This window comes from Sciurus vulgaris (assembly GCF_902686455.1).
Source record: "Sciurus vulgaris genome assembly, chromosome: 5".
In the NCBI taxonomy this organism is placed as follows: domain Eukaryota; kingdom Metazoa; phylum Chordata; class Mammalia; order Rodentia; family Sciuridae; genus Sciurus; species Sciurus vulgaris.
The window spans coordinates 149,382,811-149,526,989 of record NC_136465.1 but is presented as its reverse complement, the minus strand read 5'-3'; the positions used below and the strand labels follow the sequence as shown (position 1 = coordinate 149,526,989).

At 36.3% G+C, this 144,179-nt stretch overlaps 1 protein-coding gene and 1 long non-coding RNA gene across 3 annotated transcripts; both read left to right on the top strand.

The window, feature by feature from the left end:
* The first annotated feature begins 31,943 nt into the window (after positions 1–31,943).
* LOC306661570 lies at positions 31,944–43,860 on the top strand. The gene is made up of 3 exons (XR_013763900.1): positions 31,944–32,058; positions 38,720–38,862; positions 43,762–43,860. It is a non-coding gene; the product is annotated as an uncharacterized lncRNA (long non-coding RNA).
* Positions 43,861–44,123: 263 nt separating this feature from the next.
* Positions 44,124–126,759, top strand: KITLG (KIT ligand). 2 transcript variants are annotated; one of them, XM_079139211.1, is made up of 10 exons: positions 44,187–44,409; positions 77,463–77,576; positions 88,742–88,804; positions 102,285–102,455; positions 104,853–105,009; positions 105,691–105,774; positions 114,353–114,462; positions 115,127–115,194; positions 116,313–116,389; positions 122,480–126,759. In XM_079139211.1, exons 1-9 carry the CDS (start codon positions 44,395–44,397, stop codon positions 116,350–116,352), a joined length of 822 nt encoding a protein of 273 aa, XP_078995337.1. In that variant the 5' UTR covers positions 44,187–44,394; the 3' UTR covers positions 116,353–116,389; positions 122,480–126,759. The 2 variants fall into 2 exon arrangements, with proteins under 2 accessions (XP_078995338.1, XP_078995337.1); XM_079139212.1 differs by lacking the exon at positions 105,691–105,774 and having other exon boundaries at positions 44,124–44,409.
* Positions 126,760–144,179: the final 17,420 nt, after the last annotated feature.

Below are 144,179 nucleotides of genomic sequence, written 5' to 3'. Positions count from 1 at the left end.
GGATCTTTGCTGTTCTTCAAATTCAAAAGAAGAAGAAAGTGAAAATGAAAATAACCCATATTGAGTGCCTCTGATAGTCCAAGAAAGTACTGGTCACTTAATATACATTTTGTCATATAATCCCTCAACAACCCTACAAAGTAAATTTGCCCTATTTCAAAAGAAGAGAAGGCTCTGAGATATTAAAGATGTGAAACATACCAGTAAGTACAAGAGTAGAGAACTGAGATTGAAACCTGTATCCATGTTCTAATAAAGCGTGTTTCTCCTCAAAACTGAGTACTTCTGCTTTTTCTAAAATTCTTTATCCTATCTTTCCTAGATCTATTAATAAAACCACCATTCATTCTATTTCACAAATTAAACGTTTGGTCATTTGCCACTCTTCCTTTCCCATAACGAACCCCTCCTCCCCCCCCCCCCCACTGGTGCCCACTTCTCATTATGTTCATCTCCAAATGGTTCTCAACCCCGCCTGCCCTGTCTCCAAGATGAGTACCACAGTTGAGGCTCTCTGTTACCGTCTAACTACCATTTGAGATTCCTATCAGTACTCTTTTCTGGAAGAGGTCTGTGTCCTTTCTGGTTACCAAAGTCATCTTTCTAGCACATCTTTAGCCACTTCCTCCTCAGCTTGCCTGGTACACCAGGTCCTTACCAGTGTAGCCCCAGCCCCAAGCACATCTCCTGCCCCAGAATACTTCTCTTCTTGCTTCTCTGTGCTCACAGTGTTGCCCTGAACTAGAATACTCTTCTTCCTTTTATTCCCCCAGAATCTTTTACAAGCATTCGTATCTCTCTGCCTTTCTCAGTCATCCCAACTCTCCCTAACCAGAATTTAACATTTTATAATTGTCACTGATATTTTATGTATGTTACTTTTATGGCACTTATCCAATTGTGCTGTAATTCCTTTCTTACAACCTTATTTTTCCTTATGCCTATGTATTGTAGGAACTGAGCACATTGTTTGGTATATTGTAAATATTCATATTTCTTACATTTTTAGACATAAGCATTATTTGCCAAAAAACAAAAAAAAATACCTGCAAAACAGATTGGCAAAGACTCTATTAATGAACACACTTAGTACTGAAGAAACTGAGACAACAAAGGTTTTTTATGGTCACTGAAATCTTATTTAAATAAGGTAGGCTAAATGTGTATAAATATTTTCAAATATATTTCCTCAAATAGATGTTCAAAAATAACCACAATTTATGAAAGCACAAAGAATATAGAATTCTGATACTTTATTGAGATAGGCACTTGGTATTTCAGGAAGTTCTATCCAATAATTATACAATAACTTTAAAAATGTAAAACACATTTTCTTCCAGTGTGTCTATGGAATGTGTTAATGAGTCTAACTTACAAACCATTGTAATAAATCAAATCTTACAGTAGCTAGCAATGTCAATTCTGTTTCATAGAAAGCATTAAACCCTTTCTAAGAGAGTAAATATATATTAAATAAACTACATAAAACACTCCTTAAATATTAGACAAGAGAATTAAAGAGCCCCCTATATGAAAAGATTACATTTAATTCAAAAATGAAAGAAAAATTAATTCTTAAGATGCCTTTAAATTGTTATTTAAAATTAAAATTAATAAGGCATTGAAGGCATATAACTGCTTCTGTATTAAAAAAAATGGCATAGAATTTCTTGGTCTCAGGCACTTTAAAGACATTAATGAATAGGAATGCTTAAACACTCTTTGCAAGCAGTAATTGTTTTACAAACATTAGTTTAAGAAAGAACACCTCCCTAGATTTTTGTAAGTCTTAGAGTATCTTAAAGTCATCCGTTCTCCCTCTCTTCTCTTTCTACTGGTCTCTCTAGTCAAATTATATTCATGTCAGGATCCAGGAGAAACATCCTCTCCTCTTAGGAGTTATCCCCAGTCCTCCTCCACCTGCACAGGTAGAAGCAGAATCAATTGCTCCCCATTCTGCACAATTAGACACCATTCTTATAGCTGTTGCTTTTTACTATCACTATTTATTGGGCACCATCTTTCTCCTGTTAGACTGACAGCTCTTTATGGACAAAGACAGTTCTACATTTAGACAACAGGAGCATAACTAAGAGTAAACCTGCAATAGTATCATGGTGGAATAACAACTAATTGGCAGAACACAAATAGATCCAAGTAAGGTTCTCTACTCGGGAAATTTATGGCAGTAACCTCACCCTGTCACTGTAGCTTACAACTGTAAATATCCAGGCATTAAGATAAAAGAGGTACTTCATAAGTATTTATTGGAAGTCCTTGAAAGCCCAACACTAAACTTTAGTGCCCCTCAATCTACATTGGTCAGGGAGGAAAAGCAACATTGGTGAAGTGGGGAAATGTTTTTTAACTCATCTGTGTGCTTAAAGAGGCATGGCCTCATTTCAAACAGCTATGAACTTGAGGATGTCCCACCCTGAAAGCCTAGAGACCAGAGTATTTCCTTGAAAACATGTACAGTTGTGCTCAACTTTGAGTTATTTTTCTCAACCTGAGACTGCCAAGAAGGTGTGGTGTGTCCTTTTGAGAAAGAGGTATAAGTAACCTCCTGAGTTAAGAGGAAGGAGGACTGGATAAAAGTGTATTATACACTTCAAAATAGCTAAAATAGGTTTTTTAATGTTATTATCACAAAGAAATGATATATATTTAAAGTAACAAGAATGCTAGAAAGGAAAAATCAAAGTGCAAAGTCCCTGCTGATCTCCTCTGGCCTCCACATAACAGGTGACATTTTTGGTTGTGTTCACGTTTCTACACAAGGCTGAAGAAGAATCAGAAAGTCTTAAGAAACCAGGAAACCTGACCAATCCCTAGGACCAGGGTCTTTGGGGAGAATCCAGGAATCCTTTAAAAATTCAGTTCCTTTCCAGAAAAAAAAAAAAAAAATACTCACATTTTTAATATCATGGGATCATAGTGTATCCAGAATTCCCTCCATCTGTGCATGTGGGATAAAGACCCCAGAGGAAGTCAGAAGCAGCTCCACTAGAACCTGATATAGACTGGTGGGCTTTGAAAGTTATGAATACAAAGAGAACCTTCAGAGCTAGGTATACTCTTCCAAAGGTAGCACAAATCTCTCAGTAGCAGCAGCAGCAGCAGCAGCATATCAGCAGTTGGGAAGTGAACAAGTGGCTGCCAGATGCTAAAAGCATTTTGGGACTCTAAGCCAGAGACAAATAGACATAGCTATTTATGAAGTGAGTCAGAAGAAGATTCAGAGCAGTGCTTCCTTGCTCTGATGGTCTGCTTAAATAAGGCTGCCTTGGGACAGAGTTTAGAGACACATGAATGGGAATGGCTCTTTTCACTTTCCCTCTTGGGTCTCTCTCCTTGAAGAGATTTTGCAGGGAGAGAGTATAAATCTTTGAAACTGGTGCTGCCATAATCCAGCAGAGCTCTTGTTTGCAATCTCATGAGAAAGCTAAATAGGAGGGTGTATTAGCCAAAGTTCTCCAGAGAAAGAGAATCAAAGGAGAGAGAGAGAGAGAGAGAGAGAGAGAGAGAGATTGAATTTATTACAAGGAAGTGACTTATGTAATTATGGAGGCTGAGATGTTCCAGGATCTGCAGGCAGCAAAGTAGAAACCCAGGGAAGCAATAGTAGAGTTCTAGTCTGAGTTTGAGTCTGAAGGTAGAATACTGAGGTTGCAACTCAAAGACAGTCAGGAGAGTGAAGTCTCCCTATTCAGCCTTTCTGTTCTATTTCAGCCTTCAATGGATTGGATGTCTATTGGGAAGGACATTCAATTTTACTTAGTTTAGAGATTGAACTGTTAACCTCCCTGCAGAGATACCTTCATAGATATACCTAGACTAATGCTTAACCAATTATCTGAGCATCCTGTGGCTCAGTCAAGTGGACACATAGAATTAACCATTATAGTGACCTTAAGGAGAAGATGGACAAGAAAAATTTTAAGGGAACTGACCACAGCCCAAAGCAGAGCACAAAAATTTCAGATACTGTTGTTGACTACTATATACATGGTTAACAAGAGCAGACAAGAAGGTTTATTGATATTGTACCATTTCTCTTAGCTGTGAGTAAGCTAAAACAACCTACAACTATGAGTTGTTTGCTATACCTTATTTCAAAATACAAGTAAAAGGTTTTCTTTCATCCTCTGGATATGTATTGAATGTCTATTAAGACTGCATTGCATAGTCTGCCCTGCTGAGTCTGCTTTTTGCAAAAAGTTATTTTCTTTTTATTTGTTGAATGTTTATTTCTGGGGTTATTGTGATAGTTACACAATATTTATCTTGGTAAAACTGACCTAATTTTTGCAAAAATGTGTGTATAATTCTTAACTCATATCATAAGTTGAGAAAACTAGCAGATTAATGAACAATTTTCTTTTACCATTGATCTGATTTAAAATGAGGTTCAGGGTAATTCTGGGAAAGTATCCAATGTTTGACCATATAAGAATGTATATATAAATGATTTTATAGTATTTGATAGTCTTTTCACTTATCTATCAATTCTAAGTACCAGAATTTGGTCAGCTATCAGTTATCTATGCTAAGAAGAGGGAATAATTATAATGGCAGAAATAATTTCAAACCATGGACAACCTAAACTGTGCTTTATTTGATTTTGGATGTCCTGAATGTTTTAGGTTTTGTTTTTATATCAAACTTTTCTATGCTATGCTGAATTTCTTCATGATCACATATCAATTAAATAAATGAAGGTAATTCAGACCCTAAAGCCCTAAATTTAATATTTGGATATTAAATTTTAAAAAGTTTTAGATAATCAAAGAAGTAAACACATCTTGTGCATTTAATTGAAAATTCAATATGCATGGTAGATCCTGCTTGAGAAAAATGACTGGTGACTTCAGTGAACTAAGATCCACAGGAACAGAGGGGAGCACAAATATTCATCCCTTTATGACAGGCTTCATTATTAACATCTCCCCAGTCTATCTTCAGTGCCATATAAGAATTTAATGGCTACAGAGAAAAGAATGGGATTTGTTTTTGAATAATGACTTAAGGAAAATCCTCTGAGTCCTTTCTCTATTAGGACCTGAAGCCTGGATAAGCCAGGGTCTGAAGGTGGGTGGGCAGGATAGGCACATACAATGATCTTTGTAGGATTTGTGGGGTCCAGGGATGTAGCTCAGAGTCAGAGCACTTGTCTAGCATGCATTGTGTTCAATCCCCCAGTACCAAAAATAAAAATAAAGATGGAAATTTTATAATACATATCTCCAGATAGTTGCTTGTTGGAAACACCTTTACTTTGAAGGCTGGTTAAATTACAAGAAAGTTCACATGTGGGAAAAGTGTGTGTGTACACATGGGTCAGGGGAAACTCTGAAATGGTCCCGAGCACATTTCCTAGTCATATTCCCTTTGTTTTCTGTTACCTCTTCCCACTCACTTTCATCCCCTTCCTCTCCTTCCATCTTTCAGCTTTAAGGTTTTCTTTTTATACTATGTTAAATCCCTTGCAGAAATTCCCTATCTCTCAAGTTTTATTTTTCAGGACTTCTTCCTCCTCAGTGACTCTTTCTATTTTCCACATTTCTGAGGTGCCTGCTCCTCCCGGTTTCCCCCCAGTGGGAGCTTGTTCTTAATCCCTCCTCACTCACAGCCTTTCACACAGATTGTTCAAGAGCCACTTCCCACTTGAGTCTCTTCACTACAAGTGAGGTGCAGTGAAGAAAGGGGGGACAGAAAAGTAAAGGAACATTAAAAACAAAAAGACAAATTGATGGCAAGTTTATTCAATACTGGCTGTGCATTCAGGACTGGGGAACTGGTAATAGGTCACAACATCCAGAAATCACTTTGACAGGGAAACATCTGTCATGACTGAGGGCCGGGCCCTGTCTGTGCCTGGCGCCAGGCCTGTGGCACCAATTTATATCTCCCTGTAAGGCCTCTGGCTCTTGATAGAATCCCTGATGCTGTGTGTGCAGCGTCAACCACAAATTAATACCAAGTTCACCTCTGATCCCAGGAACCAGACTACTGACTTATAACAGAGGTTTATCCCAAAAGATTAAATATAACTATGCTTAAGGAACATGATCTATAAAACTCTCACTGTTATGGAGACAAATATGAAGTGAATGATTTTTACCTTGGTGACAACAATTTGAGACAAAAATTAATTTAAATCTTCCCAGAAGTATCTCTATTTATCTTTAAACCAAAAAAAAAAAAAAAAAAAAAACTCAAGGCGGAAGAAAAAAAATTCAGAATTGTAGGACTATGGATTGTGGATTTTTATTAATGAATCACTGTTACTGAGTGTAGTTTTGGATTTCTTAATCTGAAGAGAATTTTGGAGAATAAAGCAGTAACTAGGAAAGAACTTGAGATTGTAAGGCAGGCATTGTATCAATGGCAGAATTCCAGGGTGACAGTGGAGAGCAACACTGTGACTCATTACAAAGTCAGATTGTTTTTCCATCAAAATTCCCTTTTTAGAGTCCTGTCAATCAAGTAAACACCATTCCTTTTTTAAGTTAGATGCCCTCTGAGAGCTCGGTCTCTCCAGCATTACCCATCTTTTTCATTGCAATCAAATAGAGTTGTGTGTATCTGGAAAATTAAATCCCCCTAACATAATAGAGAATATATTATTATGTGAAATAAACTTTAACAGGATAGTCCTAAAGTTTATGAGAACATTAACTTACTGAATAAATAATTGCCATGCTAACTCATGCTTAAAACAGCAGATAATCGTAAGTGTAAGGCATTTCAAAGATACAATATAATTTTTAAAATTATTTATTTATTTATTTTTTACAGACTGCATTTTGTTTTGTTGTACACAAATGGAGCACATCACTTTGTTTCTATGGTTGTACACAATGTAGACTCACACCATTCATGTAGTCATCCATGTACATAGGGTAATGATGTCTGTCTCATTCCACCATTTATCAACCCCCCCCCCCCCCATTTCCTTCTACAAAATCTAAAGTTCCTCTATTCTTTTCTTTGACTCTCCTACAGGTCCTTAAGTTTTCAGGACTTTGGAATTTGCCTTTCCTTCAATATTCTGATAAAATACATTCAAACATCCAGCTTTCATAACTACAGATGTGAACGTTCCTTTTCACATTCCTCTGTCTTAATTTACTGAGAACCCTAGAGAACACTTTCATATTCCCCTGGTCAATGTTGCATGTCACTACCTATTTCTTGCTTTCACTAGCTACCTTCTTTTTTGCTGACAAATTCATGGAATTCAAGGTCTTATGGTGTCCTTGCTACTGTTCTATAAACCCTAGAAAAGAAAACAGGTACATTCATATTGTGAGCTCAATACTGTTGTGCTCAAAGAACCATCTTGCAATTTTCCTCAGCAAAGTTTGATCCAGTCCTCAGTAGTTAATAAAACTTAATTGATAAGTTAGGTACATAGTTGCCCTTGGTAGCCACAGGAAATTATTTCCAGGGCCCCCTGCAGATACCAAAATCCACAGATGCTCAAGTTCCTTACATAAAATGAAGTAGTATGTGCACATAGCCTATATACATCCTACCATGTGCTTTAAGTCATTTATAGATTATTCATACTAATGCTTTAAGTCATTTATAGATTATTCATACTAATATTATAAATGTTATAAAAATAGTTGTCATATAGTATTACTTAGGGAATAACAAGGAAAAAAAAAAGATATTATGTGTTCAATAGAGACAATATTTTTTTCCAATTTTTTTGTACCAGAGTTCTTTAACCACTGAGTTACATCCCCAGTCCTTTTTTTTTTTTTTTTTTTTTTTTGTATTTTATTTATTTAGAGACAGAATCTCACTAAGTTGCTGAAGCTGCCTTTGACCTGGCAATCCTCCTGCCTCAGGCTCCAGCTGCTAGAATTACAGGCATGAGCCACCACACCTGGCTTTCCAAATATTTTGAACCTACAATTGGTGGAATCCATAGATCCCAAACTACAAATAAAGAAAACCAACTGTAAATAAAGGAATCTCAACAAAGAAAAAAAATTGAAGGTCTAATGTTATTAGTACTCCTAAAGGTCATTGGCCATGCCCTTTTGGGAGAAGTTATCTACTTGCCGTTTCCCTTCCTTTCCCTTGGGCCCTCCAGCAGAGTCTCAGACCTTTGCAAATCATGCTCCTTTACTCTGTTTCTTACTGTCCCACAATGACCCTTGTCATCTGTCCCTCTCATGCACCATCCAGAGGAAGCAAGGAGTTAGCCTGATAATCTCTCAGAATCCCCTGCTTCGTCAAAGAGCACTGTCTTTTTCCCTGTTAAGCAGAGCAATTTTTGTCTTCTTTATGCAAACTCTTTCATCAGGCTTTCTCTGTACACGTTACCCTTTCCTAAGCAATGGTCCTATTAAGGTGATTTTCCCAAAAGGAGAGTCTCCACTTCACTCAAAACTGAATCTCACTTTCTTCATCCACCTCCCAAGGCAGATTTGTAAATAGCTGTGCATTTGTGCATTTTTAAATGGATTCCTACTGCTGTACATGTATTAAGTCCCTGCAAACTATGGAAAAGTGCTACTGAGACTCAACTGTTTAGGATGTGCTAATTTTTGAAAAAGTAAAAAGAAACCAATGTAGACAGGGACAGAGGAAGACAGAGAGGACAGTAGTTCTAGGGTTGGAAATTAAAAGGAAATAACAAAGAAGGGGCATGAAGCTTGCAAAATACAACTGGGACTTTGATATCCTACATGCCATTAGGAAATTTCAGGGGCATGTGTGTATGTGTGTGTGTGTGTGTGTGTGTGTGTGTGTGTGTGTGTGTGTGCGTGTATGATTATTTTCACTGTGGTTTTGATATACCAGCTGTGCTGAATTCAGCAGAGTATTATATATAACAATGAAACCACATTTTTATATCCTTAACAACTGTAATTTTAAAGAAATATAAGAAATTCTCATGGAGCTCTCCTATATCTGTCAAATCGTTCACTTTTATAATGATATGTTTACATGACTATCTCTTTCACTAGACTGGACTTCCTGGAATGTAATTCTATCAACTGTAATGGGATAAAAAGAAAAAATTCTTATGAATTTTCATACAGTAAAATAACAAAGTACAGCAAACTTTCATCTTCTTTTCTAGGTTAGAAGCAGAGCAAAGGCCAGAAGAAAGAATCTCCAACCTGGTATTCTCCAGGTGCTTGCCCTAGCTTCCTCACATTAGGGTGTAACTCCAAGGCCATTTTACCAGCTTAACCCTTGATCGCTCTGTTGTCAGTAGACAGAGGATCAGGTCCAAAGTACCAGAATAGGAGCAAAGCAAGCTTACCTGTGTGTGTCCTAATTATTCAGTCAGTAAACCTAGAAAGAAGGTGAAAGTAAAAATGCCAGTTCTGTACTTCAATGAGCTTGGTGTAAAGGAACAGACCTTCTTTATGACTGAGTCTCCCTTTCCTCCATGCCTCTTCCACCAACTCCATCCCTTGCCCCATCCATCTAAATGTTTACTAACTAGGAAGAGAGAGGAGAAATCTGCATGACTTCTTTGTTCCTGTCACATTGGCAAGGATTCCCCACATGACCCACACGTACGACCATTAGCAGTAGGAATTCCCATCAGAGATGAGTACCTGAAGGTTTGGGAAATTTAGATGAAGAAATTTTTGAACTTAGGTTTGCTTTCAATAAAACAGCATTTCACTAAAGGCTTCTTTTTACTAGGCACAAATATAAACATAATTATAAATATAAACATAAGATTTATTTGGAGGAAAGTTTCTTCTTCATGATACTATGTCACATTTATAATCATTCAAATCACAGAATCCTAGAAGCCAAATGGAATGACTCACAGAGAACAAGCGATTGATCCAAGGCCACACAAATGCTAAGTGTCAGGACTAACAATCAGGCCCCTGAGTCCCAAATGAGTAATCTTTTATACCTACCAGTAATCTTCCAAATGTGGCTATATGTCTAAGTGAATAGAAAGACTTCTAAAGTTTCCTTCACCAACAGTGCTCTTTTCAAGTTCACTTTTTAAAGTGAGTCTTTCTGTATATTTAGAACATATAGCCACATTTGGAAGATTACTGGTACTTATAAAAGATTACTCACTTGGGAATCAGGGGGCCTGATTGTTAGTCTTGACACTTAGCATTTGAATTAGAATGAATTATATTCCATGTTTTTATAATTATGTCAAAATGAATCCTATTGTCATGTATAACTAAAAAGAACCACTAAAAGGAGATAGGAAGTGGCATTTATTCTGAAAACAGAAAAATATAAAATAAAGTTCAAGCTCCTAAATCTCACCCACCTAGAATTCAGTTTGTCAGGTCAAGAGTGGAATCTGGGAATCTGTATTGCTGCTGGGCTCCTACAGAGACTCAGATGCACTTGAACTACACTCAGAGAAATGCAAGTGTACCACACCATCTGGTTGCTAACAAGAACACCAAACTTTACTCACAGTATTTATATACATTTTCATTCTATCCTTTCTTAACTTCTCTCATTTTTCCCTTCATCAGTAGGCTCACGATTAAGACTAACTTTTCCACAAGTAGAAAGCATGTTTGAATCCTCAGGTGCATTATAAATTCAATGCAGTATATTGTGGGGACAGAGACATGGAATGGACTGCCCGTCACAGGAGGTGATATTATATCTTTTCAAGTGCTGCTTAATATATGCCTAAATATATGCTCATTGAAAAATTTAAAAAGTGCAAAGAAGATGAATTAAAAAGTGAAGATGAACCCTTATCCCTCCCCTAACTCACTCCTCCTTAGAGTTACTCACTGCTAACTGTTGGGTTCAAAATCTTCAGATTTTCTGTAAAACAATATACATTGTGTGTGTGTGTGTGTGGGTGGGTGTGGGTGTGTGTGTTGCTGTGTGTGATTTTGTTCTTTGTTTTTGAAAAGTTCTGCTTACTAAAGGATTAAGGCATTTTTTTCCCATCATACAATTGACAGAGGATGCTGTCAGCAGCACAGAAGCAATCAAACTTAAATGGAGGACACCTCAGGATGTGTGGCCGCTACCAGTAAATTACAGCATCCTCTCCTGATCTTTTTAGAAATGCCAGCTTCCTGGACCTCACTCACCTCCTCAAACACATTTTGGTCAGTAAGTGGTGTTCTTCGGTCACATTAAAAAAAAGCGTCGGTGAGGATCCTGAAGGAAGAGGAAAAGACTGCCAGTCACATCGTGCAAACTCGTGAACTCTGTTACAGGGTCCTTGCTCAAACACAAGATGCTTAATGAACTCACATCATTGTGAACTCAGCATGACGGAGAAGCTGATCTCATGAGAAGGTCTGGATGGGCTGGGCTGAGGGTACCATGGGTGATGCTGGGAAGCATTCATGTAAAACACACAGCACTCAGCACTCCCCCTGCTCTCTCACCTTGCAAGCCGTGCATTCCAGCCGTCAATCCAGCACCCCTCCAAAATGGCTCTCGTGACAGTCACTCAAGACTCCCCATTGCTGAACCCCATTCTCTTGACATTGGCAGCATTTACAAGTTGTCCATTTCTTCCTTCTACAAAGATTCCTCATCTTTTTCCTATTTTTCTATAGAGAGGGATTATTTATTTTGTTTTTGCCAATTTCTCTTTAATACTCATATCCTAAATGCTTTTGTGCTGGCTCCATATTCTCCATCGATCAGATGGAGCTGAAAAAATTCCAGTCTCAGAAATGACACCAAATCTGCTTCTACAGCCCTATATGACATTGAGCCCAAGGCCCATCTTCTGAATAACCTCTAGCAACTCAAACGTGTTATGTCTAACACCACACCTGCTCTCTCCACCCCATGCATCACCTATACCAGTTAAGTATCCATGTTAGTTCCCTGCGTTAGATATTGTGTTGTCATTCCTCATTCCTTTCTTCACCCTATTCTGTACATCAACCAATCATCAAATCCTATGGTGCCCACCATGGAAATATTCACCTGTTCTATGGCTTCTTTTGTTCCCATTGCTACTACTCCGGCCTCATCCTCTCCACTTGGATCAGAGTAATGACCCTCTAGCAGACATCCCTATAATAAATTCAATCCCAAACATTTTGCACCAAAAAGTGCTCGTTTCTCAAACATATAATGCATTATATCACCTCTGATGAATAACTTCAAGTAACCTATGGTAGAGAAATTTAAAATCATTGATATTTTCCAATTCTGTCCCACCCTACATTTCCAACCTTATTTCTTGTCATGAATAAAAATTATCTAAGACACAGGGATCTGGCTCCCTTATGCTTTTGACTGTTCCATTTCCTCAGCCTTGGAGTTTCCTCTGCTGTTGATTCCTTCAGAGTCCAAGACAAATGTTTTCTCCTGTCAATCCATGCCTAGCCACAGCTCTCTACAGCTACCTCAAAGGCAGGAGCTTCTCCTTCTGCATTCCACTGTGCTGCTACCTCTTTCAGAACACTTACCCTTTCATTCACATATTCCTTAAGCCAACATGTTAGCAAGCACCCATGAATGTATTGTAATAACACACATCATTTCTAAACCCTGCTCACCTCTGTAGACCTACTAAGCTGAGAACTCTGCTAGGGCCTCCATCATGTAGTGCATAGTGCCCGGTACACAAAAAGTTCTCAACAATCATTTGCTGTTAAATTAATGAAAGTTATAATTCCAATCAACAATAGGCCACTGTGGAAATCATCTTTATCTCTTTTCTTATTAAATTCTCTTCTACAAAGTCACGGTTTTGAACCCTATTACCAACTCTGAATTCTATATTACTGATTTTATTAATTCATTCTCATATTTATTCAAGTATTCAACAACTATTAAATACCTACTGTGTGCTAGGCATAGCTCTAGGAGTTAGGGACAAGAAAGTGAACAGGACAGACACAAAACTTAATCTCCTAGCTATTTATATTCCAGTGGTAAAAACAGATAATAGAAAAGTAGATAGGGTTAAGGACTCTGGAATGAGAAATAAAATGGGCAGTAAGCTTGGTCAGAGTGTCTTAAAATTAACATTTTTATTAAAAGAAAACATATCCTTATATAAGGAAACTAAATCTTATTCCAGGCAGTGATGAGTGTTAGGCAGTAAAATAAAGCAGAAACAGGGATAAAAATATTGGGAGTGTGGTTAATGTTGGTAGTTGCAGTAGTTTCCACATAGAGCAGTCAAAGAATAGTTTAGGGCACCATAATTCTTGTTTTTACTAGGGGCAGATTCTTACAGAATCCAGGGGAAGTAGGGTACTCACTCTACCAAATCTCTTCTTAGGAAAAAAAATATAGGAAGAATAAATGATATGTACTAGTTTGGAATCCAGAGTGGTCTGCATCTCTCTACTACTGCTCTGTATTCTTAAAGCGTATGGATGGAAAGAAATGTTATGGGCCAGGGAATATAGCTATTGATTCACATTTCTCTTGGAAGAGCCTCGGGACTTTATAAGAAAGAAAAATTATAAAGTTCTGGTTTCTTGTGGAAAACTGTTGAGAAGAGGCCCAAGTAAATAATCAGGATCAGTTGGAGGTCTGAACACACCAGTTAGGCTGAGGAAGCTTGACAGCATGCAAAAGCAGTAGGCGGGACCAAGGGTTCTGGAAATGGACAGTAAGTTTCGGCAGGATGCCTGTAAATTAGTAATTTTATTTTTATTTATTTACCTCCTTTTACTCTACACAGGAGACACAGGACCCAATTATAAACTGTTCTAATTCCATGAATTCTAATGTTTTACAAAATAAATTTTATAATACATACATTATTTTTAAATTGCACCAATAATTTTATAATGTTAAGATTGAATTGTATCTGTAGAAATCACTATTTCCAGAATTATAGACAAAATGAGATTTAGTTACAGCAAACAATAATCATTTCAGAAGAAAGGGGATATTTTAATAAAGAGCATTTTTTTCATTCTCTAATAAAATTTGGAGATGTTAAATGTAAAATTTAATTATTTTATTGTCTTCTTGGAGGGCTTCCCTTGGCTTCCCTTACCTAGTAAATAATTGACAGAAATTATTAATAGAAGTACCATTTTTTAAATTACTAAAGCTGTATCCAAAGGCCAGAATTACAAAGGAGTTGGCATCATAAGAACAGCTAATTTGGAAGAATTTATTAACTGATGAAAACTATAATCATCTTGCCATTCTGAAATTCATTTCACTATTATTTAGGACACAAATTTCTTTTGGAAATAAAATGCTATAAAATAAGAGACATATGATATATTCAGATTTAAACACTGACCTCCCATACTAGACTGTGAACTAAAGAATATTTTTGTAATAATTGTGAATGATGTCATTTGGAATGAAAGGTTTCTTCATGTAATGCAGGATGTTGATAAGAGAAAGAGATTGAGATTTGTGCAAATTATTCCATTCCTGAAGCCAGTTAGAAGCAGGCAATTGACTACCATGCTGGAAGAAGTGCTTTCTATCAGTAACTACTTTTAGCAATACTTGTCAAGCTGTAGATTTCAGAATACGTGCTGATCAAAGAAAGGAGCCAAGCCCCTGCTAATGATCCAGAACCCCAAATTTATACAGGAGAAAGATGGCATATAATGCCTCTTAGGCCCCTTGCTTACACTCTGGCCAATATTCCAACTTGTTTCTGCCTCTGATGTTTGCCTTCCCTTCCTTTCCCTTCCCTTCCCTTCCCTGCCCTGCCCTGCCCTGCCCTTCCCTTCATTTGTTTTTGCACAGATGCCTCCTGCATGCTAGACAAGTGCTCTGCCACTGAGCTACAATCCCAGCCTTGCTGACTTTTCCTTGCTGAGTTCTGCTGTTCCCCACATACTTTGCCTGGACTCACACAACTTCTCACCCAGTCTCTTTTCTAAATCTCTAATACCCAATTCATTGTCCCTGCCTGTGTGAAGTTCTGTGGCTATACTAGTTGCAGGCTAGAGCTGGCTCATCCTGGCCTGCAAGAAGGGTTTCAAATTTTTTCAAAATCTCTAATACCCAATTAGGGTCTTTTGTTTTCAGTTTGGTAACTTAAAACTGGTCATAGTAGAATACCCACACCAGGGAAACTGACAACATCACAAATCAATTTTTTTTCTTCCCTCATCCTGCTACTCCCCAAACTTCACCCCCTAAGAGAGTCAGTTAGCTGTTAAACTACAGCACATCAGTGCTCTCTAACCCACTGCCTGTCTCAACTTGGAGAATTTGCATGATGATGATTTATCTAGTTTCCACAGACATGTGCACATACCCCAGAACCCCTTATCTAGAAGATTTTGTCCTGTTCTTTTAACTTACCTTTTCCTGCAGACATCCACATCTTAGCATGGGAGTATCCTTTGCCTAAAACACCTCCATGGGATTACACTTAACTTTCATGTCTAGAGTAGATCTGGGTTTAGAGTATTAATGCACCTTTGAGTCTGCAGAGTGGATTGTACATTCAGTAGCTCTTTAACCACCCATTCCATTTTTAATAAATTCCTGCTCTTCCTTGGCATCTCTAATAAAGAAAACATGCCATCTGTTTAATGAAGTTTTCTTTTGGCAATGTAGGTGACCATTTCAAGGAGGAAAATTCTTTGGAATATATATGTATGTATATTTATATATACATATATAATTTATTTCTTTTAAAAAATTAAAAGATACTCAAGTAAGGGACCCAGCTTTAGCCTGAGTTGTATCCCTTGCTGAGATTTAGTTCCATGTGTGCATATTTGCTAGTAGGGTGATACACTAGAAGCCTCTTCACAAGAAATCCTACAGTCTCCTGGGAGACAACTGGTTTTCAGGGAAGAAGGAACTGGCACAATGGGTTTTCCTTGTACCAAACCTGCCTTACTTTAAAGGAAAGTTAATCCGGGGTTGAATTCAGACAAGAGATCAGACAGAGTCACCTTACTTTATAGGACTTGGACAAGAATGCCTGAGCCCACCCATTTTATAGATTTAACTCTTGCCCCTTTTCAAGCTTTCTGAAAAAAAAAAAAATAGAATCTATGTTCTATGATTTCACATGAGATTTTGTGCTGTTGCTCTAATCAAAATAATTCAGATTGGAGGTAACTGTACATCATGCTTGTAGTTGTTCTATCCTACATCAGGTTAACCCAATAACCAGTTTCAGTTTGTTTCCTTAATCCCACATTCCAGGAGGGGAATGAGAAGCAACAAAAACAAAACAGAGACAATTTTGTATGTAGAAGACTTTATAGTGAGATACTAGGATTTATGACAGAGGAATCTACTATGATCTGAACATTGTGTTTCCCAAAATTCATATGTTGAAAACCTAACGAGTGATATGTTAAAAACTGATGAGTGAGATGGAATCAGGAGGCGGAGCTCTTGGGAGATGATTAGGTCATGAGGACAGAGGATCAGCTGCCTTATGAAGTGAACCCCAGAGAGCTTTCTTGCCCCTTCCATTACATGAGGACATGGTTGGAAAGTCCACATATGAACCAGAAAGTGGGTCCCCTCCAGACTCCAAATCTGCCAGTACCTTGATCTGGTACGTCCCAACCTCCAGAACTGAGAAACAAACTTTTAATGTTTATAAGTTACCCAGTCTATGGCTGTTTTTTAAGTAACCCAAACAGGCAAAGACAGAACCTAAGACAATCAAAATTCTTTAAAAAATTTTAGGCATTATCAAAGTAGGACCAAAGTAGTAGAGCTTCCCTTTTATATTTGTTCCCTCCCACAACCCCATTTCCTTTCATCTAACCGTTCAAGGATTTGCAGGAGAACTCCACTCAGCCTTAGCACTGAGAGCACCATGCAGCAGGAAGCAGTTGAGTTTAGTGAGAGATCATGATATCCACAAAGAGACTAAGTGCAGCAGCTCTTCATCACTATGACCAACATACTGGACAAGAAAAACTTAAGGAAAGTTTATTTTGGCTCATGGTTTTAGAGGTTTAGTTATGGTGGGAATAGTCCATTGCTCTGAGCTCAAAATAAGGCAGAACCTCATGGTGGAAAGGCATGGAAGAGTGTTACTCACCTCATGGTGATAGAGAAGGGGGAAGAGGCCACAGTGAAGATGAACCCTCAGGACATGCCCCCAGTGACCCAACTCCTCCAGTCATGCCCCACCTGCCTACAGTTACCACCCAGTCAGTCTAGTCAAAGTATAATGGAATCACAAAGTAGAATGCAGCTCTCACAATCCAATCTTTTACCTCTGAGTAGTCCTGCATTAATAGGAGCTTTTGGGAATTCTTCGTGTCCCAATCATAACAGCAAGGTATCACGGTGATCTGGCAGCATCACCAGGAGAACTAGTTCTGTTTCCTGACTAATGTTAAAGGAGAAGAAACTGACAGAAGCAGCAGTAGTGCGCAGCACAGGTGGCAATACCTACTAAACACCAGAGTTGGTGGGAAGGGAACCTAGAACTAAAGAGCAAAGAAAAAGTAAATGCCCTTAAGAACCAATGAGTAAAGCTGGTACACATGTGAGATGCCTGCTGAGTTTCCAGAGTATTCTAAAAAGAGGAATTTGCAGATTTTTTGCTATTAATCCATAGGAAGGCATGGAGGGAGAGAGGAACAAAATGTAGAATATGAGTGGAAAATAAACTAGAAAACATTAATCATTATTTTTAACTTCTCAGAGTTAAAACGTTCTAAGCCTAATTTTAATAAACAGTTAAAAATTAATGTTGTTTATGTATTTAACCAAATATTTATTAATTTTAAAGATACTTTCACTAGCAGGACTCAGAATTTGTTAATATGGTACTGATCTTTCCTTTTGTAGATTTTTATATGCTGTATAAAATTTGAAGAAATGCCAAAAGTGAAAAGTAAAACTCTACTTATAAAAATTTTGTAGATATAAGTAAAAAAATTGAAAATATTAAATTATTTGCAAATAGCCTTAAGACAAAAAAAAAAAAAAAATCCCAAATTACCGAACAGGCAAGAACAATAATGTTGAGCCATAAAAATGTTATGTCTGATAATAAGAATGAGAAGAGGAAAGAGACAGCATCCAAGGTTACATTATAATATCTATTCTGGCAAGGGGTGAAACTCATATACTACTAAAAAAAGTTTAATGCATGACTGTATTTTATATTGGCCATAATTTTTAGTGACATCAAGTAGAGTTATTACTATAGAACCCCATACAAAGCCCAGTGAATTCCTTAAGATCGTGTGTTGTGGGGGTTAATTTTATATGTCGTAGGACTAGCCATATGGTCCTGAGATTACCATGATCTCTAGGTATATCTCTGATGGTCCTGTAGGTGGGGTTAGTATTTGAATTAGTACTCTCAGTAAAACAATCTGTCCTCTTCAGTGTGAGCAAATGTCATCCAATCCATTGGCAGTTTCGTATTAGTCAGGGTTCTCTAGAGGAACCGAACCTACAGGAGGCATGATTATAAAAAGGGGATTTATTAGATTAGCTTACTGAATCAGAAGCTGATAGTCCACAATGACCATCTGAAGACTGGAGAGCTGGAGAAACCAGTAACCGTGCAGGCCAAGAGGCTGAAGCCTCAGAATAAGAGGCATCAACGATGCTACGCTGGTCTGAGACCAAAGACTTCTGAAAACTCCCTGGAGAATCACTGGCAGAGTTGACTTTGAAAGAGTGAAGGAGCAAGAGTCTGATTGCCTCAGGTGATCAAGAAGCTGTTCAAGAACAATCAAGCTTGCATCGGCTGCTGCCTCCTTGTTCTTCCAACTTTTATTCCATCCAAGTCTCCAACCTATTGGTCAGTGCTTCCAACACTTGGAGAGGGTCTGCACTTCAGTTCACTATCCCACATGCTGACACACCCAGAAACCTCTTAATCTTCTGCATCTCCTAATCCAATCAAGTTGACAATTCAAATCAACCATTACAAATTTGAAGAGAAGAAAAAGCAGAAGAAAAAGTCTTTCCTTCCTTTCTGCCTGCTTCAGCAGGGCTGTCAGTCTTCTCCTGCTCTTGTACTGGAATTTACACCACCAGATCCCTTGTTCTCAGTCCTTTCGTCTTAGACGAGAATTACATCACAGGCTTTTATGAATCTCCAGCTTACAGATGAGAAATCACAGGACTTAGCCTCTATAATCACCTAAGCCAATTCCTCATAGTATGTATTTATATATGTATATATGTATGCATGTATGCATGCCTCTGTCATCTATCCATTTATCTTTATTTGTTAAGAAATATTTTCTTTAGTTATAGATAGACACAATACATTTATTTAATTTATTTGTTTTTATGTGATGCTGAGAATCAAACCCGGTGCTTCACACATGCTAGGCAAGTTCTCTACCATTGAGCCACAACCCCAGTCCCCATTTATCTATCTCTCTTTCTATCTGTCTCCTGATGGTCCTGTTTCTCTGGGGAACCCTATCTAATAAATGAGTGCTCCCAAGCTAAGATATAGAGAATAGTTAAGTAAATTAACATACATAAGTAACTTAAACAGAAAAATATTAGCATCAATTGAGTCAGAGAAGCACAACTTTTTATCATTGGTCAAGGCGATATTTTAGAACATAGCAAATGACAATTTAAGATGGATTCTTCATAACTCATCTATGATTTTGATTGTCTCTGATCCACTCCAAGTAGTTTCAAAATAAACCTAAACAACTACAGATGATACCTCAATTTAAACTGCATTTAGATAAAGCAGAGAATGCTCCAAGTAATGATGCTCCATCCTATTCATGAAAAAGGAAAAGAATTGCATTGTTAGAAGGAAGTGATCTTTTTTTAATTTTTTTTTATTGTTAAAGACCGCATTTTGATTCATTGTACACAAATGGGGTACATATTCATTTCTATGGTTGTGCATAATGTAGATACCATTTGTGTAATCATACATGTACATAGGGTAATGATGTCTGTCTCATTCCACCATTTTTTATACCCCCCTTCCTCCCTCTCATTTCACTCTATGTAATCTAAAGTTCCTCCATTCTTCTATCACCCCCCCCACCTCCCCACTCCCATTATATATCATCATCCACTTATCAGGGAAAACATTCAGCCTTTGGTTTTTTGGGATTGGCTTATTTCACTTAGCATGATATTCTCCAGTTCCATCCATTTCTCTGCAAATGCCAGAATATTATTATTCTTTATGGCTGAATAATATTCCATTGTGTATATATACCACAGTTTCTTTATCCATTCATCTGTGGAAGAGCATCTAGGTTGGTTCCACAATCCAGCTATTGTGCATTGAGCTGTTATACACATTGATGTGACTTCATCACTCATATGCTAATTTTAATTCCTTTGGGTATAAACTGAGGAGTGAGATTACTGGGTCAAAGGTGGGTCCATTCCAAATTTTCTGAGGAATCTCCACACTACTTTCCAGAGTGGCTGCACCAATTTGCAACTCCACCAACGATATAGAAGTGTGCCTTTTTCCCCACATCCACGCTAACATCTATTATTGTTTGTGTTCTTGATAATAGCCATTCTAATCGGAGTAAGATGAAATCTTAGAGTGGTTTTAATTTGCATTTCTCTAATTACTAGAGATGTTGATCACTTTTTCATGCATTTATTAATCACCTGTGTGTCTTCTTCTGTGAGCATCTTTGATCTTACATTCCATACTTAGTTTCCTAGTTTTGTGCGTACTAACTTTAGTATTTTTAAGTCATCCTCACTGCTTCAATGCTGCCAAATCCAGGTCTTCATTATCTCTTATCTGAAACTAGAAAAAAATATTTCTACCTCCCAACTCTCTTCCTTCAGTTTCTCCTATGCTCTGTTATCAGAATTATTTTCCTGAAATGCAGATCTTATCATGACATAAATATACTTAACACCTTTGATGATTCCTTATAGTTTGCCAAGTCAGGTCTAACCTCATCAGAACAATGTTTGGATTCTAACAGAATTCCAATTTGCCTCTTTGACTCTGCTCCAGGTACTAGCTCTCACACAGTAACACTCAATAACACTAGTCAAATTGCTCTACAGACATCTGGAATTTTTATCCATCTCTGTTTTTGCATACACGATTCCCTTCATCTGGAATATTCTTTCTCCACATCATATCCTTCCATTCAAATCCTCCCTTCAAAGTTATCTCAGCCTTTTACCATCAAACTCAGTGGTTTTCCTCCAACACAAGTGATCTGTAGGACTGCAATACATATATATATTCAAGGAAAGTGACAACTTTCTTCAGGCTTTTTTAGGTCATTCTCTGAAGGCATTTAATGGTTTCTGTTATAACTACTTTCATTTTAATAACTTCACCTGACTTTAAACTTTCTGATTCTTAGTTATTACTGCACCACCCATAACCCACATCATGGGGTGGGTCAAATGTGAATCTGAATCTGAGCCAGGCAGAGTGGACCATGGAATCCTAGCAATTCAGGTGATTGAGGCAGGAGGATTACAAGTTTGAGGTCAGTCTTGACAACTTAGCAAGACTTTTTCTCAAGACAAAATGTAAAAAGGGTTAGGGATGTAGTCCAGTGATAATGGTTCAATACTCAGTACCACCAAAATAAAAATTTTTTTTAAAGTTTGAATCTGAGTGACTGGCAGGTTAGAAAAACCACGATTTTTAGCAAGAGAGCAAACTGAATATTTCTGTAGTGGTAAATCAATATTGGATATCTACCTGGAATTTAAAATTATGTATTATTATTGAATTACATATTATTACATATTATGAGAATAGATTTATATTTGTTATCCAAATATTTTATCCTTAAACTAATGTAAAATCACTGTAAAAATTATTCAAATATATAAGTTTGGAAACTGAAATATGAATGTGTGGTTATAACATACAAGCATAAATGTTCTGCTCAGAATTTAATAAAAATGCCACACAGATTATCACATATATGTGCACATATATTTATAAATTTTAATATCCCCTAAATTGAACCCAGGGGTGCTTAACCTCTGAGCCACATTCCCATTCCTTTATATTTATTTACTTTTAATTTTGAAACTGGATCTCACTAAGTTGCTAACACTGACTTTGAACCTGCAATCCTCCTGCCTCAGCCTCCTGAGCTGCTTGGAGTCAGATATTTTTTTTTTTTTTTGAAGTCTTAACAATTGTTTTACAATAGCGTATGCATACTTTTCATTGTTCTTAAAGGTTTTTAATGTGATTTTCAAAAAGGTTTTGAGGCAAGATAAGTATCACTACATGCGTATACTCATAAACCCTCCAGCCTAATCAAGTTGATGAACATTTAGTGCACTGAAATTTTCCCATACACTCTTTTATTGTGATCTGTCAATGTTTAATTGTATACATTTATGGAGCACAAAGTGCTGTTGTGATTTGTAAATACAATGTGGAATATTAAATCAAGCAAGTGAACATACCTATCACCTCAAATACTTTGCTTTTCTTCTGTTGTTGTTGTTTTGGTGAAAAGATTTCAAATTGTACTCTTCCCAATTTTGAAATGTACAATACTCTATTATTAACTACACCCACTATGCATATACCTTTGTATCCCTTCCTTCCACTCCTCATCTTTGTTCCTAGACAACCAGTGATCTGGGTTTTTAACATTATAGTTAATATATGCTACTATGAAATTATATAGTGCATACCATTTTTGTCTGACTCTTTTCACTTTATATAATTATTTTTAGATTGATCCATATTTTTGTATGGATCTGGTGTCTGTTGATTACTGAGTAGAATTACATTGCATGGATATATACAATGACTTATCTGTCTACCTGTTAATTTTGGATTGTTTTCATTATTTAGCTATGATAAATAAAAAGACTGGGGACATTTGAGTACATGCTTTGTATGAATATCTACCTTTATTTCTCTTGGATGAATACTGAGGAATGGAAAGATGGATTCATATAGAAGGTAGGTTTATTTTTCAAATTTTTTTGATGGAACTTTATACAATTGATAAGGATTTTACAATTGCATTTAATTATTATATCTTCATGAAAAAGAATAATTAGGACTACACAACCATACACAAAGTAATGTAAAACTTATTTGAAATCCAAAAATGCAAAATCTGGAGATTATTCACTCTTTTGAATTATTAACATCTTGTTCTCATTGATGATGAATTATGAAGTAAGCATATTTCTACTTTGTTCAAAATCTTCCTGTATTAAAGAATTACATAATAAGAAATAACTCCAAACTTCCTTAACCATAGAAATCATATCAAATTCTTGTTGAAAATGAATGAATGAAGTACCTCAGTTCCTCCTCAAACCTACAAATTTAAGATGTCTACAGGGAAGAATTTAAGAACCTGTGACAAGTATCTGGGGAATTTTGTGGTCACACTGTTTGGAAAATATAATTTGGTATAACCACTGTTTTTTGTTAATAAATGAGGAAATTGGTCTAGGAGTAAAATACAGATGTTTAATAAAACAGACTGAGATTATAAATAAGCTTTCCACTACACAGTATTGTGTTGGTACATGCCACAGTTTAAGACAATAGAACAATTTAAGATTTATAAATATCATCTCCACAATTAAAAAAGGTGGCTATTCTTTACAGAATAACAATAGATATATAAATATATTACATGAGAAATCAATGTTTCTCACATAGCCATTTTCAAGACATTAAAATTTTGAACTATGTACAGCAAAAAGATCAAACATGTTTATAGTACATACCTAAAAATAGTCAACTAAGCAAAATAAAAATAACCATAAAATACTTTTTATTTCTACAGGTACATCTTTAAAGTCATGCAATACAATACTGTGATAAGAGTATATGATAAGGTTAATTATTATAACCTTATTATATGTTTTAATTCTCAAATAGTTATACTGTTTGCCTTGCCAATTATCTTGTATTCTACATTGAAAAGCTAAGAAATATAAAATATAAACATCTTTTATTTTCCTCAATTAGTTTGATCCTGATTCAAATTATTTCTATCCACTAAGGTCAGCTACCATTCTTAGATTTTAGCCCAACTTCATAACTCTGATTTAGTTGCATGATCTTTTCAGTCCTCTTTTTCAGAATAAATAAATCTACTTCTACCCTAAAATATTTAGAAGGAAAAAAACAAAACAAAACAGTAAGCCTCACCTAAATAACTGCAGGACCTAATGGTAAACAATAGGTTAGAGAGCAGATTATTTAAGAGAAAGTTGCGTTTGAAGATGAAGATCTATGGGAGGTCCCAAAGCAAAACTCAGAAGTGACATCATGGTCTCGCCTGCTTTTGATATTTAAAAGAAATAATGAAAGTAGATGAATTAAGAATTTAGCCTTAAAAGTAAAGATAATGTGAATTAAGATAAATAAAAAAGAATATACTTAAAACAAAATAAATGATAATTTTAAATTAGTGACAAATTAAGATTATTTAATTGAGAAAATTAAACAGATAAACTTTCAGAAAATAAAAGCACAAATAAAATTGAGAATGGAACAAAAAAATCAGTAACTGGACATACACATACAAGGAATACTGAAATTTTATAAGCAGCAGAATAGATGAAATTGGAGGACATTGTGTTAAATGGGATAAACCAGACACAGAAAGACAAATACTACTCATATGGAAAAGAGAAAAAGTAAATTTAAATGTAGACTAATGATTACCACAGGCTAGGGAAGGTGTGGGGAAGAGGAGAAAGAGTGGTTGGATAACACAGAGAGAAGGAATAAGTGCTGATATTCTGCAACACAATAGAATGAACTCTGTTCACAATAACCCATGACATCCTTTAAGAAGATTTAGAAGAAGGGAGCTCAGAGTCCCCCAACATAAAATAGTGATAAAGAGAGGGAAATGTAATCATCCTGATTTGATTGGTACATAGTGTTCACATATGTTGAAATACTAAACTATACCTCATTAATATGTATAATTAATAGATGGTAATAAAAACCTAAAAATAAATTATTTTTTAAATGGTTACATAAATAAAATATACAATGGAACACCGGTACACATGTAGATACATTTCAAGTAGTTGATTTTGGTGAAATTAAGCTAGAAAAAGGTTTAAAAAATTTTTAGTAACCATTAATTAAGGAAGAAATAGATAAAATATAAAGAGAATTAAAAAGGTATTTCAGAAAGCAAACCCAAATAATTTTAATGGGTTAGCTCTTTTGAAGTATAGAAACATTTAAAAAGACACAAAATTTATTTTACAAAACGAGCAAAAACTTTATTGAGGGAACTTGTGAATATCGAACAAGACAAGAACCATAAGTAACCTTATTTCCAAGATGAACTTAAGTGGTTAGGAGCTTGGAATCTGTAATTGTTTGAGCATAATTTCATGCTTTGTTGTACTAGCTATTTGACCTTGGGCAAACCTTTTAACCTCTAAATCTTTTTCATCTACAAAATAGTGATACTAATAGTGGAAACAACATAGGGCTATTGTAAGAATAGAATAAGTCAACACATATGTTTTATATTCATTAAGGCATAATATCCTATAAAGTTACCACAAATGCATCTTTTAAAATATAGTTTTAAAACGTGTGGAAACAACCCAAATGCTCATTGGTTTATGAGTGAATGGATGAAGAAATTGTCATATATCCATATGATAGATATTACTGTCATAGTCGGTTTGGGCTGTTAATAATTACTTACCATCAACTAGGTGGCTTATAAACCATAGGAATTTATTTCTAACAGTTCCAGACACAAGAGTTCTAAAATCAGAATTATTCATCATGGTCAGATTTCCATGAGGAACCTCTCCCAGGTTGTAGACTGTCTTCTGGGTACATCCTCACATGGTGAAAAGAAAATTCATAAGTTTCCACTCATTTCCTTACAATGTTTTTACCTCCTAATACCATCATATTGGGGGTTAGGATTTTCATATATGTGTTTTGGAAAAGCACAAACACTCAATCCTTTGCAACTACTCTACAATAAAAAAAATTTGATTCATGAAACAAACCAATCTTGAAAACATTATGTGAAATGAAAGAAATGAGATGCAAAGACTATAGAATATAAGTCAGTTTAACAAAAAGTCTAGATAAGGTAAAGCTATCGTGATAGAAAACTGATCATTATTTGACACAGCCCATGGGTTAAGGGAAGGAATCGACCGCAAAGGGACACAATGAAATTTTGAGGAGTAAAGAAAAAGTTTTAGATAAGGATTGTGGTGGTGGCTAACTTACACAGTTTTAAAAATTCATTAAATCATACACTTCAAATGCATAAATTTTTGTATTTAAATTATGCTTCAGTAAAATTGATTGTGTCTGTGTGTGTAAGTATAAGGACAACTGTTAGGAATAGTAGGAATATTGAGCAGTAACACAATTTGGGAGAGAGTTTTAACATATTACTTTTATAGTCAATGGATTCACAAAATTATTTACTTATTACATAGATCCTTATTGTACATCTACTATGTACCCCTCTGGGTACTAGAGGTATGGCCCTGGACAAACAAAATTTCTGGGCCTTACATGCTATCAACAGAAAGATAGTACAGTCACACATCACTTACTGACAGGGACACATTCTGAGAGATTCATCAAGAGGTAGTTTCATCATTATGAAAACATCATGGAGTATACTTAGCTAAGAGGCATCACGAGGCAACAGAGGACCGCCATTGTATATGTGGTCCATCATTGTCAGAAATATTGCTAGATGGTATATTACTGTAAATCACTAATACAGTTAAATTAACAATAGTAAGATGTTGAGGAAAAGTGAGAAAGTACAGGAATATAAAAAGGAGTTTTCATTTCTTTAGGATAAACACACAAAAGTGAGATGATATATTTAGTGTTTGCTCAAATAACTGGGTCCTATAGCACAGCCAGCTTGGATACACAAGGTTAACCATCAGGTTAGTCCCTTTGGAAATGTAACTAAAATTATATTGGGATCCCATTTGTTATGGTTTGGGTCTTAAATGTTCCTCTAAAGGTCTTTGTTTGAAGACTCGGTCCCCAGAAGATGACTCCATTGGGAGGTGGTGGAAACTTTAGGACAGGGAGCCTAGTTGGAGGAAGTAAGTTATTTATTTCTTTTAATTTTTTATTTTTAATTTTTTTATTTTTATTTTTACAGACTGAATTTTGATTCATTGTACACAAATGGAGTACAAGTTTTCATTTCTATGGTTGTACCCAATGTAGATTCACACCATTCATGTAATCATGTGCATAGGGTAATGATGTCTGTCTCGTTCCACCATCTTTTGCATTTTGATTCATTGTACACAAATGGGGTACAAGTTTCATTTCTATGGTTGTACCCAATGTAGATTCTCACCATATGTGTAATCATACATGTACATAGGGTAATAATGTTTGTCTCAGTCCACTATCTTTCCTTCCCCCACTCCCTCCCTCCCCATTTCCCTCTACACAATCCAAAGTTCTCCATTCTTCTCTTACCCACCCTGCCATCTTCCTCCCGTTATGTGTCATCATCCACTTACCAGAGAAAACGTTTGGCCTTTGTTTTTTGGGATTGGCTTATTTCACTTAGCATGATATTCTCCAACTCCATACATTTACCTGCAAATGCCGTAATTTTATTCTGAGGTGTGACTTTGAAGGGTATATCTTGTCTTCAGCTCCTCCCTCTCTTTTTCCTCCCTCAGGGCTTTCTGAACACCACAAGGTGAGCAGCTTTCATTCACCACACATTCCCTGCCATTATGTTCTGCCTCACTATAGGTCCAAAAGCCACTAGGTCAAGTGAACATGGACTTAAATCTCTAGAACTTTTAAGTTCTTCATCTTTCCTCCTTTAATTTGTTCATCTCAAGGTTTTTGAAATAATAATGAGAAACTGACTAACACTTTTTAGAATAGCTAATAGAAAAATATAATATCAACTCTAAGATAACTCCCATAAATTACTGGTCAAAATGCATACCTCTTAATAACTCATGTAAGGGACTGGGTTTGTAGCTCACTTTTACAGTGCTTGTCTAGCATGTGGGAGGCACTGGGTTTGATCCTCAGCACCACATAAAAAAATAAATAAAATAAATAAAGGTATTATGTCAAACAGACACACATGTATACACACACACACACACACACACACACACACACAAATAACTCATGTACAGAAAAGGAAGTCATAAAGGAAGATAAAAAAATTTAATTAAATAAATATGGAAACATAGCATATTAAAATACATAGGATATAGTGAAAACATCACTTAGGAAAAATTTGCACCATTGAATGCTCACATTAAAAAAGAAGAACTATCTCAAATTAATTTCTTAAATTTCTACCATAAGAAATAATTATAAAAAACTTAAAACAAGCAAAAAGAAATAAATAATGAAGAGCAGAAACTGATGGAAATGACAAGAGAAAATAATAAAGTCAATACAATCAAAATCTAGTTTCCTTGAAATGATTAATAAAATTGATTAACTATTAACCAGAGTCACCAAGAAGAAAAGACACAAATTACAAACATCAGAAATGACAACAGTGAGATCAGTACAGATCCTACAACTATCTATAGACTAGTGAGAGACTATTTGGTGGAAAACTTATTCCATGAATTTTATAACTTAGATGAAGTGGGGAAATTCCTTAAAAAACACAAACTCTCAAGCCTTATTCATAAAGACAAGGATAACCTGAATTGTCCTGTATCTATCAAGAAGATGAATTTGGAGTTAAGAACTTTCCCAGAAGGAAAATTCTAGAAGCAGAGAGCAGACAGATTCTATACTATATTTAAAGAAAACCACCATTTATCATGTATAGATGGTTTATGGTCAAGAGTTCAGGAGAAGCTCCGTTGGTTAGTTCTGGTTGACCATGTCTCACATGGCTGCAGTTGACTGAGGATGGGGTCACCTTATAGTCTTCTTTTTTCATATATCTGGCCCTTGGCCTGAGAAGATAAACAAGTAAAAGCTGGGTCAGCTGGAGTTCCTCGAGCATCTCTCTCTGTATCCATGTGGTCTCTACAGATTACGGCAACATGCTAGACAGACTGCCTACATGGCTGCTCAGGGGTCCAGAATGAAGAGGGGATAATAGGGGCAAAATTCATATGGTCTTCTATGACCTTTTCTTAGAAGTACCATAGGATTAGTTGTGCTACATTCTATTCATTCAGTCATTTACAAAGTCTCCTTAAGTTTTAAATTGATATGTGTGAGAGGAGAGAGATAAAGATTCCACCACCTGGCAGGGAAGTTCCAAGGGTCTGTGGGACTAGAAATATTCTTGTGGCCATTTTTGGAAAATAAATCCACAGCAATAGGACTCTTGCTGAATATAACTGAGATGACAATTTAAACTCATGGTTCAGCTGCAAATAAGTTAATTTATTTAAATGGATCTAAAAATCATAGTGGAGGTATAAATGAAATCATAAGTTAATTTAGAAGGGAAACTTAGTCACATACACTTTAAAAAGAAAACACTTAGCTGGACACAAGGGTGCATACCTGTCATTCTCAGCAACTTAGGAGACTGAGGCAAAAGGATCACAAGTTGCCAGCCTGGGCAACTGAGTGAGACCCTGTCTCAAAATAAGTAAAAAGGGCTGGATATGTAGCTCAATGGTGTGCAGTGCCCTTGGGTTCAATCCCCAGTACAAAAACAAAAATAAACAATAACAAAAATATTACAGCTTTTTAACCTGATGGAAATGTTCATTTAGGATTATTTGGCCATATCTAATCAGTCAATAAATGGACATAAGTGAATAAAAGTTAATATGACCACAACTGTCTCATTATCACCCAAGTATATATGCATATGCTATGTATGTATGTATATATAATCAAAGGTGCATATGTGCATATGTTTGTGTGAATATGATATGTACGTATGTGTATTGTCCTGCAAAGTTAATTAAGAAATGTCATTTTTAATAAATCAAGGAAAGCTTTATATTAGTGAATTAGATTGTGATCAATTTACATAGAGTGAGAATTTTGAAGAAGATGCATGACATTCTGGATCTGGAGGAACTCAGTTCATTGCAGGTCAAGTCAGTATTATGAATTGAACTGTGTCCCCCACCCCCAAATTAAAATTCATTTGTTCAAGTCCTAAACCTCAGTAGTTCAGAATGTGACTGTATTTGGAGATGGAACTCTTGTAGAGATAATTAAATTAAATTAGGCCATTGGAGAGATGGCTTTATCCAATCTTACTGGTGTCCTTATGAGGAAATCTGCTATATAGAGTTACCAGGGGTTTGTATGGACAGTGTAAGAAGACAACAAGAGGGCAGGTGAAGAAGAGAGGGTTTATAAGAAACTGGCAGCTTTGATCTTGAATGTCATCCTCCAAAACTGTGAGAAAATTAATTTATTTTCTTTAAGTTACCCAGTCTGTGGTATTTATTATGGCAGCCTTAGCAAACTAATGTAGTTATTCAGGCCACTATGTAAGTGGATGAATAGAAGTATATATTTCTAATATCTTCTAAATATTGTATTAAGAATTTTCTATTCCAAAGGCTAAGTGAATTGATGTGAGGTCTATTCTTTTTAGAGTCTTATTTTTCTGAATCTTCTACCTACATTTGTTCCCCTCATAGTCTCATGCCTAAAAGGTTTCTGGCCTTATGTGTATAGATCCTTTTATGAAATACAGTTCTAAGTATATTCAAAATATTTCATATTACATAAGTGTCCTAAGAAAAGCACAAGTGTGATCTAAGAATAGAGGTTTTATTATGAAGTCTACCTGAAATTTAAATATCATTTTGGTTACAATGCCAATACCAGCCTGGGCAACTTAAGGAGACCATGTCTCAAAACTGAAAAGCAAAACAAAACAAAAAGGACAGGCTGTGGTGTCAGTGTCAAATCATGTGAGGCTGAGGTAGTAGCCACAAAGATCTTTTGCACTCATGATTGCGAATGCATTGCCCTTTCTGCACAATGGCAATGCTACTGTAACATGATCAATAACATAATCAATATTTAGATATAAACGGGTGGAAGAAACATTAGCAAACACTTTATTTCAATTAAAGAAGGTAAAGTATATTTATACAATGTTTTTGTGAAAATTTGCAAATATTTGTGTTCAGATGTTGATTTTTGTTGGTATACCAATTAAGAAAATAGATTAAACCATTTATGAACTGTGTGACCCTGAGTAACTTCCTTAATCTAAGCCACTGTTCCTTCATCTATAAACTGAGCTAATAAAATACTAACTTCAAAGGACTTGAAGGAGGTGATTAAATGAGAAAACATGTGTAAAACTGTTAGCAGAGTAGCAAGAGCTCAATAAAATTTAGCAACTGTAAGCACTTTTTACTATAAAGCTCAGACATTGGATCCTTCATAGGTAGAGACTTTGGTTATCTCAGGGCCAGGTCACACTTGGCAAGTGTAAGCTCTGAGTGATTGCTCTGGGCTGAATCAAGTAAGACTGAAGTAAATTGATTAATGGTATATTACACTTGCTCAATGCTTTCTATTGCTTTCTAAACGTATTTTAATATTACCAAGAAATTATTTGTAAACAGACATTAAAATATTTAACCAGGAAAAAATAACTATATTAAGGAATCAAAGTCCATTCAAGCTTCCTCTTATATGGTAAATCCAATGCTTTTTTAACAATATGTCATCAATAGCAATTTACTCTTCTAAATACACATCTTTCAAAGAAAATTTAATATTATTTTAATTCCAACTTACTGTGTTGACCAAAATATTTACTTTTTTCTTTGACTATTTAGAGTAGATTCATTTGATTGTGATCTTAAAAACTTCAGTCTTTTTTTACTTCTGAGAGATAGCCAAACAATTTTCTAATTTTCAACTCTCAAAGATCTGAGATCATTTTGAAGCTTAAAGCTGATAGTGGGACAAATTCATTCAATTTAGCACAACTGTGTTCTCTCTGTTCTTCTCTAAGGTTGCAGAAAATTTTATCTTTTATGTTTTTACATTTAAAAACCTGAAACAAGAAGCCAAGGATATCAGCCCATCATGAATCCATAATAAGAAAGCCCATTCTAATTGCTTATTTCTTGTTCTTATAGGTTCACCAAAAGGATCTCTAGAAAGAGACATCACAATGATAGAAGAACAGAAATGTTGCACAATGGGGGCAGAATTCAGGGATTCAGATTCCACCCTGTCTCCTCTGTTTAAAATCATACTCTCTGGTAAACATCCTAAATTTCTCTGGATCTCAACCTCTTTCTCCGGAAAAATGGGAAGATGTGGTACATGATGTATGTGTGTCCTTCCTGATGAGAGTCTGATTATGCTTTGAAAAATGGAAAAATTTCAAATATGAGATGTTAGTGCTATATGTTGTGTATACTGTGGCATGTTTTTCTCTATGAAAATAACTGTTAGCAAGTGCTACCAATAAAGTGCTACAGGGATTTAATAATGTAGTTCTAATATTTACTGCATGCCTACTGTTCACCATTTTATTGCCTAGCTACAAGCAATAGAGTTCTCAAATACATTACCACTTAATCTTTAAAATGCCGCTACTTACTGGGTGCAGTGGCACCTGCCTGTAATCTGAGTGACTCAGAAGCTGAGACAAGAGAATTACAATGACAAGGCCAGCCTAGGCAACTTAAGGAGATCATGTCTCAAACCTTAAAAGCAAACAAAAAACGTTTCTGAAAAGAGGACTGAAGATGTAGCTCAATGGTTGAGAGCCCCTGGGTTTAACCCCATTACCACAAATAAAATAAAATAAAATGCCACTAATAGATAGAGATTATTAACCTCATTAAGAGAATAGAGATTACTAAGAGCATCAATCTTATATGTTTTGTCCCTATGTGCAGTAAAATGTTTTCAGGCTAGAGTCAGGAAACTTTATTATTCCCAGTTTACAGATGGTGCTTCTGAGGCTTAGACCTTGAGTTGCCCAAAGTCAAACAGAAGGCTAGTAACAGACACAGGCAGATCATATCACTGCCCTGAGGAAGGTACTGGAAGTTCCCTTCAACCTTTGGAGAAACTGAGATTCACAAAGGTTAAAGATGCTGTTCTAAAGTTCCCAGGCAGGAGGTGGTAGAGCCAGGATTTAAACCCAGTGTGCCCACTACAAAGCTGATGTTCTTTCTACTACAAGGGTGTAAAAGGATCTAGGTTAGATAAGTGAACCGACCGCACCTCCTCCTTTCATTTAATAAACAGTTGTAAAATAAATCATTTTGTGTTTTACAACTTCCTGGTTCACTTTCTCCTCCCTAGCTAGCTAGAAAGCCCTTTCTCTGTTCTTCTATCTAATCCAATTGGTCTCCAAAAGTCAAACCTGTTCTATTTTGTTTCCACAGAGGAAGATGTGTATAGCATTACTTCTTTTTTCTTTTCTTTCCTTTTTTGCTTTTTACTAGCTCTCCTTATGTTGCTGAGTTCAAGGATTATCTTCCTTAACAATGCTAGATCTTTGATGTATTAGATTTAGGAGGACAGCTTTGGCATAAGGATGAACTGACAAAAACTCTTTAGTGTGAAGTTCAAATAGAAAAACTTTGTGCCACTGAAAATAATCAAGTTTTTAGCCAATACTCTTTGTTCCCAATGTCCTAGGGTGCAGGTTCTTCTATAGTGAACCTTCTCCCTAGGAATCCTTCCTTCTTCAAATACTGTCTTTAGGTTCACTGTAGGTGCTTTCATATCTTATTTCTGTTCAATGCAAACTTTTTACTTTCTCTTTTTCTAGTTAGCACCATTGGAAACCAGATGAAGGCAGCTTCTCACTTTGCACTGATAGTTGATCAAGATAAACGGACAAACACAAAGGTTACAGAGATGATATTGTACAACCCATACCAAGGTCAGGTAACCAGAAACCCAATAACAGGGATTAAGGGGAAAAGCAGCTCAGATAATCTTCTGCTTCCAATGTTTGCCCCCAAAAAGCTCAGTGCTAGCCTAACTATTTCCTTTGCTCTACATAAAAGAACCTTGTTCCGCTTTAGGAGCCCTTCATTGTCATGAAATCAGCCATTTGAATCAAAGTCCTTAAGGACATTTTCCACGCTGAGCATACTGCTTTGAAAGGTGTCTAATTATCCTGTAGCTCTGGTAGCTACCCAGCGTGCCCTAGCACTTGACAAGTTGCTTTTTTACCATTCAACCACATAAGAAAAACCTGCAATGTAAATACTGTAGTATCAGAAATACTTACTAGCTTCTTAATCCATGAATGTGTCTATATAAGTACAAAAAATCATTAAAGAATACAGTGAAACATCATGATTTAAAAGGATGGACTTTTAGAGTCACAGTCAAATGTGTCCCAAATCAGTCACACCTAGCTTTGTGACCTGAGTGGTCATTTAACTACCTTTTGATTAAGTTTCCTTTTCTGTAAAACAAGGTAATTGCAACCACCTCACAGATGGATTGGACCATCCTACTTCTCTTTCTCTAAATAATGACCACACTACACACAATGACTTGTTAAAAACAAAACAAAGAAAAGCAGGAGTTTTGTGAGTTTTATTGTATAGAACACAGCAAATATTAAATAATACATACTAAGCACTTGGTAAGTGAAACAATTATGAACTGACCTTAAGCTCATTTTATATGCACATTTCTTAGGCTCTGCATGGTTATGTGGCCCTGGATTACGTGGAAAATAAATCACAAATCAAGTTTTGCCACATAGATAGACATTATTAATAATACATTGACATGTACACCCAAATCAGACCATACAAAATATTCTTTAAAGCTTAAGTTTCTGCACTTGGCATGATTAAATGCTACCATTAACTTCTTACATGAAATATTCACTCACGACAAACACATCATTAGAAACCCACCTGAATCAATATCTGGAACTTATCTATTGGGGCTAAATATTATTTCCACTGTTAAAACCTTTGGGTCTCCTTGAATTCTTATACCCTTCTCATTCTTATGTTTCCAAAATAATTTTAGCTAATCCATATATCCTGAAGAGATTTAATTTTACCAATGAGACCTCTCTTCTTATGTTGATGCTCAATAAGCCACTATTTTTTCCACCTCCCCCCTTTTCCCTTATAGTATGCTATTTATGAATAAGACTAACCATTTTATTTCTAATGCAGTTCCAACATTCATGGATAAACTAGATATGGATGATATAGATTTTGATAATATGAGTGCCTGCATTAGTACCATCTAGAGCATGGGAATTCTAATTAGGATGCTTGCTGATTACCTTTAGATTGAAATTCTTAAATGCTTACAACACCTGGGAAATAGCCTTATTCAAACAGCACAAGCAAAATACCACACTGCATATATTAAGGGAAACAAAAACTGTGATAATAGAAATAATCAATTCAAATGTGAGGATACATTCTTTATAATTAAAAAAAAAACATATATTTAAGAAGCCAATGGTTATAACAACATTACTTTATGACAACTGTCTCACCTTGGGTGTTGTTCTTGGAGTAAGAAAATTGATATCTGAGATGGCCATCCAAGCCTCCATAACACAAAGTGACAGCCTAGGATGGAACCAGAATAAAGAAAAGGAAGATGAGTGAGGGTGAGGGGTGTATGTGGCTAATGACGACAATGTCAGAGGTTTACCAGCCCCTCAAAGTTTGGATCTCTAAATTCCAAAAGCCCTCAAGGCTTCTGGAGAATAGGTTGAAAACTGGTCAAGATCCCCATAACCTCTAAAGATGGGGTCATTGCAAACAGGCAGTTTCTAGCTGAGAGAAAACACAAACAATGAGGTACATTGTTAACAAATGTCTTTTATCCAAACTTGATAAGTGGTCTGATGACGTTGAAGGGAGACATGAAAATTCTGCTACTTGTATGAGCAAGTTGCACATCCACTACAAAAAAAAAAAAAAAAGTATCTGCAGTGAATATTTCAACTGCAGAACCCACAATAACAAAACTTATCTGTTTCCTAGCTGCTTTAATGTCAGACCTATTTCATACCCCCACCATTCCTGTTTATAATTTTTGTAGGAAAAGATAACAAGGGGAGTTGCATTACATCTTGTGATAGAACTTTTCAAAATAGTTCATTTTTCTATACTCGTACACTCTTTATTAACTTTGCCATTTCAAAAGTCATACAGAACAAACGTGTCTAATGGGAAATAAGCCATGCTCTAGAAATTTCTCATTTAAATGATTCATTAGAGGACACACATTTCAAAAGCAGAATATAAAAAAGAACATTACCACAGCTGGAGCCACAAATCTCTTTTAAAAGCAAATAACTGAAAAGGATAACATCACCGCCAAAAACATTGACCTAAATTAATATATCTAATATACATAAAATTTAGGAGACATATATGAAAGTTGAAACCTAAAATTATGCAAAAATGTGCTCTTACATGATATATTTTAAGTGGTTATGGAGAAAAGGGACATGTGGTAAATATATAAAAGTTTTAGTACTATGAGGTATTTGAGCATCTAAAATACATGCATTCAAATCTCCTCCATTCTGAGAATACAGAATATAGAAAAGTAAATTCCCAGCATGTACATATCATTGAGAAAAATCAATTTCATCTTTTCCTCTTCTCTAGAATTTTTTCTCTGAATAATCTTAAAATCATTGTCTCATTAAGAATAAGTCACTTGTAACTGAATGTGATGGTGCACCTTTTTTGTCCCAGACTGATCACTGGAGCAGAGGAGGTTAAAGCCAGCCCGGGCAATATAGGGAGACCCCACCTCAAACAAAACAAAATCACTCTTTACCTCCCTCAAGGCTAAAATATTTACTTTTTGATCTTGCTTGTTTGGCAGTACTGCTTCTGGACTAGCTGGAACATGTTTCATAAGTCAAGTGTGCAAATAGGGATTCTATCCCTCACGCTACCATCAACCTGGGACCTCAATATTTTAATCAGCAGATTAGTTGTGTAACTACATTTTAACTCAAATTTGCTTTCAATTTTAAAAACCATGTTCATGAACTGTCACAGTTTCTGGAATAGCTGAGGAATAGGAAAAGACAAAATATAAATTAAATAAAGCAATCACTTATTTTATCCAAAAATAAATTTTAAGTAAAAAGTAGTTATGTTAATTAATTAATTAATTAATTTTATTTTTGGAGTACTAAGAATTGAACCTGGGACTCACGTTCTGAGCACTATCCCCAGCACTTTTTTAGTTTATTTTGAAACAGAGTGTTGATAGATTGCTTGGCCAGGTCTCAAGTTTGCTATACTCCTCTTTAGCCTCCTGGGTAGCTAGGATTACAGGCATGCACCCCTATGCCCAGCTTATCCTAAACTTCAATAATAAGAAATAAAATGTAAGCCTAGCTAACTTTTATCAAGTCCTGTCTGCATATTCTTGTTCTTAGAATGTTCTCATCAGATTTCCAGGACAAATTTTATTTTTAAACTCAGTGAATTTTGAGCAACATCCTTCTCCCCTTCACTGAAAGGAGGTGTGTGTATTACAAATTAATTTTCCCATTAACAGTAAACCTAATTAAGGTTGTAAGGAATGAGCAACTACTCTGCTTCAAAGAGGAAGTGATATTTGAACCCGGCTTTCAATAATGAAAAGGAGATTTCAGGCAGAAAATAGAAGAAAAGCTATTTCATGCTAAAGGAACAATGTGAGCACAGGAACAAAGGTATCAAAGAGGAAATGTTGAGATGTCCAATACAGCCATTTGGAAGAAGGTGGATAGTAAAATAGATGATCATGGGAGCTATAAATACTGTGCCAAAATGATGAGGAGCTTTGATTGTATTCTGTAGGTACCAAGATTAAAAATATATTTATAAGCAGCGAAGTGGTATGACCCGATTTTTCTGTGTGCAACTATAATTTTGGCAGCAAGGTTGAAGTGAACCAAAAGGCAAGAATTTAGGTGAGATTTGTAAAACTGAAGCAGGACACTGGTAAAAGGAATGAATGACATGTTTTGGAAGAAATTTTTGAACATAGTGTTAAAATATTGTTTTAGAGGAAATTAGTTATTAACTAATTATCAATAAAAATTTTTGGAGGAAAAAAGTGTGTTTTAGAGAAAATATTATAATTTTAGAGAAAATCACTAGCACTATCTAGAGGTATTCAAATATTTGTCAAGCAAATGGATTAATGAATAAATAACAGGACTTATTTCTGCAAAGTCCAATTAGTGGTTTTGGAATGTACCAGGACATTCTGTAAGATACATTGGATTGGCAGTTGACCAGGCTGAGTGGCCTGAGGTCCTACCACTGCTACCATCCACAGCTGTCCTTGTGCTTCTGCCTATTGGATAGCCACAAGTTTCACCAGAACATATTCATGAACAAGTAGGAAACAACAGCAGGGGAGCCAGGCCCAGACCCCAGAGAGGTAGACAGGTGTCTGCTGTAAGGGGACATGCTTCCAGTGTTCCTTGCAGCCTGCAAGGGGACATGCAGCCTGAAGGAACAAGTAGTCAACACAAAAATTGAGATATGAAGGAGTGAGGCCAGAGTATGGTTCACCTACTTTTGGAGGCTCTGTAGCCTGGATATGAATGGCATCCACTTCTTAATGAAGGACATTCGTACAGGGTTTGAGAAAGTCCACAGAAAACAGCAGGGTAGTGTTACTTGGGTGGCATGAGAAGGTCTTAGCTGTAAGAGGCTCCATTATAAGAATTCTTATAGCAAGAAAGACTGTTTAAAAAAACAAAAAATACAAGACTTACATTACCTTGAGAAGAATTTTGGATGCCCAGGCGGGTGAAGAAGGGGATTGACAATGGACCATCTTCCTAGAAGCTTCCAACTAAGTATTTCAGCACACGTATCCACTGAAATGTATTTTATTTTAGAGATAGAGCGAGAAATCGTTTGTTTCCTGAATCCTTTGCAGAATCTGTCTACAAACTAATGCAGAAGTGAACTTTGTCCACAAAGTGGCTGACCAGTGCTGGTCAGGTGTACTCCTGTGCTGCCTGTTTAAAATGGTGGAGGGATGATTTGAGCAGATGTGGATCCAGTGGCTACAGTAGTAAGGTGAGCTCATCTTTTTTGTTTTGTTTTGTTTTTTAAGTGAAAAAGCCAAGGAAGTTTGTACTGACATTCTGTCTTCCCAAAGAAGATGGCAGAGGCAGACTCTCTTGGGTTCATTACGAAGTGCCTGCTCTATCAGTAAAGCTCTTGGCTTATTAATATATACATTGAGGTGCATTTCCTGTACGTGAAAAAGGGGTGAAGAGTGGGATGGTAATGAATGAGAGTTCAGCTGCTCCGGAAACTCGCTGTGGAAGGGGTGGATGTGCAGCCTTCTCTAGCCATCCTTAGGGAGGAAGACTGACCTCTTGCCACAGCAGTACAGTGAGCCTTGGCTATCTTGCTGCTGGGTGCTCAGAAAGCCATTTTGGCGAGTAACTGTTTCCTACTCCTTTGATTTGTATGCAATTAAATTATTAAATTTAAAGTAGTATAGAACATTTAATAATTAAAAAAAAAAAGATATATGGGGTTTATTTTCCCTTACATCTCTACTAGAATAGATAAGTTCCACGGTGAATTCTGATTGGCCCACCATGAGTGATTGTCCCATCTTTTAACCAATCAGTAGATTGGATAAATCTGAGTCTAAACCTACCCCAATAGGAAGAGGAGAGGAGAATAGAAAATAGTTGGTGAATGACAGGCTCTCCTGAAAGAGAGAATACAGTGTGAATTCTCAAAATGAAAACAGGGGTGTTCATAATGGAAGAAGAGTGATAGGAAAGTCAGGCAGAGAAAAAATAATCTTAACTAATGCCCATATGTCTGGATTAGATGTTTTTTTCCAATGAGTTGATTTTGAAGAGGTAGGAGGGGACCCAATCCTAGAGCCTCTAAAGCTTTACTAAGGTGCTTACTTCATCCCAAGAGCAATGGCAAGCCACAGTGGAGTTATCAGCAAAGGAAGTGACATAATTAAAGAGTGATTCGTATCTTCTTTTCACCCTTCCTTATTCATCCAATATCAGGAACGGATGCCATCCCTCTAATCTGTCTTGGTCAGACAATACCAGTTTCGGTTTAGGGTGACATTTTTTCAAAGGAAGAATAGGAAAACTGTGCCTAAAAGAGGAGAGCCACAGGTAATGAATGAACACAAGATGTTTCACCCGCACAAGACCTAAGAAGATGTATTTACTAAATTAAACATGCTTCTTAACAACAACAAAAACAATAAAGCACAAAAAAAGTTTTAAAGTTTTCCAACAATTAATCAAAAAATAAAAAAAGCATGAAGGACTAACTAGGACTAAAAGTATGCAAGTAAAGACTAGGTTATCACAGGAAGACTTTCTCCCCAAGGTTTTAAATGTTGAACTCCCTGAACTGTATAATAAGACTCTATCGCTTTCAGGAAAAAACATCCCCAAGCTTCCTGTCTCCTAGGGACATAACCCTGCCTCATATTAACTTTTTAAGTAGTTCCCTGGTCTTTTTCTGCTAAGGAACTGAATGTTGGCTTGTGTCTCCTCTCAAAAGCAAGCTTTAAAGTCTTTTCTTTCTGACCCACTTTTAACCTCTGGATGAATTTATCTACAATCTTTGATTTGCATACCAACTCTTTCTAATCCCTTTGATATCTTCTTTAAATTCCTTTGACTTAATTTCAAGTAACCTGATTATGCAACAGAACAGTAAAGCAGCAGTATAAGGGAAACAAAATATCAGAGTTTTTATGGTGTGAGTATGTCCCCTGGAATTCATGGTTGGAAACTTGGTCTTCATTGCAACTATACTAAAGTGGTACATTTAGGGGGTGATTGGGTCATGAGAGCTTTGCCCTCTAGACTGATGCATTCATTTGTGGATTAATGAGGTATCATGGGAGTGAGTTTGTTATCAAAGTGAGCTCTCCATCATGCTTGCTAATGAACCATGTGATACCTTCCACCATGTTATAATGCAGCTAGAAGGCCCTCACTAGATGCCAAGCAGATGACAGGGCCATCCTCTTAACACTTCTCAACCTTCAGAATGACAAATTAAATAAACCTCTATTCTTCATTAATTACTCCGTATCCATCGTTTTGTATAGAAAAAGAAAAGGGACTGAGACAAGAGAGAAAGTTAGCAATGATGTTAATATGGCTACAGCCTCAGAGTGCTACAGGTGGAGGGAGAAACAGAGATAACACAGGTAAATGAAGGGAAGGGGAAAGAAGAGTGAGTGCATTGCATAAGATGAATGGAGCATGCTAATGAAAGAAATTGAACTGAATTTCTGATAGATCCACTGTCTCTTTTCTTTATCTAGCCCAATTTATTTGGCCATTTCTTCCTATTAGTCTCATAAAATTAGTATGATTTATGCTTCCCAGGCTTCAATAAGTCTCATATCATCTTGATTTTTGTCATATGCATCTTTCTTTCTACTATTTATAATTTACTTAATGTTACACATTAAATTCAGTTTAAATTCACACCAAACCTTTTTTCTATTGGAGAATAGGGATATGTTGTTTAAATAGTACAAAGCTTCAGATGAATAAGTTCTGGAGATTTATGGAATGTATACTTGAAAACTTCTTTAAAAAGTAGATTTTAAGTGTTCTCATTCCCACAAATACATATGTCAGAGAATGGATATTATCATTATTTAAAATTTACCAATGTATAATCAGATATCACACTGTGCATGGCAAAAATATGTATTTTTATTTGTCAAATATATCTTAATAAAACAGGGAAAAATAAAACACTTGATTTCAAAATCAGCTTAATAAGGAAACAGATATTTGCTAAACTTCAGTTATTCAAATTAAATAACCATTTTGAATTTGATATTTTATATATTTATACTAATTTTTTATACAGGCTATATATATAAACAAATTTAAGCTACTATCAACTTTGAATCATGTTTTGTATACTATCTAATACATTTTTAAATAGACATTTTAAAATGTATCCACTTTATAAACAAACAAGTTCATCTTTGTACCACCTAAAATCATCTCAGGAATATTTATATTTATAAATGTTTCACTGCTAAATCTTTGAGACAAGGTCTTACAGACTGTAACAGAATCTGAAATAGAACCAACCTTCCTCAAAACCATTTTCCTTGTCATGAGACATAATAGGGTAAGTTTTAGGAACACAGCTCCTTTGTGCCTGGTAAATAGGCAGATGTTTGTGGAAGACTCTTATAAAGCAAAATGATATGGAAGGACTGGTTATGTTAAGATTAGTATTACCAGGAAAAAAAAAAAATCATTCGGTTAATATATTTGCTATTGTTTTTCACCTTCTTTCCACTCTTGTTCAAAATGGTTTACAGCACCTTTCTGATTGAAAGTAAAAGCAATTACTTACTTTGAAAAAGGCTTTCAACTTTTGTAGTACTTTTCTCAAAAATTTGTTTTTGTAACTATGGAGGAGGAAAAGTCTTCCAGCTGGGTGCACTCACAGGGTGAAGCAATTGATGAGGGATGCACAGTGATGGACTGAACCTATCCATTTCTGTTCTCCTTGAATTTGTTCCTCCTTGAGTGTAGTAGAGTAATAGCCTCCCCCAAAGAGAGCCATGTCATTATCCCTAAAAGCTGTGAATATGTCATGTTAAGTGGCAATTCCATGACAAGGGAGAATTGGGCCATGGGTAGAATTAAGTTTGCTAAACAATTGCCCTTAAAATGGGGAGATTATCCTGGATTATCCAAGTAGGCCCAGTGTAATCACAAGAGTCCTTAGAAGTGAAATAGGGAACAGAAAAGAAGGTGAGAGTGGTTCCAGGTAAGGACTCAATTCAGCATTGCTGGCTACAAAAACGAAGGCAGTTTTGAGCTAAGGAATGTGGACAGACTCTAGAAGCTGGGAAAGGCAGGAAAATAAACTCTCCCATAGTCTTCAGAAAGGAATGCAATCTTGCCAGTAGCTTGGTTTTAGACCAATGAGAGCCATTTTGGACTTTTGACCTATAACTCTATGGTAAATTTGTGAGCTTGAAGCCATTTCATTTATGGCGATTTTGTACAGTAGCAATAGAAAACTAACATAGTGAACTTCAAAATTTATATAGTTTTTCCTCTCGTGGCTAAAGGTCTGGCATATTTATTTTTAACAAAGGCAGCTGAACTAATTAAGGTAAATTTAGAACCTTACTGTTTTATGAAAATAACTAATTCCTGAATTCATATGTAATGTTTGCTCCAAAAAATCACTGATGTCAATATTTAACATGTTCGTTATAAAGCTAACAAAATGCTTTTAAATGTTCTCCAGTTATAAGAATAAATATTGAAGCCTTGAATAATCAAGTAGATAATTGCTTTAAGTATTCTTAAAAGGCAGTATAGCCAAGACTCTAGATTTATTTATTTTTATTGTTTGCTACTGGATTGAAAGGGCTCTAGATTTAAATTAGCACTTTGCCATTTACTAGGTTGTTTAGGAAAATCAACCTAAGGCTGTGTTTCACCATCTGTAAAATGGAAATTTAAAATAAAGGATCAATCTACACAATCGGTTTGTGGGAAAGATTTAATGAGATAATTGATGTAAAGTTCTTAGCCTGTAACACAGGAAATCTTAGCCTTTACTGTTACTGTTGCATTAGCTTTCTGAGTCCCAAAACTTCTCTAACAAAAAGTAGAGCTTTTAAAACCCTTGCTGTGTTGACGATCTGCACGTTTAATAATCTACCGTTCTTCTTTCAATTTTGGTTTCTAAAGACACTGCAGTAAATCATTCTGAAAATAGCATCTCCCTTAGCAATACTTAACCCTGCGTCAGTAACTCCTTTAATATTAAATATTCATTCACTAAAGTAATTGTAAAAAAAAAAAAAAAAAGAAAAAGAAAAAAGAAAAGAAAAAAAAAAACCAAGGGGTAAGACATTGGCCTAACTATGGATGCTAATTAAACTTTTTTTTTTTTTTTTTTTTTAATTTCCCTAAGGCGAGGCGGGGTGAAGAGAACTCCTCTCCCGCACTGCCTCGGCGTAAAAGACCTAGCTCCCGGCCCGGAGACATCGGCGAGGTATTTCGTCTGTCCTCGGGCGGTGCCAGGTGAGCACTGTCGGAGCCCGGGGGCCAAGCTGGGACTCGCTGCGCCCTGCACGCCGCTGCGCGAAGCGGCCGCAGGTTGCTAAGCTTCTCTCCAAGCGCCCCAGCTCCCTCCCGGTCTCCCGCGGGTGCGCGCCCAGGCCCCTAGTCTGGGGACGCGCTGGGCCTAACCCGCCCAACTTCTGGGGCATTCACCGCACTCTGGCCGCCCTCCCGGGTCTCCGCCTCGCCCTTGCCCGCGTCTCGCCTCCCCGGGGCTCCGGAAGGGAAGGAGGCGTGTCCAGAGCAGGCGGGAGGGATCTATATAAAAGCGCTGGCGGCGCGGTGGCTCGGGCTTCACTCGCTGCCTCGCGCTGGGACCGGGAGCGCTGCGGGAAGCACGGGCCGTAGAGAGGGCGCTGCGCTCGGGCTGCCCAATGCTCGGACTATCTGCCGCCGCTGCTCGTGCAATATGCTGGAGCCCCAGAACAGCTAAACGGAGTCGCCACACCGCTGCTTGGGCTGGATCGCAGCGCTGCCTTTCCTTATGAAGAAGACACAAGTGAGTAGGGCACGCCCGGGAGCTCACAGGCTTTCCAAGAAAATCGCGCCCCAAAGCCCCTAGGAGGCCGGCACTCCTTGGGACCAGCCAGCGGCACATGCTGGGTTGCGCCTGCCGGGTGAGCCTAGAGGGTGTGGGGGAGGCAGGCGTGGTGTGCGAGCCCGAGCCACCCAGCCTGGAGGCTCGAAGAAGAGTGGGAGTGATGAGAGGGAGTCGGTGTCAAGTTTGGAGCCGCGGTAGTTAAGTTTGGAGCTGTCAGTCGGAAACCGCATTTCCCCTCAGATGGAAGGGTCGGCTCTTTGGCCTGGGAGTTTCAGTTATCACGGGAAAGCTTGTCTTTGCACGGGAGGCGTTTTCCCGTGGATTCTGGGAGGTTATGAAACAGCTCCCCACGTGCCGTCCTCGCTTGCTAGCACCCAGATTTATTTGTGCAGCCCCAGATGGGCGCGGATCGAGCCTCGGAAGCGGGGAAGCGGCGGGAGTGAACCCAGCACCGAGCTCCAAAGCAGCAGCCCTCGCCGGAGCGGGGAACCTGCCCGGCCGCGTGGGGAAACTTGGCTTCTTGAGGCGTTTGCCTAGTTTGCAGCTCCGGGTGGGCCCTCCAGAGAACTAGAGATGAAGTAACGCCTCCACAGTGCATGCACCTTCTTCCACTACGAAAGAGGAAAAGTTCTCTTTTAAATGGGCACATGTAATGATAGTTATTGAGATAATACCCAGTGTTGCTAAATTGTGCTTTGTGCATAAAACTCTGTGGGTGAAGCACTGCCCCGAGGTACAGTTAGAGTCCTCCCCACCCGCCTTGAAACAAATATCTGTCAGGACGTTTAGAAAGGGACGCTGCAGTACCCCCATCCACAGTTCTTTGAAACACTGATGGTTCCTACCTCTTCTACTTCTTCCTTTCGGAATTGTTCTGGTATCTGCTGAGGGTTGGGTAAGGCTGCCCTTTCACCCCCCAGAGGTTCTATCGGAGATTGCATTTCTGAAATGTGTGAACGGATTGAAAGTGGTAGGGGGAAAGGGAAATAATGGGTTTATACAAATCGTTAGTTTAGACTGAAGGCAACAGTGTGCTGAAAATGCGTACTATAGTAAATGACCCGCTTAGCATCATATTTAAATAGATGCCTAGTCTTGGAGAAATACACATTAGGACAGAAGTAGGAAGAATAAAGTCCCTTTCACCTGTGTGGAAAAGGGAAGGCGGGAGAGACATTGCCTGGTGAAAACAGATAGTCACTAGAGCACTCTCCCGAGTCTCTAAAATGAGGAAGAGAAGTGGAGTGCTTGTCTCCTCTTTTGCAAGCCGTTTAGTTTTTAGGCTCTGCACTGGACACCACACCTGGAATCACCATAGTGTGCTGTTGAAATGCAAATATTAAGGATTCTTGCAACAGAGAAAAGTTTTATTGTAATCTCTTGATGTGTTCATGTTTTCTGCTTCAGAGAATAAGAAGTAAGGGTGGGGAACCTATTGCTTTTATTGCTTTTTATAGTAACATCTGCTGGCATGAATGGTAGTGGTGAGATCTGGGTGGAGAAGCAGCTAGCTTCTAGTTCAGGAAGAGCCAAACCTTCCTATTTAAACAAGAAAACAGGAGACAGATCAGGTTAATGTCCAACACTCCAAAGCCAGGCGATGCACTATCAAGTCACTTTGAGAGTCGGAAGGATGGATGATCCTTGCACCCTTGCTTTGCAAAACAAATGTGAGCTCTGTAATCTCCTTTCTTGCTTTGATTAAATGGCTTTGTCAATAGGATTACATGGAATAATTCCATTGAAAACTAGAAAGAGGTCAGTCTAGCCTGAACACTATGGCTGTAGCCTTAGTGACTCAATGCTGCCGACCAGAGACATTTGAGACAGCTAAGTATTTTAGAAATGTGACCTGTTCAGACCAAGTTAAAGTGCAGGCCCTTGGGGGGGGGGGGGGGGCTTGCTGATGTTAAAGGACTTGCAGGCAAAAGAGGGCAGTGCTCTTGTTGAATGAAGGCATTCATTACTTAGGATCTAATGACCTTCAAGGTTTCCTTTAAGGATACTTCTGGCAATCCTACATTCCTGTCACTGAAAAAGGGGTCAGTGGAGATAGCACAAAATCAATAAAATAATCCATGGCATTAAAGAGTGGATGAGATCCTGCTTCGTGTCAAATTTTCTAATCCGAAAGTTAGAGAGAAATTTTCTGTGTAGTTCTGCATGGATGAAGAGTAGCATAAGGAAACTGGACACTAACATTAACCTAATGTTATCTTTGTATCTATTAGTATACAATTGTTTAAGTAGTCCCTTATAAACAGGGCAAAGTTCCATTACAGGCCAACTGGTTCTATACCAACAAACAAAAAGATGATTTAGCAATATTTTTTGGATGTTAATTTGTATTACACAGTTCTCCAAGAATCATGGGGACACCAGGCATTTTGGCCTTTCAGTCAAGCTAAATAAGTGTGAAAATTCCATCAAGGACCACTTGGGGTTTGATGAATGATTCTTTCATTTGCTTAGCACCTGTGGTAGACTTCATATTTGGAAAATAATTACACAGTCAATAATCATGTGTGATAGTGACAATAGATTTAATTGTAAATCTGAAGAAAGGTATGTGTTTTTCAGTTTTCAGATTTTTGTTTGCTTGTATTTTATCAATACTGTATGATTTTACAATTCCTAAAGGAAACTGTGGCTCTGGCTAAGAAAGAGCATCTCTTTCAATGTATAACCATTTTCTTAAACATTATAGTCTGATATATTAAATAACAATTGGGAAGCCATATTTCACAATGCCAGTGAAAATCTGGTTACAAGTGCTGTCAGTTTAATGTGCTCGGTGCCACATTTATTGATGTTATGCTTACATTTTAGTTTCTTTACAGGTTTTGAGAGTTGTCATGACTGCTGTCAGTTTCAGTAATACTGAGACAGGAAAAATTTATCTTGCAAATGGTGTAGAAAAAGCCATTTTAGGCACACTAAAGCTCACAGGGAAGAGGCAAATATAATGTTAGCTCTCACTAGAAAAAAATATCCTTTTTTTTTCTTTTCTTCTTTTCTTTCTTTCTTTTTTATCTATATGAATTTGCCATGAGGGTGACCATGCAAGTTTATTTTGCAGAAAAAAAATTATGAAAAGAGCATTTTTACATCTTGTCCTTATGATCACTCAATTTGGAATGTGTGCTTTGAATAATCCTAATTTATGTAGTTTTTAATTGACACATTCTGCCAAGAGTTTAAAACTCAAGAGCTAAGTCTATTACATTTAACATAAAACAGGGAAAATAACCATATGGAAATCTGAAGTTTTGTGCCAAACCAATTAAAATTGCTAAATTTTATTTAACTGCTGATTTGACAATAGCAACTTGTGAGTCACATTTGTTCTGTAATGATAGATGATAAAACTTGTACCATCACCTTTAATAACATTTAAAATTTCCCTGCCCAAATATCTGGTCTGAGTTTTGGAGGTTTCTTGGATGGGTTGGGAATCCTACTGCATGAACCCCTTTGCCTTCCTCTGTCTGGGAGAACATAAAATATAGTCTGTGGGAGCATTCTAGCCTTCAGCCACTGAGGACTTGGATTCCAATTTCTGTTTTACCACTTGTGAGACAGATGACCTTAGGCAAATGGTTAAGCTTCTTGGGATTTCTGTTTTATAATCTGTCTGATTATAAAATAGTTATAAATATTTTTCTCAGATGGTAGCTGTACAGACTAAAAGAGATTTTTATATATGTCTCTATCAAAGCACAGTGGCTTAACTATAGTTCCAGTCTGAAATTGTAGTTTCTGATAAGAGAAGTTAACCTGCCTGCTAACTTTTACAGGCCAGAAGAAAAACTGGCCATTGCAAGTAGATGATGTTTAACCAACAAAGGAGAGACCAAGTTTTCCTAAGTAAGGATCCTTCAATTTAGTGCCTCCCATTGTAGGCTGTTATCTGACTGTGGACTGTAATTAACACATGACAAACCAGGAATGTGTGAAAACGAAGGTGATATATGGGCATGAGTCATGTGAAGTTCTTTAAGGTTTTTCTTTAAAAGTAAATATGAATGAGAGAATCAGAATACAACATAGAAACAGAAATGGAAATATTGTCTCTGATTCAGTTCTCTGTTGTCACACTCTTGCTTTCTAAATTTTCCTTGTGTGATTCTGAGGGTTTATTTTATTTTAGACTAAAGAAACTTGGTCAGCTTCTTATCCCTGGTCTTGCACTTGATCATCTGAGTAAGGCCATGCATTTATTTCTGCAGGGTGTCTTTGTTGTCTTTACCAGGCAACATGCAGTGACATTTTTTTTTTCTCTTATTATACAAGTTTGTGACTCCCCCATTCCCTTTTCTCCATTACCTTAAAGTACCCCTTTGTAAATTAGGGTAAGGCATTTGGATATAAATCTCTGAGTAGGGATCTTTTATCTTTCTTTTCTAGTACATGAATCATGAGCAGCTGCAGGAACTCTGTTTTTGGTCTTAGTCACCTGTGTAGTCAGAACAATTTATAAAACAAATTGAGAGAACACCAAGATACTTTTATAATATATGCTGCTTTCAGAGCTGTTTTGTATAGACTTTGTTTCATGGAAACCATTGACTGTAGCCTTACTGATTTATAGATGCAGCAAGATGTTTTTGCCTTTTCACTTAATTATGGGCACACTAAAAACTATTTACTGGACTGGGAGTTTGAGAGAATTATCATTATCCTATGCCTGTCTATTTCTGTCTGTCCAGAAAAAAAAAGAAGGGGTGGGGGTGATTTTCTTATAATTAGGCCTCATAGTTCTTTTTTTAAAATCACAATGTGTGTCATCTAAAGGAAAGCTGTTCTTTATGTAGCTCTCTTTGTCCTTAGCTACATTTTACTGTTTTTCTAGGCTGCCACATTGGCTTGGGTATTAGGAAGCTGTTCTTTTATTAACCTGGATAGTGAGTTGTGTGTCTTTGAGAAAGTATTTGAACCTCTCCAAATCTGTTCTCCCAATTGAAAAATGAGAAAGTAGGACTAGGTGATTTCGAAGTGCCTTCCAGTTCTAAAATTCTCTATTTCTAAAATGCTAGTAAAATAAAGGGTTGAACCAGATGGTGTTTAAAATTCCTTTAATTCTAAGGTTTATGTAGCCATTGCTTTAATATAAATACAAATGATTAACCATTGTTTTATGATTATGGATCAGCCCATAGGAAGAAATTAAGGAGATTTAAATTTAGACTGTTCTACTTTTAGCCATTTCACCTACTACTTGAAATTTCTCTATAACAAGAGCAGTATTTATACTTTCCTATTTTAGCAAACTCCATGGTTGAAGAGGACCTTTGCTTTCTCTCTTCTAGTCTTTTAAGTTCTGTGAGTGAGGAAGAATCCTAAGACAAAATCAAATAGTCAAAGAAGATAAGTTAAAAAGGCAGTGCTTTTCTGTATTTGCCTGTCTTTCCTCCCCTGAAGTCCCCAATGTCTGTGTGCATGGAATTGGAATGGAGAGAACAAACCAAAGAGGAATCTGATGATATAATAGAAAAACTTTAGTTGGGAGGATTAGAGGAAATGGCTTTGCACTTGGCTCTGCCTCCAGGTGTATGACCCTGGGCAAGTCATTGAGTCTTAACATCTCTGAATTATGTCTAGAAGTTAATCCTGAGAAGATAGTGAAGCCAACACTGCAGCTGGGGACACAGAGATGGAAAGAGGAGGGGGCCTTGGGGAAGGGGTTCCTGTGGATGATTCTTTGCCAGGTCCTCACTTGCCTTGGCTTTTGCTAGAGTCCATTATCACCCTGAAGCAGCCCAGTATCCACAGCAGCTTTTTCTTGGAAGTCAGAAGCCATAGCTGTCCTTTTCTTTTTGTTGACCTGAGAATATTCAAAGACCAGCTGGACCGTCCTCCAGCCAGAAGATCACAGATTCCTTTGAAAATGGGGCTGTGGTGGTGATGATAACGTTCTGCTTTGAGTGCTGGTGGAGTCCAGCTGGAGACTAGTGACTTCGTTTTTAAAGTCAATTAAACAAACAAACAACAACAGCAACAAAAGAAAAACAGGTTACCTGAATGCAGGAATTCAGCACTCGACTATTCACCTGTAGCTGTTAGCCATGGCCTTAGGGCATCTGAGGGCGGATTGGATGAGATTCGAGCATGGTCATAATAAGAGGGAAGCAATTGGGTTGCCTTTTCTGTATTCCCAGTACACAAACAGCAGATCAAAAGCCCCCTAGTTGTCTTGCAAAGAATGCCTTTGCTCTTGAGGGTGACCAGACAAAAGGGTGTGAAAAGATGATACCAAACCCATCCACCTAAGGCCCCTCCATCACCTCTGCAGAAAAGACAACTCCACTGCCTAATTTTTTCCCTGTGCAAACCTGGGAGGAAAGACACAGCCTGGAGGGGTGGTGTTGCATTTTGCCTCCTGTACACATTACTGTTTCCTTCCTGGGAACAAAAGCCCCTGGGTGCTTAGAACTTCTGCTGCTTTTCACCTTGGCATTAAATTGTTGAAGCAAATGACCTTGCCATATCTGGGTCTTTCTTAAACTTCAGGGATGAACTGCATCTCCTCGTTGGCGTTGGCTTGTTTCCTCTAAATGTATGTGTCCAGTGATCATAAACTGGGTTGCCTCTAATAATCACCACTGAATAGTGTTTGATTATTGTGAAGAAACCTCTTGGAACTCTGCTGTGCTGAGCCAGCATACTGCTGTGTTCTGGGGGTCCTTTTCTCCAAGCCTTCCCAAACAACTGCCTTAGAGCTACAGACACAGTGTGCTTTGTTATAAAGGGCCTTGCCATGCTCCTGGGATATGCTGTCCATGTGGCTGTACGGCCTGTTAAAATTTATATGCAGTGCAGAACATTAGATGAAAGAGTTGGGGGAAGGGAACACAGAGATGTTTTCATATAAAATAGTTTATAACACGATCTAGAAAACCCAAGGATTACAAAACAAACCACAGTCATCACGCGTACAGCCATTATTTATGCTTCTTTCTAAAAACACAATTTAACACTTCCAAAATAGTAAACACATTAGGTCTTTCCATTTTCCATGATGACCAAATAAGACCTCAGTGATTGCTTAGGCTTGGGTCTCAGGTGGTTTTAGAAAGCTTCTGTACTTTCTGGGCCTACCCAGAGATCTTTGGTGTGTTCTCTTAGACAGAGGAGTGACCCTAACACATAAGTCTTTCTGCTCTTTGTTAGAAAGATAAATTATCACCATACAGGGGAATGGCTGCTACTTTCCAGGTGGTCCACACTGGGAACTGAAATGCAGGGATGATAAAGGGATTAGGGAACACTTGTGAATAATCAAAGAGGTGGTTAGCACAGTGTTTCAAATATCTGGATGAAATTAATCTTATGCAGAATAGGACAGAACTACAAAATAAGGTATATATACTTCTTCCCTTGTTTTTGTAACAAATTATGTTGTTGTTGTTTTAAAAGAATTTTAACTCCTGCTCAGGAAAAATGTTTTCCAAACTGTAGTACACTTTTGTTTATAACGAATGCACCGAAGCGATCGTAGTCTATGCCTTAGCAACATTTGGAAAACAGTGGAACTCTTTTCTATTTGAATATTAGGTATTTCTTTCTTCTTTCTTTCTTTCTTTTATAGTTGAGCATTTATTAAGCTTGGTTGTTTTATTTCATGTATATTTATATTTTGCTGTAGACATAATAGCAAGTTTTTTTTTTTTTTTTTTTAATCTAAGGCTCACAATGAGGACGTGTTCTAAGACCTTTGCAGTTTTATATTTATTTACTTCTTAAATTTTAAATAGTTAGATAGACTTTTTAAATCCAAAGCTAATTTGACCATTGGTTGTTTACATTTCTGTACAAATGTCACATGTAATTGATTCAGCTTGAAGGAATGAGTTTACTGTTATACATGTGAAGTGCTTGACATTTAAATGTGTAGTTATTTTAAATAATTTCAACCATTGTTTTATAAAATCAAACCATACTGACAGAAGATCATGCCAGAATGGTACTTGGTAGAAAATACTTCTAAGATTAATTTATTCATTGAACTTTTCTCCTGGGGGGCAAGTATTATTTTTTTAAATCCCATTTCACAGATAAGGAAACCAAGATAAGGGCTTACCCCTCAGAACTCTAAGTATTAGTCACCAAAGTTGTCACCCAAGATATGGGACTGGTACAGCTGCAATGCCTCAACCTGGCTTATTTAGTACTTCTGAGATACATACTCTGTTTGCAAGAACATTAAATAAAAACCAAATGCAATTCAGATAGTAATAACAGCTGCCTGTATTAGAATTTGCCCAACAAAAATTTCATGATTGCCTTTGCCTAGTGGAGTAACTCATCCTAGATGCTCAGTAAATGTGCATGGAATGTTATGGAACAAATGCATACTTGATTCAGGTCTTTAGCTGCTGATACATTTTTTTTCCCCACAAGCTTAATCTTCCCTTTTTTTGACAGCAAAATTTTAAAAACAGTACTAGTATATTATCTAAACAAATGTGTTCAGTTGATTGGAGAGGCTACTTTTTTCACCATTTACATCTTTCATTTTCAGTGAACATGCAATTTATTTATTACTAAGTGAAACTAGAGATGTTGTAGGTAAAGAGAAAGTGTAGATGAAAGATATTGTGGGTTATACCACTTACAAGCTCTATGTGACCCTCAGTAAGTTTTTCTCTCTGACTTTCATTTTCCCAGTCTTTAAAATGGGCACAGAAGTACCTAGTGAGAGTGTTGGTGGTGATGAGATGAGATGTACTGTCTAATATCACAGCAACTGGCACTTGTTAGACAATCATTTCCTTCACTGCCAAAATACAAACTCAGAGAACATTTTAATAGCACTTCTATGCTATAAGTAGTCAATTTACTGTTAGCAATTCCTGGCTTTGGCTATAAGGTTTACATGCATAAATGAATTAAATAATCCTAAATTTAATGGATCAAATAATCCTAAATAGCCTAACTCCTCAATTGGTACATCATCTACCTTCTTTAACTCTCCTAAACAATCTTAGTAAATTAAAAAATATCACCCCCAAACTTATCTCCTTCATCTTTCTCCCCTTTCTGTGAAAGAGAACAATTATACAAAAGTGGCCAAAGAATAAGCTATTTAAATAAGTAAAAGAGCAGTGGTGGGGGATAGAGCTCAGTTGGTAGAGTGCTTGACTTGCAAACATAAGGCCCTGGGTTTAATACCCAGCACTGCATAAAAAGAAAAGAAAGAAAGGCAGCTTATTGAATAAGGAAATAATAAGACTAGTTATTGAGTGTCCATTGATTATTTACCATGAATGGGGAACTATACCACAAACTGCACACCTTGACCTCATTTGATTCTAGCAAAAATGTTATGTAGTACATACTATGAAAACGTGATTCCTCCTTTTTCTTTCTTCCCTCTCTCTTTTAAACAAATGGGAAAACAATTTCAGAGATATTAGGAAAATTTGCCCAAGATTAAAATGAAAAGCATGCAAGCAAGTATCAGAGCTTGGGTTTGAAGCCTGGCCTGTTTAATTCCAAAGTCTAGATTCCTTTTGATCACTGCAGTACAGTACATCCACATTTAGACACTTGCATACAGATACAACTTGTGCTTATAGTTGGGGTCTGAAATGTCCCCTAAAGACCCATGAGTTGAGGGCTTGATCCCCAACCTTTGGTACCATTGGGAGGTGGTGGAACCTTTAGGAAGTGGAGCTTAGTGGAAAGAAGTTAGGTCACTAGGAACATACTCTCAAACAGAGATATTGGAACCCTGGCCTTTGTCCCTTTTTCCCTTTGCTTCCTGGCTTCTATGAGGTGCAAAAGTGTCACTATCACACTCTAGCCATGATGTACTGTGCACTGCAGGCCTAAAGCAATGGCCCAAATGACCATGGACTACAACCTCAGAAACCATGTGCCAAAATAACCTTTTGCTCCTTAAATGTTGATCATCCCAGGTATTTTGTCACAGTGGTGGAAAACTGAGTAAGACAACCTGTAAGGCTTGAACTCTTAGAACTTCTTTTTTTTTTTTTTTTTATTAATTTGTGTTTGGAGTTGATCATGGGTTTTACTCATATACCAGGAAACCTGAAAGCAGGCAAAGCTGAGTGACAGGTAGCTTCAGACTCCAGCACTTCAGTGCTGCCTGGAAGCATAAGTGGTTGTGGAAGAGCATCACTCCTGCAAGTCAGCGAGCCTGACCTGCATCGGCAGCCCCACCCAGTTCAGTCTCCTGAGCCTTCAAATAGAAGCTTCATCCCAGATTCATTTGACTGTTGTGAACTGTAAAAATGCCATTTTTCTTGATGGGATTAAGAATTACTGCCAAAACCTTGGTATCTTTCAAATAAAGTGGTACTTTGTTGGCAGAGGACTGATTTTAAATTTTTGGGTTTTTATTTTTTTGCAGTTTCAGGGATTGGACCCTGAGTCTCTCACTTGCTCAGAAATTGCTCTGCCACTGAGCTACATCTCCAGCCCTAAATTATTTAAGAATTGCGTTTCAAAAAACTTCTTAGAAAAAGAAATAGGCATCAGAGATTATTTTTATCATTTTTTTCTGACCCAATTTATATGCTGTTTTTTAGAAAACTACTTAATAATGTCTTTGATTATGTCTGGGATTTAAATCTACCAGTCATTTATGTCTCAGTCTTTGCTTTATAATTCCTTGTCAGTCCAATTGCATTCATAGTGCAAAATTATCTTCTACATTAAAATTTAGATTTTTTAAACAAATGACTGTTGAAGCCCTCTTAGCAAAAGCATTCCCTTGTAACTGACTCATCAGCAATTTAGGGCAAGGTGAAGAGAGGCTCAGTTAACCAGATGCTGCAGTCTGATCTTCTTCTTTGGATGGCTAAGCAGGTAAACATCTGAGCCTCAATTTCCCAATCTGCCAAACAGGGAAGAATTGTACATTTCTCATAGTTAGTTTCCCATATGTGGTTGCTAAATGAAGCAATCCATAAAAAGCACTTAGTCCAGTGCCTGACACAAAGGAACCTCTAAATAAATATTTAAGGTTGTTACTAACATGACACAAATGGGAATATAATGCTCATCAGTAGTGAGGACTGCTTTTTAAGGGAAATGACATTAAATGAAAAGTCGTCACTGCCAGAGTGAAAGGGAAAGTTGGAGCAATTTATCCAAATAACTCAAAGCTCTGATTAATTTTTGTCTGGAGTACTTTGTTTTATTTCTTTAGTAAAAACTGGAAAAAACCTTAAAGTGTTTAGCATTATAATCTCAAGAGAGTTTACTTAGAGCAAAGTTACTTCTTTCTGTCCTGTGTCCAAGGTCACAGTTAATCCATGGTGGTGCTGGCTCATGAACTAGGAAGTCTGCATCTGGAGACTGCATTCCTAAATTCCGTGCCATGCCTGGAATTGGGGAGACAGGACGTAAGTCCTTCCCATTTTGATTCGGTTAGTGATTCCCTGCATATTTCTATCTGGGAGAATCCAAAGAAATATAGCCAATTGTCAGGAAGAAGGGAAAGAGCATTACTTTTGTGTCAGATGCACCTAGGTTAGGACTGGGATTAGAGTTCAATGGTAGAAAACTTGCCTAGCATGTGTAAGGCTGGGGTTCAATCCCCAGTACTGGGGGCGGAGGGAACACCTAGGTTTTACCTCTGGCTCCTGACTCCAGTTTACAGTGGGATCTTAGGCAATTTATTTAACTTTGCTTAACCTTTTCTTAACCTTCTATTAAATGGAGAAATAATACTTTGCAGCTTTTCCCTTTCCTTCCCTTGTTCTGTTTAATCCCTTCTTTCCTTTTTTAACCCTAGAAATGATATGCTGTGTGCCTAGTTTTTGATAGGCACTCACAGAATTGTGCAATCATAAGAAGTATTTTTCAGATTCAATCCATGTTTCCCTATTATACCATTAACTACTAAGTTATATCTGTGCAGAGTACTTGACTCATTGTCCTCATGTAGATTAGAAGGAACATGGGTGTTGGAATAAGATAAAATGAGGCTTAAATCCTAATGTTGTTGTTCACCAAGATCATAGTTATATTATCTACTTTCTTTTCTCTAGGCCTTAATATTCTCATTTTTGTCAGGGCAATAAGGGTAATAGTATCTAGTTTGGAGAACACAAAGATTAAATGAGATAATATAGTGAAATTGCCTGACCCAGAAGTGATGCTCAGTAAGTGGTATCTCTGATCTTTAGGGAAAGGTTTATGCCAGCAAATAGATCAGTATGCATTAGCCTGTTGATTCGGTGTCAGTTTATTCCATTTGTAGGATGCTATAAGAATTTAAAACATATTGTCACTAAGAAGCAAATCAAGATTTTAGGCAGTTTTAGGAAATGGGATTGTGTAACCGTGAACTGAGAATGTTGAGGAGTCTGAATGTGTGTAACTAAGGATGCTGACACAAATCTTGGCTAGCTCACAAGTCCTAAGAGTCAAGACGGGCAATAAGGAACAGTGTGACTTCACAGACTGTCCTATTCTGTTCAGAGGCCTAGGGTCATATCATTCTAAGCCTATAGTGATGAGAAATTTAAATTTCCAAATGCCTGAAACCTTGATGTTTATTAATGTCTTCCAATATGAACCTCAAACTACTTTTTAATAGTATGATCATTCATAGCTATGAAAACTCAGATCTGGAGGCACCTTTGTAAATTGTATGACTTTGAGTCACTTAATTCTTATGCTTGGATTTTCTCCTTTGTAAAATAAGGCTTATAGTAGGGTCTAACTCCTAAGGTAGTTCTGAGAATTAAATGAGCTAATGCATGAGAATGGTTGGCACCAACAGAGATACCAGAAAACCTGGGTAAATGTTAGTTCCTTTCAGGTAAAATGCATTTTGCATTCAAAGGTTGTGTTTTTTTTTTTTTTATATTTTAATGTTGATTTAATAGGTGCGTAGGATTTAACAGTTCAGAAAAGTTTTCAATATGAATTTTTTTGTTGTTGCTGTTGTTGTTTTGTTTTTTTAGTTTTTGTTGCTCGGAGTAGAACTGAGGACCTCTTGCATGCTAAGCACATGCTCTACCATTGAAACCCCTCTTGTCAGTAATTTTGTTTAGAGTGTAAGAGGGTGATTGTCCAGGTTAATCTTCGAGTTAAGTTTTGTATCAGTCAAGACAGACGCAAGTTACTTTTATCAGTGCATTACTTCAGGTAAACAAGCATTCCATTCTTTGACAGAACATTAAACTGTTATGTTCCTTTGATGGAGTGCTGACTTGTTCAAAGCAGTTGTGAAAGAGAGAAAACAGCTCCTGTTTTCTAACTTCCTATAATCCAAAAGTTGTTTCTACAGGATTCTTGTCTAAGTCTTTGTATATCAATACCTCAGTGATTAATTTCCCAAACCAGAAATGTGTGAAGTAAATTTGGGTTCAGTTCAGAGTAACACCAAAATTTCAACCCAGACAAAACAGATGTGAAATCTCTTTTAGATATGGAAAAAGAAAAAAACCTAAGTCCATTCTTTAAAGGTCCAAAGAAGGAGAATGGGGGAAGAAACATTGACATATATTATGTTTGCATATTGCTTAGGAGCAAAGTTAGATTTCAAAAGACCTTAGTGTTGTAGCTTTCCCTGGAGATTTTTTCATCCTAGTGTTTGAGGCAGGAAAATCAAAGGAAGGACTTGGTGACAGCACAGGAGATCCATGTCCTAAATTCAGGTATCTGGTGTTGGTATGTGGTTTCGTGCCTGTGAGGATGTCCATTTCATCATCCTACTCTATGACTTTAAAGATTTTTACTAGTGCGCACGATCCAGAGTGAAGGGAAGTCAGGCCTTGTCCCTATGCTCACTCCCATTCTCCACTGACTTTGCATTACCTGTAGGATAAAGTCCAAATTCTCAGCATACCATACCAGGTACTCTGTGGCTTGGATGTTGCTTATCTCCACCACTCCCTGAGTGGTAAATTTCATTTTAGTGTCGTGTAACTATGTTCAGAGACATGCCCACCACTCTGCATTTGGTCTCTAAGGCCTTGACACCGGACAGACCCTTGATTTGCCAGGCGTGTATGGTTCCTCCTCTAGGAAGCCCTCCCCACTTCTTGTTTGCCCTTCTTCCTCAGCCTCACTCCTGATCTCACCCTCATCTCCTATAGCATTAAAAAAAAAATTCTATCATGTTATATTGGATCATCTTTGTTACTTACCTTGGTAAAGATATTGAGTTTGATGAAACATACCAGATGTATCTTTGAGGGAAAGCATCCACTTATCAACATTTTCGGCATGAATCTGGCATTTAATGTTTTTATGCCTGCTGATCCCGGTTAACACCAAAGAGGTGGACACCAAGGAGGATGAGGAGGAACTTGAAAACATTACCGAAGTCAGCTGGAGTCACGACTGTGCACACGACGGCACTTCGCATGAATGTACCTATGTGGTTCAAATGTAATTCTCTTTAGAGAAAAAAATGATAAATGGGTCACTTGGCATGGTAGTAGATAGTGGAGAAAGTGAATTAAAAAGAAGAGGGTGAGGCAGTTGCTTGTCATTTTTTAAGAAAATAATACAGTAGCTTACATGGCAAGTACCTATTGGAACTTGCTAATTCAAGATATGGAGAGGGATCCCGAGCCAGAAAGCATTTTAGGACTAAAATATTCATTTCATGTACCAGATCCTGAACTATGAGCAAAACATATTACTTACTTTATCTCCCCTAACCCTCCCCATCTATGAGGGTGATAGTGGGATTATTCTACTTTGTGGTAGACAAATGTGGGCTCAGAGAGGTCAAGCAAGTTTCTCAGCATTTCACAAGTGTCAGTCATCAAACCTGACCTGTTTTTAAGTAGATCATCTTCTCTTGCCTAAACAATACAATTTTTTTCTTGATAAGTAATTATTGTAAGTGTAATAAATGGATTCTTCATCCCCAGTTTACCATGTTTAAGATGCTTCCTTTTAATATTTTCTTTCCATAGATCGTGCTGGTTAATAGGTAGCCAGTGCAGTAGACAAGCACAGGAAGTTGTGCAGTTTTGGATACAGAGGTGTGTAACTTCTGTTTCGAAGGTGGTGAAAGGACAGAATTATGACTATGTGATAAGTTTTAGATGGTTCCATTTGAATTACATTTATGGATTGAAGACAAGAGTCAAGAAGTTTAGCAAAAATAATATTTCACTACTTAGCAATCAGACACTTATTTAAGTGTGGAGGAAGAAAGTTGGAGAAGGATTAACCAGATGTGATGTTTTCAGATTTCACGTATAATAAGAAGATCCACCTGAATGACTCAAGACAAAAATACCGCTATTTTCTAATATAGTGCTTTAAAATAACATTGCCCATATTTTGTGTACTTTAAAAGTTCATTTTGGGGGAATACTCTTTTATTGCCAGGTTTTCAAAATTCTAAAGTGATAAAATTAATGCAACCTTATAATGTGGACTCTTTTCCTTTATTTTTTCTTTCTAGTCAGGTAAGCTTCTTTTCAGCAAAGAATTTGAAAGTTAACATTTCTAAAACCAATTAAACTTTTCAAGTTTCATATAATCGTATCACTAAGAACAAAGTGTACCTCCTGCATGAATTCGCAAACAAAACCTCCAAAAAAGAACCATAAATGAGAAGAGAAGATAACGTACAAAAATTGAGCAATGAAGGAGATATGTAAAAAGGTTTGTGCAGATCTGGCAATTTAAACATACAGCAGCTGAAGCATATCTTTCCAATCTCATTTAGTTGGATGCTCTGCTCATGAGCCTCTTCATTTCCTGAGGAAGTAGATCTCTATTCTCTTCCATATGGTGAGACAATCTCTTTGCTTTCCAAACAGTCCTGTTTACATTTATTTCTCCATCCTCTTTTGATTCCTCAGCGAAACAGCTGCTTTGAAAAGAAGACCAAAAGATTATCTTGAGATGGTTACCCATTTACTGTCTCTGCCGCCCAGAAGGCAAAGTTCATTTCTTTCTTCCCCCAGAATTATTTAGAATAGGATTTGAGGCCTTCAAGTACCTTGTCCATATTCCTCTTTTGTTTTTTTGTACTTGGAAGATTACTGGATAGTTTTCCCAAAGTCATCATCAGAACAAAAATACATGTACTTAACAAGATTAACTCAAAACCTTTAGAAGAATAACTAATAATACTGGTGCTCCTATCCTGATACATTGTAAAAAATCATCTCCACTTTTTTATTTTTGATGTATATCTTCTTTTTACTAGTGAATTTAGAGTCTCTTAGAGAGTCTTTTAGACATAATTTCATAGATCTCATGTAAAAATCAGAATAAAAATCTAGCCACTTAGTTGTGCTTCTTAGAGCATGAAAATGCAATAATGTAGTATGTATGTATATATTATTTGGTGTAGAGGGGTGAAATGTCATTGAGTCTGCACATGCATAATCCCCCACACACCACACCCAGCTTTCTGTTTCTTGCAAACAAGTCACAGGAGAGGACAGCATCATCACTATGCCAGAGTCACTTTGAAGGAAGGGTAGTTGGTTTTGTTTAGTGGAAGTAGGAGTGGGTCTGTCAGGCTGACATAAAAAGGCTTCAGTTCTCTAAGCCCTTTTTTGCCGGCTTTAGTGGGGATGACAGACAGATAAGGGTCAACCAATGCTTTGGCAAGAGATAAGATTAGCATTTAAAAGCTTACCCTGTGTCATCACTTCTGGATGTGTCTGATCCTAAGTGAAATCTTATTCTATGTGTTCATTTCCAACACGGAATCACCGTGAATAATTTTTATGAATGGCTGATTTAGAAATGTTGATCAATTGCAGTTCATTTGGGTGATTAGGGAGAAATTTATAATTGCACGGAATTGTAGACTTCTCAGAGATTTGCACACACAGTATCTACAGTTCACCCCGGTGGGGTATTTTTAATCTTTTGATTTTTTTTTTCTTTCTGTCTTTTTAAATATGCCTCAGTAGGGCCAATAAGAGAAAATAACTCCATTTTATTATACTTATCTAGTTCCTTCAGAAAGGGAGCTCTGGGGACTTTACTGCCAGGTCAGCACTTTAACTTATCACACTTTGGCACCATCTACCAGGAGAGGCATTTTCAAGTGGTTGCTTATTCATTAAAAATTATTTAGTATTTATTATAATCAAGGAGGCAATGTGCTAGAGGCCAGAGATACAATGATAAGCAAAATAGTTACATTGTCCCTGATCTACATGGAGCTTATAGTCTACCCCAGGTTTTAGATCCTAATTTTCCACTTACACGGACCCAGAGAAGTATTAAAGGTAGCAAGAAAATTAGAAATTCAAACAGAGAACCATTTAGCTAATTGATTAGCTGACGATTAGGATTTGGCTGTTACTGGACCCAGGAGTAAGAAGTTTGACAATGGTTTATACCCAATTGTTTGAGCAAACCTTTCTGTTTAACTTTCTTCATTCATCCATTGTAAAAATGTTTACAAGGGGCTTCTCCATACCCAGCACTACTCTAACCACTAAGGATGAAACAGAGGAGAACTGAAAATCCCTGCCTTTATGGTGCTTACACTTAAGTGCAGGAGACAGATAAGCAAAACTAGTTGGGGATGTTGTAATTCCATTGTGTAAATATGGACACCATCTGCTGAGGATTGAATGGTACATTATCCAGACTTCCCCTGTGCCCATTTTATATACCTGAGTTCATTCTCAAGGCATGAAGAGATGATTAGTAAGTTAGTTGGGTTATCAAGATAGTTTTTGAGACTAAAAATTGCTTTGATGGAAATAAAACTGTGATATGAAATGATATATGAAAAGCGTGGCTCCTTAAGACAGGTTGCCTGGGAAGGTTTCCCTGAGACGGTGATGTTCCAGCTGAGTTCTGAGTGATCGGAAGCACGTGCTGTCAGTAGTGAGTACCAAGGGCTTGAGGCAGCAATGTATTTGGGGAACTCAGAACAGAGGGGAGGCCAACATGGCTAGAACATCATGCAGAGAGGGCTTGGCAAGGGGTAGGTGTGGAGATGGGCCAGTCTATGTTCTGTAGGCCTTGGCGCATTTTTCAAGTCTTACAGTAAGTGCAATGGAAATGGGGAGTTCAAGCAGGTAGTGATGTTTTACATTCCCAGAACACACTATTATAACTATCAAGGGTAGAAGCAAAAAAAAAAAAAAAAAAAAAAAAGCCATTTTCAGGGTCCTCATAGTCCTTCAGTAATGAAGCTTGGCAGAAACTCTAGTTGTATGAGATGAAATGGAGAGAACTGAATGTTTTGAGCTTTATATTGCTGGAAGGAAAGACCAGATGTGGAAATAGGAGAACAAAAATAATCAAGGATGATGCCTGTAGTTTTGACTTGAATCGCCATCCTTCAAATTTGGAAATGACATTAGGGGTGCTTGTTCTACATATGGTTCAAAAGACAGCAATGAAATTATCCATAACACTTAGAAGATATTTGCCAGGCAATACATTAGGTTCCTTGCATCCATCATTTCTTTTAATCCCTAACAAATGTGTTAAGCAGATTCTTTTATTGTGCCCATGTTATAGATGAGGAAACTGAAGCACTGAAAGATTATATAACTTCTGAAGGCCATGAGGCTAGTGGGGACAGAATAGAGACGAACTTCCGGCAGTCTAACTCAAGTGAATACTTACCAGCCCCTTCCCTAGCCCACACTCAGTCTCCCTTCTCTGTGCATGAGCGTGCACACTTGATTTTCTACAGCTGTCTTGGATGTATTACTGAAGCTCAAGTTGACTTTTGAAACTCTACTATTTAGGTTAACATTCACCTATTGCCCAAACAATTTGGCCTTGCTTTTGCACCAGGTAGAAATGAGCCTCCCTGCTTTGGAAGAGCTGATCTACATCTGAGCACAGGGGGCAATTTCACAACCTCTTTTATGACCTTCCTGTGCTGATCTTTAGTCTATGGGAAAGGCAGAGCATAAAGAAAATTGTGACAGTTGTACTGTCAGTACAACTTATAAGATTCCACTACTTATAAGATTAATACTACTAGTAAAACAACTGTTAGCATTAACAATAACATAATGGCCTCCTTTATCTGCCAGGCCACTTGTGGGTACTTTACATAACATCACATTACCACAAGAAGATTGAGACACAGAGAAGTGACATCACTTGTTCAGGGTTAAAGAATGTAGGTGACAGAACCTAGATTTGAATCCAGGTCTTGCTTTGATGATGTTCTTTTGTTATAAGCATCAAATTCAATGAATCTGCAATTGAAGTGTATTAGGGAAATACCAGGCATGTCAGTGAATCTGCAGTTGAGGTGCATTGTTACCAGAAGGCATGTCCAAGGCATGTCAAACATAGTAAATGTTTTGCTCTGGTTTGGTAAAATTGTATCAAAATTTTTATGGATTGTCAATCAAAAATTGCTTTTTTGAAAATTTGAAACAACCCTTATTTTTAAGGTTTGAATTGTAAAATATAAAATTCCTGAGAGCAAACTTTATGAAAAATAAATGCTTAATAACATCGTCCTTTTCTTTCTGTTTTTGGCTCAAATGCAAACAGTACAATTCATACTAGTAAATTTAAAAAAGAAAGAGGTATGTTGGAATGTATTGGATGCCTTATGCAACCCTTGGAAGGATTGCAGGCATGAGCAGAAAGCTGAACTTGCTGAATGCGCCCAGCACTCAGAACCCAATTAAGTCCACTGCAGTTAGTAAGGTTGTTACAGCCAGTGCAGGAAGCTGTTACTGCTGCTGATTTCAAGTCTTGATGCCCCACTACCACCCAGGCTAGCAAAAAGCAGGCCCAGTATCCAGCCTCTCTTCTCGAGCATTTCCCTTGCCATTAGAAACCTTGCAAAGTTTTCCTGACTGGCAGAACTTCACTCACTTCTGCAATCCTAACAAACTAGAACTGAAATGAGAAATGGAGTTTTTAGCTTTCCATTCACTACAATATAGGAATATGTGCTGGAACAGAGATAGAATGGGATTTGAAAGAGCAAATTCACAGTGTCCTCCACACCCACTCTACTTAGCTTAGCTTTTATCAAATTACTCAAAATCAGAAGCATCTAATAGATAGCCTTTGAACAAAATGCAACCTTGCATACCTTTTCATTTTTGTTCGTTTTTCTCCTAACCACATAGCTCCCTTGAGCTATTGAAAATAGTATGTCTCAAACTTTAGAGAGAGTACCTAAGAGCTGCATGGAGTGCTTATTAAAAATATGCAACTCTGAGATGCACCCTCAGAAATTTGAATTCCCTGTGGCACACAGGATTCTGCATATTAAGTAAGCACCCCAAATGATTACACTTTCCTCTAAACACAAGATGGCAGCTTCCCTCATTTCCAGTGAAAGAGGTGAATATTTCAGCATATATTCAGTTCAGCAAAAAGCAGTTGGTGTGTCCAGTACACATTGCATAATCTGGAAAGCTAGCTCCATGACCTTTGCAAATCATGCTTGTCATCTGATGTGATGGAGAAAATGATCAAGATTGTGCATATTCTTTGAGCTCATGCCTTTAACCCCATTGGTTTTGATAGCATTTGTAAGCAGTTACCGCAGAATATGAAGATTTAGTTTATTTTAATCTAGTAAAAATCCAAACCTTGGGGTGAGGGAAACCCACAAATTTGTTGGAGACTGCCTTAGTTGCTTCCTCAGATTATGTTTTTTTTTTTTTTTTTAGAAATTCAAAGGCCCTGTGAGACCATACTTGTCAGACTTTCAGTCTGATCTGATAATACATCTAAGCACACTTAATTGCATCCATAGCAGGAAAAAAAAAAAAAAAAAAAAGAGGTTCTAGGAAGTTCAGGCATTCATTTTCAGATTCTGCACTTGGGATCAGATGGCAAACAGGAGCCTGTACTCACTTTTTGTCACTGAATTGTTTGGAGTTCAAAAGAGTTTACAGATTTTGAATAATTGCAGGCTTTTGATTTACATGAGATCACACTTTGGGAAATGAGTTGCATATTTGAAAGAGTTTAAATTGCACTTTAACTGTTTTTGGACAGCTACAGTCCTCGGATTTTTGCATATCATGATGCTTCAAATTTAAAACTAACTGGCATGAAAACAATGCCGTCCAAAGAAAACCATTGTCCATGAAGTGCTGGAGAGGGGTATGTAGATTTCAAAATTGTCACGAAGTTTTTACTTTATTTCCATACTCTGGCCAGTGTTGGACCTGTTCCTCTACTTCTTTGAAAATACCTATTTATAGCAAAAAGAGTCAGCAACAGATATATAATTCTGTGTTCAAAATTCAAGTTGCATCCATTGGTTTTCTCAACTGCTTCAGTTTGTTACTTATTATCATCATCATAAAATTGATTAGAATTGGCTATTAACTAGTTTCTTCCTAAAATGAAACGGTTTAACTGTGTAGGGGGTGTTCCCTGCTCTGCTTTGGTATATGTTTATGAATAGCTAATGCCCTATGTTTTTGTCATCATTATTAATGAAATAATCTGTACTGATGGCATGAGTGTTTCTTTTAAAAATAACAAGTCCTTTTGAGGGATTTTTCACACAGAGACCTGGTTTCTCATTAATCACAGGTGAGTGATCCCCTATGCCTAGACTGTTTAAGAAAGAGAAATGCTGAGTTTGCCACATTAGCTGGGGCTGCTGCTTCTCTTCCAAGGTGGAAGTGAACTTTCCTCCCTTTCCAGATATTACTCATTCTCTTTGTCCTGTAGGGGTGAGCTATTCTAGCAGCCCTTTGCAGGTCCCTCCTGTTGGTTCCCTGCTGTGGTCTGTCCACTGGGGTCTGGTTTCAGTTCCATCAATGCAGGCCCTCTGTGGACACTGATGTCTTCAAGGCCAGCTTCACTAGGTGCTCTGCAGGAACTATGGTGTTGACTTTCAGTACCTGGTATATTCATTGTTCTCTCCATTTAGATCTTTGTTTTCCATTGGCTGCAGTACCCCACAGTCAACTGATTTGCTCCTCATGCATTTGGCTTCCCATTCTCTTATTTCTTGTGAAGTTGGTTCATGAGGGAAGACCCTTCTTATCTGGTGATAATTCCCTATCTTAAGTTGCATATCTGGCTCAGTGAATAACACCACTTTTTACCTACTCACCCTGATTATAACCTGGAAGTCATTTGTGTCTCCTTTCCATCCCATCTACTTTCTGTCAGTCGACAGGTCTTCCCATTCTTTTTCTCACACTTGAACTTGTCCGTTTCTCTCCATTCTAACTGGCAGTGCACTAACAGTTGTCTAGCCAACTCTGAACGACATCAGTGACCTCCTAATTGGCTTCCTGCCTCCTGGTTTGTTCCCCACCCCATTGATTGCAGTTTTTTATTCTGATGTTTAATAAATCTTTTAAAAGTGAATCAGGTCTTGACATTCCCAAGCTTAAATCCTGCAAGGGTACCTTAACCCCTCCAAGATAATCAAAGTCAATGAGCACAATTTGGGGAGCTTCTGCCCTGACCCACTAGCGTCAACTATCACGGCATATTCCTTGAAACGTACTTTCCAGTGGTGTGATAAACATGGAATTCTTGTTCCTTCACTTTTGTGGACACCTATTTTTCTGCCAGCTCTTTTTGACCTGACTGAGAAGCTTCCTCTCCCAGAAGCTATCTTTGAGCCTCTCACTTGAAATAATTTGTTCACATATTGAACACCTGGTTTAATTGAAAGTCCATTCCCTGTACCTCCTGGGTCTTTCCTCTCTCAGAGTGTTCTCGAGTAGCCAGAGCTTCCTGAGGGTGATCACCAGACTTCTCTGTCTTTATCTTATGTACTTATCAGGAACTCTACATATGCTTTTTGAGTAAGTGGCTTTAGGATAATGTTATTAGGCCTCCTTTTTATCAAAAGGAACAACTTAACTTTAATTTGGGGGTTTCTCCCCTCCCTCTAGTTGTGTAATTCTTTTTAAAGCTATGGTTTAGTGTAATGTGATTTACTTCACTAGGTATTTATTTCAACCTTTATGACTTAATATTGTGGTTTTCGTTAGAAACTGATTCAGTTTAATGGAACTATATGCCTTCCACAAAATAGACTTTTAAATAAAATTTAGTAGTTCCTCAAATGTAAATGAAATCAATTTTAGTACCTTACTGGTTTAGCATTTTTCATTCCAGCATAATATAGGTCTTGGTTTAAACCTGACTCAGGGATTCACTAACAGTGGCTGTAAGGAAATTACTTCATCTTTCAAAATCCTGTTCTATTCACCTGCAGAATGGGGTGATAATATCTACCTCGTTGATGGGAATGTCATGTGAAGTAACACCTCTCAATCACTCATCCTATGTGACCCTTAGGAGTCAATATATGTTGTTACTTCCCCTTTAAGTAGCATTTACATATATAATAAGGACTGACTACCACAGGGTGATTTTTCTCCCATAGTTCAAATATCTTATAATTTTTAAAATTCCTTATTACATTGAAGACATTTTCCTCCTTTTTTCATTATAAGGAGTACCTTTCTAGAATGTTTTTTTTTTGTTATAAGAGTTCATTCACCACATATTTTAGTCATCACCCATACTTCAGTATAGGTTTTTTTGTTTTTGCTTTGTTTGTTTGTTTGTTTTGTTGGTGCTGGCGGTTTTAATTCCAGGGCCTCATGCATGCCAGGCAAGCACTTTATCTCTGAGCCACATACCCAGCTCAACATATTTTTATTTCACCTCTTTGCAAAAGGATAGAAAGAGGTAGAAGAACTATCTTTACAAGATTTTAGCACATCAATTTGGACTTTAAGCTACTTTGAGTTTCACTTGGTTATCCTGTTAACATCTGCTTTACTGATAGCAGAAAGTTTAACAAACAAATCGGCTAAATATTTCTTTTGTCCCTTTGAGATTACTAGTCAATAGTTACAGAAGAAATTTGAGTTTCTGTAGGATGACTAGGTGCTTTCTTTATAATGCTAAATGTTTAATTTTTCAACAATAAAATAATCTGAAAAAAGTCATAATTAAATATTCAGTATGCACCAAATTAGAATCCTGTTGCTGGTTTACTTCAAGAATATTTTTAAAGCACTGAGGGTTATGACTCAGTGGTAGAGTGCTTTCCTAGCATGTGTGAGGTGCTGAATTCAAGTCCTAGCACCACAAAGAGTGTATTTATGGTTTTTTGGAGGCTATGGTTCATATGACCTCAGAAGACCTGAACTTAAAATGAACAACCTTACCTGCATCTGGGTAACTTACATTGCTGGCTCCAGGTAGCTAAGCCAGTTGGCTGTCTTCCAAAGCACATTTGGGATGCAAGGGAACTGCCTGCTTCCATAGCAGGCAGTGAGATTAAAGAGAAGATGGATGTTGTGTTTGGCAGCAGCTGCTGTTTTGTTCTGAGCAGTTCTAATACTACTTTGTAGGTCTCTGCATAAATAAAATGAGCTATACCCTACTGCCTTTTTGACTTCGTGTTCATGGACCTTGGTTATGTATATTTTAAAACTACTTCTCACATACATAGAAAAGTGTTTTTGTTTTGTTCTGTTTTTAAGTTTTGAAAATTGGAATGTTCTGGTTTCCTGGACAGCCTGCCTTCCCCTGGTGTTCATGGACTCCATGGATGCCCATTTCTACTCCAGCAGTGGAGTCTAGAGTGTGACTTCTGTGTTATGAAACATGTTCAGATCAAGTAAATAATTTGCTTTAAGGGAACTTTGCAGCTCCTTCTCCTGTCATGTGGCTTTTCACTGTAAGGAAAGTGCTGTGTTCAGGAGGGACTGGTGGCTGGGAATATTCCACTGGAGGCTGCTGAGGTTGGTTCTCAACAAAAATGAGAATTAGGTAAGGCCTTTGTCTTCGGGGCCTTGAACCTCATCTTCTGTAACTGTCCTCACTCTTTTAAGTGCTCTTTAGTACTATCTGCCACTGTTAAAACCTGCTCCTAGCAAAGGACCTGCTATCTGTCACTTTCAATGGAATATGACTTTTAGACACTTTCACCTCCCTCTACCAGGGCTGTTTCTGTTGCATGGATTCAGTCCTAACTAACAGTGCATACAGATTTCTCATTTGTGTTTTTCTTCTCATCATGCAAGTAATTTGAAAGCAACTATTAGAAATGGAAGGGTTATTGCAGTTTTTGTTTTGAGGGGAGTATGTGGGGGGCACTTTTGATCCATGCCTCTAAATAAAAAAATGTGGAGAACTGCCATCAATAAGATTAGTTATGTGTCTGCAGTGAAAGGTTATCTTGAAATGAGAGGTTATCACACAACGAGTGTGACCTAGAGAGAACAGTTGTACGATGCTAAAACAAAGTAGCCAAAGAAAAATGTCATCTGCAGACACAGAGAATGTTACAGAAAAAACAGTGAGATGATTACCCTAACAGAAAAGATACAATTTAGAGCAGAAGTCACAAAGAAGGGACATTTTGCTTCAGCACTGTATCTCCACTGGGGTGTGTGCATGCGTCTGTGGGCACACCCACGCAGTTAGGCACCCGCATACCCTTGGTGGAGTTTACAGAAGTTGGAGAAAGAGGAAGAGAGAGAGAAAACAAAGATAAATATTTTGTTGATATATTAGCACACCTCACTTGATTGGCAGTCTATTGTCTATTAACTGCAGCTACACTGAACACAGTTAAAAACTGAGAAATGAATTGACAAAAGCCTCCAAACTCCATCAGTATAAAATATTGGTGTGTCTGAGGGTCATGTTTTCCTTCCACAAAGTACATATACTTTAAAACAATATGTTGTGCATGGTACATGGTAAGTTAATCTGTCAATTTAAAAAAATAAATTAAAAACTAAAGGTCATACATATTCTTTGTATGGAGGATTTACTCTATAAAACCCTTTGTCAGACTGTTTTATTCAAGCATTTCTGAGGTCCTTTTCTCTCTGGTTTCCTAGTGAATCCAAAGCCCATAAACCACACAACGAATCATTGCGTAGCCTCTCTGATTCTAATAGATTTTCATTTGATTCCCACCCGAAGGTCATGAGATGGGTGAAGCAAGAATTTCTTACTCTCTTTTATGGGCTGATAAATGGATACTCAGGGGGAATGAACTGATTGTTCGAGGTCACACGGTAAGAGCGCAGAGGCTTTCAAATCCATGTTCTGCCCATGGTTTCCAAAAGCATGTGTGTGGAGTTTTTTTCCCCCTTGCCCTTGGAAACCTTTGTTCAAACAAAATCTTACTTGGAGGCATGAACAAATAAAACAGAACAAAAGCTGGGCTTCTTTGCTAAAAATAGGGGGTTAGGGGCACAGAATTCTGGGAGGGCAACTCACTGTCTTCACCCAGAATAGCTTGTACATCACTACAATCTGCCCTTCAGTTATTCATTCATTTAGAAAGTATGTTCGTTGAGGTTTCCTTTTTATTCTTCTATTGCTACTGTAACAAATTACTGCAAATTCAATGACTTAAAACAACACTCATGTATTATATCACAGTTTTGGAGATCAGAAGTCCACACTGGGGCTTACTAGGCTAAAACCAAGGAGTCAGTGGGACCACATCTCCTTTCAAAAACTAGGGGAGAATCTGTCTTCTTCCCTTTTCCAACTTCTAGAAGCCACCTGCATTCCTTGACTCCTGGCAGCTTTCCTCTGTTTTCAGTGCCATCAGTGATGAGCCAAGTTCTTATGTCCTGTTTCCTGACCCTGCTATACATCTCTGATTACAGCCAGGCAAGTTTCTCCACTTTTAAGTACCCAGGTGAAAAGATTGGGCTCCCATAATCCAGAATAATGTCCCCATCTTTAGTTCCTTAACATCATCACATCATCAAAGAGCATTTTTCCATGTAAGACAGTATATTCACAAGTTAGCAAAGTCATACCTGGGCATCTCTGGGGCCATTACACTGCCCCCCACCAAAAAAATAAGCTCCCATAATGGTTGGGCCATGTATTCTTGTCATCAAGAAAGCCTACAGGAGGCTAGAAATAGGCATGCCAGCAGTAAGAATATGCTACAAGTAATGACCTGACAGTCTGGGGGAAACAGGAAAACTAAGAAACAAACAAAATCCAAAATAAAATTTTAAAAGCAGTCATTCAAACAAGTACAGTAATTTTGGGACAACTGAACTTGGAGGAGAACAATCACATCACACAACTGTGATGCTTTGCCAGTCTGCCCTTTTTGATGAACTCACAGCATCAAAGGAAAGCAGAGTTTAATATTCCTGCCCACTGTTTTAAGAGATCAGGGATGTGTGTGGGCTATATATTCTAAAGCTTTCTGTATAGGATAATTAATACTGAAACTTCCATATAAAGAAGTAAGCTCTGTGTTTCTGCCCCATGCTGAAGACACCAATGGAAGTTTTACTACTGCTCTGCAGAATCTTCAGTGTCTCTAATTTGATTGCTCTTCTGTCCTAATTTTTAGCTGTGCTAGAATGAATTGTTGAATTTTACAAAAGGAGAATATTTCTTAATGGAATATTCCTTCATGGTGCTCCTTAATGGTAGCAAAATGTATGCAAAATAAAGTTACAACAGGAGTTTATTTATAATGGCTTTAAAATAGACTATTTCAACAACTACCAATTTTTCATGGATATTAGAGTATAATGAAATTAGGATAGATTTAAGTTAGAATAGTATGTGCCAATAAAATGACAACATCTTATCTTTATAGGTGTTTGTATTTCACTGACACCAAAAAAAATTGAGGCTGTCCAGGTGAAATTATTTTGCAATAATTATAACAAATCTGTGCTAATATATTTTTAGAAACTATCAAAGGACATATACTAAAAAATATGATCATCTGGATAATGTGGAATATTCATCTGTGCATAGAATATGGAACAAACTTGCCTCCATATGCTTGTATTTGCAAGATTATTAAAGTTTTAGAGATATGCCATTAATGTCATCACAAATAATCTAAGAAATTTCTGGGAGTGCTGGGACAATCTGGGATCATGAAAAGGACAGGGACTAGAATTGGGCAGACCTGAATTTATACCCTGATTTCCCCATGAAGAAGTTGCCAAATCTCTCTGAACCTCAATATCCTTGTCTTTAAAATTAGTGTATATGAAAGTTAAATTTTTTTATTAGATGTTCAGGATGCTTGATACATGTTCAAAAATTTTAGCTTTATTCACTCTGTTGTTTCAAACAAACAAAAAGTCTAGGATGAGCACTCACATTCCAGTGTCCTGCAGAGTCCTGATGAACTACACTTGTACTTAAAGCCAGGTGCTCCACTTTGAGAACTTGACCTCACCCCTTGTGCACTAAAGGACATGCTCCAGCAATTCCCTCTTCTCTGACCTGCATCACAGTTGCTCCCCTGCTGGATCATCCCCAGAGGCATAGAGATATCTTGGATTTCTACCATCGCACCAATAAAACTCTTCATCCTCACTTCCTTGCCGACTCTGACCCCATTTGCTCTCCCTTAAAGGAAACTTCAAAAGAGCTGTCCCTGCTCACTGTTTCTGGTTACTGTTTTCTCATCTTTCTTTTTTTAAAAAATATTTCTTAGATGTTGATGGACCTTTATATTATTCATTTATTTATTCGTGATGCTGAGATTCGAACCCAGGACCTCACACATGCTAGGCAAGACCTCTGAAGGTTGAAGCACTGTGAGATGCTTTGTTATTTTTCTTAGAGTCATTTCCTTAGTGATCTCATCCACTCTTTTGCTTAAAAAAACCCATTTATATATCAAAGGCAATCATATTTATGTCTCCAGTTGAAACCTTCCTGCTAAATCCAGATTGAAATGTCCTGATCTGGTATCATCACTGGAATAACTTAAGGACATTTAGAGACTTACATACTCAAAACTTGTGATCTACTCCACAAACCTTCCACCCCAGCCTTCTGCATTTCAGTTGGTGACAACACTGACCTTCCAGCTATTTGTACGTAGATTCTTTTTTTTTTTTTTTTTGGCACTGGGAATTAAACTCAGTGGCACTCAACCACTGAGCCACATCCTCAGCCCTATTTTGTATTTTATTTAGAGACAGGGTCTCACCGACTTGCTTAGCACCTCACTGTTGCTGAGGCTGGCTATGAACTCATGATCCTCCTGTCTCAGCCTCCCGAGCCGCTAGGATTACTGGATTGCTGGGATTACTTCCAAATTATTGAAGTTGTCTTTGACTCTTTCTCTCAAATCAAATCCAGCTGTCAGGAAACCCTCCTGGCTCAGCCTGCAGAAGATGTCGGAATCTCTCCATTTCCACTCAATACATTGCTACAGGTTTTGCTTGATTGGATTATAGCGATGACTCTTAACTGGTATCTCTTCTTTTCTACCTGTTTTTATCCTAAAGTGTGGTTTTACTGCAACAATAAGAATGGTCTTATTTTATATTTTATTTTGAAGTCTTCATATCCTTTCTCTGCTCAAAATTCTGCAAGGAATGCTGTTTCATTTGTAGTAGAAATTGAAGTCTGATTAATGATTTGCAATACCATCTGACCTCCCCATTCTCTCTCTGACATCATCATCTTCTGCTGCATGGTTTACTTTTGCTGTCTTGTAGATACAGATGATTCCTTAATTAGACTTTATGGACCCTGACACCAGCTTTTCTCTCTGTCTACAATACTGTTCCCACAGTATCTATATGGATCACCTCTCCTAGCTCCATCCAATCTTTGGTAAAACATTGCTTCTCATCGAGACCCACCAATCACTCTTAAAAATTTCATGCTAGGGGCTGGGGAGATAGCTCAGTCGGTAGAGTGCTTGCCTTGTAAGCACAGGGCCCTGGGTTCGATTCCCAGCACCCAAAAAAAAAAAAAATTTCATGCTATTTTCATACATACTGTAGTCCCTAGAAGGAAATGGGTGAAGGCTAGCTCTGTGGCCTTCTTTTTAGATTCAGGGACTGCCTGGGGATTTGATCCTTCCTATAATCCTGCTTGCAACAAGTCAAGCATTTTATACAGTAAAGCTTTCCTTGCAAGAGAATCCAGCTTAGTAGCAGAGTAGGCACCAAGATATACTGTATTGTTGAGACTATTACTGGTGGGGAATAGCCACTGTGGAAAATGAAAGGAAGCTCATCACATGCCCCGGAAGGTCTAGCTAACTAGCAAGATATAAGCCAAAGCGGTGGTTCTGCGTACCTAAGGATATCTGTCATTGCCGCCCACATCTCCAGCATGTAATGATTAGTGGACACGGGAAGCCATGAAACGTCTGTTCTGCTGGTAGTATACATTCTGGTTTTTGCCTGTCTTGAGTGCTTTCTGAGTACACTCAAGATAAGAGATAGTGTGGGGCATTTCCAGACCCCTGCAATAAAACAAATGTGGCAATAAAGTGAGTCATTTTGCATTTTTTACATTTCCCAGTTCATATAAAAGTTATGTTTTTATTATACTTGCTATGGTTGAGATATGAGGTGCTCCTCAAAAGCTCATGTTTAAGACAATGCAAGAAAGTTTAGAGGTGAAATTATCAGATCATGAGAGCCTTAACCTAATCAGTGCATTAATCCACTTGAATGGATTAACTGGGTAGTAACTGTAGGTGGGTAGTCACTAGGGGTGTGGCTTTAGGTATATATTTTGTCCCGGGTGAGTGAAACACTCTCTCTGCTTCCCGATTGCCCATGTCCCAAGCTGCTTTCCTCCTCCACACCTTTCTGCCCTGATGCTCTGCCTCACTTTGGGCTCAGAACTGTGGAGTCATCTGTCTGTGGACTGAGACCTCTGAAACTGTGAGCCCCAAATAAACTTTTCTTAAAATTGTTCTTGTCAGGTCTTTTGGTCACAGTGGTGAAAAAGCTGACTAAAACAATACTGTAGACTATTAATTGTGCAATACATCATTTTTAAGTAAACAATGTACATACCTTAATTAAAAATATTTTATTGCTAAAAAGTGCTAATGATCATCTGAGCTGTTGGAAAAGTCGATACCAACGGACTTGATAAACACAGCATTGCCACAAAACTTCAATTTGTAAAAACCACAATATCTGCAAAGTGCAGTTAAGCAGAACACAAATACTGGGTGCAGTGTTTGGTGTCATTTTAAACCTGAGTCCACTACTGCTAATAGATCAGAGTGGGCATTTTAATCCCAAGACCCTTTATCAGGCTCAAAACATTTTTTGACATACCATATAATCTAGATACTTACATTTGTTCATGGTTTTTCTTCCCTCACTAGAATGACTGGCACACACTAGTTGCTCAATAAATATTTGTTGAATGAATGAGTGAGCAGATTTTTTTTTGCATCCATTCAATGCCAGGCATAAGACATGATAAAGACAAGTAACAGAACTTAGCCTTTATGTTTTCTAGAAACTAGAATATGGGTATGATTAATAGTGAAATCGGTTGGGTTTCCCAAGTCAGGTCAGGAAAGAGTGCCATGGAGAACTATGTTTCAAGAGGAGTTACATCTTAACAATGACAAGATGAATGAAAGCTAGAATTTAATAGTAGGACTTTGGTATAGGGAGAAATTTTATGTTAGGATTGCCCCAAAAATCGGATCCTCTAAGCAAATTATTTACACAATTTGATCTTCATTGTGGTCCAAGGGAGATGGTATTGGGAGGAAACGTGGCCCCACCGTGCTCAGTATAACCTTAAAAAAAAAAGTAGATTTGCTGTTAAAATAGAACACAATGGTAAAAGAATAAAAGGATTTTAATTTTCTTTTCTTTTTTCTTTTTTTACAAGCCATTGTGTACACATAACATTGTAGCATTGGAAATTTTAGCAAATCATCATCATCTCTTGGTCTAGTATAATGATTAAGTAGTGTGCAGATATTAATTGAAAGTAATTATTCAGCTCCTTTTAACATATGGCTAGCTACATCAATATGAAAGATTTCTAGCCATGAGCATCTGGGCTTTTGTGTAATTTTCAAATGCCATAGATGAATGTTAGCTCATAAAAGCAATCACACATATTTTAAAATAACTTCCCGTCTCTGTGCCTTTGCTCATGCTATTTTTTTATTTTTCCTGGAATGGTCATTTTTTTCTTTATGGATGTATGCAAATTCCTCCTTGCCCTCCCAAATCCAGGCTTTTCCTGGCATTGTCTTCCTGCCGAGGGTTCTCCCCCTTCAGGTCAATTGATTAATCGCTATCTTCTCTGTGTTCCCAAAGCATTTATCACAGGGTTATTTATTTACCTGCCTCTGAGTTCCAAGAGCATCTTCATCTTTGTTTCTCTCATAACTGGCACAGTCCCTGTCCCTGTCCCATGATGCATGTTCACTAAATGGTTATTGAATTAGAGGATTAGAATATGGTTACTTCAACCACTGATTCATCCAGCAAATATTTATTAAGGGCTTTTTATATGCAAGACACTTTGTTATTTATTTTAGAGATACTGAAGAAATAAATAAGAGATCCAAGTTGTTAAAACTGCTTAATATAGTTTAGTAAGGAAAAAGTAAATCACTCATACAAGGAACTGTATACATGGTAGAAAGTGTTATCTTCGCAGGGATGTGTGTATGATTGTGTGTGCTTGTCTGATTGCTTCCTGTCGGTTTTCAAAAAGATCTTCTAATTGGCTAAGGGAATATTTTTCCTTGTTAAGTGACTTAAAAACCTGAATCCACACAATAATTCTTTTGCTGTCTCAGAAATTTGGTTGACTCTGCTGAATCTAAAAATACCCCTCTTCCTCACTTTAGTTTGGTGTGCTCTTGTAGACAGTTGCATCAAAGCCCTGCTCAGGGGTTATGCTTCTACTTGCCAAATACTGTATATTTAAAGTCAAAAGAGAAAGTTCCTTTTGGTGCCTTAAGGTATGAATTTTATGCATTCCCTGGTTTTCAGAAGTCATCCTAAGTGATAAGTCCTTCACACGTTGCTACAAGCTCGTTCCTAATTGCCATTAGGAAATTGGCTATAGAAGGCTTTTGACAAGTTAACAGTAATGTCATTGAAAGAGTAATTCAAACAAGATTTTAACTGGAATGGTTTTTTTGTTTTGTTTTGTTTTTTAGATTATAGAATAGCTTGAATGCTTAGCATTTAATTGTATTTACACCAAAAGCTTTAAAAAAAAAATAGTGAATTGGCCTTGTCCACATCAAGGCATAAGATGTAAATAGTAAATAGTTTGTGTAGTTATAGAGTTTTAACTGATATTCACCAAGAAAATTTTCTGTTTTTGTTTAGACTTGGATTATCACTTGCATTTATCTTCAACTGCTCCTGTTTAATCCTCTGGTCAAAACTAAAGGGATTTGTGGGAATCCTGTGACTGATAATGTAAAAGACATCACAAAATTGGTAAGTAAGGCCTATGGTGTGCTTTTCATTATCTGTGACTCCTGCTTGTCAATCAGAGATTTAGTTTTTCTTGTTCCAAATATCATATTCTTCTAAGACAAGGAAAGGAATCATTGAGTTATTCTGAAAGCTTTCTAGAGAGAAGATAGGGAAATCTTCAAGGAGGTTTTGGTGATAAAATTGGCCTTTGTACCCCACCGTGGTGACTTTCTTTACTGGTCTTGTCCCCTCAGACATGGCAGCAAAGGACACTGGAGAGGTCACTGTGTGCTGAGGTCCAGCCCCAGTTTGTCCATTCTCTCTTGAGTGGGCTCTGCATCGTCTGTGTCTCCTCCACATGCCTTCATGCCCTTTTCTAACAATAGATCTGAGGTGACCACTCTCCCCTGCTCAATAGGAAGACCCTGTCACAGATGGGTAGTGTTCACTCCCCCATCAGTTGGAGCTGGAGAAACGATTAATTGCTAAATATGGAACAGACTCACCTTCCACATTTGTCACACTGAAACTCTTCCCTCAGCAGAAGCCTTTGTGCACTGGTGCCCCTTGGGCACTGCCAGCCTCCTGCTTTGCTGCTTTTAAGACTCAAGCTACAGAAAGCATAGCACCTCTGAAGTGCATGCTTCCAACTCTCTAGATTGAGGGCAGACCTTATATCCCCATTTGGACGGACATGGTGTATAAGTTAAGATGAACAAGATTTGAGAAGCGTTTCTGTAAATTCTTGATTCAAAATAGCCAGTTAGGTGGCAGTCTGCTATTGACTAGAGACCATAGGTAATGTGACAAAATGGAAGAAATGAGGATTGTTATCTGGAGGAAAAAAAGTACACATATTTGAGATAACAGTATATGAAGAAGAGGGGCTACTTGTTTATCTTTCCTGCTTTTGATATATATTTCTAGCTTATATGTTTTATTTAGAGTTTATACTAGAACTTCTAAACAGAAGTTCAATCCTGTAGTCGAAGTCTGGCTAGCTTAGCCTTAATTCAGAAGTGGAAAAATAAACACACACACACACACACACACACACACACACACACACACACACACAACTCCTAGGATGTCCAGGCTGTCCAGGCTTTCTTTGTCTAGCATTCATGGAGCCCTAGGTTCAATCTCCAGCACTGCAAAGACAGACAGACAGACAGATAGATAGATAGATAGATAGATAGATAGACAGACAGACAGACAGACAGACAGACATATGTGTTATTTGATGCAGCAACTAGAGATGTAACCACATGTTTACTTGATGGACTAGCAAGCAAAGCAATGTAACTTTTGCCTACTGTATACCCAGCTAGTTATTAAGCACAGACATGGGAGAAAATGTTTTGTTTTGTTTTGGATTCTGTTTGTTTTATACTGGAAATTGAACCCAGGGACCCTTTACCATTGAACTATATCTTCAATCCTTTATATTTATTTTTTATTTTGACATAGGATGTCACTATGTTACCCTGATGGCCTCAGATTTGTGATTTTCCTGCCTCAGCCTCCCAAGTTACTAAGATTATAGTAGTAGGCCATCATGCCCAGCAAGGTGAAAGAAAGTTTTAAAAACATAGATGATGGTCCTCTACCTTAATTTTTATGTTAGTTTATCACCCAAGAAACAATACTAAACAGACAATATGTGTTTATATTCTAAGTTTTGTGTCTGTGAGAAGGTGGTTATTAGACATTTGTCTGGTGAATATGGACATTATGGGCACCTTGAGCACCAACAGCATCCAGGTACTTATTAAACTTACAGTCGCCTAGACCCTACTCCAAGGATTCCAGGCATCTACATTTTTTCTGACTTTTTGAAAGTAATTTAAGAAGCATTGCTCTAGATTGTCTGTTCTGTCAAAGTTTAGAGAACAAAACATGTCTTGACCCTATTTTAGCGTCAGTTCTTAATATGACCAGTTACTCCTGCTTTGTATAGATTTGTGAGAATGTCAGGGTACCCCAAAGCTCCAAAGTATGCTTAAAGTAGGTTACTGGGAATTGCAACTCTTGTGGAGCAGCCTGTATAACCATGGAACTGAAAATGAGCTGAGGAGACTTGCACTGGTCCTAAGGAGCAAATTTCAATGAATTTAGGGGCCAGTGAGGCATAGATGGAGATGTGTGATGTAACTGATCCCAGATTGAACATATCCAGGACTAACATGATATTTAAGAAAACTTGCTGGCAGGCATTATTATTTTCAAAGTATTTAAGGAATATGACTTAATAAGCACTGCTTCCTGTGAAATGTCAAACTGATATTTTCAGGTGGCATAGGTACATATTATAAGCATCTTCCAAGATTTTCTATTCTTGTCTTTAACCACCTGCTTATTATCAACCTGTTACCTATCAGCTGATACAATAAGAAATGGCAAGAAGCATTCATAAGATGAGAAAGTAGTGCCCAGAAAGGGATCTTAATTAACACTGACAGTAAACTATAATATTCCTCACTCCAAGGGCAAATGTCAAATCAATAAGATTAAAAAAAAAGAAGAAGAAGAAGAATGGGGGTTTCCTCCTAATAGTTGACTCAGGGGTAAACAATTTTAAGAGTTTCTGGAATGAAATTAGTATGTTTTCTTTGGACAATATGTTTTAATAAACCACTTGAAAATAAGTCAAGTTAACAAAAAATAGGTTCAGAAGAACATTTTTAATTGAGTAAGTTCCTACACAGTTCATAGCCCGTATTTTGTAGAGGAGGATATAGAAACATATAAAACAATCCTTGAGCTCAGAGCACTTACAATCTAGTTTGGGAGATAAGCCTTTTAAATAAAAATATGAATGCATGTCATCAACCCCATGATGACAAACATAGTATATAACACAGGGCCCAATCTGCAAATAAATTCATAGGTTAAAAGAATGAGTTTGGGGAATCTGGAGGATCTGAGTTCAAATTTCACCTCTTTGACCTTGAATGCATAACTACCTTTCTGTACCTCAGTTCCTACTTCCCAATTTTTTAATTTTATTTGTTCTAATTAGTTGCACATAACAGTAGAATGCACTTATTCCCAATTTTATGGTGTAGATTAAGAAAAGCTATTTTTAAAAATATGTTTAATATGTTGATCACATTCTCATTGTGCCTCAGTTTCCTTGCCAGTTATAATGCAGAGATTAATAGTAATAATAATAATTAATCTCATAGAGTAATTGTGAGAATTGAGTCAGTAGAACAGTGGCTGGAACATAGTTAAGTGCCCTCCAAATCTCTTAGCTATTCATAGTGGTAGTAATAGTGGGAGAATTTGTAGGATCACAGGGTACTGGATCTGGAAGGGAATTTAGAGGTAATCTAAACAAACTTCTTTATAATAAAGAAAGAAAGAAATGAGACACAAGGGTGGTGAACTCAGCTCCTGGTCCCATTTCCAATGTTGTCTTCAGGAGCAACAGTTTTCAAACTGGCTACATAAGCCATTCACCTTTTGCTTATATGTCTCAGTTTCCGAATAAGACTTGGCATGAAAAAAGATTCAAATTGAAGAATGTGTGACAGTCCTTCTTCAGCCAGAGGTGGTAGGATGTCACCTGTGAACCATCCAATCACAGTCTCTTAGGTACTTATTTAAGGTACAGCTATAAGGGCACTACTGCAGAAATAGAATGTCAACTTGTGACAATGGGCTGTAGGAACCTTGATGCTTCCAACAGCAACGCACAAGAGAGTAATTTGCTCAGAAATTCCAAGACAGCTTGAGCTATGATGCTTAATGCTTATGGTGTTTTTTTTTTTTTTTTTTAATGTTTGAAAAGAAGCTAAGTGTTTCCATCCTAACTCATTCGTTGTACTAATTCAAACACAGCATGACCATTGAGTTATATGGCCCCTATCACAGCATTTCTCTGAAGAATGGAAGGGCAAAGCATCTTGATGACGTCAGGAACACCAGGTTATTTGAATACCAGCTCTACAAGATTACCTGACTGTCAGACCTCAGACAGATAACTGACCCTCCCTGGGATCCGGTTTCCTGATTTTTAAAATTAGAAACATGGATTTGATCAATAATTCTTAATCTTGGACTCATAAACTTCGTATGTTTGTACATGGGCCTCTGAATTGGGATTTATGTCCATGTTCAAGGAGAAAGTGTGTCCTTTTCATCAAACCTCAGAGAAGTCTATGACCCCAGAGAAGAACAAAACTACCAAATTAGAGAACTTTGTAAGCACTTCTCATCTTTAAATAATTTCATCCTATAATTATATTTCTTCATAATGATGTGCTTCTTGGTGTAGTTCAGTAATGCGTGGACTGAGGGAGATTGTACAAAATAAGAGGAATTTGCTTTGCAGGCATAACCTTGGTACATTTTATTTGAGGAAAAGAAAATGAGCTTCCAGTATGTTTCCACCTTGTGAATTTCTTCAACAGTGCTTATTCCTTTGCATTCTCTACCAGTTCTGCCCTTGAATTAGGTGACAACTTGCACTATGCCCACAAACCTTAAGTTTGTTTGCATGGGGTGATTCTCATGTCACTGAAGCACATGATTTATGGCTTTACATTTTTTTTTTTTTTAATTTCTTCTTGGACACTTTGTACTGCCCCTACAGTCCCCATGGTTTTTATTTGAAATCCTTCTGGCATGTTTACTTAGCATAATAGTTCATCTATTTACAGAACGTTTTGCTTTGTTTCTGAAATATGTTGCAAGACTTGTTTTAAATGGCAAACTCAGACCAATCTAAGGAAAGAGTCAAGTATCTAGGAAGAGGATAAATCAAACTTTAAAAACTTGTGTCTATGGATAGTTAGGGTATTACTACTTGTTGATGTTCATGTAAAGAGGAATCCAAATATTGAAATAGTTGAAATTAGTTTTCTGTACTCTTTCTTTCATTTGTGATGTTTTTCCTTCATTTGGAGGGAATTTAATTAAATGTGACTTACGTACTTTAAAAAAATGTTGTCTTTAAATATCTGTTGAATGATGTATTTGTCTTTCTCAAAATGTTCTTAAAAGTAGGTTGCTGTCCCATCACCATATTATAAAGGTGAAGTTGAATTACTATCTTCAAGGTCAGCCTATAAGTCAGTAGACTGGAATTGGAACAAAAGAGCCCATGGTTTTCCTGGTCTTGTGGTAGGCTCTTGTTTTAAGATTATATCAATGCATGACCTTGGAAATTAACATAATGAGAAGTGATAAATATATCCTCAGATAGCAAATTTTAACACTTTGGACTGTTGTGATTAACTCTGATTTTTATTTTTGTTCAAATAGTATGCTTTTTGAAATGCATTGCCTTAGCATTCAAGTGAAGGATTTCTAGATGATTTCTAAGCTTTTCTTCAAATGACTTATGCATACCTTCTTTTCAAAAGTAGAGGTCTCACATAACACTCTTTGGTCTTTGAAGAGCAACAGTTTGTTAAATTAATAGTTTTGGAAGTTTATTTTTATTGGATTGTGATGTTTGGCATTTCAATTTCTGCTACTATAGTGGGTAAAGTTTATTTAAAGCTCAATTCAAGGACAGAAATATTAAAAATAATATTTATAAAAAACTGTCTAAATGGCTTCCCATCTTATAAACCTTATCACGAGAAAAACATTTTTTATTCCTCCATAAGATAAAACACTTGGATGTTAGTTCTTGTTGCTTCATACCTTTTTAAAGTGGTAGTGATGGCGTGAGTATCCAGCTACCAGGCAAAGATCATGTTAATCTCCAAGGTCATGTATTACTATAATATACCATGGATTGTATCCTTTGATTTTCACAATCCTATCAGGTAATTAATTCTATTCCCAGTTAGAAAACTGAGATCTAGTGATGATTAGTAACCTGACCATCATCACCTGAGAAACAGAAAGATAAATAGGGGTTTGAACCCATGACTCCCTATCTTTGGAGCACAAGAACTCAGTTTGTATTATAATACATTCCCAAGTACATTGAGATGAAAGTTTCAACTGTGTTTTATGAACTATCATGATAATGTATTGGATTTTATTTCCCGGGTACTAATTACCTTATCTTTTTGTGATTAGGAAGCTATCATATTGTAGAAGCTCTGTTAATACTACTTAATTGTAATCATTATCATAAGTTGTACATAAGTGTCTTAGTCTATTTCCTCTTGCTAATAACACAATGCCACAGCCTTGGTAAGTTATAAAAAGATTTACTTTGGCTCACAGTTCTAGCACAAGACTGAAGGGCCACATCTGGTGATGCCTTCTCATGGCAGAGTCCCCAGCAACAGTGTGTCACATGGCGAGAGACGGAGCCAGAGCAAGACCTAATCAAACTGGCTTTTATAGCAGACCCATTCTTGAGGTCACCCATTAACTCATTAATTGCAAAAATAGATTATTACATTCCTGAGAGCATAGCTCTAACCACCATTTGAAGGTCCCACAGATCCCATCTCTTGGTATCTCAGAGTGGAGACTGAATTTTAGCAAGAGTTTCAGAGGGAATAAACCGTGTTGAAACCATAGCAATGTGAACTAGACAAAAAAATCTTTTTAAAGAGTTTTTAATCTCCTGTTTGATAAGAAACTAGGTATTTCTCACTGAAGAAAGATGATCTAGAAAAGTCTTCTCAAGTTGTCATCTTAATATTCTTTTAAGTCAGTTACCTTTCAAAAAAGAAAAAATAAATAAAAACCACTTAGACACCTTTGAAAACTAAAGGTAATTGACCTAGTAAGTTAGATTTTTTTTACTCAGTATTAATGGGAAATAATTTCTCAAGAGATACAACCAAAAAAGCATTTTCCTGTGTTATTTCTGAAGGCTAGACCATCAACATTATAGTTAGCTGTTTTACATAAGTGAACTATGTGTTTAGATAGAAGTGTTGAGTTTTTTCTCCTCTGCAACCATGATTCGTAAACGTTGCTTGCTGTGAGACTACAAACCATGAACTCATTTCCCATAAAGGTTGAGATACACTGAGCATTTCATAAATAGTGTCAAGAGAATCATGAGCCACTACTACATTTTAATTCCTCCCTTGGGTGACAACTGAGACTACTAAAGGTCTTGCCACAGATGTCCATGTGGCTGCTGATTTCATGAGACTTAGGGACCTTGATGACTTTTCAATCATGAGAGTCAAAGATTTTAGATCAGTGACCTCAAGAGAAGGAGAGGGAGTTAAGCCTTCTGACTTTTAAGTTTTTTCTCTTGAGTCCAAATACCTGCAGGGTTTGATATGCAGCCAGTGCCAATTTGGCTTGCAAAGACTTTTTCTTGGATGAATTTTTAGCATTTCCGAATGCTGCTCTGGTTTGCAGTTTTTTCCCAGTGTCACTGAGTATGGTCGATCCTCAGAACATCAAAGAAGAGAGCAATTGGGGCCCTTCTAGTAAAGTCAGCCCATTCAAGAAACTTGTTTTTACGGTTTTATATATTTTATAGTCTGGCATAATACTGACATCCTTGTGCTTCAAATCAAAACCCTTTGGAATAATTTTGACCTTTGGTAAAATTTCCCATCAATTAAATCCTTCAATTAAAACACCCCCCCCCCCATTTTTAACCCTGAACTTACTTTAATAGAATAGATTTAAATATGTAGCTTTAGTTACTTAGCTATTTAAATCTACCAACAGGGTATCTCCATGGAATGTAAGCCAAATTCTTGCTTTTCTAGAGACTTCTAGTCTCTGCATAGATATTTAACACATTTCCAGCACTTTAGTAGTAGTCTGTTAACCTTCTGCCTCTGTTCCCTCTACCTCTAATCCATCCTTCCATACTAATCTTCCTAAATTTTGCTGTCATGTTTCTTCTCTGCCAGCCACATTCAGTGTTGCACTGCTGCTTTTAGCACAAAGTTAAACCAGACTCAACCTTTAGTAATTGTCTAGTTCACTTCCTTTGTTGTACAGAAAGGAGTAGAAGGTTCACAGGGGCAATATGGTGTGCCTAAGGCTGCAGGACTTACTGTAGAGTCCTGGTAGTAGGACTGTTGTGAACCTCACAGCCTGCCATTTGATCCCCTGAGGCAAGCATTCAGTAGGCACCCTTCTAATGTGATTACCAGACATAATTCTTTCTTTTCTTTCTTCATTTATTTTTCTACAGGGGACTGAACCCAGGTGGGTTCTGTCTCTGAAGTACATCCACAGTACCCTCCCCCTTTTTAAGACAGGGTTTTCCTAAGTTGCCAAGGTTGGCCTTGAACTTGTGATCCTCCTATCCTCCTGCCTCAGCTTCCTGATTTACTGGGATTATAGGTGTGTACAATTATGCCTGGCTGATTTTTTTTTTTAACCCCTGAGAATTGAAACCAGAGCCTTGTACCTACTAGTCAAGTTCTCAACCACTGAGCTACATCCCCAACCTCCTAGCGTATTTCTTACATATTATCTATATGGTCTCCCAACACATCATGAGCTTTCAATTTTCTGCCTTTGCACATGACTCTTCTCTATTTAGAATGCCCTACATTATTGCATTTATTATTCATTGACGCTTATACCTATTCTTTTCACACAGGTTATTTAATCCTTATAGGACTGTTAGATAGATCCTTTTATAATTTCTATTTCATACATATGGAAATTGAGGCTAGCAGAGATGAAAAACTTTCCCAAGACCTCTGAGTTAGCATGTGGCAGCACCAGGATCCAGCATAAGCAATCTGTTTTCAGAACCTGTGCTGTTAGCCCCAACATCAGTGCCTCTAAGTAACATCTTCTGAATGCCGGGCCAAAGTTTCCTTGTACTCTATAAAACTTTCCACAGTGATCAATATGCATCAGAGAAGCTGAATTTATAGCAAGGTTATTTGTGCTTTCTGAATGCTATTTGACATACTATAAGTGCTTAGAAAGTAATATAATAATGTGTGAAATGACCATAAATATCTACGGTTTGACTTTCTTAGTTTGTTTCCAAATATAATTGGAAAGGAACCAGTGAAAGCCAGGAAAATCGTTACAGGGAAACTACTCTGTAGCTCAGTGTGCAGGGCACCAGCTCACAAAGCCAAGTTTATATCCTGCCTCTAGTAGTTACTCCTGTTGCCTGTGACCTTGGAGATGCCAGATAACCTCTACAGCTCTCTGTCCTCATTTGTAATATAAGCTTAGTAAGATATGTCTTGTGGGATTGTAGTAGAGACTGTATATGAAAACTTATCAATTGTAAAGCTCTTTTAAAAAATAGTATTTTTTAAGCCGCACTACAAATTAAATGTCAAAGAATCAGCTTCATTCAGAAATATATCCCCCAAATGATACAGTGGAGAGTTCAGCATCATGGTCAGAAAAGTTCTTGTAAACTGTTTGACTTCTTTGAACCACATTTTGTATATAAATTACTCATCAAATGGAATTAGCCAACATATCCTTTTTATTTTTTCTATCTTTTAGGTATACACTCTAAATCTAAGTTTTATTAATACTTTGTCAGTTCATTGTATATTTAGCTTTTATAAATACTGTCAATTATGCTTCAGAAGGGGCTAGATGGTTGCCTGCTTGTGTTTATTCAGCATTCCTGCCACTTCCATGTGGCATGGCTTCAGTTTGCATGGTTAGTCCGTAATGAAGAAGCATGTTGTTGCTCAGTCTCATATTCCAGCTTTCATACCTGCAAAGGAGTCCATTGTGTCTTTGCCACCCAGGCTTATGTCATTTCACTTTTCAAAGGTGGGGATGGAGATTCAGAAGACAAAAAAAAAAAAAAAAAAAAAGCATGGCAGGAAGCTGACTGATGGAGAGGAAGAAAATTAAGTGCACAGGGCAAGAGAGACAGTCCCTAAAATAAAAATGCCAGTTTCTGTAGCTGCCCAGATAGGTTTCCAATCGGTAGTAAAGCTTCTACTCTCTTACTAGGAATGACATGAAGGGGGATAATGGTGGAGACTTTACAGTGGCACATACCCAGGGCAGGCATCTAGAGAGGAGATGAAGACATGCAGTGAGGCAAGGGAGGCTCTGCTAATGGGGACTTGGATTTTAGTCCCAACTTAATACCTGGTGGCCATGTAACCTTATTCATGTTACTTGACCTCTTTGAACTTCTGTTTCTTCACCTGAGATAATGCAGTTTAAGCCCTTCATGAGCACAGGAAGTATTCAATAAAAGACACTTTCACTATTTTATCATCAAGTGAGCTGAAGAAAGAGCCACCAACCAGGTGTATCAGTGCAACATTAAAATGAGTGTGAGGTGGTACCACTGGCAATTGGATGAAGGAAGTACAGTGGGACCAGTTACTACTTTGGCTCCCCTATTGCTCCTTATGCCTTTGCCTGGATGGTTTTCTTACCATGTAGTTCTCAGATTCAGTACACTATTGGCAAGACCAAAATGAAACTTATGGCTTATGTTGTGAAAGACTTGTAGGAGATGACCTAGTCCTGCAAACATGCATATGATCTCAGCTTCCTGTAGGGAAAAAGACATCTTCAGAGACAGGCTGAAGTGGTCAGATGGCTTCGAAATTATTTGCCTATCTAGCTCTCAGTAAAAATCATGATTGACTATTTAAAATGTTTGTGGCACATTCAACTATTAAATGATCATTTGACATAGGTAACTGAATCTCCATTGTACAATTGAGAGAAACCAAGGTACAGAGAGTCTAGATTATTTATAAATTCCCTGGTTCCAAATCTGTTGTTTTTTCACTTATTCCAGAATGATTCATATCAAAACTATGTTTGACATTGTTTTAAAACCTTTGAAAATAACTGGGTAAACACTTGAAACATCTCAAGTGTTCAGCCCAAGGTAAGTGCATGTATTTATGTTGTAAAATTCATTCTTTCTAAATTATTTACTAGTTCTTCCAACTCAGAGTATCCACCAGCATCAATGCAGGACCTGTTTCGGTTCAGTAGTCTGAAATGGCCCCAAATTTGCATTTCTAGCAGCTTTCTGTTGATGGTAACACATCACTTTGAGGTTCTGCTTTGAGAATCACTGACTAAATGAGCATGCTGTTTTATTAATTCTATGGAGGAATAAGTTGAAAACTAGTCCTAGAAGAGAATTCTAAGACTACAAATGGAAGTTGAAGTTCATATCATCTTTCCAAACCTCAGTAGGTCATACTTAGTTCCCCATAACTGAATTTGTTTTTTGGAGAATGTGTTTGATTACAAAGGGAAACGGAGGATAAATAATATGACCAATTGATGTGTTTGAAATTTCTCTCTCTCTTTTGTAGGTGGCAAATCTTCCAAAAGACTATTTGATAACCCTCAACTATGTCACCGGGATGGATGTTTTGGTATGTAAGCTGTACGTCTCCAAGTCTCCATTTGGTAACTGAAAGAAGATATGGAATCATTCATACTGATATAGGGCCTTGCTATTGTGAAGATTAGAAAAAGATATCTTTGAAATTTGACTTTTTTTTTTTTTTGCTGTACTGGGGATCTAACTCAGGGCCTTGTGCTTACGAGGCAAGCACTCTACCAGCTGAGCTATCTCCCCAGACCTGAAATCTGACTTTCTAAGCTTTTTTTTTTCCCTCAAGCAATTGCTAAACTTTATCAGTGATCATTTCAGCACACAAGCCTTAGACCTATACACCCAAAGGAAATAAGGTCACCTTCTTTAGATCTAACATATAGTTCTCTTTTTCCCTGATCTTCTCTTAAAAAGGTTTGAGTATAAAATTATGTCAATTTTTTTTAAACCTGAAAGGGTCTTATATAAGTCTCTTTCATTCCTATTTGAGAATACAAAATATTTTCTTTCTGAACATATTAGCTGTACAATAGATTCCTTGAACCTTATAATAAAAATATGAGCTTATGATTATAATACTTTATTACTAAAATTGAGAAGTTTTGTTTTTCTCATCACATAGTATCAGAATTCATACATTAAAAAATTCAAGCAGAACAGCATAATACACATATATCAGAGCTTATCAGACCTTCCCATTGTACAATATTGGCTTCAAATATATTTACTCTTAAGGAAACATTATAACTAACACCTATGTATGCTTCTTCCCTACACCATGACTTCCCACTTTCTCTTAGTGGTAACAATTATTCTGAGCTACAATTTTTCATTTCAGTGCATGTTTTCAGGTGTTGAGCTAAGGACACCGTCCCCTGGAGTTGTGTAAAAGAGATAAAGTAACCCTGCCTGTTCTTACAACTTTACACAATGTACACATAAGCTTGTATACATAAGCTATGGAGCTTTTCGCATATTAAACCAAACCCCAAAAAACAAAGGTCAAATGTTTTATCTGATATGTAGAAGCTAATCCACAATAAAGTTGGGTCAGGCTGGGGGAGAATAGAAGTTCAATGGAGTAGACAAAGGGGAATGAAGGGAAGGGAGAGGGGGTAGGAAAAGGAAAAGGAAAGACAGTGGAATAAATCTGCAATAACTTTCTTATGCACATATATGAATACACCACAGTGAATCTCACCATTGTGTATATCCACAATAAAATTAATTAAAAAATAATAACTATGGGTACGTGGCAGAAAGATCAAGAGAGGGAAGGGAAAGGTTGTGGGGAGAAGGAAGGGGAAGGAGAGGAAATGGGGTCTGAATTAGAACAAGATATATTCCATGATTTTATAATTATGTCAGAATTGATTCTACTGTCATGTATAACAAAACAAAACAGAAAAAAAATTTAAAAAGAAAAAAATTTAGTGTAGGGACTGGGGACTATAGCTTAGGGTAGGGAGCTTGTGGGGCTATGGTTGCCACTTATATTTTTCATCATACTTTTTACATATTGTTCCATGTTCATTTATTTATATTCTTGGAGAAAATTGAAAACCATCTGGGCTACTTTCTTTTCTGCAACTCACATTTTTCTGTAATTTACCAAGTACTTATTGTATATTGACTATGTATAAGTTGTTTTACATTTTGAGTAATTTTGGTGGCTCAATAAAAATTATTTACCAATTTAAGCACATCACTGTGTGCTTTAAAATGCCTTTCAGACTCTACAGTACTTTTATTTCAAGAGACTGTTCATGGCAATATATGTATTTTTTTAAACTAGTAAACATTTTAGCATGAACTGCCTGAAATTCTTTAGAAGTCCTTAGAACATGAATCTGCATGTGGTACCCTGTTTTCCTCAAGCCTAGCTCAAAGTCTATTGAGTCAGGGAGAGTTCTTTGGAAATAGAGGTGTAGAATTATGGCATTCTGAAAGTTTTTTAATCCAGTCCTTTGATCACTCAGACAGCAAATGTTTGGTTAAAGAAAACTATAGAGCCAGCACTTTGCTGGACACCTCAAGAAACACGCACATATCAATTAGGCAATGGCCATATAAACTTGAAAACTCTGGTAATATTGGGGAGGGGGCATTGACCTGGTCTTTTTATAACCCTTTCCATTTGCAAAATGATGTCACATATTTTCTCCCTGGATGATTAGAAAAACCCTGTGAAGTCAGTAGCATACTATTATTATTCCTATTTTATAAATGATACCCTAGGAGGTTTGTATTTTTCCTGAGGTTATACAACTAGAAAGTGACAGTCTTGAAAAGAAACCGTGGGCCTTCTGACTCTTAACCCAGGGTTGCAGAGAGTGAGAATCTGAACAATTTCATTGCTGAGGAAAGTGCTGGGAGAGAAGGTTCTAGGTCTCAAAGAACCACCCCTGCTCCTGACTGCATCAGCCTTTAGGTTGATGATTGCCAAATTTACTCAAACAATTCTGCTGCTCTTTGCAAAATAACTGTTAAACTGCAAATAACTAAATAGATTATTTGGTGCTGGTATAGTCGTAGATGGCACTAAATCATAGATTTTAGTGTTGGCTGGTGATAGCAAGAGCCAGAGTTGTAAAAATAAAAGCAATTTATGGCCACATTTTTTGTGCCTGTTTCTGTAATTCAGAAAAGTCCGCTATTATTTGATCTTGGCATGATGTCCTGGAACTACTGCAGAAACATTGTTCTTGGCCACCATAGTTGGCAGGAAAAACAAGCCTATGCGTAGGGCTTTGAGCAGAAACTGGGGGTCTCACCCTTTGTTTTACCTTCATTTAAAACTGTTAATTTCTGCCAAGACCAGAGGAGTTTCCCAGTGGAGAGGCCCGCTGATTATTTGTCAGTGGTCAGAGTCCCAGCTTGTCTTCAAACAATAGAGGGTGGAGTGGAAGTGGGTGCCAGAAAGATTCCCTGGGGCCAAAGCAGTAAAATTCTGCCTTTGGCACTAGAAAGAAGAAAAGTTCTGGAATAGAAAACAGTTAACTTTTACTTTTAAAAAATCAGGTAAGTACTCCTGAAAAGGGGAGTCTACTTTCCTAAGGACTTTCTTAGAAAATGACCTAGCAGATTCCCTCTTGCAAATAACAGGTTGTGATCAACCAGTTGGTATTTAAATCCAATGATAATTACCAATTCTATTTTAAAACCTTCAAAACTATAATATTACTAGGTGGTTAGGATTCCCTTTAACTTCCTAACCTTAAAAATACCTAGACATTTCTTAGCCTTTTCATTTACCAGTAATGTTACTGTAGAAAGAACAAAAATTGAGTTGCTGAATTTGTGCCACATATCTGCATTCATTCTGTTGTCTGTAACATCAATAAACTATGAGTCGCTTGTTTGAGTAAAAATTCTTCACCAGTTTTTAATTAAAGTGAATTATATATACACAGTTTTCTTTTACCTTTCTACTTGGAAATAATTTTACATTTACAGAAAAGTTGCAAGCATATACAAAGGACATCATATACCCTTTCATTCAAAATCACCTGTTTTTAACATTCTGCCTCATCTACTTTATCGACTGATGTTTTCCTGTGTGTGCACGTGTTATTACTTTCCTGAACCCCTTGAATAAGTTGTGTACATCATGGCCATTTACCTCTAAATATACCAGTATAGATTTCCTAAGTAAAGAATGATTCTCTGAACTACAGAAGATTTTCAATAATTATAATACTTTATAGACTGTTTCTCAATATTATATCTCTTTTTATAAATTTTTTTTCCTCTGGCCCAAGATTCAATCTGGGATCATTTGCACTTGAAGATCAGGAGAATGATGGCTTCCCAAAGATGTCTTCTTCTGTACATTTATCCCCTTACATGGCAAAGGGAGTTTGCAGATATGACTCAAAGTGTTGATAGAGGAATATTACTCTGGATTATCTGGGTGAGCCTAGTCTAATTTGCAGGAGGAGGCTTTATAAAGGGTGGCTGGTGTGTCAGAGCTGAAGAGGGAGTTTTGAAAATGTTACTCTTCTGGCTTTTAAGGAGGAAGGGACCACAAGCCAAGGAACATTGGTAGACTGCAAAAACTGGAAAAGAGCCTTCAGAAGATACCACAACTCCAATGAACACCTTGATTTCAATTTGTTTGTTTGTTTGGTTTTTTATTTATTTATTTATTTATTAATTTATTTTTGTTGTAAACAAATGGGATACATGTTGTTTCTGTTTGTACATGGAGTAACAGCATACATTTGCATATTCATACATTTACATAGGGTAATGATATTTGATTCATTCTGTTACTTTTTTCCTTCCCCCCCTACCCTCCCACCTCTCTTTTCTCTCTATACAGTCCCTCCTTCCTCTATACAGTCCCTCCTTTTGTTTTTGTTTTTGTTTTTGTTTTTTTTGTTACCAGGAATTGAACTCAGGGACACTTAATCATTGAGCCACATCCCAACCCTTTTTATATTTTATTTTGAGACAAGGTCTTGTTAGGTTGCTTAAGGCCTCAATAAGTTGCTGAGGCTGACTTTGAATTTGCCGTCCTCCTGCCTCAGCCTCCTGGGCCACAAGGATTACAGGCATGTACCTCTGTGCCCGCTTGATTTCAGCTTTCTAAGATCTATTTTGTATCTCTCATCTTGAGAACTATAAAATAGAAATGTGTGTTGTTTTGAGCCATCAAGTTTGTGGTGGTTTGCTATAATAGCAATAGGAAATTAATATAGATCATGTGGATATGGCATTGAAATTTTTGAATGAGACAGCCCTCCCTTTAGTAAAGTGTCTCGTTCAGGCCTTTGACTGTTGGAGCTTATGCACTCCAAGTCATGATCCTACTTGTGCTACCTCAGATTATCACATCCAGAGGCACAAAATGTTCACTTCCCCCCCACAAAGCCGTTGGTTTCTGTCATCTGGGTTAAGGTGTTCAACAGTTTCTGTACAATTAGCTGTCTTTGGGGAAACACTTTAAGACCATGTAAACACCCTGTTCCTCATCAGTGTTTCTCCTATAGCTGGGCATGTGGCTCAGTGGTAGAGCTCTTGCCCAGCATGTGCAAGGCCCTGGCTTTGATCTTCAACACCACACAATGAAAAGTTTCTCCCATAGATTTAAGATCTATAGATGATTCTTCCCTGAAGCAATCCTAACTGTCAAGTCTTTCATCAGATTTTAATTAAGAGTTTTTAAAAAATTTTGGTGCTAGTTTTGAAAGATATGGCTAAATGGGAAGGTGACTGGCCATATACAATACTGCTCTGTAAACAAGAAGCCTCCCAGCCTTCTTCCCTCTGCTGCCTCCTTCCTTCACTATGTAAGGTTTCACTTCTGGGCTCTTCCACCTTCTTTGGCCTGGTCCTGCTGCCCTGGGTTCTTCCCATCCCCCTTATACTCCAAGGGTTTGACATTTTAACTGCGTAGACAGAGTGACTTAAAAATAATAATGATACATTTGATCATCTCACGCCCCCCTCCTTCTTAACATACCTCAAGTGACTTCCCATTAGATCTTGGAAATAGGGACAGGACTCTCCTTCAACAAGGCCTCCAAGACGTGCCTCTCAATATCCTTTTTTAGTCCCTGGTCCTCCCATGTTCCCTGCTCCCTCTATTTCCTCTTATGTGACTATCTTTGTACCTGGAATTCTGAGTGGTCCTTTGCCTACGTGACTCCTGACACTTTTCCTAATTCAATTTCCCTTGTTTAAGGAGGCTTCCCTCACCTTCTCAAGGACACCAAACCCTCCTACTAAACTCTTTTCAGGGAACTCCTCAGAGCAGCAGTTTCCTCTTTGTTGTGGATTATTTAATTGATAATCTTCCACTAAACTGTAAACTTCTTGGGGAGGAGGTATTTTCTTTTTGCTGTGTCTTATATCAGTGTCTAATGAATGGCAAGCACTTAGTAAATATTTTCTGAAAGGAAGTGAATAAAGGAAGGAAGGGGGACAATTCCCTGGTGTACAGTCACTCATAATTTCCTCAAGATGCACATTTGAGCTGAATAAAGTACAGAAGATTATTCCGATGAGATGCCTGCAACCCATCCCACAGTATTTGTGCTTCAACACAAATATTGTTATCTTCTTTTAGATAAGGGTGATTTAATGGAAGATCTTGGGTGTAAGAGTTGTATTATGCAATTTTGAGGAATCATGGTTTTCTTGAGCTTTCTGTTTTGCTATTTTTATTTATGTATTTAAGAACCATCTCACTGTTCCCATTTACCGAAGGCTGAAAGCCAAATTCTTGAACCTGATGTTTTTGACTCTTCATGATCTAGCCTCACCCTAATCATCTCATCTCATTATTACATCATTCCCCAACACAAACTTGCCATCTGAGATAGATGCGTCTCTGCCTCCTAAAATTATCATACATATTCCAATTCCAGGGCTTTGCTGGGTGCTGCTCCCCTTTGCCAGGGTTGCCCTTTCTTCTCCCATCTGTTTATCCAAATTCTACCCATAAGATCATGGCATATTTTGGAACTGAACACAGGCTAGTGGTTATCTCTTCCAAGGTCATCTTAAAATCTCTTTTTCTCACAAGGCCTTTTTCTGTTCTTCTGGAAAACACTTTCTCTTCTCTCCTTTGTATGTATGTATGGCCAGGGAAAACTGATGTCATACCTTCTTTATACTGAGCATTTTGCTTGATAGTAGAGACACCATGGTCAACAACACTGATACTATACCTGTCATAGGGACCTAACCTTATAGTTAACTTTTAATTTTTATAGAGTTTGTTCAGAAGCTATTCATTTTGGTTCAAGTTCATACTACTTAAATCTCAGCTTAATGTTGTATACGCCGTGCATCTGTCTCAAAGTATTGTTCTAAGAAATAAGATATAAAAGACCTGTCCTGCATATAGTAATTGCCCAATGGCATTAGTATTATTTTGTTATGTTTTCTCTTTTTTACTATATCTTAATTATCTATAGAGCAGGGATAAAATCCTTTACTTCTTTCTATTTCCTCACTTGTTGTAACGACCCAATGCATATAGTAGCTACTCAAAATCTACTTACCAATATGCATTTTTAACTACCGGCAAAAATATCAGATTTCCAAGTGTTGATGGAGCTCATCTTATTAATTTAGACTTCTGTTGTTCTTGGTAACAATAATGAACTGAAGCTTAACCCACTCACATGTACACACACATACACACACACACAGTCCTATTTTTATAGATACTAAAGAAAAGAATGACACCCAAGTTTAGAATGTGGCCAGGACTGGAACCAGCATTAGAAAGCTATCAGGTTCTGCTTTTCCCATCTTTGAATCTTTCCAGATTTTTCTTGTATCCTGTGCAAAAGAGTTCTTCATGGTTCAGGTTACCCAGTAGAATATAACTGCCCCAGAACTCCAAAATTCACATAGCTTCCTCTCTGCTTAGAGACTGGTTTCAGTTCCTATCACTACTATCAGGGACTTTTGGCAGGGATTTTCTGATTGACCTATTGAGTCAGGTATCCAGCATCATTCAGTTGGCTATGCATTTTGCACTGTAAGATGCATTCGTAAGGTCCATCCTATGATGTGAGGTACTTGTACTTCCTAGAAAAAGAAGCCCAGTAAACAAATCTGCTTACCTGCCTCCTGTGTAATACTAAAGATTTTTTAAAGAAATAAGTATAAAATCAATAAAATAGGACATTAAATACTATTTTTAATTAGTGCTTTGTATACTCAAACTACAGTACAGAAGCCCATCTTAATAACTGATATAATAAAACACTGTTCAGAACATCCAGGCCATTGTTGTCTGATAGAAACACAAAGGGAGCCACAAACGTAATCTTAAATTCTTTCAGTAGCCACATTTAAAAAGCAAAAAGGAACAAGTGCAATTAAGTGTAATACATTTTAGTTGGCTTAATATACACAAATATAATCACTTAACCTTCTAGTTAATATAAAAATTATTAATGGAATATTTTATTTTTTGTATATTATTCAAAGTCAACTGGAGATTTTACACCTGCAACTCATTCCAGTTCAGACACTGAATTTTCGTCAGAAATATTTACTCCATATTTAGTTCTTCATAAAATTCACTCTTGAAAAATGCAGGTACGCATACCTAAGTTTTTCCAAATACACTTAAAAAGTTATTGATTTTTAAATATAAAGAAATTAAATAAAGTGATAGTTAAGTTAAAATTTTATCTCCTCAGTCTCATTAGACCTTGTTTTTAGTGATAAGTTACAAGTGGGTAGTAACTCCCATACTGATCTGCACAGATTAGATCGACCCTTTTATTTTATAGATGAAGAAATTACAGCCCTAAATAGCTTTAGTGACCTCCCTAAAATCACAAAGTCAGTTGACAGATTTGAGACTCAAGTCTGAACCTCTGGTCTATCAATTATTGTTGCCCTCACTCCCATGATGTCCCTTCACTGTGCTATTTTAGGTCTGGCTTAGTGGCCATTTTTAGGTCTTCCCTGGGTAATAGCATGGATTGTAGTGCTTGGGTTGATTAGCATCTTAATTAGATTGAGGTTTTTACATCACTTTAATTCAAACGGGAAAATACAGTTTGCCTACTAAAAAGTGAACACAGAAAGATCCAATGAATTGTTTAGGGAAGGATCGAAATAAATTGTTAGAAAATCCAGCTCATCCAAAAGTCAAGATTTGGGAAAACCTACACTAGCAATGTGAATGCACAATGTTTTGCCAAGTGCTTTTAGAGGAAGTTTTTAATTTCCCACCCATGTAAGGTTTGAGAGTGGCAGGCCACCAGGTAAATACCAGAAGGACAGTGAAGAAGTCCACTACTGGCAATTGGCATTTGCTGTTTAGTTATCAATAACTAAATGACATGGAGAATATTGCATTTCCTTGTAGACTGGATTCATTAAACAAAGAAAGAGCTATTTCCATTTCCAGGAGATCTCTTAATTGAATCTTAGAGCTAATGTGTCTGGTCCAGATGTGAGAACTGAGTGGTGGGGAACCCACCAGGAAATGTATTCCAATTGTATATACTGTGACCCTTCTCACCGCTAGAGGAACTAGGTGAGTGGGCGAGAATCCTGGTTTCTGATGTTTCTGATGAAACCCTGGAGAAGCTTCTTCACTGCTCTAGGAAATGGGAGGGACTGAACCAGATGCTCTTTGGTATTCCTTCTGGATACCCAAATTCTAACGACAAGGCTCTAGATGAGTCTCACTGCTCAGCCTGGAAGTCAATACTGAAAACATAAAAAAGAAAGGAAGGCTTTATTCTCTGGGCACGTTCCTCTAATTCTGGCAAGAGTGTGGTTTAATACATGTTGAAGAAAACAAAAGCAATCAAGCTTTTGAGATAAGAACCTGGGTGAATACTCCATGTGAATATCATGCAAAGGTTACAAGCCAGGGCTTTTCACCCTCGGAGTCACTGGTTAATATTCCCCCTCATTTCCTTCAGAGAGAACTCTCTCTGGTCAATACCAACTTTAAGCCCAATCAGAAAGCACATAGGAATCTCTGTGAATAGCTGCCAAATGAAAAGTAGTTTGAAGTGCACCAATGAACAAATGTTACAGATATATTGTCCACTATTAGCTTTTAATTCCATAAATCTTTTAGTGTGTACACTTAGATATTCTCTCTGCATCTTACACTGATGTGGGATGATGTGTGAAATTCTTTCATCTAATGAATGAAGTAGGGAGTGGAGAGGAGAAAGCTTGCCAGACTTGGCCAATCCTCAGGACGTTTTTAAAGCACATGGTTAATTTTATCCAGGGTCTCAAATTGATCAGTTCTGGGATTACAGAGGTGCTTTATCACACATTTTGTGGAATTCATTTAGCGTATTTTTAGAATTTTGTTTTGGTCTTGGAATGTGTGTGGATATTTATGTTGCTGCTCTTCAGTCACACTCCTAGTTGTGTTTAGGATGCTTTTATTATTTTATGTATTTATTTATTTATCATATATTTCATTATTATTATATTAGATTTTCATGGTATCTTTAATCATTTAGAGAAATCATGGATGTGGTGCTTATGATATTTTAAAATTGCTAAGGAAATTCATAGTTTTTAACAAATTCATCAGTGGTAGTGGCTTACCAGCAGGTCATAGATATTGGTTCAACATCAAGGGGTCCATTAACATTCAGAATAATATGTGTTATAAATACATAGGAATAATAAGCTCATGTGTTCTAGTAGTTCTAGACAGGATTGCTCTAATTAACCTGAGAACAGGGTTAGAAATTACATGGAGTCAAGGAAACATCCAGGCAAATTTTTCCATTGAAAGCATAAAATATCAAATTCCATGTGCTTAAGGAATTTGAAAACTCATCTCTACATCGTTTCATTGACACCTCGTGTGACTGTTAATCTTCCTAATCTCTTGCATTCTTCCAGCAAAAGAGAACATTATGCTCTTGTAATAAACATGGTAAGTTAATATTTATTTAAAACTAAAGTTTGAAATGGTCTCTGAAAGATAAGAAATCACGATAATGCCATTTATTAAGGCAAACAAAAATTGCATTTGTGAATTTGACAACATTTAAACATCTATTTTATAATCATAATCTTGGAAGAATTGAGAAACAGGCTGCTTGCGTCTCACAAATGAAATGCTCACTTTCTGGTGTTTTGTTCTTTTCACAAATCATTGACTATATTTAATGAAAAAAAAAATGAAACTGCTTTATGTTCTAGTCAGAACTGGTTTCCACTATTTGAGGCAAGCAGGTCAAAACAGGCTGATATTTAATATTATTTGTTTACCTTGGTTTTATCTTTAATGCATCCAAGAATCTTAAAAAGCTAATCCATAGCTGATTAAACAAACTAAATGATGACACAGTCTTTTCCAAGGAAATGATGCTTCAAGCAAGGATGAATAATGAAAAGGGTTTTAGAAATAAGTTTTTTTGTGCAGTGTAGTTAAAAAGTTTATATCAACTATCAATAAGTTGTCCATATCTTTAAAAGGATAGACCTTAGGATGGGAGAGATTGTAGGATTTCTGTGACCTAACTATAAGAAATCACAGGATTGGAATTGAATATTTTACTGAAAAAAAATCGATTGTTCAGAATGTTGATTTAAGTACGTGAAAATGGGGGAAGAGGAATTGTAGATAAACTGTACGTAGAACACAAAATGTCAACGTGAAGTTCAGTGGAAAGAGACACAAATGGAAGTGGCTGTAGGTACTCCAGAAATTCCCAGTTTGAAAATAATAAACTAACAAAATCTTTTCTACTTTAATTATAAAAGGAAAAAGATAGATTATAAAGGGAAAGAGATAGAGAGAGAGAGAGAGAGAGAGAGAGAGAGAGAGAGAGAGAGGAAAGACAGTAAAAAGCAACCCATTCATTTGATAAGCAACCCATAGTAAAAAGCAACCCATTCTGTGGCAATAACCACAGAATCAAAAGGAGAGTCTTAATTCAAAACAAGAGAATCTGATTTGGGCACTTATTCTTCAGAAGATCCAAGAGAAAGATAGGCAATAATATTTATAACATGGAACAAAGAAAGTTTTAAGAAATGAATGCATGAAATTTGTTTTAGAAAATTTGCAGTTATTGCTGAACAATATCTGGTGAAGGTATCTGTCCTACCACATGAATACTATCCAAACAGTATTATAGTATTTGCAGCATTCCATCTCCTATCAGCCCTTGCTGGTAGGGAGGACTACCTAGAAGGAACTAACATTACCAGTATGGAGAAACCTGCAGAGCAATTCAGCACCCAAGGGCCAACTGACAGCTTTGAAAGACTTGTTAATGATGCATGTATGAACTTGCATGTGCTTAAGATAAGTGGTGATTTAACAAAACAAAGGATCTTTTCTGAACATACTTCAGAAACATAGTCTTTGAGAACTTGGTTAGGAGGAGTTGAATCAGCCACTTGTCCTAATTTCCCATTGGTTTGTTTTTATTTTTTTAATCCTTCTTACCTGAAATCAAAGCCAACAATCCTAAAAGTTTTGAATGATATTTAATTTTTCCAGGACTTGAAGCTTACCTATCAGTAGATAGATCAGTTTCTTTTTTGGTTGTAATATGTAATATGTCTGCTAAATGCATATAAAATACCTCCCTTATGTAATTTAGCATAAGCAAATTATTTGTCTTTTCTTACAGAGATATTCCACTGTTAAGAGAAATAAGGTTTAGTGATGTGATTCATTTTGTATGGCTTGGCACTCTTTTCTAATGATAGAGAATGCTGACTTTGAAACCCAACTGAGCAAAATGTTAACCCAAAACAAAGAATTCCATTTTTCTCATTGGTTGATATATATTGCAAAGATTTTATTATGAAAAAATTATATTCACCCCTTGTTATTATTATGACAATTTGACTTTTGCAATAAAAAAAATCCTATAAATATGCTTTGTCTTATTACAAATGTACCCCAACGTGATATTCTTGATTTTTTTTTTCTTCTGGCACACAAAAGCTAAAATATTGACACTTTGACTTTACAGAAAGAATACACTGACCCTGAATGTATTTTTTTCTCATTCCTTTTTTTTTTTTTCACTTATACTTCCATTCAACAAAGCATTGGGGATACCGTAAGGATCAAGGCTTCTTTTAAAACTATGCTGCCCTCATGAAACTTATATTCAAACTATCTACATTATCTCCTCACAACTATGCTTCATGGAAGGTTTCATTTCCATTCCATATACAGGAAATGCACAGTTCAGAGAGATTATTATGTAACTTGCCTGGAGTTTCTCAACCAGAATTGAGCCTGAGTATGCCTGATTCCAAGGCCTGAGCATCTGCCTAACCAATGGGCACAAGTGGCTTCCTGGGTTGGGCTCCATGCTTGGTTTAATGTTCTACTATCACAATCTTGAAATTCTTAAAAGTGTTTGAACAAGATTTTGAATGCAAACTTTTGAACAATGAATACATTTTCATTTTGCACTGAATCCCAGAAATAATGTAACTAGTCCTGCCACTAGGCAAAAGTGCTTCTTCTCAAATCTCAGATCACATTCCTACCAGGGCTATTTTTTTTACAAACTCACATGAATTTATCTATTTAGAAGCTGTGAAATGTAGCAAGTTCTTTAGAAACATTAGCAATTATTAATCAATTATTTTATATCCCATTCTACATAGGACAGGTAATTCTTTGTGGGCCTAGACTCTTTCCCATAGCAGTTTTTTGTAATCTGTTCCACATCTAACACTCTTTTGAGAACACAATCAACAAGCCATAAATAATCTTCAGTAGAATTAAGTTCCATTAATATTTGAATTTTGTCATTGGTAAGGATTGGCTCTCTATTGGCTTAATTTTTTTCCACAGAAGGGCAAAATTGTTACCATCAATGGTTTCCTCTGATTTTTTTGCATTTGTCAGTTTTGAAACAGGATACTAGATCTGAGTTGAGCAAAACCCCCAAATTGACTTGTTGTTCTATAAGGAAATTTATCCCAAGTCTGTGACTGAAGCACTGACCTCTGAGGAGGACTCCCTAGTTCACTGCACTTATTGAAACAAATGCTTTGTCTCTCTCTATGTCTTCCAGCCTAGCCATTGTTGGTTACACGAGATGGTAATACAGTTGTCAGTCAGCCTGACTAATCTTCTGGACAAGTTTTCAAATATTTCTGAAGGCTTGAGTAATTATTCTATCATAGACAAACTTGGGAAGATAGTGGATGACCTTGTGGAGTGCGTGGAAGAAAACTCACCTAAGGTACTTTTGTCTTCATTGGAATTGTTTTTTGTTACTCTTCTCTAAAACCTATGCTGATTAATGACTTTGAGGAAAAGGGAACATCTTAACTTTGTGTTTATATTTTGAACTTATAAACTTTGTGTTTAAAAAAACATTTTAAGTTGAGCATGGAAAACAAATGTTTGCAGTTGTATTGCAATAAAAAAATGTACATTCATACTGAATATTGTCCCCTAATACTTTATATAAAGATTTCTTTATACTACTATGTAAATTCCACTCTTCCTTTATTTTTATTTCATATGCAAGTTACAAAATCTTCCTATTAATTTCCAAAGTTTATTTAAATGGGAAGTTTCTGTAATGAATGCTTACACTTGTCCTGTTATCCATAATGTGACCTCCTCACATATCACAACAAAAAGTGCACTTTGGCCCAGTAGAGTCATTGGACAACTAGTTGTCACCAACCTCAGGATACGGACATGACATTGCTTTGACTTCTAAGCATAAGGAATAAGGAGTGTATCCCAGAACTTAAGAAACTGAAATGTTTCAGGTCTGTCAATTCACTTTGTGTACACATCTCTTTATTCCTAAAATGGGAACAGCAGCAGAATCCCCCTCCTAAGGGGATCTGTGATAAGAGCTTTAACACCATATCTGGAAAATAAATGTTAATAAATGTTGACATCTTTGTTGTTTATAGCACTGTTTCTATGATACACCAGAGCCTGCTTTGGTATAGAGCTCAACTGGTCAAAGTTTAACTTCCGAGGTTTCTAGAAGCTTAAACCCAAAGGATTTTTTGTTATTAGTTTAGTTTAGTTTTGTTTTGCAGTACTCAGGGTAGAATCCAGGGGCACTTTATAAATGAGCCCCTAGCCTTTTTTAATTTTTATTTTGAGATAGGGTCTCACTAAATTGACAAAGCTGGCCTTGAACTTGTGATCCTGCTGTCTCAGCTTCTCAAGTTGTTGGAATTGCAGGTGTAGGCCACCATGCCTACCTAAACTCAAAGTTCTAAACATGAATCTATTCCTTAATACCTAGATGCTCCCTCTACCCTCTCATGCAAATTCCAGCTCCCCTTTAAGATTCAATGTCAGTGAATCTTAATGCTTTCCAGTCTTAAAATACTTATCATACTAAGAACCTAATCTTTACATTTTATCATTTCTGTTGCTTCATTTCTGAAGCCAGAATGTACCTTACATCTTCTGTCTTAGTACTAGCATCTCTTTTTTTATAATGGTGTGCTAATAGCATTCATAAGAAGTAAAGATGACAGAAGTAGAGTATATTCTACAAGGTGTCAGAAAACAGCATATGCATTGGGGGTTTAAAGATGAGTTGGGTGTTCAATAAATGGAAATACTGGAAAGAGTATTTCAAGTAACAAAGAAAATGAATTTTCTAATCATGATTCTTTGGCTAAAACCCAGGAGATTGCAGATAGCATGGAGATTGCAGATGGCATTTCTTAGTTGTTTTGGAGATTGTGTTCACGTGTATAAAGCACATAGAATAGTAGAGTAAGTGATGTAGAGGTGTTTGTTATTATTACTCATTTTTCTTTACAGACAACCATCCACTTATACAATCCTTAAATACAGGTTTGATTTGCTTTTATGAATAAATTGATCATGTAGTTTTTATTCTTTTATGGCTCCCTTTCTTTACTTGGCCTTTTATGTCTGCAAAGATGTACCAACTTTGATGCATAACACCATAGTTAATATTTTACTGCTCATAGACTATTCCATTGATTCAGTGTACCACAATTTATTAAGCCACTCTTCGACTGGCATAAAGGTTATAAATGTTGCAGCTAGGAACACTCTTCTATGTCTTATGGTGCATATGTTCAAGTTTCACTGGGTTATTTATGTAGGAGTGGAATTTCTGAATCACACACAGGATGTCTGACTGCATATCTAATGTAATAACTTGCCGTATACCATCATCATATAAAAGTTTTTTTTCATTCCAATCCTTGCAAATAGTTGGTATTATCAGACTTTTTAATTTTGTGGTTTTGGAGCATATGTTATAGGGGAGTCTTTTAAAAATCAATACCAGTACTTTTAATGAGCATCTCTACAAAGAGTCCTCAATTTGTTGTCAGGAGTATTTCATTGTTATGATATTGTGTTCATTGTCCCCCTTCCTCTCCCTCCATTACTTTGGTCATGAGTCAAGTCCCAGATGGATCTGATAGTTCACTGTCCTGCATTACCTATTTGAGTTATGTATGTTAAAAGAACTGTTTAAAAGTGTTAGCTCTTAGAATTCAAATACTTGAATCTATAAAGGACATATTTTTAATCCATTATCTTGACTTCAGTTAATTCTATGGACTATTTGAAAAATATAATGTTGGTTTTTATTGTTTTGATTTTTTTTTTTCTCTAGAATGTAAAAGAATCATCTAAGAGGCCAGAACCCAGGCTCTTTACTCCTGAAGAATTCTTTAGAATTTTTAATAGATCCATTGATGCCTTCAAGGACTTTATGGTGGCATCTGAAACTAGTGATTGTGTGGTTTCTTCAACATTAAGTCCTGAGAAAGGTGAGACACCCGCATCTCCAATCTAAATGAAAATAGCAAGCTCAAACTTTGTATCAGTAAGAATCTACTTGTAAATCAAATATATGTGTAGCTAAAGCAAATATTGATGGCACTAAAGAAACTGATTGTAGCTTTGTTGGTTTCTAAAGGAAAACAATATTCAATCACTTAAAGAATTGTGAGTAAATAATACATGAGATGGTTGTGCATATTATTTCTTATCTGCTATTTGCTGATAGAATACAGTTATATTATTCTTCACTTTCAGTTTTCTTAATGTTCCCTTCTCAGATTTTTCCCTTAAGGACCTAACTCTGAGTCATGAATTCTGATCCTCACCTGTTACTCTGAATAGATATTCTTTTTATTCTACCTTGGGTCCTTGTAACAAAACCCTAATTTCATTGATTTCCTCTTTTAAATGACAAATTATAACAACTTGTCTTTTGTATTTATTACATATGTATGCAATGCAATCAATATTTGTTCTATAATGCCTCTGGCAAATTTCTTAATAAAACAGAATAGGAGGATTCAGTATGAAATAAATAGGATCCAAATAATCTAGATTTATGAAGTGGACCTGGCACTGGTACCCTGGTATTGTACTTCACCTTTTAGGGACTCTGTAATTCATATAAATCACCATGTAACACTGACACATTATTGCTTTCTATTTAGATTCCAGAGTCAGTGTCACAAAACCATTTATGTTACCCCCTGTTGCAGCCAGCTCCCTTAGGAATGACAGCAGTAGCAGTAATAGTAAGTACACCTATCTGATTTAATGCATGCATGGCTCCAATTAGCCTATATAGGAGTATTGCATGGGCTTTAAAGGAAATTTATAGAATTATTACCATTAATACCTTTCTGTTACTGTTATTCCTCTTATGGTCTTCCTGAGAATTAAATATTTGGTTTGTAGAATTGGGTTTCCCTAGAGCTTGAGAAAATGTTTAGAGAACAGGGCCAATAAATTTTCTGTTAATATTATTTTAAATAAGGCATGAAGTTAATTTTAGAAATATGATTTAGACTTATCATTGTAGACTTAAAATATATTTTGTGGAGAGTGAGCCTGACAAAATGGAATTTTAAAGTTGAAAGTAGAAATGCTGGTTGTATAGAATTCCAAGGATATTTTCAACATTGTGTTATCTGTGCCTCAGTATTCATTATTGCATGTTGGGAAATTTGGTGATTTTGTTATTTTAACATAAAAGTATATGTTGAAAAATATACTTCTTTCCCTGAAATTTCTTTCTTCTTTGGACAAGAATCCAGGCTCCTAGGAGACTATGTCCTCTTTTGAAATATAGGCAAAGGTTGTTACAAAATTTATTTATTGGATTTACAAATATGCTATAGCCTCATGGAACCTGCAGAAAGAAAAAAAAAAAAAAAAGTCATCCCTGGAGACTTACAAATGGGTCACTGTTATTTGTTCAGAGACTAGAAGACCTTTCTAGACAAAAAGGACAAGTGATTTATTACAAATTCATAATAGTGTGTCTACAGTTCAGAATGTTTCCCACCAAAATTTGACCTGAACTGAGATGAAACTAATTTTAATAGCCCCTACCCTTCCAAAACCTTATATTTATACATTTCAACACAGAAATAACAACATGCTATTTCAATGGGGGTAGTCTATAATATATACTATTTACAGAACAAAGTCTCCTAAAATCTAAAATTCTGAATTACATGTATAACACATCAGATCTGAAAAGTTTCAGAAAAGAACTGGGGATTTGCATGTCTGTGTCAATGTAAGTCTTTTCCACTAACTATGGATTTTATTGATCTTCAAAGAAGCAACATTTAGCTTCTTAAATTCTGTTTATATTTCATTGATTTTAGTCTTTATTATGTTCTTCCTTCTACTTGGTTTGGGTTTAATTTACTCAATTTGTTTTAGCTCCCAAAAGTGGGAAAAATATGATCATTTTGAAAACATTTTTTTCAATTTCTTGAAGGTATAAATTTTCTTATAAGCACCGCTTTTGCTGTAGCCCCCACATTTTTACATGTTGTGTTTTCATTTTAATTTTTTTCAAAATACTTTTTAACTTTTGTGATTTTTTTCTTTGATTCATGGGTAATATAGAAGTGAGTGATTTTATAAAGTCTAAAATTTTGGTGTTTTCCTAGATATCTTATTGTCATTGGTTTCTAAATTAATTCTGTGTCAGAGAATATATTCTATAATATTTTGAAATTTATTTAGAATTACATGTGTTATTCAACTATTAGGCAGAATATTCTCAAATACAGCCAAAGTGGTTTGATAACATTGTTCATATCTTGCATTTCTTACTAAATTTTTACTTATTTTTTATCAGTTACTGAGAAAGATGAATTAAATGTCTTTCCTTTTGATTGTAGAATTGTCTGATTCTCTGGTTCTTAGTTTTTTGCTTCATATATTTTTTGAAGCTATATTATTATGTGCACACACATTTATTATTGCTATATATTCCCTAATTCTTTGACCTTTTAATCTTTTTGAAATATCCCTCAACCCTTCTGGGAGTGTTGTCTTGAGATATATGTGTGTTTCTGTGCATGTGTGTGTGTGTGTGTGTACAAAATCTGATATTAGTAGAGCCAGTCTTTCTTATGCTTAGTAATATTGTAGTGTATCTTTTTTCCCCTTTTTATTGCTGAATTTTAATTATATAAAATAGTGGGATTCATTATTGCATAATCATACCTGCACAATTAGCAAATCATTTGTTTCTTTATTTCCAACCTACTGTGTTTATTTTTAATGTATGTCACTAGTAGAAAAAAAAAGAGCTTGACCTTTTATTTTATCTAGTGTACTTCTGATTTTTAATTAAAATTTTTCATCAATACATGTAATAATTATTGGCATAGTTGGACTTGCATCTGCTTTTTGGTTATTTATTTCCAATTTGTCCTGTTTTATTGATTCTGTGTTACTTCTTTTAACCCTTTGTTGAATTAATGCTTTTTCTTAGTGCTCCATTGAAATTACTTTTGCTTTCAGGTAACACCTCTTTGCATCATTTTGTAGTTGTTTCAGCAGTTAAAATACACATTTTAACTTGTAATATTCTACTTAGAGTTAATATTGTCTCATTTCAAAAAATATATAAAAACTTTATCCATATCCATTTTTATGTTGTTGACTTATATCTACATAAGTTCTAAATCCTACAATATAGTCTTAAAATTATTTCACAATTATATGTCTTTTAAAGAAAGCAAGAGAAAAAAAAATTCAATGCCTCTTCTACCCACACTGATTACATACTGTACTTTTAATTCCTTCTTGGAAATTCAAGTTTCTATCTAGTGTTAATTTCTTCCAGGCTTCCTTTAGCATTTTTTGAAGTACAGAATGCTAGCAAGAAATTCTCTTTTTTCTTTTCATTGAAAAATGTCTTCCTTTTGTCTTGCATGGTGCAGGTACTTTCTACTAGACATCAAAAGTCTGGGTTAACAATTTTTTTTTCTCTCAGTTCTTTAAAGATGTCATTACATTGTCTTCCCATGACTATTGTAGTTAAAAAAAAAAAAAAAAGCCATCATTTGTATTATATTCCTCTATGTGCACTGCATCATTTTTATCATTTTTTCCTTCTTCTTTCAAAAGTTTCTCTTTTTAGCAGTTTAACTAATATATGCCTATGAGAGGTGATGTTCTTTGTATTTATCTTTCTTGAGATTTGTAGAGTTTCTTGAATCCATAAGTTTATTTTCCCCCCAAATGGAAAATTTGACCATAATTTTATTTTTGCACAAGTCTTCATTGCCTGACCTTTTTTTAAAATATATTTTATTTAGAAAGGATCTTGCTGAGTTTCTTAGGGCCTCCCTAAGTTGCTGAGACTGGCTTTGAATCCTCCTGCCTCAGCCTCCCAAGCTTCTGGGACAACAGGCATGTACCACCGTGCCTGGTAGTACCTTTTCTTCTGCAGTACTAATCACATACATTTAGGCAGTTTGCACCATAGGTTGCAGAAGTTTCATTCATTTTTTATCTTCTTTTTCTCTGTTGTTCTCAATGAGTAATTTCTACTTGTCTGTTTTCCAGTTCATTGGATTTTTCTTCTGCCATCCATAAATGTACAAATTCTTCTTTGAGTGAATTTTTTTCTTAATTTATAATTTGTGTTTTAGATTTTCCATTTATTTCTCTGATGATAGTTTCCACCTGTGTATTTTTTATGACAATATTTTCTTTTTTGTTCCTTAAATTATGAGTCATTATAAAGTTTCTGTCTTCAAATTTCAACATGTCTGTCATCTTAGCTTGAGTGTCTTTTGCCTTTTTCTCCCTTTAAATGATGAGTAATTTTGAATATATGCTGAATATTATGGATACTCTACTGTTAAGCATCTTCCTGATTTTGTAGCATTTCCTTAAAGGCTGTTGTATTTTGTTCTGATAGGAGGTTCACTTACTTGTGGATGAACTTTATCTTCTCTCCAGGCTTTTGTGGAGAGAAAGAGCAACAAGTAGTCTTATTTCTTATGTTAAGCAGGGGGGGAGGTGGGCTGGGGACTGAACCCAGGGCCTCACACATGCCAGACTAGTGCTCTGCCATTGAGCTGTATCCTCAGTCCTTGTGAGGCAGGGTCTCACTCAGAGAGAGGTCGCTCAGAGTCTTGCTAAGTTGTTGAGCTTCATGCCTCACTCTCCCAAGTCACTGGGATTACAGGTGTGTGCCACTGTGCCTATTAGGAGTAGCCTTATTTTTGAGGCCTGGGATCTCTGAGACATTTCCAGACTAATAAGAAAATTTCAACAGTTTTATTTGTCAGAACTCCTTTTTCCCCATTTTTATGTGACTGCCAGGGTCTCTGGTAAGATTATAGCAATCATAACTTCCTAGAGGTTGTGTTTTTGCCCAGTTTTATGATGTCTCTCCCTGTGCATGTACAACTTATCTGACAAATAACAGAAGGAAACTAGTCTAGAGATCAGTGGTGCTGCTTCTTTGCACAGCTCTCTTTTGCAAATAACCTAGCTCTATGACCATAGCCACATCAACAAACCTGAACTTAACCTGTAACTCCCTATCTCAGTGAGCCCATTGAGACTTGGACTCTTATCTTCCACATCTCAATTTGAAGGTGCCTCCTAACCAGGAGAGCAAACTCCAGACACCCAGGACAATCATGGTCTTACTTTGTATGTTTTTCCTCTCTCAGGAATTACACTTTGGTATTTCATGTCAGCTGATTTCTGAAAATAATTGCCTCGTAAAATTTGTCCAGAATTATAATTATTTAGTTTGGGAAGGCTATCCTACTGTCATCGTGGTTGGAAGCAAAAGTCTTTCCTGTTGACTTTCCAAAAGAAACTGAATGTAAAAACCCTATTCAAGTCTTGAGTCTTGAGTCTAAAGGTACTTTTTTAATTGCAAGATGAATGGACAGCCTTCTGACAGCCGCCTTCTTTTTTTTTTTTTTTAATTTATTTTGCTTTTTTTTTTTTCCCCCTTTGTAAAAAATATGGGTCTTGGCATTGTCAACATCTTTTGGCTAGGTGTAATATCACTCATGCCACTTCAACAACAATGCACAAGACAAGCCATTTGTGGTGCTCACATCCTAAAAGGCAGAGATGTAAATGAAATATCTAGAATGATAAATAACATATATAATAATCAAATTCTATAAACTTTTTCACTTATAGAATAAAGGAGATAGGATTTTTTTTTTTTTTATTTGGTGGGGGAAGGGTCAGGGAAATTTGAAGAAAGCATGATAAAATTTAGGGAGAAGATTTAAAAGCTGGCCATGACAGAGGGTCAGGGCATATGAAAGGAGAGAGTGTATGTCAGGGAGAGTCACGGAATAACACACAAGCATGCTATTTATCCAAAGAGAATTACATGTACAACCTAATAGTACCATCCTTTATGTCAAATAAAAATGTGTTTAAGTTGTTTAAGTTTGAGATCCTTATAAACCGTATAAATTATATAGAAAGAAATCCTGACCTTGATATTGCATTGTACATGTTCTGGAAATATTTTTGAATCCAACTGCCGGGCACTCACACGCGCCTGTAGCCCTTGCTTGCTATATGACCTTAGACAAGTTACTTAAACCCTCTCTTCAGTCAATTGGTGGGTGATGACACCTCCTTCACAGCGTTTCTGTGAGTTGCAAATGAGTTAGTACACGTGTTGGAGGCATGCCTGATGTCTGATGTCTAGTTAAGCGTTTGTCAGTAATTATGAGAATGATTTGATGCAATAAGACTTCAGGTCAGTAATTATTGTAAACACTTAATTTGGGATCTGAATCAAGGAGGAGTACCCAGTTGCCTATTTCTTAAGCACCAAAAGACCCATGTTCACTGGTATAGAGTTCCTAAGCAGGCTCACTCTAAAAAGAAGTTCAACAAGATTGTCACACTGAGCTTCATCCCTAGCCCTTTTTATTTTTATCTTTGAGACAGGGTCTTGCAAAGTTGCACAGTCTTGCCTCCAACTTGTGATTCTCCTGCCTCAGCCTCCCAAGTGACTGGCATTAGAGGTGCCCACCAACACACCTGGCCAAAGCAGTATTTCATTTTGCATGTTCTGTTTTTCTAGTTTTCAGTTATTATTAATAAAACTAGACAAGTCAGTTCCTAAGAAGTTTTCAACAGCGGACACTATCAGTAATAATGAGACAATACAGTAATAATCTAGGAATTTTGGATTATTTGAATCTTGCCCAGATGAGCCCTCCCTCCCAAAAAAGTCTCTGCAGCCAATCTTTGGATTAAAGTAAATCTTTGCAACCACTTTGGGCTTTGGACCCAAATCCCTTTCATATGTGCCTTGAGGCATGCAATTTTAACCCTGTCAGTTCCTGGTGTCAAGTGTAGGAGTCCTCCTCTGAGGGGTAAGCAAGCCCTTTCTGATAAAGTTGTTTTTCTCTCTCTGAAAAAGGAACCTAGTATCCCTGCAGAACTAAAGACCTGGCTTTTAAGCCCTAGGCACTCGTGACTGAAATAACAAAAGTAAGGGTGACACTGACCTCCATTAGAGGTGCCACTCAGTAGCTGTCAACTGCTCTTCTCCCTGGTTTTAGGGTCCCTTTCCTTCCCTTCTCCTCAAGGAGGACTTTGGCTGCTGTATTAACCCACAGCCTAGGGGTGGAACTGTCAACTGATAGAAGTCACAGCATTACAGAGAGGATGTGTACTTTCCTTAGCAAGGACTCCCTCATTCATGGCTATTTGAAGCTCCTCCTTTAGCCCTTTCAACGTGCCTGAGAAAGGCTTGAGGTAATGAGTTCTAGTACATCTCACTTTCTGATAATCTCCCTATCCTTTCTAGTGAGTAGTTTTTCTACTGGTCTGAGTGGTGAAATCCAAAACTCTGTTTTGGCCTTTGGATAGAATAGGAAGAACAAGGATGTTAGGATGCCTGGATGTCAACATCTGGTTAACCAAGCATAGTCATGGAGCATCTGAGCTCGCTGGAATTTTCCACTGGTTATGGAACAGAGTATCAATAACTTCTTTGTTCTTTCTTGTATATTGGTTAGGGCCTCTTCAGAAGGTCACCTAGTCAAATCCATCATAATTATGCACTTAACAATCCCAGTGGACAGTGGGGACCACAATAGGCTGTTAATCAAGAAGCATCACACACAGAGAAAAAGAACCAAATTATTTTAGATACTGATATTAAAATTCCTAAAATGGTAGGAAGTGCTTTAACCCCAAATCTATTTTCTCATAGAAAACACTTTTGTAAATGGTACTTACACCCCAGACTATTTTAAGGATGATTACCATATTAATGTGATAATCAGTACTGCTTCAATTATACCAAATCTCATTTTATAACTGAAGCTAATTTTAGTGAGAAAATTTATATTGAGGTCCTATTTGAGGTGCCTGAAGCAGCATTCATGGGGCCATAGGATGTGGGGTGAGCAAAAACAACTGTTAGATTAGTCTCAAGGAGGTGATTATGTAAATGATGACCCCACTTCCTGTAACTCCCTACCCAGCTCCAGTTACTTTTTACACTGCGTGAACATCCATCACCATCCCTCCCCTCCAACACATGCACGTTGAGACACATGCAAACTTCTTATCATCAGAGTCTCTTTGGAAACAGGAGTCATGTGATCAGGAAATTTCCTGCTCCCAGTTCACAGATGCTTGGGGGTAAGGGGAGGAATGGGCAATTCTTGTTCTCACTACAGTAGATAACACCTATTTGTCACCTCTTAGATTAAATCTGTGAGTTTTTCTTTTTTCCCTTGTAGATATTGACCAGCACACACAGTGGATTTATTCTTTGTATTGTGTGCTTTAGATATGTTGGATGTTAATTTGATGTAGTTGCCAGCTGACCTTGTAATCCAAATTCTGGTGAAAAAATAACTAGAGAGAGTTACTTTACTTTGAGTTAGTTTACGTTTCGATCATATGATGATTGGGAAATTTATAATTTCTAAAGCCTTACATCTTTGAAAGAAAACACCAAATTTAACTCTTACAGATTGACAAATATGTGTCAATGTTTCCAAACAATTTGATCTTTGTAAGCAGACATACAGAAAAGTCCATCAAATTTTTATTTAATTTATGTTTTGTTTAATTCATGAATCACTCTGCCTATCATGGAAGAGGGAGGCAGGTTCATGGAAGGAGTCCCAAGCCAATCCCATCTTCTTGTCACTAAGATACTTATTTAGACATAGTATGAGATGACCCTGGTGGCTTCAACTGTTCTCTATATTATATAATTTCAAGCTTTCCCATGTCAAAAGTGAAAAATCCAACCAGTAGTTCATCCACAGTAGTTGGCATTCATTAAGTGAAGATATGAATGAGCAGACAACCATGATTCTAAGCATGAGGTACCCAGATTACCATAACTACAGTACACAGCAAGGTAGACTTAACTGAGTGTGTACAGACCCTGATCCAGCTTCTAAAATGTTATCTTTAAAATCTGGGGGTAAGATGGCAAGAATGAGAAGGTGAAGAGACATTAGAAGATAGAGACATAGAAAATAGATTTGTTCGATAGAGAATCCCCTCTCCTAGGAGTATGCCAAGCCTGTGTTCCATGTGCATGAACATTAACCAACTTAAATCTCTTTCTCTCTGTGTGGTTTCTTCTTCTTTTTTCTTTTTTTTAATGCATTCATCTTATGGAGGTTAACGGACTTACATTGCCTGGCAAAAATAAAACTCAACAGAAAAAAAAATCAGACTTTTGAATACTTTAAGCAGATATAGGTCAAGAGTACATTATGGAAACACGTGGGAACAACCACAGGATAAGAGGAAAACTTCAAGGATGAATCTGCTGTATTCACTACTGTGTTCTTTAAATCACAGGGAAGGCAGCAAATTCCATTGAAGACCCCAGCCTGCAGTGGGCAGTCATGGCTTTGCCAGCATTCTTTTCCCTTGTAATTGGCTTTGCTTTTGGAGCCTTATACTGGAAGGTGAGTTTGCTCTTCTTTTTTTCTTTTGATCAGTTTTACATATTTATTTGTTCATACTTTATATACATATCATTAGCAATCTTCCCTTTTCCAAAAAAGGATCCTCTTGAGAAAACAACGAGTCCACCTTAACTTATAGTTTCAACAAAATTTAAATTTTAGAAAAGTTTCCACTATTCCTCATGCTTTGGAGATGATGCCTCTGGCTAAGAATGCACCCATAGTCCATGGCACTGTGCCTAAGGAATGGGATCTGACTTAATGGTTGAACCAGATTTAAAAATGAAAAAATATGCTAAAAATCATATAATATGCTTAAAAACCAAATAAATGCCATTTGTGTTACTGCTCTTTTGTTCTCTTATTGAAGCCTGCCTGAGATTATAAAATGTGCTAAATCATTATGATTCAGCTTTTAGAAATGTCTTTTGAATTTGATTACGCTCAAATCTGAGAGTTTCTTTTTTCACTCCTTTACCCCAACATCCTAAAAATGTTGAGTTAATAACACATGCATTTTTCATAACTTTGTACTGCAAAAATATTTTACATGCTAAAAAAACTGTTACGGAGTTATTGACATTAAAGATAAAAGTGAAGACCACCTACCTCTTAAATATCATCGCCGTCATTTTTATAATATATGTCTTTGCTCTTTTCCCAGAAGAAACAACCAAATCTTACAAGGGCAGGTGAAAATATACAGATTAATGAAGAGGATAATGAGATAAGGTATTGTGTTTTGCTAAATGTGTTCATGAGCAGGCTTGCCATTGTCATTACTAGGTACCATGCATGCACATGCTCATAACACCTTTGTGAAGTTGTTAATCTCATGATGCAACTCCGTGATATGTCCCAAATCCTTTTCCATGTCTCTGACCTATCACTGTCTCTTCAACTTTACATCTTTATTTACCTGTAGAACACCTTCACATAATTGTTTCTTCAGCACCTTTACGTATTCTTTCTTTTCCACACTTTCCCCCAAAAAACACGCTCCTTAAGTTCTTCAACCACAGTCATCTCCATCCGTGTCTGTACTGTTATCTACTAGCTAAGTTGCTGCCACAGAATCTCTAGTCCTTCTAAATTTTGTCTTTATTATATTCTTCCTAAACCTTTACTTGAAATGTCACTTCTTATTCAAAATGTTTTTATTGACTTTCTCTTACTTACTTTATATGTTTTACTTCACTCTGATTTTCAGAGCTCTTAGCTTTTCTCAACATACATTATTATAACTGACTTTGATAACTCTTGTTTCCTACCCCATATCTCCCAGCACTAATATTTCATTTTTATTTACCTGTGGTTATAATTTTCAAAATGGATTTGTGTGTGTGTGTGTGTGTGTGTGTGTGTGTGTGTGTGTGTGTGTGGTACGAAGGGTTCAAACCCAAGGCCTAGGACATGTTAGTCAAGTGCTCCACCAGCTACACCCCACCCCTTTTTATATCTTATTTTGAGACAGGGTCTCACTAAGTTGTGCAGGCTGGCCTTGAGCTTGAGATCCTCCTACTTCTACCTCCCAAATAGCTGACATTATAGCAAACATGCCCAGCAATTTCAACATCTTACTTTCTCTCACGTCATGCCTCTGTTTCTATATACACACATATTAAGTGCATATAAGTATCTTCAGTATGTATATAAAGAGCTTTTCTATCTTCTTGGGAAGACTATTGAGACAGATAATCATCCCTCTTTCCTGTAGTTATAGTTGTGAAGTTAGTTTCCCCACCCAATTTTGCTGTGTTTTGCTACTTTCTTTACAAATAGCCAAGATCATAGCTTGTACTTCAGAATCTCTGACCAAAAGCACATAAAGAATTTTTCTTGTTTTTCAGTATGTTGCAAGAGAAAGAGAGAGAGTTTCAAGAAGTGTAATTGTGGCTTGTATCAACACTGTTACCTTCATACATTGGTAAGTTTGTACAATTCAGGCTGAAATCTTTAGTAAAAACTATATAACATCTTAGAGGCCAAAATTTAGAAACAAACTTTATTACTATATCCTCTATGGAGCAGATGTCAGTATCTTAACAGAAGTTGTAACATAATTGAATTGTGTATATCTCACTCATTGTGTATTCTCAAGTTTTGTAAGGTAAGCAGGGTTAGTCCTGATTCATCAAATGTCAGTGGACATTTGCTTGGGTTATTTTTGAGGTTAAAAAATAAAACTAGATGAAGAAAGTAGAGGAAATTAGTAATAAAATAACATATTATTAATAGAGGAAAAATAAATAAAACCAATTTCATTTAGGTGTAACCACCATAACATGACAGTGTCCCCATTTATTAGATGCTGAAGAAGAGAAAACTAAAACTTTCTCTGCCACTTTAAGGAAGAGGAGAAAACGTGAAAATATTTTACAATTAGCAGAGTAAAGCTATCAAAACAAAGTGCCACCTGCCACATGGCTGGTAATAAGTGGCTTATTGTAATCCAGAGAGCAGGACACCCTGAGTATATACCAGTGACAGATACCTGCTGTGATTGATTTATGTGGTCTGGGGAGGGACTGTGCAGGGGAAGAGAGTAAGACCTGGCCAGAAGGACCTGAAGTTCATCTTCTCCTGAACTATCTACTTTCCCTGCTCCCAAGCTGCAGATGTAGTTGAGGGACACCCAGTGGTATTAGCTTGATCCCACTTTCCTTTCTGCTGCCTGGCTCGTAGGTATGCTCTTGCTCCTGAATCCTGACGGCATCTACCACAGTGGTGTAGGAAGGACCTCGATTCCTCCCTGCACTGCCTGGTCTCAGAGGACCTCACACTCTTGCAGCTTGTTCCCCATGCCATCTATGCTGTCTTCCTCTCCTTACAGGCTACTGTCCTGAAAGCTTTCACTTCTGTCCCAGATTCAGACATTTATCTCCAGATTGAGTCTTCCCCCAGGGAGCTGGGTCAAGGTCTCTTGCTTCCTCTAGGAACTCACTTTTATTATTATAAAAGATCATTTTTCAGCAACCCAACATAATATGATACAATAATTACATAGCCTATTTCTCAAACACTTAATCTCGTTGCTGCACACATTTCTTTATTTTCCTTCAGTCATACCCTCGAGTCCTGGGTCCAAAGCATCCAAAGCATGGATAGCATCCTTTCTTTTTTCTTCCCATCCTAGCTTCTCTCTAGGCTCATTTTTTCTGTTCTTCACTTGACCCTTTCTGTTTTCTAAAGCAGCATTCCCCAACCTGAAATCATTGTTTTTCTTGGAAGCCCTTTTCTCTGTCCTTCAACCTCAACACAAGCCTCACTGTTTCTTTCCTGCCCTTTCAGTTCTCTTAAGCTAAGACATCCACAAACCACACATTAAGTGGCTAATTGGTTCATAAAAGCTCAAGTACTGACCTCTGTTGTTTAGATTTGGATGGCATTGTGGGGATCCTGTTTGGGCACACAGATTGTCAATCATGTGACTTTAATTGTGGCATTTGTTCTGTGACATTTGGAGAATGGATTATGATGGGGAAACCCAGGCCATCTGTTTAGGAGGGGAAAAGAAGGCATTTTAAAACAACCATAGTCAAAAAACTTATGCATAATTCTACTAGTCAGATACCATACAGGAATAGGAGCCTAGTCTGCCTGGCTCTTGCTGTATCCTTAGCAAATATTTGTTGTTTATGCATTGTGGACTCTTGATAAATGTTTGATGAATGAGATACTGAGTGAATAAATGAGGCCTATATAAAAGTTTAACTGACAGGTAAGGGAGATAGTTTTGAAGTAGGGCTTGTTTTTATCTTGTGTCTCTGTATATATGTGTTTACTTTGCTAGTTTTGGTCAGTGGGACAGCAAGAAGTACACAGCAAGGAGCACTGTTGTCATATGGGAGTCTACTCTTGATTTATTTTCCTCAAAAGTATGAAATATTACTTGTGTATAAAATGAATCAAATTAGACAAGTAAAAGAAGCCCAAAATTGTTATGAAATAAACTTGTCACACCTACTAGTAGTTAATATAAAACGAATGGTGGATAGAAGAAGTCAGTGACTGATTCTCTTTGATATAGAGTCCCATATTCCATCTTTGCAAAGCCCTCTCAAGGCCCAGTGCAGATACCTCTATGTTCGAAAATCTGACTCCCCTTTAAAACAAATATCTGTTTTTTTGAGATTGGCTTATCTCACTTAGCATGATATTCTCCAATTTCATCCATTTGCCTGAGAAACATGTATCCCATTTGTTTACAATTTAAAAAAAAAAACACGAATCTCTGTTAACTCAGATTACATTTCACGTGACTCATGATAGGGCATCACAGTTACAGACATTTTGCGTCTTTTTGAAACCATATGCTCTCAGAGAGCAGTATTTGTTTCTGTATTTAATTTTGGAATTCCACTAAACCATATTACTCATACTTTATATCTACAAGTAATGAATAAATATTTGTTAAATGAATGAAGAGATGAATGAATATCTCAGAGAATGGCAATAATAATGTGAGAATAAAATTTATGGAAATCAAAAGACAAATGAGTATACCTGTGGTTAAATAAGAATTCAAATGCTGAGGGAAAAAGTAGGGTATAGGTAGGCCAGGGAACCAGTTCATCACTGTGAACCTGCAAACACCAAAGTCAAAATGTGTATATATCCTTGTAACAACTTATTGACTACCTGAACTTTAAGTTTACTTAGGTAAGTTTGTCATACAAAGAACACTTAAGATAGCAAAATATGATGTGGCAGAACAGGAAATCAACCAAAAAATAATAATAACCATAGTAAAAAGTACCAAGATAGAAAAAATGTGGAATTGTAATTATATACTTTTGAAAATTAGTTGTAATTTGGATTGTAATCGCTCTGTTAATTAATAGGAAAGGGGAAACAAAGATAATGGCTCAGATTTTTGATAAGAATTTCTCCTTGAAATAGAAGTTTCACTAACTAAAAGTAAATCAAGACAATAGATGGAACACTAAAATTTAAATTATATGGAATAGTTAATTCTCCCAAGGAACTAACCTATAATTTGGAAACAAAAAGAAGATAGATGGTTCTAATATTTAAATATAAGGAAAGAAAATAGAAGGAATTAAGTAATGAACTAGAAACCAAAAACATGGCTTCTAAAAAATATATACTGAAATTGTATTTATTTGACATCAAACATGAAAACATTTACATGAGAAGTTAAGGATCTACTTTTTCACCTGGCTAATACCAACTATCTGTATGTGGCTCTATACAAGAACTCTTCATGCATTTCGTTGTTATGTAGCCCAATTTAAAGGAAAGAAAGAAAATCGAAATAAATTCCATTAAAAGCTTCATATACATTAATATGCTATGTGAAAGTTTTGCTCTTTATTCTTCCCACAAATGTGATTCTAACAAACTTTCATAAGTGCATTGGTGGACAGAAAATAAGATTTAGTTATGTCAAATTGTATAGCTTCCAAAAGAAAATGAGACATATATATAATAACCAATTCTAAAAGTAAACTATAAGACTGTAAAGTGTAGAAGACAATAAAGGGAACTGACAAAAAAAATGCCATCAGAGGTCAAAGTTAGGGCTACTGCCTATGGCTGTACATTATGTGAACTCAACCCCACCGATATTGGTGTGGATGGCATCCCTTAGAATTTTGCCATGCACACACAACATGCTCACCTTATTTGAGGGACAGAGAAATCACTAGGAACAGAAGGACTTCGTTTTTTCAGTGATGGAGGAGGCATTAGATCTTGGATGATTAGTAAAATTTTATTGGCCCTGGGAAAGGGTTCATGTAGATACTGCAAACGACATAAAATAAGTCAGGAAGGCCCAAAAGTTCAAACTGTGTTTAATGGTCACTTTGTACAGTTGGACTCCAATGGAAGTCACACCTAAAAGGTTAAAATGCCGAAAAGAAATGGTGGGCATCACTTTGAAAGACAGTTTTAATTCTAGGAGCATAGCTGTGTTCCATTAGATAATATAAAGAGCTGTTTGAGAGGTTAGGAAAGAGATGCTGTCAAAGCAAAGGTTTAGGAAAAGTAATCAGGGGTTGGTGTAGCTAGGATGGGCATATTTAACTGGAATGTTGTTTCTGAGCTTTTTTTTATAGCCACTTTATAGAGTATTAGAAAGGGTTAGGCCTGGGTCCAAATCTTGGTTTTGTAAATTAATGAGTTATAAGATCTTAGGTGAGTCAATGTCTTTTAACCCTTGGTTTCTCATGTATTAAAAGTGTCATAATCTAAGTCAGGAAGGACCAAAAATACAATCTGTGTTCAAAGGTCACTTTGATGTTTGGTCAACAGTGTACCACATATTTGATGGTGGTCCCATAAGATTATAATAGGCCTAGGTGTGCAATAGGCTATGCCATGTAGGTTGGTCCAAGTATGCTCTATGATGTTTGCACAAACCACCTAATGACTCATTTCTCAGAACACATCCCCATCATTAAGCGACACATCACTATATCATGAGGGGATAATAATACTCATCCTGCTTATTATGTGAGGTTGTTATAAAAAAAAAAAATCCAGGATATCATTACAAAAATTGTAGTTTAGTTCTATGGGAAAGCAATTTTCAGCCTCCAAGTTTATTTTCTTTACTAAGTGACCCAGGGACAAAATCAAAAATAGATTTCCAGTCTTACTTCTTTACATTTAATGCATCCTAGAATTTCAAATTATTCATAGATTTAAAAAATAGTCTTTTGTGATTCCCTTTTGCTTTTCTACTATGCTTAATTTTTTAAATCTCTTCTATATTTTGAATTTCTGAAGTTTTAAAGTCTCTTAATTTTTATTTCTGGACTGAATTCTGTTTTCTTAAATACCAATTCTCTAGTTTCTGGAACTCTGGTAAATTGATATGTAATAATACAGCTCTTTAGATGTATGACATCTAAATTTAGATTAAGATATTGTAATTATTCTTACTATGAAATTTTGTATATATTCTGTGTAACTATCTCAATATTTTGAAACCAGTGATCTTTGAGTCTAGAATTGCTAAACAAGAACCAAAGTAAGAAAAGAGAGTCCATAGGGAAGAAGAGAAATGTAAAATAGTTTATTTAGCAGATGTGATTGAAGATAAAATGAAGACACTCTATAATTTTTTAAAAAGTAGATAAACTGAAACTGAGGTATACATTAAATATGATTTTTGCATTCTATAAAAAATGTAGATAAGAATGTACAAACACTTTCCTGGAAAAATTGAACAACCTGGAAACTCAGTGGTTTCCCACCACTGAAGAAATAAAACACAGTATGTCTTTTTGTGCTTCACCAAATATAATAGGGTGTAGTGAGGCTCTCCAGGGTCTTTGTCAGTGCGTGATTCCAGGATTTCTTTGTCTGAATGGAAATATTAAATGAGACATTGCTGCTGTTATTTCCTCTGTTGAGAGAAGTGATTTCTAGAGCCTAGCTTGATGGTCAGGATGTTGGAGCTGCTCAGTGGCTGTGAAGCTGTTACTTATTGGTGACCTCTGACCTGCTTCTCTACCTGTTTCATGCTACTCCGTCTTATCTCCACTTCTTCACTCTCCACTCTCCAGACTTCCTAGTCCTTTGCTGCTTCCCCCTACACCATCTGTCTACTACCTTTTGTAACCTTGCTAGAGAAACTCAGAGCTAACGAGATTGATAACCCTAAGATAAATGGTGGTGGCCCTGAGATAATTGGAGGTAAGAAAGCCAAAGGGAACTCATTCGTCCATTCTATGTTCGACAAATATTTACTAAGTATGAACTCGGTACCAGGCACTGATATAGAAGTTGAGGTACAACAGTAAAAAAAGATAGACAGTTCCCTGCCCTTATGGAGTTTATATTCTCATAGAAGGATATGAACAATAAATAAGATAATTTCAGAAATGTTAAATGTTCCCAGGGAGATCAGAGAAGGTAGGCTCTTCATTACAGGTAAGAAAACAATGTATCCATTTCTTTAAAGTGAAGTGTAACACATTATAAGTCTATTACTCATTCTCAGAAAGAAAACACAACATAATCTCTTTTTTTCCTTTCCCTCTAGGCTGGTAACAGTTCATGTTTGCTTCATTAATGAAGCAGCTTTAAACAAATTCCTATTCTGTCTGAAGTGACAGACCTCATCTTTATCTGTTCTTGCTACTCATGGCTTTATATGGATGATTCAGAAATTGGAACAGAGTGTTTTACTGTGAAACTGGCACTGCATTAATCATCTATAAAGAAGAACTTGCATGGAGCAGGACTCTGTTTTCAGGACCTGGGGGTCTTATAGTCTCATTCAGAACTTGCAAGTGATGACGGGCAAGAAAGCATGTGTCCCAGTTTGCAGGCACCATTTGCATGCCTCCAGGAGTGTCTAAGTGCTGAAAAACCGCACAGCTTTACTCTTCAGTTACTGCCTGAAGTCTATAGTCATTCTGGTCTCTGCAAGTAGATGTCAGCCAAGATAGTTGGGGGAATACTAAAAGGGATCTAGAAAACTATTGAAAAAAAAAAAAAAAAGAGTAAAAACTCAGTAGCATCAGCTGCTGTCAGGTGTGGGAAGCCGTAGGAACAAAGGGATTGGAACAGGCATATCAGTCTTGTAGTTGCTGATTAACAAGAAGGGTCTGGTCCTGATCTCTTCTGACACTGACCATGCACACCCATAGCCCACTAGATACATGGACTTGGTGGCTGGCTGGTTCCATCTCTGCAGGGGAGCCAGTATTGAATTAGAATGGCAATGCCTTGGCATAGGGAAGACTGTCAGCATCGTCACAGGAAAATTCTATGAACACTGCCCAGCAGGAGAATGTTCCCAGGAGGACCTTTGGCACCTCTGGTGAAGTCGGCCTTTTCTCTTGACCATTCTAGAGTGTGTAAATTGTGTTTGCAAAATATAGTATGACAGGTTTATATTCTAAAACTATCACAGAGTGTAAATGGACTTAAGAGAAAATGTTGAATGTATGAAGGTCCCATTTTCAATTTCCACCATGGGAGAGAGTAAAACTAAATTATGATATTTAGCATCTAAGGCTAGAAAACCACACCCACATGCTAAATGGGTGTTGAAAAACTAGGTTACTTGGCTTTTACAAGAATGCAAGGAATCAGGAAACTTTGTTTATAGTATAATCACCATTATCTGTTTAAAGGAACCATTTATTTAAAATCAGGCACTCTGTATTCATTAAGGTTTATGGATTAAAAATAAATAAAAAGAAAGCTTTATGTAGTTATGCATGTCAGTTTGCTATTTAAAATGTGTGACAGCATTTGTCATATTAAGAGTGAAATTGGCAGGAATTTCCAATATGTAAATTGTACTTTTAAACCAGAATTTGTAAGATATTATGTGAATTCCCCTTGTCAATTTTTTAATAGTTGAAAGAACTTCTGACTAAAGTCAAAGAATGATTTTTTCTTAGAGTTTTACTTTGTTGAAGGTTCTTCTAGCAGATCATGAACAAATACATAAAGGAATCCAAAGCTTTTCATTCTAAATCCTTGTGGTAACACCATTGCCATAACCATAAGCTGACCATTTTCAATGTAGTTGTACAAAAGGGCATGAAAAATTAACTGCTAGCTTTCCTTTGATTTCAAAGGTCCAAGAATTTCCAGTGTAGTTGGATCTTAGCTCATATTCACAGCTAATCCACATACAGTTTCAGTACGTGGCCTTTGCTCTTTTTTTATACCAAAGAGCTCAGCTGACTTCTCGGGTTCTTTTCTTGTCCAACATGCTGTGCTTCTTCAAGTGCTGGCCATTTCTTTAAGATACAATCCAAGTGCATTGGGAAGCTGCATTAACTTGTTCAGGCCCTCAGATACCCCATGGTACAAATGATTAGTAATGAAATTAAAGGTCAGTTTAATTGCTGAAAGGACCTAGCTCAGTGTGTGGCATTGATTGTTTTGAGGAAAATAGACATAAGTTAACATGAGTTTTAGGTGTAAGTGGTATATAAATGGAAAAGATTGATACTTCTCAGTCTAATAGTTTGATTTATTTATCCAGTGGTTTCAGCTTTCTTGGGCATATGAAAATGCTATTTCCTAGCTTGAGAGTTCCTTAAATGTAGTTTTGTTCTCAAAGCTAGTTGTTGGGTTTTAACACTGAAGGACATGGTATTAATCAATAGAGCTAAGTAAACAAATTTAGCAGTTTATGAAATCTGACATGATAAAGGAGGGGAGATGTATCCTGTCTATTAAATGTATTGGTTCATTGAGAGTGACATGGATTGCCAATTTTTAAAACACTAAAGTTTAATAAAACGCATGAATAATAGAAAAATGCTGGACATTATTTTGGATGCTAGCTGCTTGGACATTAACTGTCATATCTGCTTTGAGATTAAAAATTACATATATATAGATAAATATATCTTTGCTTATTTTATCCCATATGTGTTCAAATATCCTTTATCATAAATTATGAAAAACTTACAACTGAGATGATGAACCATGAAATCACCTTTTAAATTGGTGCCATGTATCTAATAATTCTCTCTTGTAATGTTTCAAAATTGTCTTTTGATTAAAATGATCTCTTAAGTCTGCAGATTCTCAATTATACTGAAAGCTCTGCACCTCTTTGGTAGAAACCAAGTCTGTAGTAAAACAGGCTCTGTGATAAATGGAGCCTGCCTAGTGCTAGTGAAGTGTTCTTAGATATGGTTTTATAATCCAATATGCTTACCACACTGCCACTTTTAATGAGTCAGAGGCAAATTGAGTTTTTATTACAATAGAACAAGTAACCTAGCTCTTAAAAAGAGATTACTTTTGTGAAAAATGAAAATATGAACAAGTATATGCCCATAATGAAATGTTTGCTTTTAGTAAGAAATAGACACAATTCACTGAGCATTAAGGTATCTGGAGAAACTTTGTGGCATATTTTGCTACTCTAATTCAATTGGGATTAGAAATGAACAGAAAAATCCATTCTGAAATCATGGATATTTCCCAATGTCCTTCTGTAGCTAGGTTTTGGTTTCAAGATTTAATTCTAATATGGAGCTTCTAGTCATTCCGTACTTACTCTTCATTCAGAAATAAATATATTCTTCATAAAGGCAGTTTGGTATAGTGATATGGATGTTGGGAAAGATTTTTAGGAGCTTCCACTCTGCCTTTGTGGCAAATGACCTTCCTTCTTTGAATTTAAGTTTTCTTTTCATCTGTATGGTAAACTTAGAGGTTGCTTCTCTTCTCTGAGGGTGAGTCCTTATTGCTATAAGACTGACAAAGCAGAATATGGAACAAAAACTCTCTCATGCAAAACATCCAACTCTGATCTCTGAATAAGCATCTTGACCTTATAAAGTCATTGCTGTTTTTGTTTCTAATGTAAATAGGGTCCATTAGTAAAAGTGAAATTCAGTCTCAAGTAGGGTGAATTGGGTAACCATTTACATGAGAGATGGCTTTTATCTTTGCTTAAATAAATATTTTGGATCACCTCTGAGGAATGAAAACAAGTAGTACATCTTAGTAAGAAAGAGATAAAAGGAGATGCATATAACATTTGGAAATGTACCAAATTAAGTTTAAGTTCTTATTTTACTGAAAGCTAACAACAGAAGATATAAGATGCTCATAAAGTTTTTACATGCCAAAAGATATTTTTCAACCGATTTATAAAAGGATAATTCATAAATTACATTTTAAATTTGGACGGTGGGACAAGAATTTTAAAGTAAGCTAGCTTATCTTTGAAATGATATTATTTGAAATTGGCTTTAAAGTGTAGCCATTCAGATTAAAATTTATTTGTGGATTTTGATCACATAATTCATGGTGTTGCTGCTTTCCATTAACTAATGTTGAAATGCCTTTGTAAAGATAAATAATGGTACTTTCATTTCAAAGCAAGGTGTTTGAGAAATAATCCATATGAAAATGGATACTTATGATCCTAAAATGTTTGCTAAGCATTGTAAATGTACAACTGCCATCTCCAACTACATTTTATAATGTTATTTTTTTAATAAAATTAAGATAATAATTGTTTAAAATAAAAAACCATGGTGTTTTCATTTACTTGATTTCTAAGCTGTAAGACTCACACATGATGTAATTTTCCAATCAAAATAGCATATCTCCTGTACTCTAAGGATTAATGTGTGATTATAGTGTCCACTTGCCACTGTTTTTAAATCAATGGACTTGAAAAGTATTCAGATATTTAGATGGATGCACAGATATATCTCTAGTTCAGTCATAGATTGGAGTTTGCATATTGTAATGTAAATGTATGTCAACACTATTCTAAATAGTTTTATTATGACTGAAGTTTAATTAAATAAAAACAGTTGTAAAATGTGATGTGTATGTGTATATACTGTATGTGTACTTTTTAAAAATAGGTATGTGTCCTGACCCTTTTTTATACAGGTTTGACTTTGAAATTACATTATATATACATATACTTTATTGTTCTAAATAAAGAATTTTATGCACTATGGTAAATTTGCCTGTCATTTAATATCTTAAAGTGATCACACATGTTCACAGCGTGGATGAGTATTTAGCTTATATTCAACTTACAAACTGAATTCAATTTTTTCTATGTAAACCTTTGTCATTGGTCTGCATTTTGTAGAAATATGGATGCAAAGGAATAAGAAATTGTAATTCAATAAAAGTCATTAAAGGAAACAAAGGTAATCCAGGAAGATAAATTGAATTAACACTTGCTCTGGAGAGTTTTATAACGATTGGGGAAAAGATATGAAAATCAAGGTAATATAAATAAAGTCACACTGCAGAGAACACTTATGGAAAACTGAGATCCAGTTCATATGCTAGAGGGCAAAAGAGAAGGAAAAACTGATGCAGAATAGAGGAGACGTGGTAAAGTTGGTGCTGAGGTTCCAACTTCTAAGCATAGGTCTAACTACAAATTTTGATAGAAAATGAAAAGCCTATTCTGAGTAGCATTTTCCAAAGCAAAAACTTGAAAATTTATCAGCTTATTCTATCAACTCAAAAAGGCCTGTCTTTAGCATATTCTGTATAAAGAGATATACAGTGAGATAAGACCCTTGAATGCCAAACAAAGAAATGCAGGTTTTATCTTAGGGTCCACAAGACTGTATGTTACTGAGAAAAGAAATGGCAAGACCAAACCCATTATGGCTTCTATGTTTTAGGCAGTAAATAAGCATCCTGCTTAACCCCTGGTTGGTATATGACTCTTAAGATCACATCTCACATCTTTATGACACCATATTATTTTTCATACTTTATTGAAGTAAAGTTGAAGTACAACAAAATGCACATATTTGAAGTATGCAATTTGATCATGTTTTGAAATCATCTAGCCTTTGTTTCCTGCATGACTTATTACATTAAAAATCAATTGCCTTCAGTAAATGGGATGGATTCAAACTGAAAAGCTTCTTAGCAAAGGAAACAATAGGTGCCGAGAAAGCCTACAGAATGGGAGAAAATCTTTACCACATGTACCTCTGATAAAGCATTAATCTTCAGGATATATAAAGAATTCAAAAAAATTATCACCAAAAACCAAATAACCCAATCAATAAATGGGCTAAGAAACTCAACAGACACTTCACAGAAGAAATACAATCAATCAACAAATACATGAAAAAATGTTTAACATCTCTAGAAATGCAAATCAAAACTATTCTAAGATTTCATCTCACTCCAGTCAAAATGGCAATTATCAAAAATAAAAGCAACAATAAATGGTGAGGATATGAGAAAAAAGGTACATTCATACATTGCTGGTGGGACTGCAAATTGGTGTGATCATTATGGAAATCAGTATGGAGTTTCCTCAGAAAACTTGGAATGGAGCCACTGTTCGACCCAGCTATCCCACTCCTCAGTTTATACACAAAGAACTTAAAATCAATTTATTACAGTAATGCAGCCACATCAATGTTTATAGCAGTTCAATTCACACCAGCTAAACTATGGAACCAACATAAGTGCTCTTTAACAGATGAATTGATAAAGAAACTGAGGTATATATACACAATGGAATATCAATCAGCATTAAAGAAGCATGAAATTATGGCATTTGCTGGTAAATGGATGGAGCTGGAGAATATCAAGCTAAGGGAAATAAACCAAACCCAAAAAACCAAGGGCCAAAAGTTTTCTCTGATATGTGGATGCTAACTCACAATAAGGGCAAGGGGGCTAGGGAAGAATGGAGTTAATTTAGATTAGGTAGAGAGTAGTGAAGGAAGGGGACAAGAACTTGGGGTGGGAATGATAGTAGAATGATTCACACATTACTACCCTATGAACACATATGACTACATGACCGGTAGGATTCTATATCATGTACAACCAGAAAAATGAGAATCATACTCCATTTATCTATGATGTATCATAGTGCATTCTACTATCGTGTGTAACTAAATTAAAACTAATTTTTTTTAAAAATGGATATTCAAATGATTAGGCAGGAAGACAACCTGAGTTCTGATGACCAGCTTATTGATATCTAATGAGTTACAGTTTTTAAAAAATAATTGCAGGGGTGTCAAAAAAAAATCACCTTAAGATAAATAAAGCTCCACTCTCCCATGTCAACTATCTCAGAATTAAATGTCAACTTATAAATATCTCAGAGGACAAGAGGAAAGCATAAGAAAAGTAAATAAGAAATGCTTTGAACTAACTGATAATAAAAGCTTAACATATCAGAATCCCTGGGATGAAACAGTGCTCAGATAAACTTTTATAATGTAAAGTACTTGTATCAGAAAGAAGTTAGATTACAATCAAATTATTTTCAAATTAGGTAGTAGGAAGGAAAAATAAGAGTAGGATCAGAAATATATGAAATAGAGAAGAAATAATACAGCTAAAAGTCGATAAAAATCAAGCAAGTCTAATCAAGAAAAAGGCAAGAACCCAAAAATCAATAAGAGGGAGCTATCAAAATAACCTCACAAATGCTAAAAATATATTAAGGCAATATTACAATTGCATGCCAACATATGTGATATCTTACATAACATGATCCATATTAGAGAAGGATTCATGTGTTGCTGAGAAGAAAGTGTATTCAGTCATTGACAGATGAAATGTTCTACATGTCTGCAGTCTAAATTATCAATGATTATTTTTTAGTTCTATAGCTCCTTTATTTAGTTTTTGTTTGAAAGATCTATCCAGTGGTGACAGAAGCATGTTAAAATTATCCAGTACTATTGTGTTGTGGTCTATTTGATTCTTGAAACTGAGAAGAGTTTGTTTGATATATGTAGATGCTCCATTGTTTGGCACATAAATATTTATGATTGTTACATCTTGATGTATAACTCCCTTAAGTTGTATGAAATGTCCTCCTGTCCCTTCTGATTAACTTTATCTTGAAGTCCACTTTATCTGATATGAGGATAGAAACCCCTGCTTCTTTACAAAATTCATGTGAATGATATGTTCCAATCCTTTTGCCTTCAGTCTGTGGATGTCTTTGCTTATGAGGTGAGTCTCTTGAGGACTGTTGGGTCTTGTTTTTTAACCAGATCTGCCAGGCTATGTCTTTTGATTGATGAATTTAGGCCATTTACATTCAATATTATTATTGAGAAATGATTTTTATTTCTTTCCATTTTTATTTATTTATGGTTTTTACTTTAAACTAGTTTCTCCTTTGATTGACTATTCTTCTAGCATAGTTCCTCCCTTTGCTGGTTTTCACTTCTAGTTTCTTCTTTATAAAATATTTTATTGAGAATGTTCTGTAGTGCAGGCTTTTTAGTTGTGAATTCTTTTGACTTTTGTTTATCATGGAAGGTTTTTATTTCATTAAGTCTGAAGTTTAATTTTGATGTATATAGTATTCGCAGCTGGCATCTATTTTCTTTCAGAGCTTGGTATATATTATTCCAGGACCTAGCTCTGAGGGTCTGGGTTGAGAAATCAGTTGAGATTTCGATTGGTTTTCTTCTAAATGTTACCTGCTGTTTCTCTCTGGCAGCCTTGAAAAATTCTATCCTTATTCTATATGTTAGGCATTTTCGTAAAATGTGTCTTGGTGTGGGTCTGCTGTAACTTTGTATATTTCATGTCCTGTAAGCCTTCTGTATTTGATTTTCCATTTCATTCTTTAGGCTTAGGAAGTTTTCTGATATTACTTCATTGGAAAGATTGTACATTCCTTTGTTTTATATCTCTTAGCCTTCATCTATCCTGATAAATCTTAAATGTAGTTGTTTCAGGTTATCTCATATTTCTTGGAAGTTCTGTTCAAGGTCTCTTAATATCTTTTCTCATGGTCAACTTTGTTTTCAAAATTATATATTTTGTTTTCATTTCCTGAAACTCTCTTCCAAATGGTCCAGTCTGTTGGTGATGCTTTTCATTGAATTCTTAATTTGGTTTATTAATTCCATCATTTCAAGAATTTCAGCTAGATTTTTTTTTCAGAATCTCTATCTCTTTATTGAAGTGATTTTTCACTTTCTATATTTTCTTTCTTATTTCACTCCTTATATCATACTTTATTTCTCAGATCAGTTTAACTATATACATTCTAAATCCCTTCTCTGACATTTCTTCTGCTGTGGTGTTCTGATTCTGTTATTGAAGTATCTTGATTTGTTTGGAGTGATTTATTCCCTTGCTTTTTTATGTAATTTGTGTGTCTACCCACTTAGCAGTATGGATCTGAGGTAGTAGATCTACCCTGTGGGCTTGTAGTGTTCCTGAAGATTTCCAGTACCTCACTGTTTAGGGGGAGACAAATAAAAACAACCAATGCAAACAATATACAGTATTAAATAGTTCCTACTATGGTGTCTACAATGTTAAGTATCACAATAAAGAGAAATGATATGATCAGTTATTGCCTATAATAAGAACATCTAGTATGTAAAGGGGTTTACAATTTCAAATGATGGACATGGAGAGAATAGAAGTGACATAGGATGTGATGATTATGAGGGAAGAGGAGAGAAGAAAGAGTGAAAGAGAGAACAATAGAGATTGACTATTAGTGGAAGAAAAGGAAGAGAATCAAGTGAAACAGTAAAGAGAAAAAATATATAAAGTAAAAATTTTTTTAAATGTTAAAAATAAAACAATGCAAATCATACCTAAGATATGCTAATCAAGCATCCTAGTCTGCAAAACATTGATGCATGAAAAATTACTGGCTTCAAAAATGCTACAAATAATTAAAAAAAAAGTATGTATGAATATCCATGTACCATTAAGGTCACAATTAAACATTAAAAAAGGGGGAAAAAAAGAAAAAAGAGAAAAAAATCTAGAGGAAAGTTAAAGAATTCTTTCTATTGGAGTTCAAAAGATTCTCAGCTTCTCTTCTCAGCAGTTTTAGGTGGGGTCGTATAGAGCGTGTGCTTTATTCTCTGGATTGCTAGAGTGACAGAGGTAATCTCATAGGTAGAATTCCTGGAGGCAGAATTTAGGCTTAGGTGGGCTCCAGCTCTTTGCTGAATGCCAGTTGATCTGGAGATTTTAAATCAGTGCACCTCCAGTGCCCAGTAATTTCCAGCCCATGCTGGAAGGCTGTAACCCAGGGATTTCCCTGGCTTCCACTTTTGTGGTAGAGGAGCCAATTTTTAGTCCTCTATGTCACCTATGGCCCCCACATTTCCTGGCCTTGTTTTCAGTCTCCAAACTCAATTTTTCCCAACCCAGTCTTCCAAATTCCCAGCCAGACTTGTCTCTCCAAAAGGTCCTGCAAGCAGCCGAATTGGAGGAAGAGGGGTAGAACTGAGTGGGTTTCCATGATCAGTTGTCCTCTGTATAAAACTCTCTCCACGTAAAATTTTTCTCCTAGTCATTTAAGCACATTCTATGGCATGCAGTGCATGTGTACCGGGCCTGTATTTCAGGCCAAACTCAGGTTTGTCAGGAGTTAACTTTTTCAGTTCCCAGCCTGTTCACCACACCTACAAAATAGTTCCTTCTTTTGTCCTCTGCATCCCACCTGGAGAGATGGGTGACTTCTTTCCCACACAAGGATATTGTGCATGTTTAGTCAGCTTTTTTGCTGCTGTGACTAAAAGGATCTGACTAGCATAATTGTAGAGAAGAAAAGCTTTATTTGAGGGCTCACAGTTTCAGAGGTCTCAGTCTTAGTCCTTAGAAGGTTGGCTCCATTCCTCAAGGCTAGAGGTGAGACTGAACATCACAGCAGAGAGAAGCAGCTCACATCATGGTTATCAGGAAGCAGAGAAAAATTTCCATTCAACAGATACAAAAATATACCCAAAGCCACTACCCAATTCCGACCTCCTCCAGCCACACACTACCACTTCAGTTACCACTCAGTTATTCCCTATCAGGGGATTACATCACTGATTAGATTAAGACTCTCTCAACACAATCATTTCTCCTCTGAACTTTTTTGCACTGTCTCACATGTAAGCTTTTAGGGGACACCTTACATCCAAACCATAAGAGTGAAGCACCTTTCAGTTTAGTCACACAATGTCCTAGATCTCTACACACTCTGACCTCAGACATGCCTCAGGTCTTCTAAAAATGAGGGTTCCTTTAATTCCATTATCCTTCCACTTTGCTCATGGAGGATCCACTCTGACTAGAGCTTCTGGCCCTGTTGTAACAGTGGCTATGCCACCAGGAATTTCTCCCTTATTTTATTATATCAACCTCCTATGTCCCTGGTCTGCTTTGAATGTCCAGTTTTAAATTCCAGTGAAATCCCTCCACTTTTTTTTTTTTTTTTTTTTTTTCACTCGCCTTACTCAGAAACTGCCTGTCTGCTTTCTTGGAGCAGCCAGGAAAGTGACCTCCTCTATTCTGTCATCTTGAAAAGCCTTCATGACACCATACTAATTATCCACCATTTCTTTTTAGAGTTATTTGCAGATTCTCCTTCTGTCCACACTTAATATTGCAAACTTCCACCAATATAAATCCAGATGACTACTATAGTAGCCTCCTACTGACTATATTCCTTTGCCTTAGTCATTTTTCATCATGTGTGGTGAATAATATAGAGAAATCCAATGATAGTTTTCTCAAGTTAAAACATAATGGCTTTGATTTTTCACTATAAAACACAAACTCCTCAACATGTCTTAAAAAGGTCCTCCTTGATCTATCTCATAATTTTTTGGCTTGTTTTTGGACTGCCATTTGTCTTCTAAGCATAAACATTAAGTCTGTGTTCACAAATACTTATTTAGTGCACATAATTTGTGGAATTGAATTGAACCAAACTGACTAAATAGCTATCACTGATTACACTGCCTAATACATTAAAAGTTATTTCTTAAAACTTTGTTATGCACAATTTGAAATATATACAGAAATAGAAAGGACTACATAATGAATTCACATGTAAGCCTAATCATGCTTCAACATTTCTCTGCTCTTGCATAATCTTTTCTTGTATCTAAATTCTGCATCTCTACCTCTTTCCCACTTCCCTTTCATATCATTTTTAGGCAAATATCTAAAATTATTTGATCTAAGGCAATGTAAATGCCACTGGAATAGATAAACTGTATTGTCTAAGGAATAATGAAGAGAAAAAAAAGTCCATACATTATCAGTACAAATACAACTTTTTTCCCTAATATTTTATAATCAATGTTGGTTGAATCCACCAATGTGGAACCTGCTGATAAGGGCTGACAGTATTCACATTTTAAGTGTTTCATGTTATATATTGCAGCACTGCACTACAGCTGGTATAAAATGCAGGAAAAGTCTCCCTTCAACATTAAATTTAGCTACTGCCAGAGGCATGCATCACTGCTAACTGTATCTTGCTATCTTCTAGAATTTTTTTTTTTTGCATGTACAAACCATATATACATATATATGTAAAGTCTCCACTTTGTCATTTCCATTTTCTAGAATATGGAACACTTTTGCATTGGCCCAGATAAGCCTTTATCTGTTATACCATAGCAACCATAAAGTTATAGATGGACATGAAGGTTATAATACAATGTGTGCTTTTTGGCATTCCAGTCCGTAGTTAGCAAACTCCACCATACTAAGACCTTCGTCATCATCTTCTCAAAATGACTCTGATATATGAACCTCTCAGCCCTCTCATTTGGTGGTAATGATCCTCTCCACATCTATCACTGGGTCTGAAAATGGAGTCTGCACTCCTCATTGCCACTTGGGGGGAATCATCTTTTCTAATCTTTAGACCCTTGTAAATTTGAACCTATTATCAGATTACATATCCAATGCCACTTACATGTACTAATTTCCAGGTTTTTCCATGTGGTTTCTTGTTGTTTCTGGCTTCTAGATCATGACCTCTTGGTTAATTTGTACTCTGTCTAAATTTCTGGTAATAATACACACATAAATGATCCTTTAAAAGTCTTGCCCTTTCAGGTCCTTGAACTTTTCCTTTTCCTTTTCCTTTGCCTCAACCCTACTTTAACCAGTCTGTTATGTGGCCATCCTTTAGACATTACTGCCATAAACTGCAACCCATTAACATATCAATTGCACATATTTCATATTTGACCACTGCTTGTATCTTTCCAATTTACCCACTCATAGACTCCCTATCCCAACCATCCATTGACCTGCTGGACCTGTCAATCTATTGATTCTACCATTTCACATTAGTTGTCAACCTTTGATGTCCTCTTTTCTCTCCTTGGAGAGTTGTTAAAAATCCATGGCCCAGCACTATAATAACTCCCCTGCATACATCTTCTACTCCCTTGATACCTCTCCTTTTCTAATTTTTGCTTGTTAAACAACCATAGCACTATTCAAATCCAATTTTCCACTATGTTTGCCTATACTTGGAGCACAATACATCACCATCAACCTACTGATTTCTTTATAAATTACTTCCTATGAATTTTAAGGGGGCACTATTGACACTCAGCAACCATATTGTATTTCTCTGGTTCATTTGCTTTTTCTGTATTCTCAAAGCTATTTCATACATTACTTCCTTTCCCAAAATATTCACCTCATTCCCCATTCTGACTGAGCTGATAATCTCAATGGCTATTTCACATCAAAAATTGGAATAATGAAAGAATTTCCAAAAGCTTCTAGAAATTTTTAAGGTGTAGCAACACTGAGGATTAAACCCAGGGCCTTGTGCCTACTAAGTGCATACTCTGCCAACCCCAAAAGCTTCCAGAACTTTTTCTGATTGCCATGTCCTTTGCCGTGATGGTCTCCCTTATCTAGGGCCCAGAGCAATGGAGTCAGCCATCTATGGCCTGAGACCTCTGAAACCATGAGACTCAAATAAACTTTTACTCCTTTAATTGTTCTTTTCAAATTTTTTGGTCACAGCAATGAAAAAACTGACTAAAAGAAGGGCCAATTGCATATAATTATAAACAAATTATACATTTTTTTCTGATAACTTTGAAGAAAAAATAAAATTCAATGGAATTGCTTTATTTGTAGAGCCAGAAATTCTGTATGTGAGCTCATATATTTTATTCTCCTCAATGTCCTAGCTTGGCAAATTCATAATGCAGTTTTCTACCATTATAGCATCATATAGACTTGTTTAATTGCCTTAAAAATCCCTTGTTCATGTGTTCAATGATCCTACCTTCCCTAAACTTCTTGAAATCACTGTTTTGTGTGTGTTTCATTTTGTTTTGGTTTGTTTGTCTTTAGAGCTTTAACTTTTATTGTATAAATAAAATCCTAGAATATGTAACCTTTTCAAAGTGATGTCTTTCATTTAATAATATGTATTTAAGATTCATCTGTCTTTCATGACTTGGTAGCTCATTTCTCTTTCAGTGAGTAATAATTCACTGTATGCATATATCACACTTTGTTCATACAATCACCTAAATGAAGTACATTTTCATTGTTTCCAATTTTTGATGAATATTCATAAAAGTGCTTTAAGCATTACTGTGCAGGTTTTTGTGTAGACATGTTTCCAAATCAAGCATAATTGCTGGATTACATGGTAAGACTATGTTTAAGTTCGTTAGAGACTGCCAGTCTTCCCCAGTGACTGTGCCATTTTGTAATCCAGCAGCTGTAAACGAGATATCCTGCGGCTCCTCATCTTTGTCAGCAATTGTTATTGTTGATTTTTTGGATTTTAGCCATTCTAATAGGTGGGTAATAGTATATCATTATTGTTTCAATTCCCTAGTGACAAGTGATGTTGAACACCTTTTCATATGCTTATTTGCCATCTGTATATCTTGGTAAGGTTTCTGTTCAAATCTTTTATCCACTTTTAAATTTGGTAGTTTGTTTTCTTGTGCTTGAGTTTTAAGAGTTCTTTGTATATTTTGGACACAAGCTCATTGTTAATATGTGTTTTGTACATATTTTATCCCAGTCTGTGGCTTGTCTTTTCATTCTTCTAACAATGTTTTTCACAGAGCAGCTGCAAACATTAAAAAAAAGTCATGTAAGAACAGAGTATGTCTCTCTTCAATTCATTCCCTAATCTTACTGGAGAAAAAGTTTCCACAGTACCTGAACTTGATTATTGTATTTTGCACCTGCCTCATTTTCTTCTGTCTTTTTCTTGTTGGTAGAGTATTTTAAACACTTGCAAAGTTGGATTTCAAGTTTTTGTGTGATGAGATGCTCTGTGTTGTTAAAGTCTTGCAACCTAGTGGCATTTTAGATTTCTAAAATATATTTTTAAAGATGCAACACTGAAAGCCAAAACACATGAGAAGTAAAAGTTGGCAAAAGTTGTACACATTTAACTACAATTTGGAAAGCTATTTTGAAACATTTCATAAAAATAATTGAGAAATTATAAAAATTCCTGATTTAAACCTATAAAATGGATATAAAGAATAAATTTCTTTCATCTTTTTATTTACTTATTAAAGAACTGAGATAATACTTATATAAAAAATAAGTATATATGAAAAAATAGTAAAAATGGTTGAGGAAATAAATTTAAATTATTCTGGCACTGAGAATCAAACTATAACCAAAAAAATTTATAATGTCAAAAGCTATAATTTGCCAACAGGAAAAGAGAATTTTTCCAATGGGAATAGAAGTAGACATTTAAATTGATTTACAATCAAATTAATGAAAAAATGCATCATTGGAACACAATGGCAAATGACTTTAATTTTTTGCTGACATGATACAAAATACTACATTGAAGAAAATAACAAATTCATAATACAAGTCTACAACAAGAGTATCAGCTCTAAAATGGTTAAGAAGTGTCATCAATTCAATGAATATTTAAAATCAATCACAATAAAAGAATAAATGTCTTAAAATCTTACAACTTATACCTGCAAGGAAGAGAAAACTTTATAGAAGTTTCCACCAACTTGACAATTCTCCAAATTTATATAACATTGACAAAATGAAACGTGAAGATAAAACTTTCTACATTAACAATAGTTAAAAAAAAAAAAGTTCATCAGTCAAAAGTTGATCAGTGCTATGCAAATGCTAATACACAATACGAGTAGCGAAGAAGAGAAGTTCACTGGAATAAACAAAGGGGAATGAAGGGAAGGGAGGAGGATGGGAATAGGAAAGACCATAGAATGACTCAGATATAACTTTCCTATGCTCATAGAGGAATATGTCGTGACCAATGTAACTCCACATCATGTGCGACCATAAGAGTGGGAAGTTATACTCCATGTATATATACTGTCAAAATACACTCTTCTGTCATGTATATCTGAAAAGAATCAATGAATTTTTTTTTAAAAGTTGATCAATGCTAGTAGTGCAATGGTGGGAAGATTGAATTATAGTTCTAAATAAGATATGCGATGAAGTAATTTTATATTTTGGCATAGCGAAAGAGTATGTAGCCACAAAGAAGGAAATAATTGTTATAGAAATGTGTCTGGAAGCAACATTCTTATCCAGAGGGTCAACACAATTTATCTGTTGAAATTTCTACTATTGAAATCCTCCCCAGCTCAAATCCTTTGTTAAATACAATCAGTTTTCACTTCCATTATTCTTCAAACTGCTCATCAAGATCTTCATGTAATTAATTCCAGTGGGCAATTCTGTGTCTTCAGGTGCTGTGCTTTCCCTGATACACTTTCCTACTGTTTTATCTTACTTAGTAGTTGCAGCCGCTTCCTTGTTTCCTTGCTCATCCTCAGTTATCTGTGTTGAAGTGATCGGTAGCTCAGTTTTTTATGCTCTTCAACTCTCAGCATACACATTTCTTGGTGATATTCAGTCTGTTGTGTTGGAATGAAACAGATATAATAAGTACACCTAATTTATTTATCTTCTAACCCTTCTCTTCTTGAATACGAGTGTTGTCTCAAATTTAGCATCCACAAAACAGACTGAACTGGTCTTACTGCCAAAAAAAAAAAAAAAAAAACCAAGAAAACACAAAACCCCAATTTGACTTGATTTCTTAGTGTCATGTGTTGCTTGCTAATTATCCAATCCAAATGACTTTCTAGAAATAATAAGAATTATAGCCTAGATATACACTTCTCTTAATTGCAAAATACTGTTGCTAGTATTAATTGCTATAGTTAAAGATTACTTGTGAGGAGATAAGAAAAGCTCGGTTAATGAGTATTAAGTTATAATTACTTAGAATCAAGAAGTTTTGGTGTACAGCACAGTAGGGTAACTATAAACAATAATGCACTATAAATTTCAAAACTCTAGGAGAAAGGATTTCAAATGTCTTTGCCATAAATGTCTAGAAGAGATAAGTGTTTAACCTGATTTAAACATTACACAAGATATATATGTATCAAAATATCACATGGTATATTTTCATTACATGTACAATTTTGATGTTTTTATGTATCAGTTAAAATGCATCTCATATAAACTTTTAAAAAGTATTTAGCAGTAGAATATTTATACAAGTAATCAGTATTTGTACTGTGATTTAAGTGTATATATCAGAAAATATTTATTTTAGTACTTATTTAGCTACATATATTCTCATTTTTATTCTGAAATACACTCAAGTTACCATGCTTATGTGGAATATTCTATAGAATTTTATAGGAATATTCTATAGAATTCTATAAGAATATTCTATAGAATTTTAATGTCAGGCAAAAGGAAATTATATATGCAATTAACAATATTCATATAATTTTACATAATGTAAAATACTTCTCATGAAAATCTTTTAAAAATATACTCACATAATATTCCTCCTAAATTCTTTTGTAAAATAATGTAAACTTAAAGAGTTCTGCTAAGAATAACTCACTTACTATAATCTTTTAGATATTTGAAGGTGAAAACTACTGTAAAATAAAATTATCTTCCTCTACTCTTTATGCAAAATTGTTTTTTAATTTAAGGTTGGGCACTACTATGCTAAACTATAGGAAGTACTTTTTTTGTAGAGAACAGAAAGGTGGCAAATGAAGCATTCATTCGTAGCCTATCATACTCTGAAGGAGCACCTTGTATCCTAAGCAATGAAATCATTAAATGATCCACTTTAAAGGTATAAAGTTAAGTATTCTAAAACATCATGTTCACTTTTATTAAAAAACATAAATTTTGAAATATATACAGCAGTACTTCAAATTTTATATATTTTTAACTCATCCTGGTATAAAATTTTATTGAATTATCAGAATACTAAAATGTCAGTGTATTTTAACTAAACTAAAATATCCATTCATCTCAGACTTTACATACACTAAAAGGACTATTTTAAAATGTGACAACTGTATTTTTCTTAGACCAAAAGCCAAAGTTCTTTGACAGCCTGTCTAACTACCTCCTTCCATATTCCCTTTTGCTCACGCTACATTTGTCTCCTTGGATGTTGCAGATGCACTCCCATCTTGGGGCCGACTGCTCTCAGCTCCAAACATTTAGGTATCTACATGTCTCACTCTCCCACCTCCCCAAAGCTTTGTCACCTTCTTAGTGAAGCCCAACCTATATACCCAATTTAAAATAGAAACACACCCCTCCCAGACAAATTTAGTGTGTTCTAGTTTTTTGTTTCTCTTTTCTGGTCATAGCATTCACCTTCCTGCACAGAGGATCCCAAACTTTGTCAAGTCATGCTGCCATTTTTTTCTCAGTAATTTTTTCATATCACCTCTGGTCAAAAGAAATATCTAACTATCCTATTTATTAAATAATTAGGTCTATACAACTTAATAAGCTTTTACGCCCTAACAACTTACTAGTCATTTGAAGAAACAATACACACAGTTGAAAGAGAATAATATTTATATTTCACTCTGAAATAATTATAATTGCTTACTAATAGGAGGTATGTATGGAATAGTTTCTCAACGCTTAGAATCAAAACAAACAATGCCACTCTTCATTTCCTGGTGTACATTGATATTTTGTGTGGTACCTGCTTGTTATCATAAGCACTAAAACATAGGCTTTGAAAAGATTAATGTTGCTGAAGAAATTCAGCATAATCAAATGTTAAAAATATGAGCCACCTCAGCTAGTAAGTTGTGTTTGACTGAGAGATAAATAAAATATATAACAAAATACCAAAAACTAGATAATTTATCAATAACAGAAATTTCTGGCTCACAGTTGTACAGGGTAGGAAATTCAGGTCAAGGAACTGGCAGATTTGGTATCAGGTGACAGCCTATTTCTCTCAGATGGTGCCTTCTTCCTCTGTCTTCACATTGAAGAAAGAGCAAAAAGGACAAACACTTACTTCACCTTCTTTTATAAGGACACTGACCCTGTGTGTAAAGGTGGATTTCTTAAGACTTAATCATTTCCCAAAAAACCCAAAATACGAATTTGGGGATGGCACCAACATTCAGACCACTGAAAATTTAAATAATCTGCAGTGTCCTTGTAATTTTGCTGCAACATATCAGAATGCCTAGGCACATAGTTTGGAAAGCAAGGCTAACATGTACTTACTTATTTACTAGATGAATTATCAGCTATCTTCTCCATCACTATCCCTTATGCTAGCATGTGTCCTAGCACAGGGATTTGAGCCCGTTTTGTTCCTTTATATATCTCATACTCCTTGAAAAGTCATGGCAGATGTAAGAATTTAACACTGATTTGTGAAATAAATGATTATTGGTATTGTGATTTGTAGCTAAAAATGTCCTCCAAAGAGCTCATGTGTTTGGCATTGTGACAATGTTCAGAGGTGAAAAGATTGTTTTCTAAAAGATGTAACCTCATCAGTAGTTTAATCCGCTTGATGGATTAATAATGTGAATGGACTAATATATGTTAACAGTAGGCAGGTGTGGCATGACTGAAAGAAGTCACTCACTGGGGGTGTGCTCTTGTACTATATCTGTCTCTGTCCCCTTCCACACTTCTGCCCCACACAGCCCCCGCTCCTGGATGCCATGAGCTGAGCATCTTTCCTGTGCCATGATATTCCACCATGATGTTTTGTCTCACTTCAGGTCTGGAACAATGGAGTTGGACAACCATGGACTGAGACCTCTGAAACTGTGAGCCAAAATAAAATTTTCTTCCTCATATGTTTTGGACACAATGACAAAAAGCTGACCAACACAACTGGCCACTTAAGTTTCTTTTTCTGTTAATTCTTTGTTTATAGTTTTTTAATTTTTCTTTCAGATGTTTGTTATCTTTGAGAATGTTTTTTGCTTATCTAGGAAATTAGTCCTTTTTGATAATATGTTCAGCAAATATTTTTCCCGGGTTACCTTTCTTCTTTGGATATTGTGATGGTAATTTGTTGTATAGTCAATTCTGTCGTTTCTTTTTCTTTATATTTCATAAGTGATAGTGCATGTTTAAACAGACTTTGTCTATTTTGTAATAACAAAGAAAAAGAATGTATCCAAGCTTTTTAAAAATTTTAATAGTTTCTTTTATTATTGTTGCTATTATGATAATGGTGATGATTTTGATTATTTTGTCATTACTTTACCAGGAATTTATTTGAGCTCTAAGATATGGATCCAGCTTAATTTGCATCCAAATGGCTAGCCAGCTGTCTCACCATTACCTATTGAATAATTGATCTTTCCCCACTGATTTGAAATAACAACTTTGTTGCACACCAAATTCCCATGTGTATTTTGGATTTATTTCTGGAGCTGTCAGTTCTGTTTTATCTGTCAATTTGTGCCTTCTTAAGTGCCAACCTTATTTGCTCACAAAGGTCCCGAAAATTCATTTTAGGTTAGCTTCACGAACTAAATAAATCTCTAAATTGAGATGTGAGGAGTATAAAATATTACCCTTTGAAACTATCCTTAAAAAGTTAATTCCAACAAACAACTTGGCAAGAATTAGAAATCACAATTCAAAACGGATTTAAACAACAGTTCTCCAGGAGACTTCTTTTTTCTCCCTTCAAGTATTTATCATAGATCTGGGCACATTGTGGGCACAGAAAATCTCAATGAATCAAATAACGTCTAACATTGGAAACAGGGAGGCATATGAATGAACTTCTTATAACTGAAGTATAGAAAAGACTAGCAATGACTAGTGTTCTGCACATAACCACCCACCTGGTTAGTCATCGTTTTCACATGATTGTTCTACTAATGGCATCATGAATTGCTATGTTCTCAGTGAACAGCCCAAAGCCTTACAATATGCAATTAGAAATACAAAGCAGAATAATAATCTATATTTAATTTATATTCCTAAATGAATATGTACTTTGCTCTTGTTGATATATTTGAGCAGCATAAATTATCACAGCTAAAGAGCATCATTATCCTCTAAGTATAACCTATAAAGACTCAAGAAAAATGTGTGCATCTACAAGAATTCAAAGAATATGCATATACATATACAAATAATTTAAGGTGACTTTTGGCAAGTGGAGATATATATATACATATATATATATATTCAGAATTTAATATTGGCTTTAAAAGTTTTCAATAATTTCAGAACCTTATCTACATGTTCTCATGAGAAATTATTTCCTTTTTGCCTGTTGCCCTGCACAAGTCCATGAAGCCAAAATAATCTAACAATGTGGATTACAGGGTTTCCCTGCTTCTATCTCTACCTTCAGATATATGTGAAACTTGGGCTCTTGGCCAACAACAAATAGAAGGACAATTTTCTTTACCCTTGGCAATGCAATTTGCTTCCTTAAGCTGATGAAAAAAATATTCATTGGAAAACAACCACAACAATCCTTCTTATTTAGAGCTAGCAGTGCAGATAAAACATACAAAGGACAAATGGACCAATTAAGGTAAAGAGCACTGGAACAGAAAGGTGCTATGTGTAGCTTTTATCGTATTTAAATAGCTATATCCCAAACACCCACTTTTCGGCCCCCAATTTTTGAGGATTCTTGTGCATAATCACTTAGACTCTGTCATGAGGCTAAGACTAACCAGTGGTATTATGTGTATTATTTTATTCCCAAAAGTTGTCTTTGAAATGTCTGGGGCATTCATACCATTGAAAATATAATTCTGTCAGCATAGTCAGGTAGAAGCGTTTCCAACTTCTATAGAAAATGGACAAAGCTGAGATGTTTCCTGTGCCAATTAGTAATTTTGCTGAGCAAGAAGGAAGTGTGTCTAAAGATGCCTGAATAAGAACCCAGGAAGCCCAGTATTTGAATGAGAACAACCCAGCAAGCTCTCTTGGGCTTTTGGCTCCCATACAGACCACAATAAAGAGTTCTCAGGAAGGTCATCCAATTCCAATGAACCATACAGATTATGTGGGAGGGAAGCAGTTGTGTGGCTTATTCCCTTCAGCACATGTCCAGGGAAGGACATTTGCCAAAGCCTGGCACCATAGGGCTTATAAATATTTTCCAGCTGAACTTATGAATGCAGCTTTTCAAACACCAGACAATTGGTGCAAAGAATAAG

Bases quoted from the DNA above. Each gene is read 5' to 3' on its own strand.
- KITLG (XM_079139211.1), top strand. The intron at 114,463-115,126 runs GTGAGTTTGCTC...CTCTTTTCCCAG, and splicing joins TTGGAGCCTTATACTGGAAG to AAGAAACAACCAAATCTTAC. The intron at 115,195-116,312 runs GTATTGTGTTTT...CTTGTTTTTCAG, and splicing joins GAAGAGGATAATGAGATAAG to TATGTTGCAAGAGAAAGAGA.